The sequence below is a fragment of the Anser brachyrhynchus genome, assembly GCF_964034855.1.
Source record: "Anser brachyrhynchus genome assembly, chromosome: 4".
NCBI lineage: Eukaryota > Metazoa > Chordata > Aves > Anseriformes > Anatidae > Anser > Anser brachyrhynchus.
Genome location: NC_137698.1, coordinates 53,207,945 through 53,352,123, shown reverse-complemented (window position 1 = coordinate 53,352,123; position 144,179 = coordinate 53,207,945). Strand labels below are relative to the sequence as shown.

The 144,179-nt window shown below is 36.9% G+C and overlaps 2 protein-coding genes and 2 long non-coding RNA genes across 10 annotated transcripts; 2 read left to right on the top strand and 2 right to left on the bottom strand.

The window, feature by feature from the left end:
* The first annotated feature begins 8,915 nt into the window (after positions 1 to 8,915).
* GUF1 (GTP binding elongation factor GUF1) lies at positions 8,916 to 26,670 on the top strand. Of its 3 annotated transcripts, XM_080589066.1 has the most exons (18): positions 8,958 to 9,265; positions 10,237 to 10,348; positions 11,119 to 11,253; positions 11,866 to 12,014; positions 12,274 to 12,354; positions 12,838 to 12,915; positions 13,317 to 13,400; positions 13,704 to 13,768; positions 14,824 to 15,027; positions 16,555 to 16,694; positions 17,851 to 17,974; positions 18,576 to 18,708; positions 20,932 to 21,075; positions 22,090 to 22,223; positions 23,201 to 23,302; positions 24,076 to 24,195; positions 25,047 to 25,083; positions 26,030 to 26,670. In XM_080589066.1, exons 10-18 carry the CDS (start codon positions 16,589 to 16,591, stop codon positions 26,165 to 26,167), a joined length of 1,038 nt encoding a protein of 345 aa, XP_080445192.1. In that variant the 5' UTR covers positions 8,958 to 9,265; positions 10,237 to 10,348; positions 11,119 to 11,253; positions 11,866 to 12,014; positions 12,274 to 12,354; positions 12,838 to 12,915; positions 13,317 to 13,400; positions 13,704 to 13,768; positions 14,824 to 15,027; positions 16,555 to 16,588; the 3' UTR covers positions 26,168 to 26,670. The 3 variants fall into 3 exon arrangements, with proteins under 3 accessions (XP_080445191.1, XP_080445190.1, XP_080445192.1); XM_080589065.1 differs by lacking the exon at positions 11,119 to 11,253 and having other exon boundaries at positions 8,916 to 9,265; XM_080589064.1 differs by lacking the exons at positions 11,119 to 11,253; positions 26,030 to 26,670 and adding an exon at positions 25,489 to 26,023 and having other exon boundaries at positions 8,957 to 9,265.
* Positions 26,500 to 35,898, bottom strand: GNPDA2 (glucosamine-6-phosphate deaminase 2). The gene is made up of 7 exons (XM_080589067.1): positions 35,743 to 35,898; positions 34,594 to 34,761; positions 34,188 to 34,285; positions 33,501 to 33,683; positions 32,978 to 33,162; positions 32,710 to 32,884; positions 26,500 to 29,091 (listed from the first exon to the last, which is right to left on the bottom strand). The coding sequence occupies exons 2-7, from the start codon at positions 34,719 to 34,721 to the stop codon at positions 29,033 to 29,035; spliced, it is 828 nt and encodes a 275-aa protein (XP_080445193.1). The 5' UTR covers positions 34,722 to 34,761; positions 35,743 to 35,898; the 3' UTR covers positions 26,500 to 29,032.
* A 6,077-nt stretch (positions 35,899 to 41,975) lies between these two features.
* Positions 41,976 to 124,154, top strand: LOC308193923. Of its 3 annotated transcripts, none has more exons than XR_013950060.1 (5): positions 41,976 to 43,266; positions 118,807 to 118,967; positions 121,072 to 121,257; positions 122,012 to 122,070; positions 123,858 to 124,154. It is a non-coding gene; the product is annotated as an uncharacterized lncRNA (long non-coding RNA). The 3 variants fall into 3 exon arrangements; XR_013950061.1 differs by having other exon boundaries at positions 122,012 to 122,905; XR_013950059.1 differs by lacking the exon at positions 121,072 to 121,257.
* Positions 76,306 to 88,827, bottom strand: LOC308193924. 3 transcript variants are annotated; one of them, XR_013950062.1, is made up of 4 exons: positions 87,768 to 88,827; positions 85,170 to 85,302; positions 83,848 to 83,938; positions 76,306 to 79,706 (listed from the first exon to the last, which is right to left on the bottom strand). It is a non-coding gene; the product is annotated as an uncharacterized lncRNA (long non-coding RNA). The 3 variants fall into 3 exon arrangements; XR_013950063.1 differs by having other exon boundaries at positions 85,170 to 85,248; XR_013950064.1 differs by lacking the exon at positions 87,768 to 88,827 and having other exon boundaries at positions 85,170 to 86,575.
* Positions 124,155 to 144,179: the final 20,025 nt, after the last annotated feature.

The following is a 144,179-nucleotide window of genomic DNA, read 5'->3' as shown; positions in this document are numbered from 1 at the left end:
AAGCGAGGTTACAAGTTGGGTTGATAGAGGTGGTAGACAACACTCTCAATAGAAAAAGTGTAGATCTCTATAACGGAGAGGAAATGATCATTAAGTACTTGTGCTTCTAGTGGAAGTCTAGCAGAGTTTTTCCTTAGTCGTATACATTTGAACAATTCTGTCTATTATCTATAGAATACATTTCTAATAGACTTGAAGGTAACGATAAATAACTCAAAGGTCCTCTAATAATAAATAAATGACTTGAAGGTCACTCCAATAGGCTTGAAGATAACACAAAGATAGAGGATTGTTTAGATAATGAGAAGGACAAGTGTTACGGATGCAAAGCTGAGTGAATTGTACTGTTAGGCAAGTATAACCAACCTGGGTATTTATGAGGTGGTCAAACAGAAAGTTACTCATCCAGGAACAAAGAAAGCAGGCTTTGCTTTCATGGTGGCAGCATTAACTTCAGAAACTTCATGGCAAAAATTTATCCTTGATACATAAACAGGTTAATAATGAAGGCAAGGTTATGCTACCAGCCTTTTCTCGTTGAACAAACAAACAAAATAATTAGGGGAAAACTATCCAAATATGATAGGAAAAATAACTAATTAGGAAATCGAGAAAGAAAAACAGTAAGAGAAATGTAACTCCATGGATCAAAAACGCAAGGAACTTAGTCTGGTTTACAAAGTGGGGATTAAAGGAAGATTTCTAATCATGTAAGAATTTATATGGGAGAGAAACTTTTATGATGGTCTTGGCAACAGGCAGCTGAAAATACAGTCAGAACAGAAATTAATCCCTTTATAAAAAGATTTAAAACTATCTAGCTATTAGAGTAATTCCCCCATGTGGAAAAAGATTCTGTGTCACTGATAGCCTTCTAAATCAAGACGTCATCCTTTTATTAATAAACGTGTTCGAGGGAAAAGAAGAACTAAATCCAGAAAGTCTTAGAGACTTTCTTATGTTTCATTAGAAATAAAACTTCTCTCATCAGTAATCTTTACTGTTCATGTATTTTTTCTCAATATGCAGTTTGTTAAAACGATGCTACCTATAAAACATTATTTTGTGAACACAAATCAAATGGATAGAATCCCAGAATCATAGAATGGCTTGGGTTGGAAGGAACCTCAAAGATGATCTAACTCCAACCCCCCTGCTGTAGGCAGGGAGGCCACCCAGTAGATCAGGTTGGCCAAGGCACAATCCAGCCTGGCCTTGAACACCTCCAGAGATGAGGCATCCACAACTTCGCTTGGCAACCTGTTCCAGGGCCTCACTACCCTTACAGTGAAGTATTTCCTCCTAATGGATGAGAGTCCATCTAACATTCATTAAGGCTCCTCAATAAAACCTTAAAGCAGGCAATTTTCCATTAGATTAGTAAACTCATGCAAAGCTGCTGTTCATAGCCTATATTTTAATAACTTAATTTGAGGGAGAGGTAGGAGAAGAAATATTCATCATTACTACTTAGTAAAATGCATTGGAATTATGAACCCAGGGAAGTATACAGAACGTAATTCTAAAGCATTGTCTTTCTAGTAAGTAGAGTGTAGAAGATGAATGTCTTAAATGACAAAGGTATCGGGTATGAAGAAAACTAACAATTATTCTGTTAAATTATGTATTTCACTATACTCTTTTTCCTCTGTAGGCTATGGCCTAGAAGCATATAATTTGGCATGACTTATGGGAAAAAAATGAAGCTTTCATTTTTTTTCTTCTTTTTTTTTTTTTTCTTTTCATTAGACAGACTATAATAATCTCAGGTGTTTACTTTCAGAGACTAAATCACTGTTATTTCACTCAGAGTCTGCTATGGCTTTTGATGATTAGACAGGAAGATTCTAACTGCCTTTTATATTTTATTTTTAAGGCAATAAATACATGTGTTTTCTATTTCTGTCAGCTTGGCTACAACAGAAATGTTTGGCAACTGTCACCACAAAGTGCTGAGAAATAGAAGTTTAAGCTGCATTTTCAAGCACAACTTGAGAACAACTTGACATATTGCAGTAATGTGATAAGTTAATGTCAAGGAAAGGCTCCAAAACAGAAATTCACTGTCAACTTGAAGAGACGAAATAGTTACTCCAGCCACTGCCATCACTTTGCACCATTTTCCCTTCACCTTAACTTTGGCTGAGAAAGGTATATCGCAGATACAATGGCAAGTATAGTTTGGACATTGCACTTAATATTTCTGCTTGCCAGAGGAAAAATAAGGAAAAAAAAAAAACACACACAGATTTTCTAGTTTTCTGTCCTCACAAGAACAATACGGACTTGACAAACTCAAACAGATTACCTGAGGCAAATGGGGTGACTCTCCTGGTTAAGAAACTCACTGGCTGACCTGGTTACTTAATTCAGGTGTCTCTTCAGGCACCTCACTCTGCTGTGTAGACATACATTGAGAAGTTGAGTATTAGTGACCTGTCATATAAAGTGTTTAGAAGTTCCAACGCTGAAATTTATTAACTTTGGTTTTGTTTGTGTTTTGTTGTTGTTTTTTTCCCCAGGGTAAATTTTATTCTTTTAATTCAGTTCATTACTATGCAATTGAAAGCCTGTGAATTTGGCTTAGGAGAACACGTTCTAGAGAACGGGGAAATTTCTGCCAATGTTATCAGTAAGGAAATCACCCCTGCTCACAGCTGTGCCTCCCAGTGACAGAAAAGGTTTTTGGCATGGCTATTTAATGTGCAGCTAACTACATGTGGAGAATAGAAATCTTTGATTTGCTTTACCCACCTTCTGCCACAGAAATCCTTACAAAGGACATACAGAAATCCTTCCCCCCCCCCCTTTTTTTTTTTTAACAACCACCATGAAATCTTATTCTGTTTTCATTTCTACATTTCCACAGTCCCATAGTGTTATCAAAGATTGCTTCCAAATTAGATATGTTCCCGACTGAATAGAAAGTGTTATACTTTCCACTGTGCTTCATAGATACCATTCATTATCAATCTTGTGCATGTATATATATATATATATCTTATGCTAAGAAACCTAGGCTGCATTTTATCAGCTCATATTTTCCTATCGAGGGAATGCTTGTTTACCTTTCCTATTCTTCACTGCATTGTGATATGCTATTCCATTCTGTGTGACCGTCACACTTAAGGAAGTTTAGCAGATGACTAAAATCACTGAATGTGTAAATGCTTACTTCTGCAATTTTGTCAGTTTATAGGAAAACATACAGCCCCTATTAAAATTCAGGCTGTGGCACCACATCAATTAGGGAACATATTTGCTTCTATTGAACACAATTGCCAGAAAATAACACGGAATACTGACTGATCTGAAACTATGTCAGAATTATATTAGCTCTTCAACTGAAATAATTATTGATAAGACATGCAATGCTGCATCCATGTGTAGCTATAATAAAATTCTTGTCTTGGGAATTAGACAAGAAATTTATATTTCTCTTTTTTTTTCTTTCTTTTTTTTTTGCCCCCCATATTTTCAGTCATAAATTGGCAAATATTTGAATTCATCATTCTATGTAGTTGGCTTCAATGTTAGTCAATACAGCTAATGGTAGCTACATTTAATTTACCCTCATTATAACTAATGGCTTTTGGATTACAGGAAATGTTAATTGTGTACATCCATCCATCACATTTTGACACATAAATGGATCACTTGAAAATTCACATTTATACCACTAATATGCTGTCCTGTAAATACGTTAACATTTATTATTTTGCTGAACTGTACATCTTTCCATAAGTGTTCAATATACTTCATTGCATATGGAGCTCAAAGCAAATAGCTGAAAAATCTTTACATTTGCTTCACATATTTATGCAAGCTGAAAAATGAAGGTAAAGACAGATGACTTTGTCATTTTTACTGTGCTCTATTGTGGCTTAGTGAAAGATCAGTGATCTGAACTTGTTTAATATATTGTTGTGGCATGACTACAAGTCACACTTGAAAAGCAGGTCCATTCCTTGTTTTCATCTTTTATTTCAGAATACTAAAATAGGTGAAGTTGCCAATAGCTCACTATTAAGGACCAATCTCTCTCTGTGTGGACCAGCACTCACTCCATAGTTGTTCACACCATGCCACCAAGGCAGGTTCCAGCATGAAGATGCAGTGCACGAGCTCATTCAGCAACCTCTCCAGCACACTTCCTTGAATCACAGCTATATTCAGTAAGCCTTATGTGCAGGTTCTCTAAGGAGTAGGTGTGGAGTATAAGAAGTGCAACATTAGTCATGCTATTTGGTTTGTAATAACTTTTGCTTCTGCAGGTATTTTCATGACTCTGAATGTGCAATTTAGCTCTGAAGGTTTTTTCTTTTTTTGAATTCCTCAAACTTTGTATCTATCTACATTGCTCTGTAGTGGTGATATTTGAAGATATTCTATAAAGCATAGTTTAATTCCTACTACTAAAGAGATTTGGCTATATAATAAAGATTTAGATTTGTTGGCATTCTTGTCGGTTGGGATAGTGAAGATAATATCCATTTAGCAGTTATGGGATTGCTATGTATTTATGTTCTTTGTTACTACACTTAGGTAAGTCAGTGTCTGCAGTGCATCAAACATTCTATGTCAAGCCAGAACAGAGTTTTTCTCCAAAAATGGCTGCTATACTTCTTTGTATGCTATGGACCACGGCTTTGGATTCATGGATCTTGTCACACTCATTGTCCATTCAAGAACATGCTTCTCGTTCCCTATAAATTTTCATGAATTTGCTAAAGGTCTCTATCCCATTACTACATGAGTTCAATGTGATCTGACAGCATAGTGAACTATCCTAGCAAATTTACTACTGCATGCTCCCTGGCTTGTATACATACAAGTCTTACACCCTCTGCACTATTTATCAGATACTTTTATGCAGCTTTTTGAAATGAAATAATTTTAACTTAAAATGAATTTATGAATTTCATATTTATTCTGCTATTAAACCTCCTTTAAATGGTTTTAACCTCAAAATGCTGTCTATCTTGCTTTATTTGGCATGGCTTCAGATTGTGAATCTGACAAATACATTTGTAGTGTTCTTAGCTAAGTGACCTATTGGCATTTCTGAAATATTTTATGTAGCTACAGCTGAAATTCTGAGTAGATTGCACAAATGAGAAAGATAAAGCCAGTATATGTAAACTGAGGAGCAACCTTAGGCCTGCATATGTTTCCCCAAGTCTGTGAAACATTAATGGAAAATGTTCAAATAAGAAAAAAACAAAACAAAACAACAACAGCAAACAACATGTAGGTAGTACTACAAGCTAAACTATGGAAAATATAGACTAGAAGAATATCTGGAAAAGGCAATGTTAACCCATGAAGACTTTGATAAAGACTAACGCATGGAAAGCAGCTCTGAGAAGACAACACCATTCTTCTGTTCCTAAAATTTTACAAAGCACAACTGAGAAGGCCAGAAAGCTGTATGCTGACAATGTAGCAGGCATATAAGACAACAGATCTCTCTGCAAATAGGTATTTCAGGAAAAAATATCATAGAATCATAGAATTCACAGAATCATAGAATGGCTTGGGTTGGAAGGGACCTTAAAGATCATCTAGTTCCAATCCCCCTGCCATGTGCAGGGACACCTCCCACTAGTCCAGATTGCCCAGGGCCTCGTCTAACCTGGTCTTGAACACCTCCAGAGATGTGGCATCCACAACTTCTCTGGGCAACATGGTCCAGTGCCTCAACAAGGTCTGTGTGAAGAATTTCCTCCTAATCTCTAATTTAAATCTCCTCTCTTATAGTTGAAAGCCATTCCCCCTCGACCTGTCATTGTCTGTCCGAGCAAAAAGTTGTTCTCCATCTTTTTTATAAGCCCCCTTTAAATACTGAAAAGCTGCAATAAGGTCACTCCTGATCCTTCTCTTCTCCAGGCTGAACAACCCCAGCTCCCTCTGCATTTCTTCGTAGGAGGCGTGCTCCAGTCCTCTGATCATCTTCGTCTGGACCTGCTGTATCTACAGATCAACATCTTTCTTGTGCTGGGGGCCTCAGACCTGGTTGCAGCACTGCAAATGGGGCCTCACAAAGGACGAGCAGAGGGCGACAATCACCTCCCTTAACCTGGTGGCCATACCTCTGTTGATGCAGCCCAGGATGCAGTTGGCCTCAGCTGCAAATGTGCACTGCTGGTTCACCTCAAGCTCAAAATAGGACCCTCTAGTTTGATCCTTAACCTATCAGAGCTTTTCGTTGTTGCTTCTTGCGGAACTGCCTGCATAAAGCTTATCTGAAGAGCAATTCTAAAATCAGTATTTACAGCTAGAGGCCCCTCTGTTGTGAAAGCTAGAATTTGGACAAAAAGACAAACACATTTTCCTTGTGCTTGAAGAATAGCCAGTGATGACTACAGTAGTACAGTCTCTAAGGTATGAAAAAAGGAAGGTTAGCAAAAGCAAAAAAAATAATGGAGACAGTTCTATGGTATGCTTGTAATATTTGAGATTAATAAAACAAAATATCATTTTGATAACGAGCAAAATTTATGCTCTGTCTAAATACTTCATGGAGCTTAGAAAAAGAGCTACAGAAAAGAAATCCTAGGAATGTTCTTGCTAAGACATTGGGTACAGAACTCAAATGCATACAAACTTTGCAGACAACACTAAATCAGAAGAAGCTGTTGACTCCCTTGACAGTAGAGAGGCCTTGCAGAGAGATCTTGACAAATTAGAGGGCTGGACAATCACCAGCCTCATGAAGTTCAACAAGAACAGGTGCTGGATTCTGCACTTGGGATAGAGCAACCCTGGCTATATCACAAAATCATAGAAACACAAAGTTGGAAAGGACCTACGAGGTCATCTAGTCCAACTGTCCTCCTATCACCAATACTACCCACTAAACTACTAAATCATATCTTGCAGCATCTCGTCCAGGCGCTTCTTGAACACCATGAGGGATGGTGACTCCACCACCTCCCTGGGCAGGCCATTCCAGTGCCTGGCCACTATTTGAGAGAAAACTTTTTTCCTGACATCTAATCTAAATCTCCCCAGGCACAACTTGTGGCCATTTCCTCGAGTCCTATAATTAGTTATCTGAGAGAAGAGGCCGACCCCCTCCTCATCACAACCTCCCTTCAGGAAGTTGTAGAGTGCAATAAGGTCTCCCCTGAGCCTCCTCTTTTCCAGACTAAACAATCCCAGCTCCCTCAGAGACTTGTGCTCCACAAGACTTGTGCTCCAGACCCCTCACCAGTTTTGCTGCCCTTCTCTGGACACACTCCAGGGCCTTGATGTCTTTCTCGTAGTGAGGGGCCCAAAACTGAACACAGTATTTGAGGTGTGGCCTCACCAAAGCTGAGTACAGGGGGATGATCACCTCCCTGGTCCTGCTGGCTACACTATTCCTGATACAGGCCAGGATGACATTGGCCTTCTTGGCCACCTGAGCACACTGCCGGCTCATGTTCAGCCAAGCATCGATCAACACTTCTACGTCCCTTTCCTCTTGATAGTCTTCTAGCCACTCTGCCCCAAGCCCCCTATAGCACTGCATGGGGTTATTGTGGCCAAAGTGTAGGACCCAGCACTTGGTCTTGTTAAACGTCATACCATTGGCCTCTGCCCAGCAGTCCAGCCTATCCAGACCCCTCTGAAGGGCCACCCTACCCTCAAGCAATTCGACACTACCTCCCAACTTGGTGTCGTCATCAAATTTACAGAGGGTACACTAAATCCCTTCATCTAGGTCATCAATAAAGATATTAAACAAGATAGGACCCAGAACCAACCCCTGGGGGACACCACTTGTAACGGGACACCAGCTGGACTTAACTCTATTAACCACTACCCGCTGGGCATGGCCCTCCAGCCAGTTCTTTACCCAGAAAAGAGTATGCCTGTCCAGGCCACGGGCAGCCAGTTTGCCCAGGAGAATACTGTGGAGACGGTGTCGAAGGCTTTGCTGAAGTCTAAGTAGACTACATCAACAGCCCTTCCCTCATCTACCAGTCTGGTTGCACAATCATTCAAGGAGATGAGGTTGGACAAGCACAACCTGCCTTTTGGGAACCCATGCTGTCTGGGCATGATCCCCTGGATGCCATGCAAGAGCTGTGTGATCTCACCCAAGATAATTTGCTCCATAGCTTTCCCTGGAACCAAGGTCAGACTGACAGTCCTGAATGTACAGAATGGGGGTTGAGAGGCTGGAGAGGAGCCCTGCGGAAAAACATCTGGGGGTTCTGGATGATGTCAAGTTGAAAAAGAGCCAACGGCATGTCCTTGCAGCCAGAAGGGCCAACCATATCCTGGGTGCATCAAGCATGGCACTGCTAGCTGGTTGAGGGAAGGGATTGTCCCGCTCTGCTCTGCACTGGTGTGGCCTCACTTTGTGCAGTTTGGGGCATCACAGTATGAAATGGTTGTAACACTATTAGAGAGCATCCGATGGAGGGCAACAGATGTGGTGAAGGGTCCAGAGGGCAAGTCATACGAGGAGCAGCTGAGGTCCCTTGATTTGTCCAGCCCAGAGCAGAGCAGGCTGAGGGGAGGCCTCATGGCGGCCTGCAGCTCCGTCATGAGGGGAGTGGAGGGGCAGGCACTGAGCTCTGCTCTCTGGGGACAGCGACAGGACCCAAGGGAATGGCATGGAGCTGGGACAGGGGAAGGTCAGGCTTGTTGTTAGGGAAAGGTTCTTCACTGAGAGGGTGCTCAGGCACTGGGACAGGCTCCCCAGGGCAGTGGTCACAGCACTGAGCCTGCCAGAGTTCAAGAAGCATTTGGACAATGTTTTCAGACACATGGTCTGATTTTTGGGTGGTCCTGTGTGGAACCAGGAGTTGGATTCGATGAGCCTCGTGGGTCCCTTCCACCAACTCAGGATATTCTATGATTCTGTTGGTAACTGCAGCTGGACCAAACTCTTTTTTTTTTTTTTTTTTTTTTTTCGCGAGGGGCGGGCAGGAGGCGGGGGCGTTGCCCATATAGCTTCCGCCACCGGCCAGGGTTGCTTCCGGCGGCTCCTGTGGCGGCGGCCATCTCAGGGCGCCGGCGGGAGGGTCTTGAGGCGGCACCGGGGCGGGCAGCGCTGAGGGCGGCGACCGGAGGCGGGCTGCCATGGGGGCTGAGACCGCGCCGTGAGGGGCTGAGCCCAGCGGCGGGCGCCATGGCTCTCGGCAGCAGGGCGGCCTCGTGGTGGGCCCGGCTGTTCAGCCCCGGCCCCGCTGCCGCCCCGCGGGGCTCGCCGGCATGGCTGGCTGCGGGGCTTGTGGCTTGCCGGCGGCCCTACAGCTCCGGCGGCAAGGTGGGTCCCCTCCGCGTGGCCGCGAAGTAGCCTGCTCGGGGTTTGCTTCGAGCGGGTCCCGGATTTGACGGCCCTACGTGTAGAAGGCGGTTTTTCCAAATAGGTGGTGTCTTCTCGAGTCAGGCTTCCCGCTGCAGAAGCGTTTTCAGCCCTCTGGCAGTAGGAGGTCGTGCACTTGCAAGCTGAGGTATCCTGCAAGTGCTTACAACGTATAAAGATGCTTTATGCTGTACGTTGATGCTAGCATAGGTCTCCGGGCTTTGCTGAAGATCTCCAGACATCTTTTTCTGCCAGGCCCGGAGCTCCAAGCACAGCCTGGGTAAGAGAGATGAGCCAGTGTATCACAAAAATCAGGGAGCAGTTTTTTCAGCAGTTGTTACTAGGGGTCTGCTGGTACCTGATGAAAAAAGGCCTTGAAAAAAGCTTTTGTTGAAAGCTTTGAAAAGCAAAGCTGCCTGTCTTCAAAGCGTTGTATTACTTGGAATGAACAAGAGTAACGAAAAGAAAAGTTTTAGTGTTGGACTTGTTCTGTGTGTGAGTCAAGGTAGTCAGGCTTTTTCTACTTTTATTTATTTTTGCTTTAGCCAAAGTGCACGTTTCCTGTAGCTTCCTTTTCAACAAAGGTGTTCCTTATCATAAGGCTGGCATTGCTATCTGAATTGTCAGGTAATGTCACAGCATTTTTCTTAAGTGGTTTAACAAACTTAAACTGTTTAAAGTTTTTCAACTTAACTATATTCAAAGGAACGTAGTACCTTTCATAACACATTGTTGCATACTCCTTGATTAATAAATCAGAGAAATATATGTTTATGTATAACTAAAATGCTAGCATTTTAGACACTGATGACAATTTAAGGTTTTCCACCTATGTCTATTCTAGAGAAAAGTTACATTTCTTTTAAAGGCTTAGTCATATTGAACATAGAGATTGTATCTGTGGTTTGTGAAAAGAAATTTCTATTTTTCAGGAAAAAATAGATATGTCAACATATCCTGTGGAAAGAATAAGAAACTTCAGTATTATAGCTCATGTAGACCATGGCAAAAGTACATTAGCAGACAGACTACTGGAAATTACAGGTAAGTGTTCTAATTTCATCCACGCTACCTTCTCTTGACATGTAAATTTCTGTAGCTTTGATTATTACTGAACTTGCTATTATCTTTGTTCTTCTTACTGCTAGGTTGCTTGTACTTTTAGGCTGCTGCTTTCGTAGTGTTATATATGTGAATATGATGCACTTCTCTTTCTGGTTGAGATCTAGTTAAAGTAGGGGTAAGAAAGTGTGTAATCCTCTCAAGGAAGGAATGTATTCTGGAAAGAGATTGAAAAGGAGTATGGTTCCTAGCTTAAGATGCTACTCTTGTCATTCCTGACTGGTCATCCATTAGACCAGTACACAGCAAGTATAACGCTTACTGCCAGCTTTTGGGATGGACAAAAGGGGACGGGTCATGACGTAGGAATTCTGGTTAAAGTAGTTTTCAGAAGTGTGATTGAAAGCAGGAGAAACTAACTGTTTTTACTTAATATGAAAGTAACAATGTGCCTCCCTCTTGAGAGCAAACTGTAAACAACTGTTTCACGTGGTGGGGCAGCTCACTGGTACTGAAGCTGATATAATCCTGTATGAGTAAGTACAGCTCTGTTTTGATTTAGATTTAGTGTGTAGAATAACTGCTAGTAGTCAAGTGTAAATTTTATGGATTGTCAATTGATTCATAGACTTGCTTTTTCCTCCACCCTAAGTGTTAGTGCAGTTGTGTTGCTTTCTTCTTCAGAGGTATTTATTTTGGCCTCCTCTGAGATACTCTGTCTTCAGTGTTTTTATTTTTGTGTTGTTATTCAGGGAAGGAAAACTAAATCCCTTTAAAAAATGAAAGTGTGACAGAAGTGCTAAGGGATCTTTATAGATATAACTGACACAGAAACTAGGCTTACCTTGGAGGAGAGAGACCAAGGTTACCTCAGAGGGTGCCTTGAGGTAAGCTATAAAGCAGTTGCTATGTCTACCAAGAAGAGCCCAATTTAGGAGCAGAGCTTTACTTAGCTACTCAGAAATACCCTTTGGAAGAGTCTTGCTTTACCTCATCTAAGGAATAGGCAAAACGAAACCTGGGAGAGAAGCTTTAGATCAAAGTTATTCTTTATTACCTCATAAATGGCACTATGGGCAGTTTTACTTGTTATACAGTGCTATAGAATGGAGTTTTGAATTTGGGTCTTCCGGACTCTGTGATAATGCTCCTTTTGCCCTTGAGATGAGCACTGTTTGGAGCCAGAGTTGCTCTCCAGTGATAAGAGTTGAAGTTTATTTAAACATCAAAATTATTTAGCTGAATCTCCAATTTAGATTTAATGTACTGTTTTGTATTCTGTTTATTCAGGGAAGTTTTTTACATAACATCAAATGTAAGTCTATTTAGCAAATGTTGAGTTGAAGCATAGTTTTAGTTGAAAATTTAGCTTAATCAGATGGAAAAGGTCCATTTGAAGCTGCAAGCCCCGTGTTCTTCTGGTTAGTGGCATTTTCAGTAATGGTTTATTTGCAGAGCTGATCTTTTAAATGAGGCTAATGAAACTTTTTCCATCTTAGGAACAATTGCTAAAACTGACCGTAATAAACAAGTGCTGGATAAACTGCAAGTGGAACGCGAAAGGGGAATTACAGTTAAAGCACAATCTGCATCTCTCTTTTACAGTCACAAAGGAGTAATCTACCTCTTAAATCTTATTGACACGCCAGTAAGTTAAGTACAAACAGTGATTCAATCACACAAAGTTAAATGTCTTTATATTTAAAAATGACCTATCAGATTTCTGGCTTCTTATGTTTATTCAGTGCTTTCTTTCCCTTTTTTAGTTTCTTTCCCTTTTTTTTGTTATTGAAGGTAAGAATTGTGTTTTGGATGAACAGATACAGAAATGAAACTGTTATAATAGAGAAGCCTTTGCAAAGGACTCCAGAAATTTGTGAAGTAATAAACATTTATTTTCTCCACAGGGCCATGTAGATTTCAACTATGAAGTATCCCGGTCACTGTCTGCCTGTCAAGGTGTTATACTTGTAGTGGATGCAAATGAGGTGGATTTCTTATTTCCTGTTTCCTGCTTAGAATTTCAGCAGTTTGCTTAAGGAAACTAAAGTTTGTTTAAGGAAATGATTTGACATATGATTTTAAACATGGACATATGATTTTAAATATGGACATACTCTCACAGAGTGCTTAGATAATAATGCTCTCTATGGCATATTTATGATTTTACCATCATTTATGATGAAAGTCAAATGAATGCTATTTTTTCCTTAATACAGTGTTACCTATAAATAATTATCTATAAAAAAAAAAGTAGCTACACATACAGCATTATTAATTTGTCTACTGTCAGATAATGAGAAATGATACTTGGGAATTTTCTTTATCAGCAGTGTGTATAACGAATAACTGTTTTGCACTTCCCAAGTGAAGGAGTAAATAGAAAGCAAAGTAGTCTTACATTGTGCAATATGCTTAAAAAGAAACAGGGAAAAATTCTATGTTAAATGTCTTTAATGCGTGTCTTCTAGGGTATTCAGGCTCAGACAGTAGCAAACTTCTATCTTGCTTTTGAAGCACAACTTGCAATAATTCCTGTCATAAACAAGGTAATACAGTTTTAATTTCATATTAAGTAGTTCAGTTGTATAAATTTAAAGAAAGAAGATTGCTAAGAAATGTGTCCTTAAATAGGAGCATATAATGAAAAATTAACTAGTATGTAATAAGAACTTTTGTGTTTAATGTCTTTACTTTACAGTAAATATTGGAAACTCCAGTTTTTATTTCCTAAAATACACGCAGAAGCATTTTTTATAACCAACAATGAAAAATTGCACTTTTTTAAACATGGTAGTGAAAAATTCTTGATACAGATCTTTTCCTAAAAATGTTTAGTATTTATGAATAAACATATAAAGATTCCTTAATTTGTACACTTGGGAACTACATTGCTGGATTGTGTATAAGATGCCATTGCCTGTATATTTAGCAATTTGTTGTTTTTCAGATTGACTTGAAGAATGCAGACCCTGAAAGAGTTGAAAAACAAATTGAGAAACTGTTTGATATCCCTCTTAATGAATGTATAAGGGTAAGACCTCTAAAAGTTTTATAATATTGTTGATAGTATACCTGTATCTACTTTCTAGCCAAGGAAAGATGTGTACACACACATAATTCAACAGGCTGTCATCTGCATATATTTGTCTGATTCATTACAGGCATTTATAATCAAGTAAGCATTTCATAGTAATAGCATCCTGTGCTTCAGATTGCTTGTATGGGTAGTATTGCCCCTGACCAGCAAAACTATCTTAAGTAAAGGTGATGCTCTTAATGGGTACTGAATAAGTGAAAAACATATCTGATAAAATTATTGTTGGATTTGTTTTAGATTTCTGCTAAACAAGGGACAAACGTTGAAAAAGTTCTTGAAAAGGTCATTGAGAAGATTCCACCGTAAGTTACAATACCTTGTAATGTTATCTACGAAACCATGAGTTGTATTTATGGTATATTATGGTATATTACTGTATTTATGGTATATTGGTATATTAGTTTTGCACTTACTATTAATATCAGGTATATATTTTATAGAAGATATGGGGGAAATCTAATTTTTGAGCTGGAGATCTAATTTTTGAATTAATTTTCTAATTAGAAAAAATGACACTTCACATTTAAGATACCTTTTAAAAAATGAATGTATCTGTGGTGAAGTTAAGTATTAATGGATATCAGCAGACATTTTTTTCTTAAGCAGGGGAGGGAAATGAATTGTCCATAATGAAAATTGAGAGGTAAGCCACTGAAGATGTCTTCATTGAATATATAGCTTCCATTTAAAGACATTGATTTCTCCTCTGAAGCTTAGTGTTTGAGGGTATATTATTTCTTTTGAATGTTATGGTGTTACAGTGATAAAGGCAATTTAAGTCCGCTGAGTTTAGTGTTTCATATCCTGAACTTAATATTTAAAGTTAACTTTAAATAAAAGTTAAATTTATCTAGGAATTTGATGACAAAACTTCTAAATTACAGTTAAAATTCAAACCAGCGTTTTGCTTTTTTCTATTAGCTAATAATTGTAGTTTTCATATTAAGTAATTATAGTTAAAAAGAAATCACAATGAAAATTCAAGCTTAAGCTTCCATGAAAGATAAAGTATTGGTGGACTTTTTTTAACCTGATCGTTGGAATATAACACTTTTTTGTTGATTCTAAATAATACAATATTTTATGAATCAGTTTCACTTGTTGTGAAATGGGAATGATGGGTATGCATTTGGTTCTCTTCTATTCATACTACTACTGCACACAGGGAAAAATAAATATATAGACTTGCTGCATAATACATAGTGAAACAGTGAAATGAGGTCTGGTATGCATTTGTTTACTGAAAATTACTCCATAGTTTCAGCTATATTAACATGGATGCTTTTGGGGTGGGGGGTGCTAGTTCATTTCATATTGAATGATAAATAACTATATTGTTTTAAATCTTTTGTGGCAGACCCCATTTTAATACTACTGATCCATTGAAAGCTTTAGTATTTGACTCCACCTTTGACCATTACCGAGGTGTCATAGCTAACATTGCGCTCTTTGGCGGGGAGATTCAGAAAGGGCATAAAATTGTTTCTGCACACACAAAGAAAAGATATGAAGTTAATGAAGTAGGAATTCTGACTCCAAACGAACAGCCAACAGATAAACTGTAAGTAAAAATTTCTTTCAATGGAACAAATCATAAATTGATGTAAGATACAAAATCCTGCATTTCTGTTCCGTTTTTACTTTGAGTAGTGAGGCTGGGTTTTCTGCTTTTTTTCTTTGTTTTTTTCTTATTTGCAATTGAATGCTAAATGTCAGTCTTTTTTCATAGTGGGCGTGCTGAGACAAGCTTTAAGAGACTGCTTTACAGGCACTGCCAGTGGGAGAGAGCCATTTTATCAGTGCACCTGTAGTACATGTAAAATCTGGACAGCTAGTCCTTTTTAAGACTAGCATTTGATATTGTTATTTAGCTGTCCAATTTATTTCTAGGAACTACCTTGTTTGAGAGTGGAAGGGAACGGGGCTTCATCTTAGTAATTGCTGTGGCATAATTTGAGGGCGGAAAATTTTAAATCCATGAATGCAACAGCTTCCAGAATCTGGCTCCTCATGGCAGCAGTGGGAAGAAAATCAGGTACTCTAGAATTAGTGGAGAAGCTTTATCAGTTTCTCCAAGTACATGTTAATGACTTTCTTGGGAGATTAAGTGAGAGACTGTTACTTTTTGTGGTGGGTTGAACCCAGCCAGCAACTAAGCACTCAGTCAGCCACTTGCTTGCTTCCCCAACACCAGCAAGGCATGGGAGAAAATCAGAAGTGAAAATGAAGGAAAACTCATGGGTTGATGTAAAGACAATAAGTGAAAGGGAGGGAAGGGAAATAAAGTGATAAAAAGGCAATTGTTTACCACCACCCACAAGCAGCCTGATAGCCAGCCAGTCAATGAGTGGCCACCTTGGGAAGACTACACACTTTGTTTTTTTTATTACTGAGCATGACATTATGTGGCATGGAATATCCCTTTGGGCAGTTTGGCTGTCCTGGCTGTGACACCTGCCAGTCTCTCACCCTCCTGCTAGCCTGGGAGGGGCAAAGTGAGAATGGGAAAAAGACTTTGTTGTGTGGGCACTATTCATTTAAAACACTGTTGTATTATCAACACCATTTTTGTCATGAACCCAAAACACAGCACCATATGGGACTGCTATTCAGAAAATTAACTCCATCCTATCCAAAAACAATGCATAGTTTTTATCTGCCATGGGTTCCTCAACATTGTAATATATCGATGGAGAGCATTTGTCTTTGTTGTTTCTCCCATTTAGTGTATGAGAGTTGCTGTGGTGGCAGCTAACAACTGTTATGGCTTCTGTGTCGTAAATGCTTGACAACTTGCTACTAGCTCCAGCTTTCAAATTGGGAATAGCACAGAATTCAAAATCCAGAACTAAATGTGCTGTTTAATTGTAACAAAAATACATCTACTTAAATCGACAGATGGTTCTTCCCCTGCAATGGAAGTTCAGAACTCAGAGCAGAAAGAGCTTAAATGCAATTTTTGGACTGTGCATGGGCTCTTGGGGGTGTGTGTGTGTGATTTATTTTAACACCTGTCTGGACTGGGGAAAAATAGTGGAAATATTAATAATGCAAAGAAGCATGTCCATATAATACCAATTTTATTCAGATATGCAGGACAGGTGGGCTACCTGATTGCTGGAATGAAAGAAGTAACAGAAGCCCAAATAGGAGACACACTGTTTATGCATAAACAGCCAGTGGAGCCTTTGCCTGGCTTTAAGTCAGCGAAGCCAATGGTTTTTGCAGGTGAGGAGTAAACTGATTAAAGGGGGATCATTTTTTTTCCAGCAGCAAGAGCAGGAAAGTTGTTAGAGCTTCTAACAGCTTTTAGAGCTTCTAACACAGGTGTATATTAAAGAGTTTTATAAGGATTAGAATTTTAGCAGAATTAAGCTGCAGAGGCATGTGCTATTATATAGCTTTGTGTAATTTTGCTTCTGTGACTTAACAGGTAAAATTAATAATAGCTTTAGACTGGTTTTAGATGAATACAGGACTAACATATATTTTTAGCCATGGTTATTGCTTCTGATGCCAGTAAATTTTTGTAGCTGGAAAAGAAGGATTAATGCTTTCAAAAATTAAGTCAATTTTTTGGAATAGACTTTTTCATCTTGATAATTAACTTCTATATACTTACTATGGAATCTTTATTTCTTTTAAGAAATAAGCAGTTTTTTCCTTTTGTTAAATGTGGTGAAGTACAAAAGCTAATACTCGAGATGGTTCAAAAATATTTGACTTACTAAGGTCAGTCAGTTCTGTTGTTGTTGCTGCCATCTTCAGTAACTAGTACACATGCTATGTGTGTATATAGAAGGGAAAGTATAATCCTGTAAATGTGTTTTTTGTGCATGTGTTGCATCCTAGTGAAGAGGAATCTACATTTCACGTAATGTGTGTTCATGTAAAGGGGAACCTATTTCAAGCAGTAATTGTATAGACAACTGCTTTTATTCACTTACAAAATTACAGAAACATTAGCAATGGCCTTCTTATTTTTCTGTTCATTCTGACATGTTGAAGGGACATCCCTGTGACATTTGTCTGTTCATTTACTTATACGAAGCTGTATGTTTACACTGTAGGCCTGCAAAAAATTGAACTCAGAACTGCATCTTTCACAGCTGTGAGGGACTAGATGAGTACAGTATACCTACTGTTATGGTTTGAATGTTAATACCTGTTTTTCTGAGGTGATATAAAACTTTTTTCCAAAGACTTATTCAAATATATTTTTCAGATGAAAAGTTAAATTTCTAGTTGTAACAAAGTAAGCTATTTCTGATTTTATTAATATGTTCGTGGTAAGAGGCATATTTGAAAGGTAAGTGCACACTAAATGAAGTGTGACTAAGTAAAGATAGTTCTGCATCACAGCACTTCTAACATGTTTTGACAGGAATGTATCCTGTAGATCAAACAGAATATAATAACCTCAAAAGTGCTTTGGAAAGGCTGACATTGAATGATTCCAGTGTGACAGTTCATCGTGACAGTAGTCTTGCCTTAGGAGCTGGATGGAGGTGAGGCTTTTATACTGTTTTCATTTTTGGAACCGTTCACAAATTGAGAATGCAGGTTTAAGTCAATTGAAAATTGAATTAAAATGAATTCAGGATCGTAGCATCGGAGAACTAATGGTTTGGGTTGGAAGGGACCTTAAAGACCATCCAGTTCCAACCCCCCTGTTGTGGGCAGGGACACCTCCCACCAGGCCAAGTTGCCCAAAGCCCCATCCAGCCTGGCCTTGGACACCTCCATGGATGGAGCATCTACAGCTTCTCTGGGCAGCCTGTTCCAGTACCTCACCGCCCTCTGTGTGAAGAACTTCCATCTTCTAAAAGATTAGAAGCTTTAATTTAGCTTAATGATACGTAAAGATCAAAAACATTTGTTTTTCTAATGTTCTGTATTCACATGGAGTATGCAATTTGTTGTGATACTTTGTTTTCAGAGACTCATAATATTCATTTTTAGGACTTCCATTTAATCTCTTGGACATCCTATGCTGTGCCTGATGTTGCCAAACTAGCTGTGTAAACATATTGGAGGGAAGAAAAAAAGTACTCTGAAATTTCAGGTGATAAACAAATACTTTGACCAACAAGATTTTTTTTCCCCAAGGTTGGGTTTTCTTGGCCTTTTACATATGGAAGTTTTTAATCAACGTTTGGAGCAAGAATATAATATGTCTGTTATTTTGACTGCACCTACTGTTCCATATAAAGCTATTCTTTCTTCAGCAAAGTTGATAAAGGTAAGTAAACAGCAGCTTAAAAGCGTCCTCTAAATGTGTACACTTTCTTACGTAGACTAGTACTTTATTTTATGGTAAACATTAAGATCACTGATATTTAACTTCAAGCTTATTTTAATGGATTTTTTTTAAGAATCTTAGCTCTTTTCCCTTTTGACTTTAAGTGCTTTTTTGTCACCTGTACACCTATATTTTAAAATGGGAATAAAAGACACAATATACAATACAGTGTACATTATATAGGTTATTATATATCATGCAGCATTTCTTGTTTTCTTTTGAGTGCATATTGACTGGGCTGAACTTAAAGTGGGGAAAATAATTTTCCAGACTTCATCAGTCAGAAAATGTTAACATTTCTAGGAATAGCTTGTAACACTACTGTAGACTGGCAGGAATTGGTGAAGATGAGTCAGTGTTTTATCACAGTAATACAGCTATATGCAAAGCTCATTGAACTGATCGCAGTGAAAATTCCTGTGTTTGAGACAGACAGATAAAGCCGGACTTAAGAAAATCTGTTGACAGAGGAAGCTACAAATAGGCTGACTCATTCAACATATACCTCTAAACACTACAGAAAATCTGTGAATTACAAACTCGAATGAGAAAGGTTGCTGTACCTGCAAGGTATGAGACATAGGGCTTCTTTCTCTGCAGTTATTTTGATTTTTTTTTTCCTGAAGTGTAGCAGCTATGAATTAAACAGTTGACGCCTCTGTTGCATAGGTGGTTCTTGGTTGCTGGTATGGGACACTGGAATAAAGTTTTCAAACAATGCAGGATGTTGGGTCCTTGTTCAAAAACACTGTCTTACGGGGGAAAGTGATATAATCACTTGCTTTGTGCTGGTGGGTTGTACACATACAGTAAGAAATACAACCTTCCTTTTGTCCATATTTCAGAAGGATAGCTCCTGTCCCTAAAGGGATGTTGAACTAGAAAAGCTAGGTAATGAAAACACCTGCACAGGAATTGAAAACTTAAGTTCTAAGCCCACTAATCCCATTTTTGTGAATTAACACTGGGTTATAGTCTAGCTCTGAGCACTTCTGTTTTAAAAAAAACACTGGATAAAATGCTTAAAAACAGTTTCCCTAGTGAACAGTAATTTCTATCATCTTTCCCAAAAGCACTTTGAAGAACCAGATATAGAAAACGATATTCATTCAGGTCTTCCAACTTTGAGAGATATAGAGGCAAGAGAGTTAAATACTGTCAAGATTCAAACTTACTATAGTTGTTCTCAAAGTTCGGAAGTGAAAAAAGATGCTATTTAATAGTAAGTCCAACATTGAAATACTAAATTTATTAAATTCTAATCTTCTCCAAACAAGTTAATCTTCAGTTGTTTGAGTCTGTGAACTCTACATATACTTTTGTTTAAAACAGAATAATAGCTTCTAGGCTAATTGGGTCAAGAAATTTATTATAATATTAAACACTGTATTTTCTCTTAAGCTATTCCTGCAAAGTTATGACATGGATCAACTTCCTTATACTGCATGGGATTCCAAGCTTTTAGTGTCAAAAATTTTAATACTAGTGTGTGAAGAGATTGAGAATATTGATTTCATGTTTAGGGCAGTGTGGGAACTTAACAATGGACAATAAATAAGAGATCTCAGTGAAGGAGAACCAAAAATGCTGGACAACAGCTGTCTCATTAACTTCCCAGCTGTAACATTTTATATGTAGCTCCATATAAAATGCTGTACTTTCAATCTTTCAATCCATACAGACTCTGATTACCAGTGTACGTAATAAATTGTGCTATTTATATAACTAAAAATGGAAAGATGCCCTATTTTCTAAGAACTGAATTGAATTAATGTGTGAAACTTAACCTTTTGAAATTGATACTTGAAATTGATACAGAACTTAAAAAAAAAAAACCTGAGGAAATGAAGTAGCATGTTTTGTTCTTGTAGTCTGCATTTTCACTAACTGCAGAGAAAACAGTTTTTCCAGTTCATCACGCAACTGATGATCTAGGTGACATGTTTAAAGATATGCTGATCCAGGAACTGCTATATGTGATGTAGAAATCTCTTTTAAAATTGTGCTTGGTGTGAATTTGGGTTCCATAATTCACAGTTGTCCCTAAACAATTGAAATACTTTTTAGCCTTTTCCGGTGCTGTATTTGACTCTTTTTCCTAAATATGTAATTCACTCTGCTTGTAAAATAAAATCTGTTAGTTGATTTTTGTTTGTTTTTCAGGAGTATGGTAAAGCAGAGATTACCATTATCAGCCCTGCTCAGTTTCCTGATAAATCTTCAGTATCTGAATATTTGGAGCCAGCTGTCCTTGGTACTATTTTAACACCCCAAGAATACATTGGGAAAATAATTACTTTGTGTCAGGTTGGTATACAGTTTTAGTTTTGTCATATGTATTTTTAAGATCTTCATATCATACTTAAAAAAGAAGATTCTAGATAACAATATATTAGATATCAGCAAAGAGTATCTTTGACAATTAAATTTTTTTTGAAGGAAAATATTTTAAACTATATTTTACACTGTGTATAAAATTACTTCTGTAGAATCCCTATACTGAAAGTTAGTGTTCAAGCTTAATGACAATCAAGTGCTTGAGCACTGCATAATAGAGAAGTTCATAGCTAGCTTTCTTTTCCTGAAAGAATGAAATCTGCAGCAAGAGAGTAAGATCTTTTGTTCATTAGAAGTAAATTCATGAAATAAGATACTTGTCAACACTTACTGAGGCTTCATATTTGTTTTCCAGTGCTTCACTGGAGAGTACACTTACAATAGTGATAGTAAAATGCATTTCCCAAACAGCATTTGAAATAGTTTTAACTAAAAATATTTGAACTACCATGTGTATTGTCTTTATATAATCTGTTCACAGTATTTTTCTGAACTTCTAACATTTCAAGATACATGATATAAAACAGTATAATTGTATGTTAGCACAGAATTATATGATCTATAGAAAGGAATTCATAAAATATTTTTAAGAATTTCCTCCTGGCAGGAAAGAACATGAGCATGCCAGTCCTACTGTGTAATCCTCTAATGTATGTGGAAAAAGTTAATTGTAGTCAGATTTTGTGGACTAATGCCTATGCACTTAAAAAAACAGAAGTGAGCAGAAGTGGTTAAGGATTTCAGAAATACAGCTTTTTGAGGGGATAGAGCTAAACCATTTGTCCACCTAAGTTGCAACCACTTCATTTACTATAGTGCTGAAATTTATTTCTTCTGAGACTTCAGCAGATTATCAAGAAGAGTTACTTTGGCTTGAAGTACTGGAGTTCTTGTGTAACTAGATAGTTGTTTGTTTTAATCTGCCTTGTATTTATTTGTAGAAAATATATTTCAAGGGGACATGAAATATTTTTTATTGTCTAGGACCGTAGAGCAGTCCAGAAAGATATGCTGTACATTGATGAACACAGGGTTATGCTAAAGTACCTTTTTCCACTGAATGAAATCGTGGTGGATTTTTATGATGCTCTTAAGTCTCTGTCTTCTGGTTATGCAAGGTAACTATATCCTCTTTCCCTCTTCCTTTTCCCTCTGCCCTGGACCATGAGGAGGAAATGAAAAAAGATCTGAGAAGAAAACAGGGAAGGGCACAAAAAAGAATATTCCTTTGTTAGTGCTGCAAATCTAGCTTTACTTCAACCCTAATACATTAAATACATTAGATTCAATGTGAAGAAGAGTGGAAATAAATCTGAAAAACAGTAAATATGCATTACTACCTAATAATCATTTGCATTTGTGATACTTATTTATCCAGCATCTCTTACAGAGTGTCACTCACTTCTACATGGGTCTTTCTCATCTGTAATGAGAATGAGTGGGGCTTTAGCCCTTGATCATGTTTGTGGCCCTCTTCTGGACCTGCTCTGTTCTGCATCCTTCTGGTGCTGGAGGCCCCAGACCTGGATGCAGTATTCCAAGTGGGGCCTCACAAGGACAGAGTAGAGGGGGACAATCAGAGGATTCCCTTGTTTCAGAGAGAAATGTGGTTTTCAGAGATTATGACAATACGGATCATATAAACATATTATCAAATGAGAAGGGTAAGAAGAAAATCATCTAATGTTAGTGTCTGATTCCTTTGACATCTACAGTGCTCAGTGTCTAGAGGCTGTGTTGAAGGGCTTTGACTGGAGTTTTAAGGAATTTCCAACTGATGCTTAAAGTGTTTCAATAAACTCTTTAAGAGATTGCAATAACCATGTGGATGTTTGATTGATTTGCCTTGCTTAGTAGCTGGAAGATAAGATGTTGTCCTCTGCTGCCTTGGAGACAAGATTTGCAGCAAATTTCTAGTTGTTTTGAATAACAGTGACCTGCTGTGAGACTATTAAACATTATGCTCCAATTTTAATAGAAAGCTCAAGTGTTGTATTAAGAATTGTTTATGAAAGTTAAAATTTAATGAACAAAGAATGCAGAATATATTTTTTTACAAAACCATCGCTAACATTTAAGCTACTTTTTTGTTTAGTTTTGATTATGAAGATGCAGGATACCAAGCAGCAGACCTTATCAAGATGGATATTCTTCTAAATGGAAATCCAGTTGAAGAACTGGCAACTATCATACACAGGTAGGTTGACTGGATTCTCTGTTCTAAAGAACCAAGATTTCTTACTAATATACAATGAAAACGTGTATTACTAATGTATGATAATTGTTTGCTAAAATGATTCAGTTTACATAAGTGTCTCAGGAATTACTTATTTACTGGTGAAAATAATGCCTTTCTGTTTCCAGTCTCTTTGCTTTCTTCTCACAATGTCTTTGTTAGTTCTCCTTTCTATAACTTCACCATCTCTTTCCAGTAATCCTGAGATCAACCTTTTTGTGTTTTTGTCCTCCTTCAAATGTTATCTTGTAATTCTCTAGACCTTTTGTCATTTTTCTTTCCAAAATCTGCTGTATATGCATAAGCTAAATATGGTTGGATAACTTTGATTAGCAGGTTGCTACAGTATGTTAAAATACAATCCAACTTTCATTGTAATATAAGTTATTTCCAATCAGAAGATCTACTTATTACAGAAACAATCGATAAAATTTCCCCTTGAACTTCGAGTTCAAAATAACATTTAAAGCTGTGAAATTCTTCAGTACAGCTTCAGTGTGATAGATGATTGGGATATGTATTACAAATTTTTTTAAAATTTATATGGAGGCCTTCTGTAATGGGTGACATACAGAGACCACTCATTAGAAGTAGACTTGCTATCTGGTCAGTTTAACTCAGAAGATAAAATGAAAACCTCTATTATAACTCTTTCTCAAACACTGTTCTATGGATATATTTGAGGAGTTGCTTACTTTCTGACAACATTAACTTCTGAAAACTTTCTGCTTCAGTGATAAAGCTTATGCTACTGGTAAATTCCTGTGCGAACGTTTAAAGGATGCTATACCTAGACAGTTGTTTGAAATAGCCATTCAGGCTGCTATTGGCAAGAAAATAATTGCAAGAGAAACGTAAGTGAAACCATTGTTTTCCTTCTTAAGCTATTTAAAGTTTGAACTTTTAATGTCTTGTCTAATTTTATACATTACAATACTTGGTTTTACTGTAGAATATTTTCTTGTATGTGCTACTAGACCTCATGGAATAAAAACAAAACACTTCTGAGCTGTGACTATGAATAAGGACTTAAATATTTTCATTTAAATTTATACTACCTTATTTTAAATTGCCTGTGGTCAGCACTTAATGGCCAAAGTATAACTTGCCACATTTGTGTCCACTTCCTCTCTGGCAGTGGAAAAAGATTGAGTGTTGAGAAAGATTATCTGGCTGTGGAAGACTTTCTGCCAGAGTCAGCAAAATAAAGAACTGAATTGTGCTACTGCAAAGGAAATGTGTTGCAAGCTGAACACATACAGCTATTTCTAAGCAACACTCACTTCTAGAACAAATTGTTTACTTCATTGTTGTTTCATGTCACATTTTTGCTGTTGATGTCTAAATTAAATTTGTGGTTTAAAAAATAAAGGTGCATCTCCAAGTAGAGATGCTGTAAGAACTCATGTGTGCATATGTGCTATATGAGCACATAGGAAACCTGAATGTTGTGAATCATAGCAGAAGTCCTAAATAATAACTTTTACATACATGTTATGCACCTTAAGGAATATTTCTCAAATTGAGAAATGTGAATTAAAATATTGTTTAAAGCTTCATCTTCTGTATACAAACTATGAAAACAATTCCAGTGCTTTTTAAAAATCTAGCAGAAAAGCAATGCTCAGCATTTTGACAACTCACTATTCAGCTTTACAGGAGATGCTCTACTCTGTTAATACATGTATGGTATTCTATTTTACAGACTGAAAGCTTACAGAAAAAATGTTGTGGCAAAATGTGTAAGTTTCTTTATATTTGTTTTTTATTTCTAATATATGTAAACCCAAGAGTCTTGTTAACATGGCCTATATTCTCTTAAAAACCCAACAAAGACATGTTCTACTTGTGTTCCAAATGGAATATTGACAGACACTTTTAAAATGTTACTTTTAAATTTGTGTAACCTTTAGTTATTTCCAGTAAGAGTGGGGATCAGAAGGAGTAATTGGCCTTTTCAAAGTTACGCTCTTAACACTCTTCATGTGTGTTCACTCCTGTCTCCTCAACATCTTACTAAAAGTAGTGGACATGTAATAAATGTGTAACTTCACACATTACCTAACTAGTTTTTTCAGATTAACATAACTATAATAAAGTGCTTCCTTAGAGACTGGTTGCAATTAAACTTCTGATTTGGTTTTCAGTAAGAAATCAATGCCAATGGGACTGGACAAACCTATAGGAAAAACATGATGCCTCACTTATATTGTCCTCAGATCTCAAGCTAACATGTTAAAGTTAAGCGAGTGTCCCTTTCTCACAACTGTTAAGAGTCCTGACAACCTATGTTGGATGGTGTTCATTTAACCACTGTATAGGGTTCAGTTAATTTATCTAGATGTAAGTGGTAGTCAAGATGCCCAGAGTATTAGAGCTGGCATCCTACTGTTGTTCCAAAAGGATTTGGATACCTTACAGTGTACCATAGTTGTATCTAATGTCAGCCAGGCTTATGTGATAAAAATATATATGTAACTGAATTTACCTGTAATTGTCCAAATGAAAGTGCTCAGTTGCTCCTGTTCTTTGTAACTAGTGTTTTTTGTGATAACTGTTTACAGTATAAAATGATCTTATTTTGTAATATAACCAGGCTTTGAGTATTGTTTAAGCCCTTGAGTTTAGTGTTACTGAGGTGTACTGTAGTTGCATTTAAGCTTAATAAAATATTTTTCCTTTTCTTAGTATGGTGGAGACATTACAAGAAGAATGAAGCTTTTAAAAAGGCAGGCAGAAGGGAAGAAGTTAATGAGAAAAATTGGCAATGTGGAAGTACCAAAAGATGCCTTTATACGTGTTTTAAAGAGACAGCCTGACAAATAGATCACTGCCATGCAGCTGATTATTTTCCTACAGACAGTAGCATACTTGAATTAATGTATAGTTTATCACTGTGAGAGTGATTAATTTATAATTTTCTTAAAATGATGTAAATGTAAATTAAATATATGTGGGAATATAAGCTTTGTGCTTAACATATCCAGACTGTTGCAATTACCATGAAGTTAGTTATTTCATTTTACTTCACTGAATCTAAAAGTTATCATTGGAACTTAACCCAGGTTTGATACTCTTAACACTTGCAAGCCTTTGTATGACAGAACAGAGAAAATGTGGCAAAAAAATATTAAAAATAATGTAAAGGTAGGGATATATTAATGTTATTGCCATGAAAATGTTACTTCCTTTTTTACTTGCTAAAATTACTCTTTCCAGAAAATCACAGTAGGAAAAGCTCTAATCCTAGCTTTCTCCATGAACATGACTGAGTCAGGCCTTAAAGACTTCCTTCTGGACATGTCCTAATAAAAATATTCATGCTAGTCTACTTTTGTAAAATGTGCAATTTATGTTCTTCATATGCTAAAGTTTGTCAGTGAATTCTTACTTAGAAACTGTAGTTAAATACACTTACTAATATCTGTTGCTTTTGGTGGTGTACACAAAGCCATCACAAACACAAGTCAATGGCCATGCTATATGGAGTGTTTGCAACTACCTGCCCACCTCCCAGAAGATTCAAGGCTGCTTTTGTTCATAGATCTTCAGGACTGAGAGGGGGCTGTGGAATTCTGTATCTGGAATTCCATAGTTTACTTAATTTCTGTTACATTCTTCTTACATGTACACAGGATGCATTGGACAGCCTGGTCAGCAGGGGTTTCTGAAAGACAGGTCCTGCCTGACTAACCTGATCTTCTATGACAAAATAACCTATTTACTGGACAAGGAACAGGCTGTGGATGTTGTTTACTTGGACTTTAGCAAGGCATTGATACTGTTTCCTACAGTGTTCTCCAAGAGAAACTGGCTGCTCAGGGTGTGGGTGGGTGTACTTCTCAGTAGGTAAAAATGTGGCTGGTGGTTGTGTCCAAAGCGTCATTAAATCTGGTTGGTAGCTAGTCACAAGGGGTGGTTCTTGGGGCTTACTCTTCAAGCCAGTTTTGTTTAGTATCTTTATGAATGAGTTAGATGAAGGGACTGAGTGCACCCTCAGTAAGGTTGCAGATGACACCAGTGTAGGTAGGAGTGTTGAGCTGCTTGAGGGTAAGAAAGCTCTGCAGGGATAGACTGGATCAATGGACTGGGATAAAAGTGAATTTCCACTCACACTTGGAACTGTATTAAGGAACCAACAGTTTCAAAAAGGCTGTCCAGTGCAAACCATATTTGGGTTTTACATACATACAAAATATCATACCAAAAAAGAAATTCAAGTAGAAATCTGGTCAAACTAATAATTTCAAATTTACCTGGTATTAAGTGTATACCTACATGGCATAAGTATACATCTATCTCAAACAAATACTTCATTTAACTTTTTAACACTGGTAAACACTGGTAAAACCTGTTTTACAGTTTAATGCTGAAAATGTATTTGATAGCTTAGGGTCTGTTTAAAAGAGGTTTGTTAGTAATTAAGAAAGATTTTGCTCTTCAAAAAAATATGTTGTAAGGCATCACCTTTTCTTATTTTTTTTTTGTTAAGCACAAAACTGGCAGCAGGACACAGAACAAACAAAATTATTAACTTCAAGAATTTTCTTGTTCATCTAAATATATTACTCTTTCTACCACTTGGGATCCAAAAAAAGTAAATTAAGTTCTTAACCTTTCTTACATGGAAAGAGACAAAATACTTAACCTCTCCATTAAAGCCTGAAGTACTTGCACATTTCAGTATTTACATTAGAAACAAAACAATTTGGAAATGATAGATTTATATTTACATTTTACTTTTTCAAAGTAGGAAATAACATTCCTTGTAACAGATCAATATTTATAGTGATACACTGAGAGGTAATTATTACAGAGTGGTTAACAGTGACTTTAATACATGATAATTTAAACTAGTAGACATTATGTTCCTAGAAATTAACCTTTTTGCAGGTAACATCTGATACAGTTAAACATATCTCCAGAAAGGAACGCTTAGATTTTTCCTTACGGGTAAAGCTCAATTATAAAAAATTGAAAAATCCTAAACTAATTTGAAATACATGAGAGAAGAAAGTGCTATGACAGAAGTTTAATGTTTGCAACTGGAATAAGTTATGACACTTTCAAGAATTGGGTGCATTTATAGGCACTGTTTTTGTATTTTTATTTGCCTGAATTGTACAGCAGGACTTGAGATGCCCCAAAACTGTTTGTGTAAGATAAATTTAAGGCAACCAAGTGCAAAAGCTCAGTGTGCATTAGATACACGTAAACAGAACATTTCATAGTAGAAATTGTACAGCTATTACAAGTCCATAGTATTTAACAAAGACCAAAACCATTCTGCCTAGAAACACAAATGCGAAGTGTAGTTGCACTAATGGAGCCAAAATTACAAATTCTTAGAAATAAAATAGTCTCTCTAACAGATGCATTACATTGCTGTGCTAAAATAAGTGCTCTGCCCCACCCACCCCCCTCCACCCCTATGTAACATGCAGTCTCCCACAGGTTTGTTCTGTTCCATTTAGTTATTGTAACAGCCAACAGAGTTCCAAGTGTTAAAGCAAAACGCATGACACAGCAAATAGAGATGGAATGTAAATGTACAGATATTGGACCTTTAAAAAATACAGTACATGGATTCCCCATTTTAAACAGTTTTCAGCATATTGCATAGCAGTGAACTCATCTGCTACCTAAAACTGTTGCTGTTGACCCACATGGAGTTCTTCTTCAATTCTTCTTTCAGTTTTCTTTCATACTGTACAGTGGGTCCACAAGTTTATTGTGCACATGCATTAAACCTTGAGGGGAAAGCAACAATGCCAGCTTTACAATTGTTATACTTTTTCAACATTTCTCTCTATCCACATTTTTATTTGGGCTTTACTTAAAATTACACATTTTAAACAGTTCACTGAAGAGAAAGAGAATGGCTATTCAAGGTAGGTTAAATTCAGAAGTAAATAAGTTAAGACAGCATGCATATATATATATATATGTGTGTGTGTGTGTGTGTGTATATTCCTTTATCACTTAAATACTATTGACATCTTCAGTATAAACTGAACAGGGACAAGACAGCTGTAACAAACTAGTAAAAAGATCTGGAATACTTCCAAATCAATTGAACACATGATGAGAGATCCACCCATCTCTCCTTTCTATTAAAAACTGCGTAATAGCAACATAAAATTCTTCATATCACGATTTGCCATAAAAATCAGATTTATACATACTAATACTTTTACAGCTTGAGTTGCAACATTCTAGCATTGTGGTAGCTTTGTAATTAATCATATACTTCTGGTCCTAGACAGGCAGAAATCAAACAGACTGTTAATGCAGATTTAGAACTTGAGTAGTTCAACTGTGAACTTGATTTAGAACTTGACTAGTTCCTATTCTAGTATAGATTTTTTCTTGTCATATACAAATTACCCACAGTTGTGACTTGGAGTATTGCTTTTATTTCCTATTCAGAAAATATTGGACTGCTAGGAAAAAAAGAGATCAATTTAACAAGGAAAAAAATAGTGTTTCTGACATGATTTAGTTACAACTTAATAGAAGTGTTACCTATCAAGTGTTAACCAATCCATGCTATTCAGTCACTGGTATGTTTTTAACTTTATTTCACCTTACAAACTAGTAAAAATAAATGATCGACATTCACATTCTGCAAAGAGTCCAGTTTAGCACCAAACTGAAGATTAACTTCTAAAACTATAAATTTAAGTAATATGCAACATTAAAAGTAGAGATTTTCTTAAAAACCATGGAAGAAGTCTGACAGTAAGTGCACATTTGAGGGATCATCAGTGGCAAAGAATATACAAATACCTTTGCTATATCATGTATCCAGTGACAAACTTCCCATCACTGCAGCAAAGTCTGAATAACTGTACAGTCTGAGCTCATTACTGTAGGTGACCACAGCAAAAAACATTTTATGCAGCATCTATTTCTAATTTGTGTGGTTAATTAATATAAAATTCAAATCGACTATTCCTTTTTCTATTGAGTGACACACTCAATCATACTAAAAAGCCAACACACCTAGAACAGACTAAAAAACCCAGGTCATTTTTGTCTCTGGAAGTATGACTTACTTAGCTGCAGATCTTTGTGCTAAAACAAAACAAGACAAGATACCACAACCCTTGGAAATCAACTAAGGTGCAAAGGAAGAGTTTCTTAAATTTCATGAAGGATAACTATTTGTCTGACATACATAGGAAAGATCAAGTCAATAAAGTTTTCTAGGAGTTTGACAGTAAGTGGGAAAATACTAAGTACAAATTTGATACAAAACGAATTTGTACTGAAAGAGCAGTTAACAGCTTCACACATTACTCAAACTGGAACCATGTTTTGAACTTTAAAAGCACTGCACTTCCAACCAGTGCTTTTCTTTTCTAAAAAAAGGGAAAAGAGAGAATTACCCACTTCCTGAAGGCACGAAAAATGCCTACAAAGTACTGCCACTTCCATATGTAATGAAGTATATTTAAATCCTGTTAGTTGATGTGTTTCAGGAAGTACAGTTAGAAACAAAAGTTTTTTTTATTTTTTAAATACAGGTATGCACCAGAGTCCCTTACTTGATAGATACCAAAGCAATTATTTCAAATGAAGAAAGTATTTTCTGCTTCCTTCTGCAAGAAAGTAAATAAAGGGAAAGAGTCTTTCAAGAGTCTTGCTGCCTACTCAACCTGGATCAAGTTAAAATATTACACAGAAATTCAGGAGCATGTACAAGTACAGAAAAGCTATCCTGAATTACCTTTTCTTCAGACTGGTTAGTAAATTCAAAGCTTATTTACTTTCTTACAGAAGGAAGCAGAAAATAAAGGGAAAGGTAAATACGGATACCTTTCCCTCTTTCGATAATAACATTTAAGTATACTTGATAATTCTAGCCTCTAACAGTTTCAGCAAGTTAAAAAGTGAAGGGGAATAAAAGCTATTCTAGTTACCAGACAGGATGGTGATTTATTATCAGAAAGTATTTGAAGTTTCAAGTAGTACCTTGAGATTTTTTTAAATAGTAAAAAATTGCAGTAAGTAGCTACCATGATTAGCAGTCAGTCATCAAGAACTACCCAGCTTCCTAAGATGTGCACCCTGGAGATCAAGATTCAGAAATAATTCCAGGTTTGATTTCTCCTCTATCTTAAAACAAGAAAACCTGACTGATTTATGAACAGGAAATATTAAGCCAGTCAAAACAATCTTTAAGAATTTTGTCACTTTGTATGTGCTTACAGGGTAATTATATGGTGTGACACAACAGCACATTCATATACTGTAGCCCTTTTTTTTTAAGCAATATTCAATATCAGCATCATTCATCAATAATTGTACGTTAGTAGGTTTATATCTTTCTCAAGCAAAGCTTTTGTTTATATGAACACTGGATAATGTTTAAAATTCACCCAAGCAGTTAAAGAGGTTTATCTTTGAAAACAGTAAGTACTATCTAGCAGTGTGACACAGGTAAAGACTACCCCTCTCCCGAATACATAGCAAAGAACAATATACTGAGAAATCCAAAGTTAGAGTTAGCTACAAATGATATCTGGATCAAACCACAGTAATGCCAGATTTTATAATCTAATGCACCTAAGGACAGTTGTGATAAAATGCTCAAAAAAAGGTCATCAATGACAGCTGTGATGCCAGATGCCTCAGCTACTACAAAGAACCATGCCAGTAAGATGACTGCTGACATATACAATCACAATTTGCTGTGCTAATTTAGTTAGGAGAAAACTAAATTTCTCAACTTCTACGGACTCGGTTAAACTGAAGTAGTTAAACTCAGTTAAACTGAAGTTCATGGATGTTAATATCAAAAGTCCAAACTTTAAGCCTGCCTCAATATACCTACTACAGATACAAAAAGCACAGTAAGTGCAATGCATTAAAAGTCAATATAGATTGTTTTGCAAATTGCACTGTATGAAAAACATCCTCAGTTGACTCCGAAGTCCGTATCACACATTTGAAGTTTACTAGATAGCACTTAAAAGACACTTAAGTGGAAAGACACCATAGAAAAAGCAGTATGAAATTTATCAGGCTTAAAAGAAAACGCAAAACGCACTTTCTATTTAAAACCAGTATTCTGGAACACAAGATAGCTGCTGTCTTATATACAGCTGAAGTTTATATATTATCATGTCAAATAGGAAGCAAAGGAAATATTTTATTCAAAGGAGATTTGTCAAGAATGTATCAAGCAACACTGTCCTTTCAGCTGGAAGGAACATAAGTCACATCTCCTAGTCCTTTTCCACTCACAAGACATAAGTTAACATTTAGTATTTTGAATAAATAAAATTATACGTTGGGCCTTCTGACACATTATGGTAGCTAGACTTAATTTTAATATAGGTAACTTCTGATTCAGTGCTCACCTTTAAAGTACTTCACAGTTTTAACTCTTAGTTCTAAAGTAGCATCTTCATCACACACAAAGATAGTACGAGGGTGCTGCTGGAAAGCAGAAACTGTCCACATATGATTGACGCCTTCTTCAATCGCTTTGTACAATGCAAAAGCCTTATGTGCACCTGTTATAAGAATCATCACCTGCAAAACAAAGGTCTCTACTTTCAATCCTCATATCAACACAAATGAGTCTTGAAAACTGATACATGCAACTAGAACTAAATGAGTTCTTACTTCTCTAGCATCCATCACTGTACCCACACCAACTGTTAGCGCCATAGTTGGTACTTTAGATAAGTCTCCATCAAAGTACTTAGCATTTGCCAAAATGGTGTCCATTGCTAAAGTCTTTAATCTTGTTCTTGAAGACAAACTTGATCCGGGTTCATTGAATGCAATGTGGCCATCTGGACCAATGCCTTTTCAAAGTTAAAGAGAGCAAATCATTCCAGACCTGCGAGTCAACAAATATCCTCAAACATTGTGAAAGAATAAAAAGGTTTTAGGATTCATTCTTTTGTTTTGCTTTATCATTTTCAGTTAAAAAAAAAAGGCATTCAAAACTTACTTAAACTACATTATCATTAGAAACTTGGACACCAAGCATTCTATTTTGGTATCTATACCAATTCTTTGTCAGTCACAGAATTTTCTTACACTACAATATAAAGTAGTTTTAGCTATGTTCTGAAGATCATGTCTAAAGAGTCAATATATTTGTTTGAACCATAACTAACCACAGAGCATTTCCTCATACCTCCAACAAACAGATCGATCCCCCCTGCTTCTTCAATTTTCTTTTCAAACGCATCACATTCTGCCTGTAAGTCTGGAGCATTCCCATCAAGGATATGAGCATTATTTGGGTCTATGTCAATATGCTTAAAGAAGTTATTCCACATATACGAATGATAGCTCTCTGGATGATTTCTGGGAAGCCCTGAAATCATTTAAAATGAAATTAACATATTGCAAGACTTCAGCAATTAGCCTTAATCCTAGCCTACATGTAGCCAACATGGGGCGCACAAGACAAGCCTTTCTTGAGCAGTAAGAAATGAGACAAAGGAGTATTTGAAATTATACTAAAATAGACTTCCTGTTGATATACATGAGACAATTTGTTTACTTTCACTTGGTATACATCATATCAGTAAGAGTATTAAGTCTTCAAAACAAATGTAGTCATAATGCTATGGAACAACACTTTCTGTAGGAATGAAGTGATTTGTGATCACTTAATTTAGCCCAGGATCCACTTGGACTAGTTAATTGTTTGCATTTTGGTAGATAAACAGATCAAATGCTTCAAATGTCCCCAGGTTTAATGTAGAAGCATAAAAATAGAATGTTAATCTTGTGCTTTGTGGAAGCGTACAACAGTTAATAAAGGAAAAAAAATATCTGTATACTGTCTTCTCAAATAATTAGCGCTAGAGCTTACCTACATATTCATCCATGTTGAACGTCTTTACATATTTGAAAGAGAGATCTCCATTCTTGTGATATTCTATCAGCTTTTTGTAGCATCCCAAGGGTGTACTCCCTGTTAAACAAAGTTTTTCCACTGTTCTATATATCCATACACTTTGTGTATTTAAGTCTCTTTATAGTCACATTTTGCTATGATGCTTTTCAACATAATTAAAAGAACTGTTATTTCTCATCTACTATTTCTCAGTTTCTCAAACCTTTTCACCACTTTTGACACAGAATCAAATCCATATTAAAATAGAAATATGTTGAAGCATTACCAGAAGTACGTTTGTGTTCTTTTGAATACAGCATCTTTTAGCAATGATGTAAATACAGTTCTAAGTTCAGTCAATTACATAGGCTTCTAATAAGACTTGCCTGTTGGTAGACCAAGCGTGAAATACCTTCCTTGACTGGGCTTGAATTGGATAATACGATTGCAGATGTATTTTGCTGCCCATTCACTTGCCTGATCGTAATCTTCAAGAATGACTAGCCTCATTATGGCAGCGAGGAGCTTGTACGGTAAAATAAACTTAAACCTGGAGAAAATAAAGTTTTAAAAATAAGCACCACATCAATAGCTGTAAAACTCTTGGACAACAGACAGGTAAAAGTCCTGTTTTACAATGACAAGGTATAGTACAAAATAAATAGAAAGTTTTTTTTTTTTTTACCTGCATCAGTGTACTGTAGTCTTGCAGTTCTAGTTCAAACTGGACTGCCAGACAATCAAAAAACAAGCTACAAGTGACACATTCCAGTCAAAAGATGCATTGAAAGTTGCACACTAATTTAAAGGAACTCAAAGAAAAGTTCAAACAAAATGGGAGCAAGTCATTTTGAATTTCAGTCTTCTAATTTTTGTCAGAAAAAAAGGAATATAGTCTGCTTGAAATACAAAGCAAAGAAACACAAACACTGAGATTAAACCTTGTTTCCTGCTACCAGCTGAGTGTCAAAAATGTCAAAACCAACTCTTCTGTCTCTGCAGGCCATAGAGTGCTTGGTATCAGCACAAACCCGGTAGCACTGTCAGGAGCCTGAGGCCTCCTAGGTGCCAAGCCCCAACTAACACACGCTACTTGTAGCTAACCTGAGATGGGAGACCAGTTTCAGAAGACACATGAATTAAGGTACCGTAGCGCTTAGCAGGGCACAGTACCTGCTGCTCACACAAAAGAAGGCAGGGGGGCATACCACTGGTGTAAAACTGGTGTAAAGCTGGCTGGTGTAAAACCGTGACAAACCAAACTCACCTTTGTATGGGAAACGCTATCCCACTGGTACTGAAAAACCCAACACCTCTCCTCCAGGAGAACACCCAGCAGACAGAGACCCCGCAGCTCTAGGGCCGCAAGCTAAAGCTTTACCAGGACGCGGCGATGCTAAAGAGGAGAAGGGCGGCCCGAGAACGGCGCTTCAGGAGGGCCGCCTAGAGACAGACAGCCCTACAGACAGACCTACGGCCCCACCGACCGCCTCCACCCCACCAAACGCGCCCCTGCCCCGGCGCCGCTTACCCCCAGGAGAGGCCTCAGCGGTGCCGAGCGGCAGCGGGAGAAGGGCGATGGGAGCCGCCGCCGCCGCCGCCCCTCCGCAGGCCGGCCGCGACCCGGAGGCAGCCGGCGAGGAGCGGAAGCGGGCGGGCGGGCGGGAGGCTCCGCGCATGCGGGGGGGCAGCGGCCTCGGGCGGGGCCTTCAGGAGGGACGGGGCGGGACGGGGCGGGACATCAGAGGCTGGAAAAGAGCTCCAAAATCACCCGGTACGGCCGTTCCACCACCACCAATGTCACCCAGTAAACCATGTCCCGAAGCGCCACGTCCAACCTTTCCTTGAACACCCCCAGGGACGGTGACTCCACCGCTTCCCTGGGCAGCCCGTCCCAATGCCTGACTGCTCTTTCTGAGGAGAAATGTCTCCTCATTTCCAACCTCAAACCTCGCCTGGCACGACTTGAGGCCATTCCCTCTAGTCCTATCACTGGTTACCTGTGAGAAGAGGCCGACCCCCAGCTCTCCTCGTAGGGCCCTATGGTGAGACTTTTGTTCAGAGCCCCTGTGGGGAGCAAAAGGGCTGCTGGGGAAGCTCTGACGTCTTCAGGAGGGAAGCTGCGCTTTTTACTTCAACTCTTTTTACTTGAACTTACTCGAGGCAGCGGTAAAAGCTGCTGATAATTGTTATTGTGAAAATAATGGGTACAGCAACCACTGCTTTCTCATCTTTCTGGTTTAAAGGCAGATTTGCCCCATCCCTGGAGGTGTTCAAGGCCAGGCTGGCCAACCTGATCAAGTGGATGGCATCCCCGTCTACGGTGGGGAGTTGGAGTTGGATGATCCCTTCCAACCTAAACCATTCTATGATTTATCGACTTAACTGGGCTGTATTCTAAACAGTTATGGTATGGTGGGTGTTGCTGGTTGGGACAGGGCTCATAATCTTGAAGGGTGCTTGAAAACTGAGTGGGGAAACTGGTGAAAAGGTAAAAGCAAGCAGCATAATTGTGTCTATATGTACATGCTTTAGGGTTCATTGAGAACTCAACATCTTGGAAAACCAGGGTAAATCTTCTACTGGGCAGGAGTATAACTGCCTGAGAAAACTGCTGTGAGTAAAGTGAGGGAAGCTGTTAGAAGTGAGGGAAAACTTAAAATCAGGAGTCATGTTCACGTGAGAGCAATGACGTGTTTTCTGGTAATCTCACTACAGTGTGGTAGTGTGGAAGAATTAACAATTTGCCAAGGGCTTAAAAGGTGCATTTGCAACTTCAGGACAAAAATAAATCTTAATGGAGTCTTTGGGGCTTAGCAGAAACTAAAATATTTTATTTGAATTTAACTTTCAAATATCAGCAATTTGTCACCCCTTTGATTTTGCTCATGCCTGTTCTTCCTGTAGTCTTTATCTCGAAGTTTACTGGGCCACAAAGAATGCTTTTTCTTACACCATTTCTTGAGCCATGCTCTGAACCTCTCTTTCTCTCTGTGCTGCCAGGAATATTTTAGAGAATATTACTGTGGAGGTTGTGATTTTCAGATCCTATGTAAAAACCCAAATTTTGCCCATAGATTTCTGTTCTGTTCTTTCCTACCTACATGGACCATGTGTAACGTTTTCAAGGTAAACTGCTTCTGTGTATAGCAGACTATTTAATGCATTTATTCAGAACAAAACATCACTAAGTGTTATCTCTGTTTCCCTTGGCATTCCCAAGTCATTCAACTTTCTCTCAATATTCTCATCTCTTTGATCCCATTCCTAGCCCTACCTTGCAGTTATGACCCTACCACCTGTTCCTTACCCTACTATAGTCCATTGACTTTGTTTATCACTCTGCAGATGAAGTTGTAAGAATCTGAGATCTTTCAGACAAGTTCTGCTGGTTTCTGCACCTTGAGATTGCACTACATTCAGCACTAATGGAAAATAATATTAAAATTTGGATAATAGGCTCCCCATGTTGCATATTTTTGTGGAGGTCAGAGAATACACAATTCACCTGTTGGAACTTCTTGCACTTTTTCTTGCTGTTTCTAAATTCTGAACAACCTTCTATGTTAGTTTCCTTTTAGCAAACATGGCAAAATTATCAACTGCTTTTTCTAGACATGTTCTCCAACAAATTTCTCTTTTGTGACTATGTTCAATTCTACCTTTCCTTGTCGGTATCCTAATGGGTAGAGTAGTAGGGTGACTTTTTCCCCAAGTAATTCTTCAGATTTTCCTTTCTAATTGTTAGTAGATGTAAAATTCACTACATGCACTGAGTTGTTGCAGGCAATTAGGTGAAGTCTTAATTAGTCCTTATTAGGTTTCAGACCTTTGAGTAGCATGACTAGAGATTTCTTAAAATCTCACTGTCACATTATTTAAAATGTCAATGTTTCTTCTGTTGCTTCTGGAAACTGTGATACATTTTCTTTCCTTTTTTGTTTGGTTTTTGTTTTGTTTTTGTTTTCCTTAATGTCCCCTTCTGTTCAATATTAAATCATTTACTAGTCATGGTGATCTGATTTTTATATATCTGCTATGAGCAGGTAGTTTTTCGTATTACCTTTATTTAAATGTCCAAATGTTTAGGATCCTAACTATTGTGTTTGAGTGACTAGGAATTTAAACCGGTATAGTTCAATAGTAACCAGGTTGCATTGAAATTTAACTGAGGAGGGTCACCTGAACTTCGAAGGTTGAATCTAATTTTTAACAAAGTAGTTATTCCCTCAGATTCCCTCCTTTTTAGTTCAAAGAATAAAGGAACCTGCCCAACATTGGGGCCTATGAAGGGCAATTACTCAAATGGACTATTTATAATAACATAACATTTAGCCATGTAAGCACTTCAGAATAGTCTCCCATCTTTCTTACTGATCAAGCACCATGAGCAGCTGCCCATCTAGGAGGGACCAGCTGTGTCCCTCCTTATTTCCTTTCAATACCAGCCTTAACAGAGCTAAAACAAGTGGCCACCATTTTGCAGATACCCTGAGTGTTTCCACTTCGGTTTCGCTAAGCACAGAGTGCACCTTGCAATTGAAAAAATTGAATCTGCTCAGGCCATAGCAAACTGGAGGTTCAGTAAAAGCTGCTCAAATTTTGTTTATAGTCCCACAGGGTGTCACTCAGTGACCTGATGCCTTCTCTTCAAGCCCCTGATTAGCCAATGCCTGGAAGTCACAGGGAGATTTGCAAAGCCAGATTGCATAGTAAAATAAAAATTAGACAGGCTTATACAACAGGTAGCAGTTAAGTTCATTGTACTAAACTGACACACAGCAAAGACTCTGAGAAGAAGCCAAAAAGGTTAAAATGAAGATATTTGGCAAGTAAGGCATTAAATGCAGAGGTTGAGAAACAAGTGATTCTGAAAAGAGCAAAATACAAGACAGAATTAAACTCTGCTTTGTACCAGGTGTGCAAATCAAGATTAAGAATATAAAATAGCATAGGAACTGAAACCTTTTAAATGGCTATAACTGTATTGGGAGAAGGAGGAAAAATGCAATGGAAAGTTTTTTGTTATTGTTGTCACTGTTTTTTAATTTTTGGAGCTCTGAAAGAATCTGAAGAGAGTAAAAGTTGCCCCAGGTACTCTGTTTAATGCCACCGGGTCAATTAGCCTTCTTTATTTCTGTGGCTGAAGATTAGTGTATTTCTGATTACTTAGTCTTCCAGACATAAACAAGAAGGGGCTGAATCCACTTGGAAACATTGCTTACTGCTCGCAGAGCATCCCTGTGCTTGTCACAGCTTTCCTCCAAACCTGCTTTATAGGTCTCACCATGTTTCTGTGAGCCGGGGAGTACATGGCATGCGATGTCTTTTGGTTTTGTGCTTTATGCAGCAATCCAACTGGATCCACTTTCCAGTAAAATAGGAAACGTCAGATTCTGTGATACCCTGAATATACCAACAGGTGCTTATGCCAATTAGCACCTTGTGCTTTTGTTTTCAGTTTCTGTTCTCCCTTGCCATGTGCTGTTTCTAACATGGATTCTGGTACAATCTGTACTAAAACAGCCAGTTACCCAGCACCAGCTGGTTCTGGATGTAAGAGTCGATCTCTACAGAGTAAGCATTCCAGATGATGAGGAGGGTGGTGCATGGTGTAAGTATCATACCATCACCATTTTACCTTATTTTGCTGGAAAATTCTTCAGTTTTTCCATTCTTCAAAGCAGGGGTTCAGTGCTGGAGTTTCCTACTCAGTACAGCTTCATTAATCGACATAAAGAGAGCTGAAGATCGTTTTCTAATATGTCTGCAGTGCCAGGATGTTTCTCCCCGAGCATCTCTTTCAAGCATCTCTGCCTGAACCAGCAGGAACAGCTGCCTGCTGCATTCCCTGCAGACCAGATCTTGTCCCTGTTGCTGATGGGAGTGCTGGCTGCCTCGTAGGTATGAGAGCATAAATCTGTGGCTGGCTGTGCCCCTGTAGTGTGGGGCATTCTTGATGTACTCAAGGACGTTGCTGAGCGAAATTTCTGGCAGTGTTCTCAGCTGTTGTTCAAGATTATTCCTTTCAGAGTGCACAGATTAGATGTTCTCCATCTTTGTCCTTTCTCATCTCTCTCTTATCTCCTAATCCACTCCTTTCCTGGGCTGAATGTCTTAGCCTTTCCAGCCCTTCCAGGAATGTGCTTGGGCTGAAATGCATACTATAGGTGGTCCACCTGACTTTCCATGTGTCTTTTGTGGACTGAAGGTATTTCTACAGGTAGAAATAAGAGGTACCAAGTGCAGTGTCCTTTGCAGGTTTCAGATGAAAGTTGTGCCCCTACTTCAAGTGCTATCTGATGGAAAGCCACTATTAATTAATTAATTTATTTATTTCATCTACAGAGAATCTCTGTTTGGTCTCGTGCTTCATAGAAGTTTTATACATCATGAAGATTGATTGTTTCAGGGGCCTCTTTGCAAGGGGTATATTGACACTTGTTAAGAAGGAGCAAGAGTGAATGACAAGGGATTTGGATATGGACATTGGCTCAGTGTGCTGACTCCTGTCTGCCCAGTTAGGCAGCCCGATTAAAGCATGGGGGGGCTGATTCCCACCATCTGCTGGTCTGGGCTTCTAGAATGTGATCTGCTGAGTGACAGGGGGAAATAAGGCATCTGTTCTGGGTGGTTGAATTCTTATTAATCTTAAACGTCTTCCAAAAAATGTGAATAACCTGAATATGAATGTTTATGTGGAGTGAATACTTGAATACGTAGTCAGATGAATGGCAGCCCAGGTGGCAGTGTTCCAAAACTTAGCTAGCATCGGTCATTTCAGGTTCTTACATGAACAGACTTTCCACTTTAACTGCATGCATAATGGGGAAATCAATACTCTGATCATCTCCTCTCAGGAAATCACAACACAAGCACGTAGTGTATTTGTAGTCCGGTGTCACAATATACTGTCAGGCAAACAGACAGCTGCTCTCACTTCTCTGCCTCCCCTGCCAGCATGTTTTGAAAGGATAGGGAAGCCAGGGTGAAGTGCAGAGGAACAGGAGGGCCTGACCCCAATGCTGACTGCTCCATCTAAAACATTCTTCCACTGCAGGCAGTGCAAGACAGCAGGAAGAGGTGGTGTGTGCAACGTGGGATGTGGAGATGCCTGGCCTGTCCCCTGGGGCTCTCCCTTGCTGCTGTTTGCTGAGCGTGAGCATCCTGCACTACTTCGGCAGCCTCTGTGGACAGGGGGTTGCAGCACTAAGTATCCAGCAGAGGCTGCTGATCTGAGGAGATGTTTTGAAAAGCTCTCTCTTATGGGCTGTAGGCATATTACCATGTGCTGAGTGAGGCCAGGGAGAAAGCAGCAGAAGTAGGAGGTGTTGCTACAGAGATATGCAGAAGACTGGGCACAGAAATATGCAGGGTATGTTCAATCCTCCACCCCATCCCAGCTGTGCACACATGAAATAGGCACGCTGGTTTTGCAGCCCGTGAACTCTTTTACTAGCTTATACATAACCTGACACCTGCTGCGGGTCAGCTTGGGAATGTGTCTGTGTGTATGCCATATATAAGGACCGAGAAACTCCAAGAGTCCCCCTGGTGCTAATGAACGTGTTCTCCTTTCATTGTGCTTGCACAAAACCAAACACAGATTTAAAATTTCACGCTGAGCTTTTGGAGATGTGGAGAGAACCAGAAAAATCATGCTCGAGGTCTTTGATCAGTGCTTGTAGGAAAAAGAATGTTGCATTCCATTATATATATATATATTTCTCTTGTTAATTTTTCCTTTCTTTTTTCTCCATTTTTTTTTCTTTTTTGGTGCATTTTTTATTATTATTATTAATTATTATTATTTGTGTGTGTGTGTGTGTGTGCGTGTGTTTGTTTTGTTTTGTTTTTAGAAAAGTTTCGAAAGACCACAGTTGAAAAGCAGCTTCAAGAAACGTATTCGGGACTTACCCTCCCTTGTCTATTAGTAAACCTTCCAAATATTATCCTTGGCGGATTTTTTTAGCGTGTGTGCCGGCAGGGGGCAGCGCGGCCCCACGGACGGCGCCGTGCCCCGGAGCACGCCGAAGGGAGCGGAGCCGAGCTGCTGTGCCTGCGGGTCCTTTCTTCTCCAGTCGCTGCCTTCCCTGGGTCTTTGTTGCCTTAAAGTCCGCTTTCGGTGGAGCAAAGCATTAATTGTTTAACTACTCAACGGTAAACACCTCGTAGTCTCAACGGTTTTTACTTATTACCTCCTTTCTTTGCTTCTGCAGTTGGCATAATTATTAACTGTCTGCTCCTATCAAACAACAACAAAAACATATTTATAAAAAGTATAGAATCTCCTAAAATGGAATTGATATATAATATTTCCAGTTAATTTCTTCCATTATATAAAAACTTATTTTTGTATATTTCAGTACCCCTTGTCACGTTGGCCATTCAGCGAGGCTAGTCTTGAGCAGATGTCTGGATGTCTGTTTGCACTGAGTATGCAGAAGGTGTAGCAAACTACTGATGGATGTTCACCTGAATTGACTTCATGTTTTTTACGATACCATTTTAACCAGAGGCTTTCTGAATCCACTTGGCTGTAACAACGCATTGTCAAGTAGAGCTTAGAAAAGGGTTATCCCTTTTTCGGTTTCTGAAGCTTGGGTCCTACCTTGGTCGTTATTTCCTGAAAGGGAAGATAATGGTCATTGCCCCACCTGGGGTTGTTAAAAATAAATGAGAAAGCAGAGGAAGCTTAAGCAAATTCTTCTCCCTGGAGAATTCTTTTTTTAATCCCTACAGACACTAGTGACTGCCTGTCCCCAGAGGCTAAGTGGTTCTCTGCTGACTGTATTATTTGTGCTTGTGTACGTGCCTACTTCTTGCAGTTCAAGAGACAAAAGGGTGATCTAAAGGTGAGCCCTCATTATGAACTTTTTTTCACTCTAAATGCATCTTTCCTTTTTTTTTTTTTTGGAATTTTTTCTCATATGAGGAACAGGGGGTCTCCTATGGAAATCCAGTCACAATCCAGTCACATGCCAGTGTAGTTCCCACCCATCCTATCCCCAGCCTGAGGCCTGTCAAAACATCCATCAGACTGCGGCACTGAAAGGTACAATCATTTTCATCTATTTGTTAGCATCATTTGGAACTTTAAGAGGTATAAATTATTATATATAGTGTTAAATATTCCCTAAATAAATTATTTATTTATATATCATAAAGATACCTTAGTCTGCTTGTTTTGAGTGGTCATGTGATGAAACATGGGATAAAAGAGGATATTTGGACATGACAAACCCTCCAGGAAGTGTCTTTTATTATTAAAAACAGCTTTAGCCTATTATTTGGTTTGGCTCAACTGATTTCTGTTGCCACCTCTCAAGCTAAGGAGGTGTTGATCAGCAGGCAGAGGAGTGGAAAGACCTGAGGCCAGAATTGTCCCTGACTCTCTACTATCCTTGATTTCTTTAACAAAGTCCTTGTAGAGCCACACTTTTTACATGTTCTTTTTTGAAGATCTAAAAATACATAGAATGTAACCCATTTATATCAAAACCCATAAAATCTATTCATATTCTACAGGTAGGGTAGTACTGTCACAAAAGACAGAATATGAAAAAGTGTGCATGCCTTTATGCACCTCAAGGATAGTGCAGTTTGGGAAGGGAAATAAATTTGTGGTTGACATGATCTGTGGCTTTAAATGTTGTTCTTAGTGGGCAATCGGGGAGGCTTGAAACTATGCCAATAGTAGGCAGAGCATACAGAAAGGATCCATCACTCCAGCATCTCCCATATCTTCTAGGGGCACAGGGAGGCATATCACATAGTCACAAACGAGGAAAGGCAGGAAAGCTGGGCAAATGCTTAGGATGGCTACTATTTGCTGAGCGCTCAGCACCTGGGGTTGCACCCATAGACAATGACAAAAAGAGTACCTGTCTCCCTGTGGGCATGGAGGAAAGCAGGATTTGATCATGGCTGAACAACTCACCCGAGCAGGGAATTACAGAACGTCACTGGTCTTTGGTTAACACAGGTTACACACAAGACTTTATGGACTGTGTGTGTGTGCCTCTCCATCATCAGTGGGTCATCCTTGAAGATCACACTCATCTTCATTCCACCTTCCTCTCACGGCGTTCCTCTGCTGTGGCTTTACCGTGCTTGACATCCTCTGGCAGGAAGGACAGAACCTCTCCTAATGTTGCTTTGAACTATTTAGACAACCGCCAAAGATAGTTTTCAGCAAGTAATCTGTCAAACTCCATATCAAATCAGTCCCAGCCTTCTGGAGCTGTCATACTGCTTATTGGCATTTCAGCCTGCTTAAAATCAGGTTATTTTCATTAAGTTAGACTGTGTGTATGGCAGTGCCCCATTTCATTTAAGTTGCGCTTTATCAGTGATGTGAATGTTTTGCTTGTTAGTGGAAAACTTGTGTTTTGTGCTGAACTCTCTTAAGAAGTTTCAAGTTGTTTGACTGCATTTAGCAATTTAAGTGGTAATACATGGGGAACCATTTTCTTCAGGTTGCTCCAGCACTCCCCCAGGATGTTTAGATAATGAAGAAAACAGGTTGCATATTACCTCCTGTAGCTTTCTCTGAGGGGCAAAGAGTACATCAGGAGGGTAGAAGACTCAATCTGGGAATTGGGAAGACTTGCAGATTCGTAAAGTATTTGAAGATCCAAGGCCTGATATGTGCTGCATACAAAGCTATGCTAAAACACTCTGCCAAGTCAATGCTGTTCTTACTATAGGGTTTTTCACCTTGGAAGGACTGGCGATTGGGCTCGTGACAATAGGATTATGAATAGAAAACCGGGTGGGGCAGGCTCAGACCAGATCTAAACATAAGGTTGACCTACCCTTATGGATTACATTGATTAGTGTATTCAGCATTTTTCAAAATGTTTTCCTATTCTCAGAGAGATGAATTTAAAAAGGTGCATAGTTGTGAGTGATGACAACACAAACCTAGCAGAAATGCTTCTTGCCATGTTCTTTAAAATTCAATAGATAAAAAAAAATCTATGGCTATGATTGGTCTCAGTTTTATTAGTTCTGTTACTAAAATGATTGTCCTCCTGTAGTAAGAGTGGGCCTGTGTTTCTAATTGTTTATTGTCACATCTTCACCTCGCTGCTTTATGTACCTCTGGTAAGGTTCCCAGCACAGGAAATAAAAAGGCATTTTCATACTGAGAAATGTATGTGATTCTAGAAGGCAAATGAAAGCAGGGAGTGCTCTGAATGTGCATGATGGTTGCAAAGTGTGATTTTTAGCTGTTGGTCTGATTTGTGGCTGGAGCTGTTGGAACTTCCACATGGCACGTAGGACTGCTTGCATTCGGAAATTCAGTCTCATGCCTGTGTTGCTACAACCGACATCTGTTTCGGTAACTTGCAGCCAATGTTCCCCATGAGTTTCCGTAATTGCTGTTGGCAACTGACACAGCCAGATTATGTCTAGGAGTAGATGTTCCTGCTGATTTCAATTTAGGCAAGGCATGAATCCACAAACAAGTGACTTCAGACGGCGGAAACGGATGGAAGGAGTCAGCTCTTAACTGATTCACTGATGTATAGTAAGAGTGCACTGAGAACAAATCACACAGACTCTTTTTGCGTACAGATGACTGCTTTTGCTTAATGAAGGCCTTCTCTGGTAGTTCTGGGGAAACGTCTACTGCTCTTTGACTAAGAATAACGGATAGTTACCTCCATCCTTTCAGCTGCTTTCAATTCAAAACCAAATGGCACCCATAATGCTAAATTCCTTTTTCCCTCATAAAACCTTCTTCCCAGTAGCCCACATAAATGGGTGTACCTCATGGACTATTGTGGCAGTCAAAACCCCCTGTGCTATTCCTAGACAGAGGAGCCAGGTCTTTCACAAAGACTTTTTCTCTCCCATTCCACTTATTCTTCCTGACCTGCTCTTTGAAAATTTTGGCTGTTCATGCCCTTGTCTCTTCTCCACTCATTCCACAACCCTATGGCCAAATCACCATTTTTAGCAGTGTTATTATGTTCTCTAAAATTTGTGTTAAATTTATTATGTGTACAGATATAAGAGAAGAAGGGGAGGTGTGGCAAACTTCATGTTCCAGCACAGGGGCTCTTAACAACGGGAAGACCAATTTAAATGGGGGACATTTATCATAAGAGACCTATTTAGTGAGATGACAAAGACTTGCAAAGCTGTGCTGTGCTTTATCTTATAGTCTATAATTCTTACAAGACTTCCAAAAGCAACGGGACCATCTGATACAGGGAAGATCCAGATGAGGCTTTTTAATGCAAATACAAAATGTTACTGTGGTACTGGGGGAGCAGTAAAACATTTTCCTGACATTTTTCCACTTTTCCATATATTTCTGCTGCTAGCTGCTCTCCTCGCTGAATTCTCCAAGACAACATGCTGGGCTAGATGGACACAGTACAGTTGTTCTTTATTCTTATGAAAAATAAATTAAAATTTGCTGGCTTTTTAAACTTATCTACAGCTGGGAAGCATTGTTGGCACAGCAGAAGCCAGCTGAGAACATGGTGGTCAATGCTGTGAGAAAGCAGTGCAAACTGGAAATATAAAGAAAAGATGAAGATATAAAGAAAAGGCGGCCCTTCCTTGAAAAGGCCATTTTGTCTCTTGTAGTTTCTTACACTGGCAAGCTGCTGTTTCCTGACAGTTGCATGGGAGGATTTTTTTTTTGTCAATTTCTCCTCAAAATCTGACACTTTGTCTTATACCCTTTGATTTTCTTTCTGTCTAGCTCTTAAGAAAGGAAGATGCTATATTATGTAATATATATCATACCAGAGATGTTTTATTAAACATCTGGGAGAGCACAGTATTTTTTACAGTAGCTGATAACCTCCATTGTATCTTTAGGAATCTGAAAGCTTCATAGGGCATGTGGCTGTGTTTACGTGAGGCAAATGTTCTCTGGCATCAGATGTGGAACTTACTATGCTGTAAAAAACAAGGATTAAAGGGTTTGGCCTGTCATCCGTCAAGCTGTCATTTTCAATAAATGCTATGTCACCAACATGTTACTATGGCACAGACAGTAGCTGAAAGTGGGATGCTCATATTATTCTTGGAGTATATTTCTGAAGTAAAAAAAAAAGTGTTATATAAAAAAAGTTTTTTGTTTGGGTTTTGATTTTGTTTTCACAATCATTGGAGAGAAAAATACCCAGGACCTGAGAACCTCTGTGTAAATCACATACAGTTTTCCATGTGGAAAACTCGTGTGAACATAAATAGTCTGCACGAGGCAGTTCAGGGTTTTCACCAGGATTTGACCTGCTGTACCTGAATCCTTTCATCTCCCAGTAATGCACATATTTTGGTATGATCTATCAGTGATATCCTACGCTGCTTTCTACATCTGGGTAAAATAATACCACCTTTATCACAGGTAATCACTTTATGGTGAGTCTCAAAAGTGGTCAGCTGGACTTTTTCTGTATATATGAATGCCAATTAAGAGTCCATCAACAATGCTAGAGCACAAACAGACGTGTGCCCAGCAAACAGGGCACTTAGGAGACTTTGCTTCTGAATGCTGAATTTCTGTTTTGCAACGAATTTCATCCAGAAAATGGAAACAAAGACATTAGAAACTGTGCTCTGCAGTTCTCAAGAGCTGAGGCAGAAATTTTCTGGGCTGTTCTTGTGAATTTAGGTGTCTGTGTTCTCTCTAAATGCTTTTCTGCATATTTTTTGTGATCTTTTTCTGTAAACTCAATGTATGAAAGGTATACATCTCTTTGAAAGTGTTTTTTAGTCCACTGTTTTCTGCTGCCAGTGCTGGCTTACATAACATGCACTATGATAAGGATCCCTTCAGACAACAGCAACCCAACCATGAAATCAAGATCTTTTGATCATGTTTCAAGGAAGTGCTTGGTTTTCTTCTTTTGTCTTATAATTGTCCTTTCTCTTCTGATGTCATTGAAGCTATGCAGTCATAAGAACAAATGCATAATATATATGATCAATTATTCATATAGTCTTAATAAAACAGCTACATTGTTGATCATTCTGCTGCCGTCTCTGTCACTTACCTCACATTCCATACCATGGACAGATTTGGACCACTTGGAAACAAAAGATATTCTGGAAAATGTAGTGATAGGTCTTCATGCCAAAAAAAATGCAGGTAAGTGACAGGGGGAAAGATACTTGTAATTCTACAATTTTTACCTCCAGGTACAAAACATATATCCAGGTTTCCCACTTGTGCTTTTGATCAGGAGGAAAAAATGCAGTATGTGTTGTTTATTTTTGTTTTAATAGAATACAGATTAAATAATTCTAGGTTTTTAGTTTTACTTCTAGGGGGCATGAATAGGCCATAAGTCTACATAGAATCAAAGTCATTAAAAAATATTGGTTTGGAAGAGACCTTAAGAGACCATTTGGTTTATCACTCAGCTTCAGATGTAGCTCTACCACTCTAGACTTATTCTTGTCTAGCCTGTCCTTTAAAACCTTCTCTGATGGATATTTTATAGTCTCCTCCAGTGCTCAATTATCCTTGCTATTGTCAAGTCTGGTCTGATGTTTAACCTAAATTTCCACTTTGTGTAATTTGATACAATTGCTTTTGCTCATTACACAAAGGTCATAGTATGAAGGATTCCTTTTGTCTTTGCAGTAGCATTTCTTGTGTTTGAAGACCACTGTGATGTTTCCTTTTGGTTCTCCCTTCCCTAGACAAAACAGCACTGAGTCTTTCAGTCTTGATGATAAAAGTTTTTTCTCCTTGCTTCTGCATAAGAGAAGAAAAACAGCCTGCTTTAACTGTTTCTCTGGCTAACTGCATGTTGAGAATATTAAGCACACGTTACACCTTTTCTGTTCATTAACCATTTGGAATAACTTTCTGAGTGGGTCCATGAACCACCTAACAAAGGATAAGAGGCAGAAACTGCTCCAAAATCATAGGAAAAGAAAGTAGGACATACAAGCTTTGAATGTAGAGCCAGTTCAGTGCCTAAAAAGTAGTTGCATGTGAAGTGAAAATAAAAATGTGAAAGGGATATCCCACAGGGAGGTGACTTCTGCCTCAGTGCTTAAATGGTTCTCCCATTCCTGTCCTTTTTTTTTTTTTTTAATAGAACCATTCTCCTTCTTGCCACATTTCTGTGAGAAAGGAATGGTTAAAGAACAGAAAGTTACAGCCACAAAAAAATATTTCCAAATCTGTTATAAAGGATAAGAGAAAAATATTGGTTGTGACCTTATGGTAGAAAAACAAAACAAAACAAATAAAAACAACACCGTAATGTTTTTTCTTCCTTTAAAATTGTTGAAGAGTTAATAAAGATATGTCAGAAAGCCAACAAAACCAGGTAAGGAGAAAAGGAAAGAAAAGAAATCCTAGTGCCCCTTCCAGCCATAAAATTTTTTCAAGAGTGCAAAATAAATGGCACAGTTGTTTTTCTAACCTTTGCAACTCTAACCATCAGTACAAGTGTCTCCAAGTTTGATCCATCAAAGCATTTCAGTTTCTTTAATTTCAGTGAAAGCACAGAATAGAAAGAAGTGATTCAGTATAGCCACAAAGCTAGGGAAAGTAATTGGTGATGCTCAGATAAAAACATATCAGTCATCTGCACGGTCAGGAAGGAAGCAGAACCCATTTCCAGGTCTTTCCACTTCACCAGCAGTGAAGATGAAGATTATCATGATTGAGTACTGAAAAGATAGGATGAATATTTTATTTCTACAAGGATGTATGAAAGAGTGCCTTTTCATCAACTGTGCTGCTCTGAAGTGGAGACAACTGAGGTTTCTGGTCAAAGCCTTTGCTATTTAAATTCTTTGCTAACAGAAACTGCATTGAAATGGACTTGAGATCCATTTAGAAATAAGCAAATTATGTTTATTTCTAATATATCAATAGAACTAAATCATCATCAAAAACTGAACATGTAGAGTGCCTATAGATAATAGAGAATTGGTTGGACGATCAATCTAAAATGTAAAAATTAGCAGACCACTGGCAATTACAAAAAAAAAAAGTAATATTTACTATCTTATCATACAAGAAATCTTCCAATCCTGCTATCTTATCATACAAGAAATCTTCCAATCCTTTACACTCAGCTTGCCTATCTAAATTAAGAAGTTGAAGAATAAACTTCTGTGCCCTAGAGACGACAGATACATGCATGCTGTACTGTATAAAACTTCTGTTTCTTCTGCTATATGTACTTCAGTTCTTACATCTACTGTTTCTGTTTAAAAATAATCAATAAATCGAACATTAAAAGTAAAAGTAGCGTAGTGACTGAACAGTTGACAGTAAAGGCACAGAGGTTGCCTGTACATTAAGGAGTGGATTGACCAGTGTTAAACTTGATGAGAACTGTTTTGCTCCTAGGGCTTTACATTGACCTTCATGTTTTCCAGCAGTGAAGTGCATGCCAGTAGCTGGTCCTGGGTACACACCATGTATTTCTCCCTAAGAGGCAATGCAAGGCAGTCATCTGTGTGCTGTCCTGAGATGCAACTGACCTTTGACTCATGTATCTCTAGCCAAGGTTTTTTCCTTTGGTCTGTTCAGTCTCTTCAGAATTAGGAACACTAAGCTAAGTTTTCTTCCCCTCCTTGATCTTAATATGCAGACCTTGAATAGCTTGGGACAGTGCTGTTGTTACAGAGATCAATGACTCCAGACTCAGTAATATGAGTTGGGAAGAATGGTAAGAAATTATCTTTACTGTTACAAGTAGCTTATACAGGCGAAGAGGTGAGAACACAGTTTAGTGTTGTTCCCATTTTTAAAATGAGCAGAAGAGCACAAGGATCTATGCAGTAGAAGCTCCAAGCCTCACTTAGATCAGTCCACCCTTAAAAGAAGCAAAATGAAGCAAATCCAAAGCTCCGAGGTCAGGGGAAGATTCGGCACTGGTGTGTCATCACCTCTTGCACTGTTATATTGAACAGGGATTTCTTCAGGAATGACTGTAGGATCGATCTCCTCTGCTGGTAGTGATTCAGTGCCAATCTTGGAATCCAATTTGACACCAGTCAGCTGCTGGTGTCAACAAATTTGTGTCTGAAAAGATCCTCACTGCGTGGTACATCATTAATGCGCATACCAGTGTAGCCCAGGGTAAACCAGGACAGTTGAGGAGCGTGACCACTCTGGAGTCCTGCTAGGTACCTAGTAATTTACTCTTCTCAGCATTTTAAATGCTAATATATATATTTTTTTCCAAAAGATTAAATAAGAACCAAACAATGACAGTGTATGCCAGCAGCTTTATTCTTAGTCTCTAATGAAATCCAATTGTGACCTTACAATAGGAACTGAGAGCACTGCACTAAATCAAATTCTAGTTCAATATGCATCTATCCTACCATTATGCTAAAGAGGTTCCTGGAATGGTGCAAGAATGAAAAATATGTTACAAAGTGCTACATATACCAAAGTATTAATTATTTAGAAACATACAGGATGAAGACATCTCATCAGGGAGTGAGCAAAACTGAAGAATGGAATAATACATAATGTGGAAGGTCGTTTGAGAAAAGCAGGAAAGAGAACAAAGAAACAAATGGGACTAGGGATGTAGAAAACAGCTTTGAAAGTCTGGCCCCAGTGCAGAATCTACATTTTAGAAGGATTTAAAGGGTAGCAAGATAAGACCTAGGAAAATTTCAAAGGGAGGGAAAGAAATCATCAAGTAAACAGATAAATCTGATTTTTTATTTATTTATTTATTTTTTTAAACTTATGGGTACTACATGCAAGTGAGATGCTGTTAAGCCTTCCTGTCCTGCTCTTCAGCTATGCCTATTGCTGAATCTTAGTTCAAGTAGCATTTAGAAGCACTGTTCACACTAACCCACTCTTGCCACTGTCATTCAGTTTAAATCTTGACTTTAGGCCTTAATAACTGGAGAGACATACTGTAGATCCCATTGCATACGTTGGAGGCTTTGGTACAAAATGATTCATATGACTACTCTGCTTCTTCCTCTGTGTGTTTCATAGACTTTCTGGCACTTGTACGATGTATGCATCTAAGCCAGACACCTGAGTTCAACACATCTCGTTAGGCATTTCTACTTTGTCTCTTCACATTCTGATGAAGGGTACTGTGTACAAATATGTTGAACAATGAAAGACCTTTTGAGAGCAGCCTGCTATGTAATGAGGTCTGTTAGGGTTAGCGCTGTGTGAAGCTCATGGTTTTGCAACGCAGGCTGAGTGTTGCTGTGCTACATCCAGAAGTTTGCTTCTGAGTTCTTTTGGTAGACTAATGGTGGTCTGAGCTCACCTAGAAATAATGGCCTGAGAACAGCAATGTCAGAGATGAAGGTGGCTGGGAATTGTTAATCACAGGTTAGACACAGCATATATTTTTTGTGGGTGAAGGAGAAAATTGTTATATATGATGTGAATGAATCAATGCTGCTTGGTACAGATGCTAACAGGGTAGAGTAATGTGAGGGAATGAATGTTCAAACCAGCTCTAGCTGCCTAAGTTAAGGCAGATAGACCGTGGGATATGCAATTCTGCCCCAATGTATATTGATAATATTGACCTTTAGTCAGTGTTAGACTTTTTTGTTAGTATTTAGACTTTAGAAAACAAATCACCCTACATTGAGCTGTAGAAATGTACACATTTAAACCTCAACATAGCAACTATTCAATTTAGGATTAGTTTCACATCTTAGTTGCTTGTTCAATTTGCTTTTTTACATTTTGTACAGCCCTCAGCCACAGCCATCTACCCCATCTTTGTATGTGAGGTGGGCAATGCTACAGTTAAAAAATAATCATTTTTTTTGCTTGCTTCACCTAGAGCCATCTGTAAGCTATGCTACCAACTCCCCTCGGAGATCCTATCTGCATGCCCAACTGCTCTTTGAAATGTAATTTACAAGGATCAGTGAGTGACTGACACTCATCCACAGAGACATAATAAAAACCTATGAATATAAATCACATTCAGTTCTGTCCATGACTTTTGTCTGAGGTGTAGTTTCTTTCTATTTAACAAAGGTGCAAAAGAAACCATAGTTCCATGTTATGACTCTTTTGGTGGCCAATCTAGTTTAAGAAACTCCAAACCCTCCTCCCCTCCTCCCTCATCACTTCTAAGATATTACCAGTCCCCTCGATTGGGTTTATTCAACAGTTTCTGTACCCAGATTGTTAACTGATCAATTTGAAAGCTAAAAAAAAAAACAAAAACAAAAACAAACAAGCCAAACACCAACAAGCAAGCAAAAACAAAACAAAAAACAAGAACACAGAACAACTTCTTCCTGGCTCTCCCAACCTATTTTGTCTTTTTCTCTCAGATTCATTAACAGTACTGCCACAGAATCACTCCCATAAAAATGCTAAATCTGCTCCTAGAGGCACGAATGAGTGGGAAAGAAAGCTCTTACCCTAGATCTACTACTAAGAAAACAGTAAAATAGAATTAGCATTTTGTGGTGGAAATTGTGGGGAAAAGGCAAACATTTAGACATGTTTGTTAGGTCTTTGCTTCAGAAGAATTCTGATATGTCTTACGTAAGGAAAAGATCAGAGATGGGTTTACTCAATTCAGCTGTTCAGAGGTGAGAGGAAAATGGCTTTGTGTGCAGCTAAGGAGGGTTCTTTTTCAGGAAAAACTTCATTTACAATTTAGATAAAGTTAGTAGGTAGATACCATTGCACTAACAACAAAATGTCATTCCACTGTGGTTTTAACTTCTTAAATATATTAAGAATTTAGATAAATCAGATGTAGAGTGAAATGTTTGGCACAGAAAGCTCCTCCCCCTGTTCCTATTATCTCTGGATCAAAGAAAATTGCCTTTTCTTATCAGCACGCTAATCCAGCTATAGAAATGGTAGAAACATCCACTTCCCAAAGTAACTGCACATCCAGCAAATTCACCTTTGATCTCCTTACTGTCACAAGCCTCAAGTTTGTTGCAGTCCTCCACAGGAGGAAGACAGATGGAATTTCTGTCACCTGCTGTCCCCACTTCTCTGTCCTGTGCTCCCTGCCCTAATTGCATCCCCCTACTTCCCATGTGTATTCAGGAGAAAATCTAAACTCAGCTTCCCCACTTCCCAGCATTTTCTCTCTCATGGGTATCTGGAAGCCCCACTAATGCAATAAGGTGTGGAAAGTGGTGCACAGCAGGGCCCCTTCCTCTACCATCCTTCCCTCACCTGTTACTGGAACCTGGCCATAGGGAGCTCTCAGGGGTCCATATCCCCTGCTCTGTCTGGAAGCAAGGTCCTCTACCAGTCAGTCATGCTATCACTGGGTCATTTTATACTCTCTGTGCCCAGAGAGCGTAAAACAGACACAGGCTGTTGTTGTTTCCAAGTCAATTTGTAGAAAGATCACCTGTGTGTCATTAAGCTGACTGAAATGATATTTACAAAAGTATCTTTGAAAAACAGTAAGGAAGGACTTTGGCATAAGAGTAGGGGAAGTCATTTCTTTCTATCAGTGTGAATTATTAGAAGAAAGAGAAAATGAAGGTGTTAAAGAAAGTAGTACCCACTAGAGATTTGCTGGTCAGCCTTTTCTCCTCCTTTTTCAAGGATCCTGAATTACTAAGCTCTGATTTGACAAGCAGTTACAGTTTTCAAATTAAACAGTCGTCCTGGCTCTCAGTATTTATTGTTTAAAGAAAAGCCTGTATGTCAAGTCTTAAAGCACATAACCAAGATACTTGAAATTAGTCTAATCTGTAGCAACCTTGTCGTTGCTCTTACAGCGTTGCTCTTACATTTAGCAACTGCAAAATGATTCGTGTTGGTGAAGCTATCTTTCATAGCAAGCCAAGTTAATTCAAAGGATCTGTCCCTTGAAATTTCCTAAGCTGGGGGAGAAGCTGTGTGTGGGGATGGATGCCCATGTGTATGGACATCCCGTTCCTTATACAAATGAGAAACTGACTGCAGGAAGAAGAAAGATACACAACATGTGCTAGAAGTAGGAAAAACAGCTATATCTGTTTTACATCTTTTGAAATAACACTGTTCTCGTAGGCGTTCATTTCTGAGTGCAGTCAAAGGATATGAGACAGCAAATGCTCAAGATTACACTGCCTGAAATAAATGTCCTAATTTTGTATTCGTTATGAATATTGAATATTGAATTTTCATTTTCTCTGCCTAGACTAGGTTTTAAAGTAATTCTTAAAGTTAATAACAGTAAAGCCACAAGACTACAGTTGTAAAAGTGCAGTAGTTTAGTGCATGTACTATAGTAGAATATCAAAACCTGCACCATTAAAAAGTGATCTCTTCACATATGCAGCAAAAGTGATTCAAAAGAATCCCTTACTTACCATAGTTAAAGTAGCTAAATAAAAAGTTTTAAAAATATTTATAATGTACCTTGAGTCTATAGAAGAGGGAGGTAAAAAGGCTAAAAGTAATGCCCAAATAGATTATTATACCACCACAGTTACCTTCAAGTGGAGGTGTTGAAGAGAGAAACTGTCTTGAAGAAATAGTAATTGAAAGTTTTATATCTCTGCAAATTAACTAGGTTGATGGGAACGAGCCCCAAGGAAACATAGGCTTGAAGTAGCTGGATTTGTTTGTGGTATTCTGTGCTGTTTTGGATCTAAGTTACCTAAGTATAGGTAACTGGATCTAGATTAAAACAATGGGATTAAAAGAGTTTGAAATTGATTTAGAGAAGTAGTGTATCCCAACAAGTGTGTCAAAGAGATACACAAGCACCCACAGCCAGAGACTTCTCTCTGATCTGCCAAGTGCCATATAGCTTGCAGGACACCTCTCACAGGAGACAGGACTGTCTTCCCATGGTGGCTCAAGGCTACTAGTCAGATGTGTTGTCTGTTGAAAAGGGCAGGAGGACATCCTACTTAATTTATCCAAACTGGTGGGATTTGCCACGCCCATGGAATTGCAATGCACATAAGTGATGCTCTTCGTATGTCAGCACCTCACAGCAGAGCAAGGCACTGAGGTCACAAACCCCAGAATTCTAGAAAAAGATGAAGTTCACAATGACTACACTGAGAACAAGGTAAAAACAGGTTGTGCCAACCCTGTGACAAAGATATGTGTTCAAGAGGAGCTTGGCCACTGTACCTCACCTCAGGTGAGATTAGAATGAAAGCTCAGGTTCTTGATTAGACATACATGGTGTTTGGTTGTTTTTTTGCTTTGGTTTGTTTTTTGCTTTTATTTTTCTCCCCCCCTGTGAAAAATGGAATTTTAATCAGCTGTTTGTAGCAAAAGTTTTGGAATAGATGGTTAAATAATAGCAAGCTGTGATGTGTTGTTTCATTTTGTTTTCTAGAGATGCCTGTGGATATACTCCATGGATTCCTTCTTACTGCAGTTAAAATTTCCAGTTTATGTAGATGTTCACTTTTCACTAATTGGGCTGTTTCTTCCAAGTATAAAGAACTGCAGGACTTAACTCTTAGCAGAGACCCAGTCTACTTCTTCTGTGAGAAACATCTCAAATAAGTTTCTTCAGACAGGATCTTCTGTGAAGCTATTTTATTTGCGATTGCAATGGCGGGTGTCCTGTCAATCAGGAGCGCAATTTAGTAAACAAATCATAACCTTTTATTCCCTATTACCTGACACCTGATCACCTCCCCTGTTTCCTCATTGGCTGAGCTCTACAGGTTCACAAGCTACTCGACGCTCCTCTATACCATATATGTACAATTTTTCTTTCTTTCAACCCTTTAATTTCTCCTTTCTTATGTTTTGAGAACTTGTGATCTTTGTTTTACCGTTCTCACACTGCTCATCCTGTTTTTCTCAAGCTTCTACCTTATTTTGGAACAGTGAGGCCTTCTACTGTCCACTTATCTACTTAGCATTTCTCCTTATTATGACTAAACAACTACCTTGGAATACAGAAAATTAGTTCTCTACTGCAAAAACACAACTTTGTTTCTCACACTTCCCCCATTACAATAATCTTGGATAACCCCTTATGTAAAGCAAGATAAAAGCACAGAAGCAAAGAAGAAAATGTCACAAAGTCCCAGCCAGGTGGCAGCTCCAGACAACATTATTCCCTCCTGGTACGAGCCCACAACAGGAGGATTTTTTTTTTTTCTGTTTGTTTACATGCTAAATCATTCAAAAGAGACAGGTCAAACTTTCCTCATTCCGTATTCTGAAAGTTCATGCAGACAGAAGCTACAATTACATATTGATGGCTGCTGAAGTACAAATTAAATTTTCTGAGTCTGTTGCTGGTAGAAATCAGAGCTATAAAGTGATTTCATCAGTAATACTACAGTAACAAGCAGGACCATAAAAAGAAATTAAAAATTTTCTTGGTATGCTTCGGTATGTGATTTGTAGCAGCAAACACTACAGAGTAACTTTGCTCTGAATCACTTCTAAAAAGCACAAAGAGAGAGGACTACGCAGAAAACAGTCTCCTTGTAAACTGTGTGGAACAAAGAGATGGGTTCACCTTCAGAAATGACATTTCTATTTCTGTATGATTTTCCGAATGAAACCTAGAAAATACCTTTTATATTTCAGTATTTGAGAAATATTTGGAAGTTTTAATACAGCTTTGTTTTGTTTTGTTTTGTTTTTTTTTGTTTTGAATCAGAATTTGATTTGGAGTTGTTCAAACACCAGGAAGAGATTTTTTGATCTATTTTTTGACATCAACAGCCAAGAAAATGCTAGAAAATCCAGTTGTGTCTACTTAAAGTGAAAGCCACTTACACTGCTGAAGTGCTGATAGAAAGCAAATTTGGCTGTGTGACTGAGCACAAAAGGTGGGAACTTCTGGGTTCTAGATCTATGCCTGTCACTGACTGAAGTTGGTAATTCTGTATAAAACGTAATAAATCATTGCCTTTCTTATTTAACTTAACAAACATGAATGGTATTAAGTGAAATGGACACCCAGCATCCTAAAACACTGTTCTGAGACAGTCTGACTTGTATTTATGGATGCTCTGACTTCACACAGCATACAACCCCCAACCATGCAGCAGTAAAAATAACCATATTACTGCTGCTGCTGCTAATGGGTGGGTGGCACAGTAGGTGTTGTGGCACCCCAGTGGCATGGCATGATATGAGGACACAGACATGAGACCAGGCCTGATGGGGAGCTGGGAGCACTTGTGATGCTGACACTGTCCTTTCCGCTCCCTGTGCTGAGAAGCACAGGGCTTATGTGGAGCCTCCCTGCCTTGTCTCTCAGGGATGGGCTTGGTTTGGGCAGCAGCTGTTTGCCCGTCTTCCTTCCAGCTCCAGCCTGTCTGTGACAGGAGCAGCAAAGGGGGATCTGGCAGCAGTTGCAGCTAAGAGGTAGCAGCTGCTTGCGTGGAGGAAGGCTACACAACCTAAATCTCCCAAAGGGAAATTCAGAATTCAAGTCTACTCTCCTCAGCTGCCAGTTTCAGGTTATCTCGAAGTGGGTAGCCATGCGCACCCCAATCCGATGAAGAGAAGCTGCTATTGCAGACCTTATAGAAACAGAAGAGGCTGTGAAGAACACAATAAGGACATAAATGAGATGGATAAAACAGAGAAAACTGCAAATGTACAGAGAAAAGTGTTCTTAAAAAATTCACAGTCAGGGAGAAATCAGTTTTCAGAGTATCGGCCTGGAAGTCCTGTTAGAGGTAACTGATCAGGGTGTAATGGCTATATAAAAGAAGTGGCAAAGACATTAAATTTGAAGCACTTGCCTTTTAAGTAGGAATTATTCAAGCAGAATGTGTGTAAAAAAACACGGCCTTCCCTTTCCAAACCTTACTTCTACTGCTTTTCCAAAGGCTCTCTTTTACTGATTTTCTCACTGTTCTGATATTTTCTCTCCATACCAATTCTTATGGCAATTTTCTGTTCCTTGTTATCTTCTCAGTCGTTCCACTGTAAGCAGGAGACCCAATCATCCTTTGAAGGCAATGTTTCCATTTGCTTTTCTGAGTCACACTGTTCAATACATTTACAAAGAAAACATTCTGCCTTAGAAAAGACCAGCAAAATAATTACTGCCTGGTACTTTGCACCAGTGACACAGCTTATTTTATAAACTCAAAGGTGCAAAAGCATTTTGCTACCTAAGATGGATTTTATTCTAAGTTTAAAATTGCTGTCAATGAAACCACCACAACAACAAGCTAATCCTAAATTTGCTAGGCATAAAATTTTAGGTCTAACAAGGCTGTTCTGAGTAGCTAAGCTCCTAGCTCCTGCTGAAACCCTCACGGGATTCACACGCTGGGCTATGTGGTACGAATACCTACAAACAATTTAGGAATTACAATCAGAAAGTGACTGATAAATCTGACGCACACTGCTTTAATTTTAACAACAGCCAGAGTTAGTGGTTGTAGAGCTGGTGTTATTCCTTTCTGCTCCAGTGTCTTCTCCAATATCCAGCCATTTGTTTTGGGAGCAGCAAACCTCAATTCACTACCTTCCTAATAAATGGAGTCCAAATCACACTCCTAAAGTTAATTCTTGGGGTCCCCCTCCAGCTCCCAGAGGTTTCTGAATATGTTCAGTATAAATGTAAAGTCAACATATCCCATATACCAATCAAATGAAATCCTAAAAACAGTATGGTACCATCACACGTGTATGGCCCTGTTTTCTTTGCCTGCAACAACTATTATCTGTCACTTTCTTGTTCACAGTATTGAAGCATTAGTTTGTTTGTTTATTTATTTATTTATTACTGCTCCAGTCTTCTGGAAATAGTGATGCAGCTCAAGAATTACCTCATTAGGTGAGGCAAGAGGAGGCTGATCTCTCATCTTTCCATACAAGCTTAAATTTGTTGAAACAATTTTCTTCTGATTACATGAGCATTAGAAATGTGAGGTACAGCAAGAAAAATATATGGTCATCTGAAATGCTCTGTCAGAAAATAGAAAGCTGCTGAGTCCTGACCAATACATGGTAGGAAAACATTGTTTTTATGCCATCTGAAGCCGGAGATTCCAAATAATTTGTGCTGTACCCATTACGTGCTTGAGTGAATCTTGTAACAGCACTCTGCTATTAAGGCAGGCACCTACAAGACAGACCCAGACACATGCAGTTGAGCTCCAGCTGGGAAAATGAGACTTCACATCACTCTAGTTCTCTGCAATTCAAGATCTAAAAAACAATATATGCAAATACAAAGAGAGAGTGCAGCATATAATTTATTAGGCAATGTAGTCATGAATATTGAAAAATTATCAGCATAAACATTCAAGGCCTGACAATTTATGTGCTAGGAAAGAGGTATTTTTAGGATGTTTATATATATGTGTATGTGTGCAAAACAATGATTTGTTCCTAATCATGAGCACTCTATCACCTTTATATTTTTTGATAGTGATAATGGTTTTAACCTTGCCTTTTTTTCCTCTTTTTAATGGTATACATCTTTTAAAATAGAGCAGGCATGTTGTTAAGGGGGTCTGGATCCACCAAGGTTGACAGAAAAATAAATCGTATCACTTACAGATAAGATCTCTACAGTTAAAAAATCAGGCCAAATCTATGAAGACAGAAGCATCTAACTAGTCATAAAACATTGATTAGCACCTCATAAAATAAGCATGAAAAGGCATTTTTGAGATCCTGAAGCTGATTTGAACAATGGAAATCCAACCTGTGCCACCAAGGCAGTTATGCTACAGAAGGAAGCAGTAGCCTGCTGGTTTGTACTGTGTTACTTTCAGATTTCCTGGGAGTTGAGCATTGCTTTATACTGTTGATTTTAAGCACTAGTTAATACTCTGAGATCAGTTTTGGTATGTACTTGACTAAGCAATGTGTAGGTGTATCTATAGATAGTCCTTAATGGCAGTGGATAGCCCTGGCCATCTCATTACTGTTCTCTGTACTCTGAGGACTTGTGCAGTCTTTCTGTAACCTTAGTATGAGTGTGAATGCTCAACTTATTATTGAACACCACAAAGAAATACTTTAGTAAATGGATACCCTTTAAAGACTTCTTTTTTTTTTTTAATGCAAAGCTGGCTTCTCATTTTCTTAAATTCATACATTTTCTTAAGACTGTACATCTTCAGCCATGTGCAGAAGAGTTGTATATGAACAATCCAGAATATGAGTTCAAATGTTTAGAGGTAAAGTTCAGACTTTGTCTAGGAGAAGGCAGTATGTCTTTCCTTGGTCTTTCGGTGCCAATATTTTTATTGTCATTCAATGTCCAGCAAAGCAATGCTGTTCTTTTAATTTAGCTGATAAATCTGCTAAAGCCTGTGAAATAAGAAATGACTGGGCCCATTAAAGGCTTTGAAAAATGAAGCATTTCATTTGGGGGCCATTAGGTTTCAATGCCAGTGATTCACTTACTGGATTTTCAACTTAACAGATCTGATTTATTAGGACAGAACTATGAAATATCGCTTTTTATGTTGATGGCCTGAATAAATGATGTGGCATGGCATGATTCACCTAGTAATGGCAATAGCTAAGCATTTGATGCCGTCTCATATGCGGTGCTCAGAATGGATTCACATGGTGCCTCTATCTGACTGTGGCTAGACAATAGGAGACAGTAGTCAGTTGGCAGCATTTAGAAATTGTGTGACCGATAATGGATTGTAAGGACTTGGTATCTGTAGAGCAAGAGGGCTTAGAGGTTATCCCTGCTATCAAATTACTGCAGATTTTTAAAAAAAGCTTTCTACAGCAAATCATTTAGTCTTTCCATACAACAAAAAAGAGGTAGGTGAAGGAGCAGAAGGAAATTTATTTGCACTAAATCTAATTCTATTAAGATATATTTGGATTGCTAAATTCTCAAAATCTCTGTAAAGGACAAACTGTTGCAAAAGTTCTTACACACTGTCTGTGTTTGGAAGCATAACATTTTCAATGGAGTAGACTCTACTGCTTTTTCCTAAATCACAGATGAAAATAATGGACAACTTGGTGTCCATTTTGCTATATTCCACTTGGGTGCATAAATTGTGACTTGTTTGAACTACCTAGTTAATTTGATTGTTAAAAACAAAAACAAACAAACAAAAAAAAACCTCATATTTTAGCATGTTCAGGTTAAATCAAAAGCTACAGCTTTCTGTGATGATTCTTTGGGACTGTAAAGGGGAAGTCTGGCCAAGACCATCAGTGTTAGAAGGCTCATGTAGGAAAATACCATGGGATTATTGCAAATATACTAGTATTCATCTTTTTTTTTGGCAGTTCCTGGGCTTGCATGTGAGCCTGGCAGTCCTGGGTTCCTTATCTACACCCTGCTCAACCATCAATGTAGAAAAAGGAGGGATGAGCAGGGTGTAGTACTGGGATCATGGGAAGGCAGATTGTAGCCCCTGCTGGGACTCCACTCCTGACAAGCACCCTGAAGCCAAAGCAGGAACATTTCTCTTCCCAGTCTCATTAGAATATTTTATGCACTGAGCAGCCAACAAAAATATCCTTTGTCATTAAGGTTGTTTTTGTGGCACAAAAATATTTTTAAGCTAGTATTGCAGCTGAGCTAGTGAGTCTGAATGCCTCAGCCTTGCAGGGTGGCTGATGGATAATTAGGAACATGTCAGCTCATGTTTATTGCACATGGGCTTACCTTAATTGTGCTGTTAGGGGCACAGCATTCACAAGTCTTTCTCACAGCCACAGCCAACAGGGAAATCTTCTAAGCCCTGGCCTAGCCTATGTGGCTGAATGGAGGTAACGTGGATGGTTAGTAGCTCTGCCGTTGGAAAGACTGCTCTCATAAGACAACTTGGACAGAATCTTGCTATTGACTAGCTGAGGCCAGCTTTCTCTATCTTAATTGTCTTCTAGCAAACAGGAAATAAATAAATAAATAAATAAATAATTTAAAAAAAGGAACAACTGTAGTAGTGATGGCACTGCAAATTCACGTCTACAGAAGAGGTTAGAAAAAAACTAAGCAATCTCTGGTTTACCAGCTCTGAGTGTACCCTAGAATCTGTAGGCAATAATACAGTTCACACTGTGAAAGAGGTCGTGTCTGGAAGACAGGATAGCCTTGTTGGTTAAGAATTTATAACTTACCTCATCTCCCTGAGAACCTTTCCACAGCCTGGATCAGCTCACAACACTGACATCTTTTTTTTAGGACTGAGGAATTAATTGCACAATCATACTTGTTCTCAGCGATGGAAAATGTTCTGAAGGAGCCAATGGACACTTGATAAGAATGACATTTTTGGGGAAAGGAATGCCAGCTTCAGTCTGAAGAGCACCTTTGGTATTAGTGTTGCTAACACTAACCAAAAGAAACAAAAATTATGAAAATGCTGATTTCCTCAGCTCTGCTGAACAGTCTAATACTCCCTGTATGGCAAGATGTTGCAGAATATGGAAACACATCATATGACAACAAACTCAAATACCAATCTGCTTCTTTCCTCCTTCAGAAGACATCAGTTCCAAATAATTAAAAAAATGTTTCAGCAAACCTTGAACTGTGAAACTACCTGGATGGACCCTCTCTTTAAAACCCTGGCATATGATAAGTCTGATTACAATGAGAAAAAAAAAAAAAAAGATTTATGGAGTTTCCATATAGCTCGGATGACGCATAGAGCTCATTGCTGGAGTGATCGCTGCCTTTTGAATATAGGCTATCCATCATCTTCTCTCCATATGCACTCAGACAGCCATCTGTCAGGGAGGCTGATGTCAGCAAATTCAAGAAAGATGGTGTAATCACCACCTGCCAAACGTAGCTGCAGTTTTAAATTATATAACTCGGCTTTAAGGATGGCATTACTAAGGAACCATGCAAAACAGCTTGCTCCATCTGATCCTGCAGTTGTGCCCTGAACACTGAAACTGGTTTAATACCAATGAAGAAGAAATCAAATATATCTTTTTAAAACACACCTTAATATTGTAGTTAATATTATCTTTTGCACTGCTCTATTAAAAACTCATAAGGAGAAATATTACAAGACCTTGTTGTCGCTTGACTTCATAAGGCTGCATGGGGAGGATGTGATTAAAGAAAGTGAAATGCTGCTAGGAAAGGAATCACATTTTCTTATGTTTCTAACATCATGACGTTAAAAACACCTTTGCAATGCTTGTAGGGGCACTTTTCTTGTTATACTCTATGCAGAAGTACTCAAGCACTCCTCATTCATCTAGGAGATGCTATCATTAATGCAACTGAGTAGGAATCTGTCCTCAGCCTTGATGATCCCTATGCAGCTAAGGAAATTGAAAGAGGAAGTCCAGCTGGAGAAGTGATGTTTCCAGTGTTGTTTTTTTTTTTTTTTTCATGGTTTACCCAGACCCTTTGTAAAGGAGAAGTCTCTCAAAGAGATTCAGGATGCTTTTATTACACCCTTGTATAAAATGAATGTCACACTTCACAGGACAACAACCATTATGGCATCCTGTTTATCTGCAGATACAAACTGGAAAGCTCAAACCAGGCAATTTCATACAGTCTAAAATTTTATTTTGCAGACAGAGAAGTTTTGGAAGCTATAATGGCTCCTTGATATCTGCTCTAAAATCATGTCAGCTTCCTGTCATTAACTGGAAGATTTCAGAGACAGATATTTGCAAATCTATAGGAGCCCACTGTACGCTTTAAGGCAAATCACCTTGAGAAGGGGGAGGCAAGCAGGGAGAAAAGGTAAGTCAGAAAAACTCAGTAAATATCCTGCAACCATTAGAAACTTATGAACTCATATAACTTTTCTTCAACCAGAGCTGAAGACTTCCCAGATGTAAAAATGACACTGAGATCATGACCCTGAAATCACTCGCAATCCTTTGTGTGTCAGTGCCTTGTCCTCCACCACAGGCATTCACACACCAAGTAGAGCCCTTGTTCTCCCATAGAGACTGAAGAACTACCCCTGGGCCCTGCCAGGTCCTAGGCACTCAGCAGAGCTGGGGAGCTACAAAACCACCACCACCTCCTACCACTGCTGCAACTGGTCATGCACCAAAGCCATCGGGTGTTGCAGTATTCAGTGCAGTGGCAGCATATTTCCATCCTCATTGTGTGCTGACCTCATGTCCTAACTCTGGAGTAAACTAAAAACAATGGGGATGGGAAGAAGGAGCAGATATGGAGGGTGGTTTTGCTGGTCTGTGCAGTCTCTTGACCAAGTTGGCAGCCTAGATACAAGAAGCAAGCCCTGTTTGTTTTCTGAGGCCAATCTTTCTCACATGATGCACAACCAGCAGAAGTCATTAGCTACTTTCCTCTGAAGAGATGGCTTGCCAAGGAGCTGACAATCATACTTAAATAGTGTCTGGTTTCTTCCCTCCATGCCATAACAGTGTACAATCAGACTGAGAGAGAAATGAATAAGAAGGAAGGTGTTGAGGTCAAATATGATATAGCCAGATGGTAGGTCAAATATGATATAGCCAGATGGTACCTGTTTCAAAAGTGGGATGTTCTAAAATTGCCTTTATACTAAATTTTTAAATGTCAGGAACATTTCTGGAAAGAAAAAATAAATATATTTTTAAGCAGAGAATACCATTCCCTATATAAAGTTAATTTAATTAGAGGCATGTAGTGAGAAGTTGGTGGTAGATATATGTTAAGGAAGGCTGTATAGAGCCATCTTGTGTAGCAGCAGGATCTGTTCAATACTCTTGAATTTGGAGGGTTTGCTCATAGTTAACTTTGGAGCTAATGAGTTCTCACAGTGACACATCAGCCTGTTCTGCAAGGTGAGACCACTTTTAGCTCAAAAAGCATCTGTGCAGTTGAAATTGCTCTCTTCTTTGCACATCTCCATGAACTTCTCCACACTACTGTAATCTTCTGGTATATTATCAAATTGCCCATCTTTGTTAGGTCTTTCTGAAGTTTATTGCTTCTCTCTGCAGACTGACTAAACTAAATACTTTTATCACCTCTCTGCTTGGTCTCTCTTTCCATGGTGTGAACAAAAAAGTCATTCAGGTTTATGAGGTGCAATCTGTTCTTCACAGGCCCATGCTGTTGATGTTTATTTAGCAGTTGTCTGCCTTGTGTTTCCAGATTAATTCCCTTATCATTTGGTCCGTTATTTTTACCAGTATTGATGTCAAACTAAGTGATAATGTTCTAGACTTTGTCCATCTTTGTTACATGTACCACATGGTACCACATTTGCACTCTCAGCTGCTTCTAATTAATTTTAAATAAATATGTGCTAATGGTATCTCCCTTCCTCCTCCTTGGCAGTTATAAAAAAAGTAGCAGAGGTGTGATCTTACTGCCTTGGGCCTTGTGAGAAGTCATTGCATGAGCCTGAGGGTAAACATTCCATTTCAGGCTCCTCAGCACAGAGCAGTTTTGGATGCCGTCTGTGGTCCATTTATTTTACAAGCATAGACACAAACTCTCCTCACCTCAGAGCACAGTGGCCACATCAAAACTGAAATCTGGCTGCTGGCAAGGTGCCTGTCCAAGTCCTTTGTACCTACTCACGTAATTCAGCATATACCGTACTTCTGACTTGCCACATATTTTCTGTATTTTCTTTTTCTTAAAATTGACTCTCCCAAATAGACTAATTATCTGTATGTTATTTATATACGATGCACATTCTGCAACCTGTAGGGTGCCTAGGGGCTTAGGTTAAATTTGTGTTTATGCATAGCTCCAACTTGCCAACTTTGGCAACTATACTGCCAAATCAGTAACTTTTATTCCTCATGGCAAAGACGTGGAAGAAACTAGAAAATACTTTACAGTGTGTAAATTCACTTCCAGACAGCAAAATGATAGAAGGCAATTCTGTCTTAAAGTGCATCGTCTTATATTAGCAATCTTCTGAAAGTGTATCCTCAAACATATCAGACCCAATGTAAGATGAAAATCAGTTATCTTGAACGACAAGTAAAGCATAGGATTACTCTTGAAATCCTTAAACTCCTCATGTGATTTATCTGAAAGATACCTCAGAAACTACTTAGTATCTGTATTTCCCTCCTTAATAATTAGTGCAATGAATCTATATTGGGTTTTACAACGCTGATTGTCAATCTGATAATTGAGCTGCCAGATTCAACCTCCTCTTAATTCCAGACTGACAGCATTTTCCTTGCTTCTAATTGCCATCATGAAAAATTAAGACTTGTCATTTGATTCACCTTAATTTTATATTTATAGCCTCATCACCTTCCTCCTTTTGCAATTTTCTTTCTCATTCATATTTTGCATTTATTTATGCCTCAGCATTCTTTCCTTCCTGTGTCACAATGCTTCTCCATTCCAGCTACAAAACACAGCAATGTCTTCCCATATAAAAATGCATTAGGCTAAAGAGTTTGTGCTGCTTTATGATAACTTAGATAAATATCTGAATGAGTTAATGATTGCACCCAAGCCAGAGCACTCTGTCTTCTTCAGGCACAGTTAAATTGTGTCAGATAAAGATTAGTGCCCATAGATTAGTATTAGGGCTGTATTTTGTAAGTCTCCATTGGATCTGATATTTTGATACCTGGAAAAAATGTACAATCAGTACAGTTTTCTTTATGGGATATTCATATATTTGTGAAATAGATGCATTTCCTCACAGATATGACTGATGGTAACAGCAAGAAACAAGTTTACTTTATCTGAGTCTTTATGACCTCAGGAACAAATGAATGACTACTGTTACCCTAGAGTCTTTGTGGTCTGGAGGAAAAAGGCAAGTATGCATCTGAACTGATACCATTCTTTCAGAACCAGAAGACATTATACAGAGGAGGGCACAGTTCCACTAATATAGTTTGAAAAATAAAACCCTCAGTTTCTTCATGGCACTGGACTTAACAATGCACTGGAATATTAATTAGGTATTGAAAACCTGTTGTAAGCTTCCTTATATTTTTTCTTTTGTTTTTAATTTTTCAGTCAGAGCCTATTTTTTTATTTTTTTAAATAGCCTTTTTAAGTTGTAAAGTACTAGCATTAGATTTGTACAACCCATTCACACGTGTGTACAGGCCTTTTTACCCAGATAATGGATAAGGTACAGTGAAATTCAGTGGTATCAGAAACGTGTCTTTGTCGATGTATAGTGCACCAGCTGTCTTTGAAATAAGCATCTATTAGATAAGGGTCATTTTTTGTTCTGGTGTGCATGTCTCTTAAAGAGGATATGAAAAGAAGAAGAAATAAGAAAGAGATACAGTGAGTTGGAATTTTGAGTTGTCTTTTGAGTTGCTTTAAATTTTAAATACTTCTGATGATTATCCATTGTTTTACTATACACAAGAGCCTACCTAAAAGACTATTGTGAAGATGGTCTATGCAGCAAAACTAGACTTTTTTTTTTTTTTTTTCCATCTTTACAAGCACACTGTACTCCAGAACTTGCCTCTTCTGAATGGACTCAAGTTCATTGAACTTGGCACGAGGTGAGTGGGCTGGAGGCTGCATTCTGGAAGACAAGGTCAAATAAAAAATGCATTTCCCAGGCTCTTCTCTCAAACAAACACACATCTGGTTTGATCTGTTTACAACATTCCAGGTCTTGAAATTAAGGCTAAGTAAGGCAGTCAGCTAGACATTATCAAATGATTGCTGTATGCACTGTATTTCAACTGCATTATATCAAAATTCCGACTTTTACTTTGGGCTGTTGTCCAACCCTTTCCAATATGCCTTCCATTTCCTTTGCAATACACCAGTCAGAGAGGCCATCTGTCTTCCCAATGAAAGTTAAGGAGCTGGTATATGAAAAGCAACAGCTCCTCTTAAAAGAATTTTCCCTATTGTTTTGTATTCTTGTAATTTAATAGTGATCAGACTCTGATTCTTGTTACTCCTTAGAATGGACAATTTTTCTTAACTACTGAGACTGTCATCATTAAGTAAATGGTGTTTGGGATTTTTTCTTCAAGTGAATCTCTGTGAGAAGGTTTGAACAATCTGTTGTTCTTTCATGAAGATTTTTCCCTCTGGTTTGAAAGTGACATACGTGTAGGATGAAAATTACACATTTCTTAAAGAGGATGTGCTATTTTTTGCTATTTGAGATCTGTACATTTTGTTCATGTTCCATAAAAGATTAATGTAGAAGGCTTTTTTTCTTGTTTAAAGTTCTTGGAAAATGTCTGTGCTATTCCCTCTGATATCACAAAAAGAAATTATGTCCCAGAAATGTTTTCAAAAGTGACATGGAACAGATTCTGTTGTGCAAGAGAAATAATAGATATATCCCAGCTGGCTTCCTGGACTCTGTTAATTTTCATTTACTTTCATCTGATCAATCCTTTGCAGTGCTGTCTGGTAGCTGATATAGTACATCAGGGAAATTAAAGCTGATTTCTAAAACCTATTTCAAGAAAAATGTTGAATGAAACTAAAGACTCAGCACAGAAGTGACAGAAAGATAGCTTTCCTGCTCCCTCATCTTTAAGGGCTTTATTGCAAATCACTGTAACTGATTCTTTCCTTAATTACTGAAAAGTGTCAGCCTTGGACTGTCAACAGTTTCCAAGGTAAAGATGATCATCAGAATACCAAAGTAAATGTAAGACAAATTAAAAGTTGTGGATGCTGGTTAAAAATGGTATTTAAAGGCTGGGGGTTAGTAAAGATTTCTTCTCAAGCTTTTGATGTAACTTAAGTAACCTTGAAAATTCCCAAAGAGATGAAAAATAGATAAAATACTTTTTAATATGTTTTTATATTGTATCTTGTGCCCAGAATTACAATTTATTCTTTTAAAGATGCTGATGGTAACATAATTTTCTTTTCAAATACATATAGGAAGGGGTTAGCTAATCTATATACAAATGTGTGGCGCTAATCACCATGCCAACTATACTGTGAATATTTAAAAGAAATCCATCTGAAAAGATGTATCTTCATTCCCTAGTTGATTTCTGAAGTGTAGGTTAACATCTTCTTGCACCACTGCCCCAGATTTTATGTGCCTGGAAGACAAGAATGAGTGAGTCACTTCTAGCAAAGCAGATGACATAGTTTATGACAGAGATGCAAAATACAGATAATCAAGGTGTAAGATATCTCCCAAAACTTTCCTGAATTTCATACTTTCCCAATAAAATAAACTGAGGATTGGGAATAAGGTTTCTCCAGTGAATGTTAATTGATTTCAAAAGTACAATTATACAGAATTTTAAATGTTGTTTTTTCTTATAGCAGTGGACATTAATACAATATTCTAAATAACATGATTTGGCATATTATAGGATACACAGAATACATGAATGGTTAACCCCTGACTTAATGACAAAACAAAACGAAACAAAACAAAACAAAACAAACATTTAATAACACTATCCTTTGCATAGAGAGGTTTTGAAATTCCTGGTTTCCAGCTCAGACTGGTATTCCTGTAATGGGGCAAAAAGTTATCTACCATCAAATGAAATGGACCAAAGTGGTAGTCAGTCAGTCATCTTTGAATATATTCTCATGTATTTTAACTAATTGCAAACCTTTGGAATATTTTCTCTTTTATTTTGAACAGACAACTGTGATTAGTTTCTAAAGTGTGGATTTTGGCAGCTGAGTCCTATAAGGAGAACATAAAGTGTGTAATATTTGCAGTAGAAGACAAACTACTTAGTTCAGAGAGACAAAATCGATTAAAGAAACTTCTTTTCTCTCTCTCTTTCCCACCAATGCAGAATATCCTACAGTGAGAATGGGATTAACTGTAATGAGTTATCATATTTTTTCTCCACAGAAAAATACAAAAGTGATTTTATGAGGAAAAAAAGGAGAAGTTAGAATTTTCCAAGTATATTTTTGCTTAGATTCTGACTGGTCACTATCTGCAAATTTCCTGTACTTTTGAAAAAAATATTTCAGTCGATTAATTTTTTAATACATACAGTGCATCCACAATTCAAGAACACCCCTCTAACTGTATTATTAATATTATTCAAATTTAAATATTTAAACAAGAGTTTGAGAATAGATACTTATGTATACTTAGATATTCTGGAACAAACTTTAGAAAATGTATGTATTAAAAATAAATGAAACACTACTTCAAAGTAAAAACATGGTGGGGCAGAATGGCTTTGATCAGAAAATTACCCTTTTTTAAAAAAAACTATTTTCATCTTACCTCTCTGCTCTCTGTTAAGGAAGAACTAGAGGAAGAAAGAAGGTCAAAGATCAAATAGTTCCCTGCTGATGTTAGGAAGATATTAAATAAATCACCAATCACTGACAGATGCTCTATCTTAATGGGCTGTACACATGGAAGCTGTTTTAGATTCCAGCTCATTTATCCAGTCAAAAGCATCACCTGTCTGCTTTGCTTCAGGCCTTTGGGTGGGTGGTAATAGTTGGCAGAAGAATACCACTGGGAGCTGAAGCAAAATCCCAACTTCAAGCAAGTATGCAAACGATTGCATTGGAATGAGCTCTATTGCGTCTATTGATTTATAGGCAAAGCTAGTACAAATTACAGAAAAGCTGATAGAAGGTTTGCTGCTTATCTACTTTATATTCCTTTAAGTATACTTAAAGTACACTTATACTTAATACTTAAATATCGGTGAGGATAATCCTAAAAGCAGAGTTTCTCCTGGTCTGTGAAGGACATTGTGGATCTCCTTATATCTGTTGGAACCAGCTAACCTAAACTAAGGTATATGTCTTGTAGATGCCTTCTGCACAATACATATCTAGATTTTTTCAGGCTGAATGGGGCTTTTGGAGTGCAGAAAATACCTTGGCAGTACAGACATGACTGAAGAACCCCAAATTTTTTGAAGGATTACTTTTCACCCGCCTAAATAATCCAGTAACTGATTAACAAGGCACTAAGGGATGCTGATTTGGTCCTTCCACAGGAAGACATCCTCTGTCAGAGTGACAGGCAGAAGCAGTATCTGATTCAGACATCCAGTTTTAATCTGATGCCATAACTGAGGCAAGCCAAGCCATTTCATAGCGGACTCAATGCACTAAAGTAAAAGTTTAACTACATTTACAGCAATCCTTACTTTTTCCAGAGGTTGTGAGCCAAACTCATTTTCTTCTATATCTCTTCTCTGACTCTACAGCTACAGCTGAAGTCCTTGAAATTTCCAAGAGCTAAAAGCTTTACTGTAGCTAGGATCAAGTTATGCTTTCCTAATGATGTGAGCAATTTATACAATGTAAGAAAATAGCTGCTTTTTTTTTTTTAATGAATTACAGTATTCAAATAAAACACTTTTAGATTATATTAAGACATGTGAAATCCATATCCTGCGCGTCTGTGAAATGTGTATCTTAATACAAAGGATACATGCTGAGGACAGAAAGTATGAAGTATGATTTTGCAGTCGGTATTTAGGTTCTCTTCAGGAGATGAAATGACATTTTTGGTTATTTTTTTAATCACTCATGTCTAATGGGTGTAGTGAACAAAAAAAAATTTGCTTTCCATGGAAAGCTACAGGGCCTTCCTCAACTCTCAGGGAACAGCAGGCTGTAGTGCTGCTTCTCAACACCATCTGTTCTTTGGGTTTTAAATGATTCATGGGAATTGAAGTGTTCGGGTTTTCCTGTTGACAGTTCAACTTCAGCAGTATGTTCTCAGGCAACAATGGAAGTCTAAGCAAATATATACTATCACTAAATTTTACTTTCCTGAAAAAGTTATGCCATACAGTGAACATAGAAACCTATATCAATAAAATATTATTAACCTCAGTATGTAAATATACTGAAAAATAGTTACCAGTCCTCTTTGATTCCACTCCACCAGTCAATTTGAATATCAGATATCAGAAGTATTAATTTAGGATTTTAAAAACTCTGAAAATTTGTATCACTTTCAGTAGGAAGTGAAGCCAAAAATGAGTACTTGTTAATCTCTCTGCTCCCCCCATCCTTTTTGAAATTCCTTTCTAGAAAAGAATTACTTACCATACATCAGCCAAATTTCTGGTGCTGGTCTCTGCCATGTTATTTAAACCTGGTCTTTATCCTATGTGAGGTTTCTTTAGCATTCAGAACAACTACTATCTTCACACTTGACTATTATTTTCTTAGCTCAGGTTTGAAGTATGCAATTTCATTTTCATTTATTCTGTTCTACTGGCATAAAGACAGATCTCTCCTGAGACATAGGTAGCAATGAGCTTCTATGGGAAAGAGAGAGAGAGAGTTGGGGACCATGTTTTGCAGCCTCCTGTCCTCAAACTCTACCTGGCCAGAGGACAGCAATTCCATTTTGTGTCCAATTCTGAATTTTCAAAGTTCCCACTTCATTTGGGAACAAAACAAGACTTTCATTGTTGCCTTTGGAAACAAAACTGGAGCTTTGTGTCTTATGAGCCTCAAATCAGCTTCCAGAAGAGTCTGCTATCTTCAGCCTGGTGGCCCTAGTGTGAAAATATTGCATTTGATTCCTTGCTCTATCGTGATCAGAACAGTTTTCCAGCTCAGTTCTCTCTGATGGAGGCAGTGCCCAAATCTGAGTGTGAGCTTCCTGCACTGCAAGCAGATTCCCAGACACTTGGCTAAAGCATTCAGAAGTCATTTTTTTCAGAGAACTCCGAGTTTCTGAAGATTTCAAGCCCTACATCTGCTTGAAAAGAAAATGGTCACATACCCAACTTGATTAACAAAATGCATTAATAAAAGTTTGGTTTTGTACTGACTTAAGATAAGTCTTGCTCAAATCAATAAAAATGTTCCTAAGACAGCAAAAGTCAAAGTCTATAGCAAAAATCACGATTTGTTATACCATAGGAACTATAGAAGACAGTTTGTTGATGAAAATGGGAAGGGAAAAGGCTGCATTTGTCTTTCAGGTACTTCAGTGAGCCAGAAGGATACAAATAACCACAACGAGAGAGGAGAAAGCATGTAGTAGTCCTTAGGAAGAGGCAGATCATTGTGCAGCATATCAGTTTTTATATCCTAGCTGCTTTCTTTTTTTTTCTTTTTTCTTTTTTTTTCTTTTCTTTTCTTTTTCTTTTTTCTTTTTTTCTTTTTTTCTTTTCTTTTTTACATTTAAGGTCTTATTTCTAACAAATCCAAAGCAGCCTAGAGGCACATATGATCTGCAGGCACTGATCTCCTCACTCAATAACTTTCACAATAGAACTGTGCTCAACTTAGCACTTTATTTATTTATCCTAGAGTTTTGTTGTCTTTCTCATCAGCTCCATGAGGTGGATCATTGCCAGTTTCAGTCACCACCTTTGCAGAGATTTATATTAAGCTTCAGTGCCTCGCTTCCTTAACACACCGTTCATTGTTTCCACTTCTGAATCTTCAGCAGCATGTCTCTCCTTCTTGCATTCATTTTTGGTTTTTACTTAGGAATTCTGATAAAATACCCCCAAATAACCAGAAAGCAACAGCAACAAAAAGCTGTGAGAAAATTGAACAAAATAAATAATATGCAATTTATTAAATTATATTCCAATATATAAATAATCAATATTACATAATGAAATATAATCATAATATATACATAAGTCATGTAGCCATTCACAAAATAATCCAAATCATTCATTAATAAAAGTATGTCTGCTTCTGTAAGAAATCACATTTAAAACCCGTCTGTATGGAGTAAAAACTCAGTGCATGGAAACACTGGAGAAACAAATTCCTGGTAAACACATGTGCAAAATATTTAGAACATATAAAACACATTTGTAAGATTAGCTAGTTTTCAAAGGATAATAATCTGCTGGGATAGGTTGATTTTATTTATTTTTTATTTTCCTGTATTGATAGAAATCTATCTTCAGTGAAAAACAGATTCAAATGCTGTTTATCTTCTGTGGTAATGATTATTTGATATATGCTCTTATTTTACTTCTCTATGATTTCCTACAAATGAAAGATAATTTTTAATTATGCTAGGTCTGTTTTCTTCACTTCAAATGCTGAATGTTTATTCAGCACATACTGTCTGATGAGAAAATTTCTTCTCATACCTTTTTTAAATGCAGTGACAGATGATGTTCATATTCCCAAAGCACAATCAAATGTAACAGCTTGATTCCACATATCATCTGGCTTTTTTTGTTTGATTGTTTCATTTTGTGTGGAGTTGTAAATGCACATTGAAAAAATTCTAAAAATCTGATCTAATGTCCAAGTGAAAAGCAAACATTTAATGAAGAAACACAGAACATTGTATATGACAGTTAATTATTTGCAACGTCACTGTTGTTGTTCATTGGCTTCCCCATTAACTATTGTTCTATTGTTTCCATTTCCTGTTTTGGGAGATTAAAACTAGAGCAGTAGGAGTTCCTTTCTCCCTCCCCAGTGCTCAGAAAAAGAAATCTTCCATAACCTTCTACTGATATTTTTTAGATGACTGCATGAAATGTATTTCTTCCTTTCCTGGGGAAGAGTGCAATAACAAGAACTTGTGTGGGATGGGATGAAGTAAATAGAGAAAAAATGGAATACATTTTTCAGTGTGTGGAGATTCTAGTGTAAGCATTGAAATATAATCTCTAACATCTTCAGATGTTCCATGCCAACTTTACACAAACTAAGAATGCAGAAGGAAATCTAGGTAACCAACCAACATACAGTAATGCTTCAAAAATAAAAACTAATCATGAATGTACATTTTGGGGTCTAATTCTGTTTTCAAGCTGGATTTAAAGCTGGATTCATCTTCTTAAAATTCTCAGCACATTTCATCAACCTTCAGGAAACACCTGTAGCACCTACATTTCACCATGTTGCAGTTTAACCCAAATACAAATCACGTAATAACCTTATTACTCACAACACCTGCTACCTTAAGAGCATACCCCTTAGAGACATTGTTGCACTAAGCTTTCCTACTTCTTCAACAAGCTGTATGAATAAAGCCATGGCTCCTTCAAGACCTTTAATATTCTCTGAGATAAAAATGAAAAATGAACAAAGAGCACTTTGTGAAAATAGTATGACAATTTTCCCAATTTATCATCCAAATCAGCTCTGTTTGGGTGGGGAACTCAGTCATACATCCTGTGAACATCCTGTACAACCGAGTACACAAAGTACAAATACATTTTCTGCTGCTTTTACTAGGTGCGAGTTACAAAAACAGAACTTCTGGTCTTAAAACTAATGACCCCTAATTTTGTTGTCTTTCTTTTAAGAGTTCTAACATCCAAAACCATCCCAAATTCAGCAAAACATTTACGTCACTAACTCCTGCCTAGCTGTACCACATGGACAAAGAAGACAGTGACTGGTGATGATAGATATTTCTGTAGTAACCTCTCTCTCTCTCTCTCTCTCTTTTTTTTTTTTTTTTTCATTTTCTCAGAAATAATGGGATAACTTTGTATAGGAGCTCCACCAGGGTGTCTGTCTTATTAGTTTTCCACTTCACCGGACACAGTTGATTGTCTCTGACTCTAGGAAATGATTTTGCAAGACAGAAATCTCTTAGCACCTGGAATCAAAGAACAGCACAGAGCTGGGCAAGTGGCAGAAGAATTGGGATTCAATGCCAGTGGTAGGAAGAAGTCAGAGTTTAGACGCGGAGGCAGTGTGACTTTTGTGCTCTCTCCCCAGAGGCTGTGGCTGGAACATCAGTTTCTGAAAGCAAACTACCTGAATATGAACCAGATGTGTGCTAAACTGTCCAAAGTCATGCCTACACTTTCCAGGACACTGCTGTGCAGCCAGAAGTCCTTTTAACTGGTCTGCATTTCAGCCTTCATATGCACAATCATGGCTGCACAACCCTTCTTTCTAAATGCAAGAATGAAAGCATTCAATTTGACATTTTTAAAAATGACATTAAATGCAAACCGTTTCTTTTCTTTAGAAAAAAAAAAAAAGAAAAAAGAAAAAGAACAATCAAACCAATAACAACTCACATACAAAACAAATGTTCAGTATTATTGACTAGAATATTTAATACACAAGGGTAAAAATACTCCATAAGATGACAGAGTAGAACTCATTTTGCATCCTACTCTTTCTTTGTGTATAGTCAAATACTTCAGTAAATACAAAACTTGCAAAATAGCATGTCTTTCTGAAGACTGAAACATTTATTGCAAGTAAATAGTGAACATAGAATGTGTATAAGCAGTTAAGTTTAATTTTTGAAATTCAGCTATGAGAACTGGAGGAGAATTCACTTCCTGAGTGGCTTGACATCTATTCTTTCAATAATCTAATTCACTTTTTAAGTAACTATAATGCTTCTGTTGGTTACTTTGGGCTTCAGTTTGCCATTAATAAATAGCTTAGACACAGTAAAACACGCAAACTTTACTGATCCTTTCAGCTGTTTTGTGCATCTAGAAAATATTTTGGTACTTTCAAATAATGTAGCATAAAATGTAGTTAGTAGTTTTTGAGAAAAGTACTTGTCTCCTTCAAGGTTCAATTCATTCTGACTCACATAACCTCTCTTAAAATACTCCACAGATAAATATGTAAGAAAAGAAAGTGTTTTGGTGGTGGTGGTGGTGGTTGTTTGTTTTGTAGGAGTCAATTGTTCTGAGCTAAGGCTGACCAACTCAATTGCCTTTTATCCATGTGTCCACTAAACATTATACTACTAAAAAGAATGTTGATATATACCTGTATTGCCTTCTACAAAAACAATTAATAATATCTGATCCCCACTATCTCGTTTCCGCTCTCTGAAGGGGAAAGTAAGTTCTTAATTTTTTTTAGATATCATTGTTTGGTGTTCAGATATTAGCAGAAGATATTTTCTCTGGTGCTTTGAGATAAACATATAATAGTTGGAAAAATATTGTAATTGAGAAAAACTCCAACATGAAGAAACACCATAGCAGAACAAAATTCAGAGTTCTGATGTGCGGTTAAATCTTAGTGTAACTATGAGTGCTGGCAGTATCTGGAGGGCAAAGAGGGTCAGCAAGAGTGATCATTTAATGACTTTTTTTTTTTTGTCAAAATGAAAATATGGTTAGGGGTCAGGACAAGAGATTGAATGGGAGATCTGTGACAGCAGAGTTCTCCTGGCATAAGCCCAAGCAGCAAAGCTGCAGCCTCACTCCCTGCTCTCACCTCCAAAGACCTGTGTGTGTGTTTGCTTGTGTGTCTAGGTGTGATGGCTTTGTCTCTATATAAAAGTCATTCTCTTTCAAATGCATGAGGAAACATTGACTGCAGAAAAGATTTATCACAGACATTTATTCTTGCCTGATGAATCAACTTGAAAGTGGTTTGTGGACAAGTGAGAAGGCATTTTGGGGCACTAATAATGTATTTTCCTTCCCTGCAGTAATTAAAGAAATGATAATGTCAGCTCTTCCCTGTTGTATATGAGTAGCAACATTGCACTGAATAGAAAGCAAACTATATGCTTTATGGAAGGATATTTTTACCACATATCTAAGACGAAGGAAACATCTGAACAAAACAGTATCCTTTTACCGGATGGGACTTACCTCTCTCAAACACTTATTTCTCTCTCAACCTGGTGCTTAAACATTGTTTTGTATGGAAGTTTCCCTCCTGACCAATGTTCAGCTAATGATTGCCTATGACTTTTCTCTCATGCAGAGAAAGGACTCTGAAGAGTTCCTTAGAGACTTTAACTATTCAAGATTTATCCTGGAAGCTCATTTGAATAAATAATGATAGATGAAGCATGTCATTGTATTCAGCATGACAAAATAAATAAAGAAACAAGATATAGCTGCATGGATGTCTCATGAAATGGTCATGCACAGTTGAAAGATTTGTTAAATCGATAAGTATATGACATAAAACATATCCTGAATAATAACATCGATGGTATATAGGCCTACAGTCAAAACATCTGATGACACTTCCCTAGAAACAAATGTTTATACTATAGCTGAAAGTAAACTCAGTTCTGCCATGCTCTTGTTTTGGGTTCCAGCAAGATATATAAGATTTCTTTTAAGATTTCTGGCTGAACTCTGTGCAGTTGCATACATTACATATTATTCTAATCACAGAGGAGTATTCATGTGATATAAAGCCATATATCATTGTTCTATACTCACAGACTAATCATTTGAAAAACAACTGCTACCTTTTAATGTAAATCTGCATAGCAAAGCAGGCTCCCATGTCTTCTGGCTCCTCAGTTGACCTCTGGGCTCCCACACTGACTCCTGATATCACGCTCCTCCAGCAGGTACTTGCTCACTGTTCAGTTTTCTCCCATCCTTTCATGGGAGCTCCCATCCTTTCATCCTCTCCCAAACATGGAAGCTGTTTGCTGAATGACGTGTTTTGGAAAAATAGCCCACGGTTAAACCTTTCTATATATTTCTGGAGGTTTCTGTCATTTTTTCATTATATTTTTGTAAGACTGAGGCTCCCAGTTGCTAATCTGCTGCACCCAAGTGTTTGCCTTGGCAAAGTGACATTAGCTATAATGAATGTGAAAAAGAAAAAATAATGCTGCATCAGTTAACAGGAGAAAGACAAAAAATAAGCATAACCACCATCTTCTGTTAGGAGAAAAACACAGAAGCAATACAGAGCAGATTTGAGGCACTGAACAAAGTCAATAACTTCACTAAGAAGGACAAGTAAGGTAGTAAAAATCAGTATTTCACCATCTCCCTTGGCTTCCCCAACTTGTAAGAGCTTCATAAGACACAGCTGCTTGCCTGGTGTCATTGCTCTCTACAGCTACCTGAAAGGAAGTTGTGGGGAGATGGGGGTCAGCCTCTTCTTGCAGATAACTAGTGATAGGACTAGAGAGAATGGTCTCAAGTTGCGCCAGGGAAGGTTTAGGTTGGAAATTAGGAGACTTTTCTTCTCAGATAGAGTAGTCAGGCACTGGAAGGGGTTGTCCAGAGAGCTGGTGGCGTCACCGTCCCTGGGGATGTTTAAGGAAAGGCTGGACGTGGTGCTTAGGGACATGGTTTAGTGGATGAGATTGATACTAGGGTGCTGGTTGGATCAGATGATCTTGAAGGTCTTTTCCAACCCTAATGATTCTATGATTCTATAATTCTATTATTCTATAACAGAAATAAGCAAAAAAAAGCAGTGATTAGAAACCTGGAGTTCCAATTCTTAGAATATATTTAATTCTTTTCTTAATACATTATGGAAACTTACCTTACTCTGCCTGCAAGACTTGAGGGCCTGAAGAATCAGTAACTCCAGAGAAAAGGTGTGAGAGAAGAGCTTCAAAGTGGAGTGAATTAAGCTGTATTTTTTTTTTTGTTCCCCCCCCCCCCCATTGGCTTTGATATTTCATTTTCCTTCAAGTGACAGCTGCTCCTGACAATCATATGCAATATACTACCAAGTATAACACAGAGTCTTTCTATCCTCTTTGTAAAACTGGATGCATCTGGAACCTTAAAAAGTGGAACAAAAAAAGTTTGATTTTTAATACAATAAGTTTGTTCCTTCTATGACTTTTTAAAATGTGACATGATTTTGTAATTCCTTTTGCTTTGAAACACTGTACTCTGCCCTATTTATTTTGCCTATAAGACCTGCTAACCTATGTCAAGCTATTAATCTAAGAAGATTTTCTTTGTTAAAGGATGACACATGTTTAAAGTTATTTCTTAAAGTTATTCCACAAGTTATTCCTTATAATAACTTTTACTGCAGTAAATAAAATAGAATAATGAGAGGCAACAATATTGAACATTAGCAGCAGCTTCTAAAGTTATTCAATGAAGTGGATAACTTTGCATTATAATGAATTTATATGATAACAGAAATAATGTTAAAATATTATTGCCTTACTTCTTATTTAATAGATTTTTTACTGCTTCGAAAGTCATGTATCATATGCTTGTAATCAGGAATCCAAGTGTATTTGTTATTTATTCAGTTACAGTCCTATTGTGGTGGTGGTTCAGTGAATGCTGCCTCTTACTCATTTAAAAGCCTAACCGCTTTCATAAAATATTAATATTCATTTTTATTTTACATAGCCAAATTAATTTTGTCCCCCTAAAAATATCATCAGTGTTATTCCTAGAGGAGATTATTCATGGCTTTAGAAAATTTGAAATTTTAGAGCTTTTCATCCACTCTTCACAATCTGATGTTACTAGCAATTTACATATTACAAACATGATTTATAAAGCAAATATATGCTATTCTTATCTGCAGGAAGAACATGTTACAATTCATTTTTACTTTTTTTTTTTTTTTTTTTTGCCTTGACAACCTAAGCCTTGATTGCTCAGTATAAATTCTAATTATTAGAGAAATAAATGACAGATTCAGGATGGAGAATAGAAGGAAGAGGCCAAAAGCAAAAGGCTATTCCCGGGATAAAGAAACCATCAAAATGCTAATAAGCCCTATTCCGAAAGGATGTTATTGCTTCTTTGTTCAGCTTTATTTATAAACACACACATCTGCAGTGGCAGTTGCACAGACTTAAAAGATGTGTCCAAAATGCACGCTGCTCCAGAACCTATAGAGAATTAAAGTCCTGCTCAGTTACACAACTTTCAGAAAAAGCGCTGGAATGAAAAATGACAAAAGTCTCCAGAAATCTGAAGTCTGAGTTGAAAGGTCTTGTCTAGCTGTCTCAGAATACCTTCTATATGAAGAATTAATTGCTTTTATATTCAGCTAGTATTTCCTTTCACAGACGTTAAAGAAAACATGGGTGAGCATGATACCTGTGCCATAATGGGTCAACTACATTACAGTACTGAATGGGAGACTACATGAAAAGTCCTAAAGATATATGATGGGAGGAACTGTGGACTGGGGTTATGAAGAAGTTAGAGGATTCTACTTAACTTCCTGCTGAGTACGGAAAAAAAAAAAAAAAAAAAAAAGACAAGGAAGGAAGGAAGAGGAAGGAAGAAGGAAAGAGAGAGAGAGAGAGAGAGAGGAAAAGAGGGAAAGAGGGAAAGAGAGAAAGAGAGAAAGAGAGGAAGGGAGAAAGAGAGGAAGGGAGAAAAATGAAATTTCTTTGCTACACTACAAACTTTCACAGCCATCCATTGGGGATAACATTTAAATAGGTGATTTGCAATTTCTTCTCTCTCCTAACTGTGACATAATATAGTACACTTCACGCTCCTCTTTGTATGTCCATAGTATGTAAATTACCATTTACATTTCTCTGCCTGCTTGTACGATACTTCAGTTGAGGACAGCTCTGGAGCGTTCATACTATTTTTGAGCCCAAACTTTTCTCTGGTGTTATAAAACCATTTGGTCTTTTCCTGAATAATGGCTGAGTTGTTGCTTACATGTTACAACCAGATGTGAAATTTTCTACTCTGATATATTTGTCAGCACTTGTTATCTGCAATGCTTAGTAAGAAAGTAAGGGAATAGCTTTTTCAGCTTGATTACTGTTCTTACATTGAAAGTAATTATCATACAGTCTTATTTCTTGAAATCTAGTTTATGGTTTCTTGGTTTGAGTTCTTCCTTTATTCTATGTTAGATTACATTGCACAACAACTTTGTCCCTGACTGATCAGTTTTCTTGATAACTTTGATATTTCATTATTTCTTTTCAAATCTCTTTATTTTTGCTGGAAAACTCATTGATTTCATGAGATGTTCTATATTCATGGAGTATTTCTAGTTTGGTTGGGGTTCAACTTCAGTTTTTGTTGGTTTAGATACTTTTATTGTTTGTCATTGTTTTGCCTGTGATAAACGTCACAAAGTCTAATCTTAGGTGTTTAATTTCTTTGCCAAAGTAGTAACTTCTTGAGGTACTAATATGTTTCTCACTTCTTAAAAGTAATCTATCCATTGTTTTATTCTATTACCTTGGTACTTTATTCATCTTCAAGAGAGCCTTTGTCTAGTAAGAACTTGCCAACTATGATTGACTTGTCTTACTAAACACTGCTCTTAACAGGACCTTCAGCTTTGGAGTTCGTTTCCTCTCACTATCTTCTTTGTTTTTGCTGTTGTTGTTGCTGTTGTTCTATATAGATATGTATTTGTATTTAGCTATTTATTTTGCTATTTTTGTTCCCGCAACCTATGCCATTGCTGTTGATATGTAGTGAATGCAAATTATTCCAAAATGAGCAGGAAATTGAAGCAGAAGGGCTTTGACAACAAGGAATTTGTTTTGTTTTTGCATATCTCTTTCTTTTTACTTTCAAAATGTCAAGCCAGTAACATTTTGCACTTGTTCAGTTAAAAGATAGGTTGCCACAGTAGGAGCAAGGTAATAGCATTAGTTAAAATACCTGAACATGAAAAAAAAAAATCACTTTTTTTTTTTTTTTCTGAAAAGCAAAACACACAGACAGTTAGCATTCACTTAAAGTAGTTCATCTACAGAAGATAACCTTACTTATCGGGGAAGAAGTGTTTTAGATTATTTGGGGTAAACATCTAGTTTCCCATATATGAAACTTCTAACTGTCATACCACATTTTTTCAGAACATTTTGTCTTGTACAATATCATAGAATTATATAATGGTTTGAGTTGGAAGGGAACTTGAAGATCATCTGATTTGAACCCCACTGCCACAGGCAGGGACACCTTCCAATAGATCAGGTTGCCTAAAGACCCATCCAGCCTGGCCTTGACTACTTTCTCATTTTTTAAAAGGATTTGGTTATATCATAATAAGACACACAATAAATCAGTGATATAACCCTTAACTTACAGCTTGGTACAGGCTTCATCAGAAGGAGACCGTACTTCAGTTACAGCTCCCATCTTTCTGCTACTAATGTTTATCAGGATGATGCAGTATGCTTGATATAACAAGTACTTTTCTGATCAAAAGTTTTACATAGAGTTTCTGAGTAGACTGAGAAAAATAATACTGTATTTGTCAAGATACAAGATAAGTATTCTTACCCTATTTCGCTCCTTGGCTACAGGGCAGTAATGTCCTTTTTATGCAGTACTCTATAGTGCCAAAGAGAGGGAAATAATCATTACCCTCGACCTATAAACAGAAGCACATATTTTCATCAGACAGAAATTCCATTTACCTACTTGCATATGAAAGACTCTTAGAGGAAGAATAGAAGTTACAGGACATGTCAGGTATTGTTTTTAAAAGAAAATAATACTCTGATGTCTGAACATTTAGCCACATTGACCACAAGGAGACAGATACTCAAGAGAACTCTACTGAAGCACTAAGGACTGTGATGAACGTGTCCCGTCCCCCATCCCATCCCGTTCCTCCTCACCCCCTCCCCCCCTCCGCATCTGATCTGTTTTTGTGGCTCTTGAAATACTTCTATTTCTGCAAGTATTGATTTTATATCTTGAGCAGTTGTGACTTCAAAATGTTCTATGAAGATCCTGCATTTCTCATTTTGAAATAAATATGAAGCTCTCAGAAACAGACTCAGAAAGGTTTGGATTTACCACTGTACCAGCTGAACCACAGGCCTGAGTTGTCAAAAGAGGCATGCGAAGCTGCATACATTGGATAGGGGGATTTGCTAACAGACCAAAACCAAAGACAACATTTAGGTGGTCCCAGAGCCAGTTGCTTTGGAAACATATGAAAACCACAATTTGTATTTAACACATCTAATATGTGACTAGAATAAAGAATAAAGTGCATGTTATCTAGTCAAAATGCAAAAACAAACAAAAAAAGCTGGGGAGAAACCTCTGTAAATTTTTAAGGTCTCAAGAGACTTGTCAGGATTTCTTCTGAAGGAATTACTTAACACTTGAGTGATTTCTTTTCACATGAAAACAACCGTGTTCTCTGTTCACGTTAGAAACTCCCAAGGCAAAGGATGTTCCAGCCAGTCCATCCATAGGACGTGGTGTTACGAATAGGCTGCACCGCTGTCAGATCACATTCTGATAATGTGTATTTCACTTGAAATGAAATGGTTATTTTCTGCTTTGTTTTACTCATCCCTGTTCAACCAAGCGTTATTGGAAGAGCTAACAAACAAACTAAAAGTCTTCAAAAACTTTTTTAAAGTCAAAACTGTTGCACACAATCTACTTAAATTTTACCTGAGGATTTTAGAAGAAGAAAAATTGGAGTTTTAAAAAAGTATTTCAAGAAGCAATTAACCTCCTATTTAGGCCACAGAATTGTAATGGGGCCATCACTATGGCTCCTACACCATGCTTCAATTGTTCATTGCCTCTTACAGCATTTTTTCAGTGCATCTCTATATTTTTCCCATGTATATACTTACACATTCAAGTCCTTAATATCCCATTCTGATCCTGTTTTGGAGGGAAAATGTCTTTTCAGTCATCCCTTCTGTCCTGCGACTGAATTTAATGCAGTTAGAGCAACATGGTCTTCACGTAGCTAATTTCCAGTCACTACACACATAAGTAAATTACATGTTACAAAGGAGCCTGTAAACAGAATCACAGTTAACTGTCTTCCATCTGAATGTACCACAGTCAGTTTGCTTAAACAGAAGTATTGCTGCAATAGCTCCAAACCACAAAGAACGAAAAATTGTACTCTTAGGCCCTTAGCTGGATATTGAGGCAATGCAGATCAATATGAGGCAGTTACCTGCTGCAGTCACTCCAGCTGAGCAAACATTTTTCCTTGAGAGTCTCCAGAGAACAGAGAAATTGCAGAGATTGCTCACCGACTGATGTTGATGTAGAAGTGAATTATTTACTAGTGCATATATGAAACTGATATTTTTAGTCTCATCATTAATTGTGGAGAGATGGAGAGTGCTTTCCCTTTCTTAAAAAAAATGGAAATAAAAAGGAAATAAAAAGGATATCTCTGCAACAACACTTGACTTACAACATGGGTTATATCTAGGATGATATAGGAATAGACACACTAGTCAGGCCTGTTCCTTCCTTCCCTGTACCCTCTGGGTATGGGTGTTAATAATGCAACTTTTTTTTTTTTTTTTTTTTTTTCTTTCAGGGGCTTCTATAGCTTTTGTGAAACATGATAGACCGGAAAAATATTTTCAAGGTTTATCTTGATCAGAAATGTCTGTATTAAGAGTAGGTTCAAATCATCTGATGCAGCAATGTTTGAGATCTAGTCTTCAAACACAGGCTTACACCCAGCAGTACTGAGAAGTGTTACAAAGAGTTGTCCCTTGAAGTAGAATCCGACGTACCACACTACTATTCAGAAAGCCACCTGTATGTGGCTGTTCCCAAGCAATGGAAATAACTTTCTCCAACATTGTTCTCTAAAGTCTGAGACATGGTTAAAGAAGAAAGACATAGAAAAAGGTGCCATGTGTATGTCCTTCCCTGGCAGCTGTGCTTCAGGAAGACATCTGCAGGGCAAGTTGGTGCTGAGATTGCCAGTGAGACGGAGCCCTTCTGCTGATAACAAGGTGAGGGATATCTTGTTCTGGTGTAGGTGTGAGGCAGTCATGAAACTGCTCAGCATTATGAAGACTGTAGTGGAACTGGAAAAAATCTGGAGAATGAGAAGATAAATGGACTGAAATGCCTGCAGCACAGAAAGACTCTTAGGAGCTAGACAGCAACTGAGCATGGAAGGTTGCAAAGTCCATGCAAATCTAATTTTAAGTCCCCAGCTGAAGTTCAATTTTGGGTCTGGCCCATAGAGCCTAATCTGTTTTCTTGACTTTTAAAGGATGTTGATAATTCACTAGAAGTTAAAACAACAACAACAACAACAACAAAAGCTGTTTCATACTGTATGCTGTTAGCTATTACCTTTTTCCAGAATTTGGAATTATTAACAATATTTTTGTAAAATACTATGATGTCTGTACTAAGATGCCTGTGCTTTTATTCTTCTAGACTTTTATATATTAGCTCAAAAATGTTTAAGAATTCTCCTTTGGCCTACTTAGTCTCTTTTTAGTAACTGATCAGTGCCCTGAAGCTTTAATAGCACATTTCCACCTAAACTTAATACATGTAAACAAAAATATTATATTAGCATACTGAATTATCAGTCATTTGAACCTTAGCCCAATCTTCTAATGTTTAATCACTAACTTGCCAGGAATGACTTTTGTGTGTATGTATTTTTGAATGACTGCTCTGTTATTTAATTTGTATTCTTCATCCTAAGTGGTCTTGGTGATTGCTATGCCCTTTGGGATTTATTGTTAGCAGAAAAATAAGCACATTCAACAGGGTGGGTAGTGACAAAAAAAAGAGACTGATCATTTTGGACAGCTACTGTTTGCTTCAATTGCTGCCTGAAAATTCTCAACAATAATATTTCCCGACTTTGCAGTTGTACATCCAAATATTTTAATGATTATAAGGCACTCAGATGCTATGGTGACTATCACTAAAGAAAGCTATACAAAAAAATTGTGAGACATCACAAAAACAATATATTAATGCAAAGAATGATTGTATAGACTTATTGCCTTCAAGTTAAACAATGCATTTTTAATGCACATGTATTTTTATAGCAATAGTATAAAAATCTATCATGAGCTCATTTTGTGTCTGAGCAGTCCTTGCTTTGTATAAAAGTGGCTAACTTCTACAAAAAGATAATCTGTTACATAAATTGTGCTAACCTGCTGAGACATTTTATTCTCAGAAGATGCAGGAAGATTCTGGTATGGAGAATGATATAAAAGAGTGCTAAAAGTAGAATCGATTTCTAATACCTTAAATATTTTAAATTATAGATATCCCACAAAGAAGTAAATAACATTTCTTCCTCTAGCTTTTGTGTTTCTGTTCTAACAAGATATAAAAAGTATTTTGTATTGAATGTGATTCCTAAGAACTGGCATATTTTTAAATTCAACAGAAATTAACTTTACCCAGCAGTGTGCAAACAACAATAAGTTTCATACCTTTTAGTTTAATAAATAGTTTTCTGCAACAGCCTTTGCAATTGCTCCAAGTACAGCAAAGTTTTTCATATGATGTTTTGGACAATGGCAGTTCAGCCTAATCCAAAAAGGAATCAGTCATGCAGAGTATTCTTTATTAGGACTCACAGCAAAGAGCTGTAACTGAGAGAAAGTGTAAGGGACAGCAGGTCATCGAGACAGAATGCTTTTTTTTGACTAAGAAAATCCTTGACCATTCTGGAGGAATTCCAGTATAAATGTTGGTTCCCCCAAATAGTAGTTGTTAGGATAGTTGCTCATGCACAGCGTGAGAGAGGAAGGGAAATTCCTTGACAGCCAGAATGTGCCATCACAGATAGAATATAAAAAATAACTAGCAAGGGAAGAATAGGCAAAAGTAAGAACCAGAAAACAGTTTAGCACTTAGCACAGGAGAGAAGAAAAATGAGGTCCTACCAGAGGTAGCAGCAAAAATAAAAAGCAAAGAAAATTAAGCAAATTTCTACCTGAGAAACATTTTTTATTGCCTTTCAGAGCTGGATTCTTACTCTGAAAATATTTGCTAAGACTTTTCTCCATTCAAATGTAATTTTATTTATTTATTTATTTATTTATTTATTATAATAATGAATCTTTAAGCCAAATAAACAGTCCTATGGACCTCCACGGGATAGTTCATCTGGTTACATGGCTTCACAACTGTTAGGCTCATAAAATATAAATGCCTCTCTTAAGGCTTAATTACACAAAGTAATTAGCACCTTTTCTTTTCAGCACTTGCAGGCAAGTGCTTCTGATGCTGCTGTCTGGGAAAGAGTTCTTTATCCTTGTCTTGTACGTCCACTAGGATGCCAGTAAATCATGAAAGCAATTTTCCTGTTGTGTAGAGTTATTAATCTGAATCCAGATTAATCGTAGTCAACTAGGAGAGCCTTGCTGTGAATTTTAGGATCTCATCCAAGCTTGTAGTGACTTGTGAATTTTCTTGTCAGTGCTCCAGATGAGTTTCACTTTCTGTACCTCACTGAGCGTCTTATCAGTGAATCCCAAAGAAAATAACACAGATGTCTTTTGGATGTGGTTGGCGATATGGATAGTGCAGAACACTCATTATTGTGTATGTTTTTTTTATTCAGTTGTGTTTTTCATCTTTTGCTGCCACCATTTTGAATGCCTAATGTTGTCTAATCTTATCAAGCTCTTACCCTGACCCAAAGGTGTCAGAGATCTCTGCTTCTGTTTCCTGCTCTTTTGGAGTTATCCCTCTAGAAGAAGAGAAGGATGATCTTCTATCTTCTCTTCCATTCATTTTTCTCCTTCTTCTACGAGGAGCGGCTGAGGGAGCTGGGGTTGTTTAGCCTGGAGAAGAGGAGGCTCAGGGGCAACCTTATCGCTCTCTACAGGTACCTTAAAGGAGGCTGTAGCGAGGTGGGGATTGGTCTATTCTCCCATGTGCCCAGTGATAGGATGAGGGGGAATGGCTAAAGTTGGGCCAGGGGACGTTTAGGTTGGATATTAGGAAGAACTTTACCAAAAGGGTTGTTAGGCATTGGAATAGGCTGCCCAGAAAAGTGGTTGAGTCACCATCCCTGGAGGTCTTTAAAAGACGTTTAGATGTTGAGCTTAGTGATATGGTTTAGTGGAGGACTTGTTAGTGTTAGGTCAGAGGTTGGACTAGATGATCTTGGAGGTCTCTTCCAACCTAGATGATTCTGTGATTCTGTGATTCTAGTCATAAAATGCCAATCTGTCTCTCTAGCATTTGCTCTTCTTTTCCCTCTTGTTAATTTATGTTCTTCTTGGATCTGTGATCTTGTTGGATCTTGTGATAGAAGCTCCCCATGAATGAGCCCTCTGCTCATTATTTACAGTAGCACTAGCTCATCCTCTCTATGAAAATCATTCTGCTCAGACTAAGGCTCTCTACTCCTTGCACAGAAAACTTTTTCCATCTCTTGTGCACAATACTTGTAGATGTTCCTCCGTTGGCCATTATCTTCCATGAAATATGTATTGACAGAATTATGAAAAGAAAGAAAACAAACATCCTTTTTATGTGGCTGAGGATAAAATCTGGTTAACAGCTGGCCTATGTACTTCGACTATTAATTTAACTGGTTGTCATCTTCATTTGGCAGAGAGAAGCCAATCATTCTTAAAGTCCCAGCCACTTTTGATAGTCAAAAGTGTCAAAGCAAATAAGACTAAAACATAAATATGGGCAACTGTGGCAATTGGCCGCTCTTCTTTCTCTTGCAGCAGTGATCATGGATCCCTTTCTACAAGTGCAGGCTGTAGAAAAGCAGCTTTCTTTAGTTATCTGAGTTCTGAGCCCAGGTGTCTTATGGAGATGCTCTTCCTAATGCCTTGATTTAACTGAACACGTACTGTCTGGGAAACTACATCTCTTAAACATTGCCTAACATTTGTAGCTCAGGGCTTCCAGCAAAGATGATGTGCATCAGCTCAATGTTCCAGACAGGCCATGAGTCATCAGCAATGATAGTGGCTTAGGACTGGGAAGAGTTAAACACGTATATTTGTACATCTAGCAAACAAGGAAAGTATTATGCCTATGGAAAAAAAATAATAAAAAACAAACAATAGAGCTGTTCTCAGTTCTCAGAGTCAAGGCCACAGCTGATGGTCACACAATAATTTTGGCAAGTTGATCAAGCTCCTGGTTAAAAATCACCGAAGGGTTCTTCCCTATTTCTTGCTCTGCTAGATACTAGTTTCAAGTATTTTTTCCAGACCTAAAACTGAGATAGAAGCTTTTCTATTTCTCTGAAGTTGGATATCTGCTAAAAAATGTCATGCTTTTAGCAGCTTAAAAATCGTATTAATAATTTTGCATTACTGAGCAGTACCCTCTTCCTTGATGTTTGCAAAATACTAAATGAGTGCCAGGCCATGCTTATACAGATGCACTATAAGGGTCTGCGGTTCTATTCAGAGTGGGATTGCACTCTCCAAGTGACATTAACTATCTGAGTGTCAAGTCCTTAGATGATTGCTCTGTAGGCAAACAAGAGAGTGAGGCACAGCCAAATGTTAATTAATACTACTTACTTTAGACATCCCTTTTTTGAGATGGAAGGATTTGCCATTGGAGCTACCTCTCCCTGTCCTTTGCCTTTCTGATATCTCACAAGGGGAAATCCCACAACTGCTTTAACCTAAACACCTAATTTTTGGACAGAAAGAAGGATTCTTTCCCTTATTTATCTGTAATTGCTCAGTCTTCTGTGGTTTATTAAAAGATATGTACTTAAATTTTTTTCCTAGTGTTAATTTACTGTCAGTACTTCTTGCCTGAAAACACTCTGCTTCACCCCAAGAGTGGATGTTTTGTCTACATTTTGCTAAAGGTGCAGACTTTTCAGGTTATACCACTCACGTACCTAAACGTTTATTAACAGTATTTTTAACTAAATAGCCACAGGATGGCAGCAGAGGATAAGGTTAAATAATAGGGTGGTCCAGTGTATTTCTGAAGTGATCTGAGAGAACTATTTTGATATTACAGAGGTTTTTTTTCTTTTTTTCTTTCTTTCTTTTTCTTCTTTTCTTTCCTTTTAAGAATGGTTTCATATTCTTGTTTTATGCTTACAAACTATTTTAAGTTGATGCTATCAAATTGATTTCTAATGTGGGCAGAAATAATTTTTCTCTGTTGATATGTCTATCCTGAAGCCTTGATATAAATTTATATCCTTAATTTAAATCACCTAATATGTGATTTTGTTTTTTATTTATTGTGATTTGTACTGTACCATGAGAGACACAAAGCACACTTCAAGAGATGTGCAAATAGATCCTGGAAATGAGGCAAAGTTGAAACCTTATCAACTTCTTTTTCTTAAATAATTGCAGACCGTGTTTATCTTATCTCAATTTGTCTTCCCTGGTGGGACCAAAACTTCACATTTTTTTTTAGTCAAGGTGTCAATGTAGGATATTCACCTTGTCCCATGCTTTGAAGGACTGGTGTTTCAACCCAGCTTTTCCTGGGACAGCTCCCACAGAGGGCAGCAGGAACAGGAGCTTTCCAGGCTGAGTTTCTGAGCATGGAGCCCTCTGTCAGGAAGCAGCCCTCCTTGAACAGTCCCCAAAAACATGTGAATACGTGAATACTCACACCAAGCCTATGATTATTATCCTCAAGTCTCTCTTTCTAGGAACCATCCATTAGTGGTATTTTACATAGCTTTACAGCACAGAGGTCTCAGAAAATCCACTGGTGAGTTCAGAGCTGTCCCAGGGTGCTCCTTCCATGCAGGTGCTGGTATGTTCTGCAGCTTCTTCCAGCAAACTATGGCTGCTTTGCCTACATTTCGCCCCCCAAAGGGATGATGTTCTTATTGCTAAGTGAAAATGCATTAAATACGCTACTAGTATTTTTCCATGTTGGCAGTTACAGTAGTTGCCATGGGAATGTCACATCATGTGAATGGGTGAAGAAGCAGCTCACAAAACAGTATGGATTAGAGATGTGGCCCACAGTTTTAAAACTGAAAGGCTTTTTTTTTTTTTGCTGAAAGGCTTTAGGGAAATAAATTGATACTTCTCTAGGTCTGTTTTATAAATGAGCATCTTAAATAAATAAAGCATTTAACTGTGATGAGTAATCCCAGTTCTTTAATAAAGGATGGAGTTATGCTAATTGAACAGCAAAGTTGTTTGTCAGTGCTGACAGATATCTGCATACTTCATTTATTCCATTAATTCATTTTCTACAGCATATAATTGTGATCCCTTGCACAAGTGACAGAAGCACAGACAGAATTTCAGTGCAGGGCAATATATCTATTTTGCTATGATCAGTGGAGTATAGCAGTTATATCATTTTTATCAGGAACATGCTGAGAACAACTGAAGGAGAGTTCTAATGATGATGGACTTGTAAATCCTGCATTTACTCATTAAACAGCTTGTGGACAGTCATGAATGTTTTAAATGGATGTGTATTTTTTTATTTTTCTTTTGTTGGTTCTCAGGAATTAAAAGTTACAGAAAAAAACACCTTTTTAAGGAATATAATTATTAATGAAGGAATAAATATAAATTAAACTGTCTGCACTGTCTAGCCTTTTTAGTTTTTTTTTTTCTTTCTTTCTTTCTCTAAAAAAATTGATTATTTCATACAGAAATTGTACCCTTTTGTATGAATCACTGAAATTAGAGCAGCTGGGTAAGACGTCCTACCTCTCTGGTGAAATGCCCTAATCACTGAATGTTCTCTTTTTCATATTCTGTAAATAAGCTCTGTCTTTCAATATTTTTCAAAGTTTAATGTAAAACGGGACACTGTTCCCAATAAGACTGAACTTGTTCTTTACCATAATATCTGAACATGATATCTAGACTTCTTTCTAGTAAGTCATGATGCAAGACCATTATGAAAGAGGAAGGAATTAAACAAAGAACCTTTCCTTTTTGTCCATTAGCTGATTGGTAAAAAGAGTCTCATCACCTCCCTTACCCATGCATTTTGTTTTCAGTTAAGCCATCCTATGAATTTGCAAATAATGTTGTAATGATCAGGACCATGTACATAAGTTAAATGAAAAATTAACCACCCTTACCCTTCTAATATTTAGAATCAGTTATTATTTCCTGATGAACATAAAAATTAAACTTTTACCAGATAACACTTTCCTGGAAATTCTCAGCAGAACAATTCAGTTCAGACCAAAGAAATCCACTGACTTCTGAACGTAATCATGATTGGCATCATTTTTTATAAAAAGTCTAAAACCTCCTTTAGATTTTAGTCAAATTGAAGTTGTATGTTCAGGTTAAAACATACTTTTTGAAGAAAAAAATGCATTTTCCTATGATCCAAATCACACATTGTGTCAGGACCAATCAGCTATTTCTTGGATATGAACCACTTTTAAATGCCAGAGACAAAGGTGTACCATATTTCTACATATCCAATTTTTATAATGTGTCTTCTTCTATGTATTTGATCAAGAATGGTATGGCTAGTGCAGCCAGATGAGAATCTTTAGTGTGCATAGAAGATACTTACTGTTTGGAGGCTTAGATGAATTTGATTTTAGAATCATTGTAAAAACTTCCAATCCAAGTTACAAAAGGACATTATATTCTTGGTAACCTTTCATAAAGAATGTCAAACTGCTTTTCAGCCCATATGTGGTATAAGCTGGCCTCTTCAGACTATTAGATAGGAAAAATGTTCTTGCTGGCTTCTCTCCTCAGAGTACCAGCAAAGTAACTTTTAGGTACTGTTGAAATGTTGAATTGAGGAAGTTTTTTTTGTTTGTTTGTTTGTTTTTTAATACAAACCAGCCAAATGTACTGTATTGCTGAACCACTCCTGTTCCTTTTCATGTTTTGAAGATATTTTTGTAGCAATTTTTTTTATTTGTTGGTCTTTAAATGCTGCCAACACCTCCGTCTTGAGTTTGACAGGCTTGAAGGTAAAAAACAAATAACTCCAACCAACCAAGCCCAAACAATATCCCCAAAGTAGTATCCAGGTGATTTATCAGAAGATATTTGAGCTACCAGAATTTGAAGGTTTCCTTTCTGAGTCATAACAGGAAAAAAATAATCTGTATCAAATGCAGGGATCCTGATTATCTCTTTTAACTGAAGCAAAAATAGAGCTGTGTACTAAATTCATCATCACCTAATCAATGAAATGTGCATCAATCCTGTCAAATTCACATATGTGTAATGTCTGAGATTACCTTTGACTAAATGAAGTTTCTTATGAAACTGCATGAACTAAAGAACAGAACTTTGAAGGTTACCATCACTCAATCACTCGTGATTATCTTTATTTATTTATTAATTAACCATGAGTAAATCACTTTCTTTGTGGTTTATTTTATGCAACAATAAAATGAATACACAACACTCAGTTGTAATGTATTATGAATATCATATAGCACATTATGAAATAGTGTGAAGATTTACAATGATTCCAGAACTTTTACAGCACTTAATGATCCTTGGAACACGTTAATGAGATGAGGCAGGTCTTTTCTCATTTTGTAATGGAATAAGTAAAGAAACCTTAGTGTTTATCATGAAACATATTATAATTAAGTACTAGGCAATAAAGAATCATATGCTATTGCAATTTGTGCCATCAGCCTTCTGCAAGGTCATTTTACCTGTTTAATCTAAGTAATTTGCAAAATGTTGTTGTGGGTAGTGTTCAACTTAAATAGTCTAAGGGTTTGCTGCCCTGCATGGTACACTGGAGTGAAATAAATTCTCAGACTTATTTGGGGTTGCGCCTTAACATGGGCAAGAACATCTGAGGAAACCTTCACAGACGAATAACTTCATAGAGCCTCCTACTTTCTTTGAAACAATGCAATTACAATTAGAAATTCCTCCTTGATAGGATCAGATGAAAAAAAAAAAAAGAGAGAGAGAGAAAGACTTGGAGATTGCCTTTGCACACTTAATTTTATGTATTATTTTCTGTATTATAATTAAGGTTGATTAGGTATAGCAATGAAATGCCTCATGTTTACACTATTTCAAGTGCTATAAATAGTACATGAAAAACCTTGCCAAGCACATTATATTTAGGGAGACATTACATACAGACTAGAAATGCAATAAATGGCATCAATAAACATTTTGCACTATGCATAGATTTGCATGTCACTGTAAAAGTTGTATTACTAATTACATTTACACTTGGGTACCAATTCAGTGAACTTTGTTTTAGAATAAGAGTTCTCAGTTATACAGGCAAAATAACATTCATGCTTCAGTGAAACTGAAAGGCTGGGGAGAAAAATAATATATACACAGGATCAACAACAAAAATTATTTTATATAGTCAAATTAAATTCATTTTAATGCAATATATTAAACAGTTTTCTAGTGGTTTATATCAAAGGGAATAGATAACCACAATGACAAGCAATGAGACCTTAGATACTGCTTTTTTTTCCTATTAGCATGTAGCACAGATGCCTTAAGGAGAGACAGTTGTTCATAAACACTATTTTTTTTTTTTTTTAATTACTGAAGAAGGAGGAAGCTTCTGAAATTTGTAGATAATGAGCGATCTACATACTTTTTAGTGACCCTCTCTGGATACATTTTGAGTAAGACTAAAAAGTAAAGTGATTTTGAAATTTTAAGCATGTGTGCAGCTTCTTCTGTTATGATATGATAATTCATAAAATTGAACGTGCTTAAATTCTCTAGTGACTTGGGCTTACATGTTGCGATCTTCTCTGGTGAACAGCTTAAGGCTACAGAAAATCATCAAAGAAATTACAAAATGAGCAGAATTTCTATTACTTTGATCAGGGAATAATAGGAGGAACCAGAAAGAGAGTTGTAACGTTTATTTGAAGTAGTGGGAAGACAACAGTCGATAATGTGAGTTACATATTTGTCACTAATGTTTTTGTTCTCAGATATATCTATTTGCATCTTCATTTTACATGAGTTTGTGTTATTCACAGGAATTGCAGGAAAAAAGATTTGTGTAACACATTATCCACTCTGATTTAGAAGTCATGTATTCTTTAAAATATTCCAGTTTCAAACTTTTTTTTTTTTAATTCTTTGAATGTAACTCCATACTACAGAAACCACTTTTGCTATGTATTTGAAACTTTAAAATAGACAAAGTCCTTGCTCTTATTTACCACATTTGGTGAACTGTTAGTTTTAAATATTGTTTAAATATTTAATCTGAACATTTAAATATTGATTCAGAAAAATGAGAGCAGGTAGTCAGGAGGAAAGGGGAGTGTATGGGACCTTTCAATAGTGGCCTCCACTTGCAACCAGTCACTAAACTGCTTCCTCCCTTCCCACACGCACAGGCTGATCCAGCAGAAGGCTTGTTGGTTCTTCTGTAGGGTTGGTGCCAACTGGACCAAGTGGCACATCTCTGCCCCCAGTGACACAACCCCAGCACAAAGATAGAAGCAGGAATAAACAGGGGCACAGCTAAAACTGGTTTGGAAGGCTCCTGCTCAGCCACTCACATCTCTCTCCCCCTCAGTGGGACAGGAAAAGGAAGAAAGAAAATAAAAACAGGAGTGAACCCCCTTCTCCTCTTCCTCCTCTTCCTCTTCTTACCTTAGTGTTCCCTCTGCTGTTTCTCACTTTTTTTTTTTTTTTTTCCCCTCTTCCCCTCCTTGTCCAGCATTTTCTGCCTTTCCTTAAATACATTCTTCTAGAGTTACCACCAGCTTTCCTGAAGAATTCAGCCATGTCCTGTGGTGGGCCTATTGGAACTGGCTGTAAATGTCTGTATCTTCTCACAGAGGCCATCACTGCAGCTCCCTGCCAACTGCCAATACCTTGCCAGAGACACCCACTACAGCACAGCCTCTGTATTCTGCTTCTCTTTTCTCAATAAACCTCAGAATTTACAGGTGCAAACTGTTCAGGATCCAGTGGCTTTTAATCAAAAAAAAAAAAAAAAAAAAGTTAAAGTACTTCACAGAATTAAATTCTTGATTCATTTGCTGACTCAAAGTGTGTAGGATTAATCATGATATCCACTTCTCAAAACAGATTTGATGTTTGGTATGTTGTAGGTTATATATTGCATGTGGATCAAATTCTCATGGTTTCTTGACAGTGACTCATACCAAAAGGATGCTTTTTCCCTTGTCTATGAGGTTTCATCTCACAACGTATTTGACTTCTGTGATTTCTCTGCCAGTGCCTCCTATCTTTTCTCTCACTTTGTCGGTCATGAAGCAATAAGGAATATGGGAAGCATAGCTACAGATATTGTAGAAAAGTCTGATTTATACCCACCACTGATGTGGTTCTTTCAGAGAGCTCAGATATATTCAGGGACGTTACCCGAACATGAATTTTTGTCATTCAAAGCATCAAGAATTACTGAAGGAATTAGATTTATTAATAACTGGGCATGCTACCAGCTGTGCCATCATTTACTACTCTGGTATATAATTGTGGTATAATATGTAGTCTGGGAATGTAATCTGATAAAAATGATTAATAAGTGACCTGAGGGAGGTGGTGCAGATGCTTGTGGTGGAAATGAACACTGTGCAATTTTTGTCACTTATAAAAGGGAATCCTACAAGTGTTAACATACACCTATGAAAAGAATCATGCTGAAAATCGGAGGTTCATTTGATTGCAAAAATGAGTTGCTCACTGTAAGTTGTTAATGAGTTATTCACTAAGCATTGAGGCACAGTTTTTTAATCCATACAGTACCTACTCTGTCTGCAGAGATTATGAGCTGTATGAACATTAACCTTGTAATTGTCCTGCTGATCCCCTTGGAGTTGCAAAGGAGCACAAAAGTCTCCTTTGATAAAGTAGTTTGGAAGATCTGACTTTGGGAATTGAGGAACAGCTGTTTAGTACTACTATAGAGAAAAGCTGTCTTGCCTTTATAAACATCAGAGTGCAAGTAATAAACCAACATATAGATTAGTAGATGTCACAGGCATGAGATGAGCAGCTAATTATATTCCTCATGTATTATCATAATTAGTTAAGATTTATTACAAGAGTCAAGCCCTACTCTCCTCCACTGTGCAGTAAAATATCTTTCAATGTCTAAAAGAGTGTTTGCCTAAGCTGTCTATGTTAAATACCCGTAGTAGCAGGAGATGCTCCATTTTTTGCCTGTACAGCTTGATTGGTTTGTAGCCTTAGACTCTGGCCTCAGTGTTTAAAGTAAAACTCAGTAGAAAGACCTGAAAGTCATACTGGCTTTTAAGAACATAAGAAAACTATAACTGTCTGGGTTTCATCTTGAAATTGTTTAGACTAAGGAAATAGAAACTACTAGTAAAAAGAGATAAAACAACAACAACAACAACAACAACAAAGGAAAAGCAAAAACAAACAAACAAGCAAAAAAAAAGCAAGCAGAAACAAAAGTGTGAAGCACCAGAAGGGGAAGATTATCTGGGACTTCCAAGGGGAACAGGTGGGAAAGTAAGTTTGAATGCAAGTAACAAAATAAGTCTATTGATTTGTCTTTTTAGAATTACACTTTCATGTCACCCAGTAAGTTACCAAGTGAACAATTCTGCTCTGAGAGGGGATTCTTTTATTTTTCTAAACTGGTGTGTATTTGGAGGTTCCCGTTTGCAGCTCCTCTGAAATCTTTTCCAACTCTTTGTCTCTGGAACAGGTAACTAAGGTTGGATTTCTTCCCTAGCGGACTGTCCGTCTGTTAGGGACTTCTGAGGTAGAAATATCTTGCAAGTTTTTTGTCTTCAGGTTGAAACAAAATACGTATTTGTTTCATATATAAATAAGGTATGCCTTATTTGTAATACACTATTCTTTATTACTTCATTGTGTCATACTTTTATAATTTTATATGAGATGCTTTTTGATCTGCTACTGTAAAGTCTATTCTCTCTGAAGCTCTCCATGCAATCTCTTGGTTCTGAGCTCATGTCTGTGTAACAGCAGCAAACAGCTAATTTTTGGCAGTCTTGGATGATGCCTTGTCTGAACCACTCAACCACCACCTACATAGATGGCCTAGTAGTCACACTGACTAAATAGAGCATAAAGCTGTGGGTGTTGTCAGCATGGCTCAGAATAACTGTTGATATCTGAGTTTAGTTCTGGGAGCTTATTGTGTTTTAATCTTAAATTATTCATACACTTGATTTGTAGCAAGACTCAGAAACGTCTGCAGCTCATAATGCAGAAACAATAATCTCATCACCACCCCACTCCCCACACAAAACTCGTGACTTTTTTCTCTCCTAGGTTTTTGGGGATCTGTTTGTATGAAATCAGAACTAGCCCAACATAAGTTTTTTTTTTTTTTTGAAGCATGTGGCATTTTTTTCCTTCCTTCCTTCCTTCCTCCCTCCCTCCCTCCCTTCCTCCCTTCCTTCCTCCCTTCCTCCCTTCCTCCCTTCCTTCCTCCCTTCCTGCCTCCCTTCCTGCCTCCCTTCCTCCCTTCCTGCCTCCCTTCCTCCCTTCCTCCTTTTCTCTCTCTCTCTCTCTTTAAGGAAAAAGTGATGAAGTGTTCTCAAAACCTTGTCACAGGCTAAATATCATTTTGAGAAATGCTACTGAAAATTCAGAAGAGGATAAATACGTTATCAGCTGTTTACTATTTACATGTTCATACAAAGGGATGTCTTGCTTGATGGACTGAAAGCAACATGGCTAAGAGTGAAGGAAATACACAGATGATGGACGTGTAGTAGTATTTTTCAGTAAAAAGGGATTACCTGCTTTGTTGTTCAAAAAGCTCAGAAGCATTTATGTTAGGAAGATTGTTGCTACTGCAGGGGATCCCAGTCTTCATACCACAACTGGCCTCTTGGATTGCCTCTAATCCATGTGCTGGTGTTCTCCATGTTTTTGATCAAATCCTCAGACAGGCACGTAGCATGTAGGGTGGACATTGCTAGAGCACTGTCTCGCAAATCTATTCAAGACAACACAGAGGTAGCCACTGCCTACCTTCCTGAACTCAACCATATGCATGTGGAGTACTGCCAGTCTGTAAATATGCAGTTAATCCAGTGCCAAGTGTCTAACAGATATCATGACTACTTCTCTTCAAAGACTGTGTAAGAAGCCAGAATCTGGCAGACTGGATAGCATCTGGTTCAAATCATGCAAGCTGCCTTCGACATCATTGCTGTATTGGTTGTAATGCCCAACTTACCTATAATAGACCTCCCATTCAGAGAGTGTTGTCTGCCTCTGTAAGCACTGGGAATGTTTTAGTCATAACAGAGTTCAATATAAATGCATTAATTCACTCAGCAGCAGCTTGCATCCCAAAGTTGTTGAATGTGTTTAAGTTCTTGTAGCTGCTCACCCTCCGCCTTTCAGCATTTGTAGTTAGCTCTTGATTTAGCTCTGAGTTATTTTGTATCTGCCTTACTTGCACCAGACACTGAAATAACTAGGAGAATAATTCAATGTGTCGTATTCAGTGAAGAGTCTTTTTCCAGTTTTCCTATTTGCCACTTTTTCTAAACTGGTGTTTTTTCCAATCTTTGTGAAATTATTTGCCTATAACTCCTAAAAATAATGCCTTGTTATGTCTTTCTTAAGTTATTTATGTATTTTTATGTTTCAAATTCATGATGTTTTACTTGGTGGCATATTGTATGCTAAGCCTGATGAACATAACAAGTGAAGCTTCACATGCATATATTCTTCATTTCAGCTGATACAGAAGCATCCTTAACAACAGCTCATTTCCTAGAACAAAGAGAAAAAACACAATGGGAAAAAGTAGTTAAAAAGTTTTTTTTTTTTCTTTAAGCATTAAATATTAGGATAAAATGTTTCTCAGAAGAAAACTTCCAGCCCAAAGTTCATCTGACTATTCCTTTCCATCCTCTCTCCTAAGCTTTATTCCTCTCTCAACCCTAACACTGAAATTAACCATATGCATCAAGCAAGCTCTAACCATGGACCACCACCAAAGATGAGATGATCCTCAGAGGACAAATATTTTGTAGAAAACCCTTCCCTTTAAGAGTGCTTTTCAAACTACATGGATGCTTAAACTCTCAGCTTTCCTTTTCTCAGCCTTAACCCTCACCCAAATCCTAGGCCTTCATCTGAGCTTTATCTCAAGATATTGTGCTTACTCAGCTGAAAAGGGAAGAAAACTTTTTGTAGACCTCTCCTTCCTTTGGCAGCCCCTATACAACCCCAGTCATACAACAGATCTGGGCTTTCTCTCTCTTCTGTCTTTATCCCTAATCCTCACCCTAACACTTAGGCCTTTGGTTGAGCCTTAGTCAAGAGCCCCACCTTTGGTCTAGGTGACAAAGCTGTCAGAGGAGAAAATGTTATACAGCCCACTACTTCGTTTAACAGACTCTGCCCAACTTCAGCTCTAGGTCTTGTGTCTCTCTGAACCCTAATCCTAAAGCAAGACCCTCTGCTGAATCCTAAGCTAAGGTCCTAAATGTTTGCCCAGACGACAAAATTGTCAGGGGAGAAATGTTTTTACAACTCACCTATCCTTTTGGCATCCTCTTCCCAGCCCTGCATCAGCTGCAGCTCTGATATTTCTGTCTCCTAACCATATGACTCATCCTAACCTTATCCCTAACTTTAAACTTCAGTTGACTTTTTACCAAACACCCTCAACCATGGCCCAGCTGAAAAATTTCTCAGGAGAGATTTTATTTTATTATTGTATTGTATTGTATTGTATTGTATTGTATTGTATTGTATTGTATTTTATTTTATTTTATTTTATTTTATTTTTTAGTATGTTGGTAAGTCCAGCCACCCTTGCTCTGACAATCACCTCTGAGACACTGGCCATTTACTAGAGAAGTTGTAGAATGACTTCAGGTAGTGACATACAGCCCATTTGAAGCACTGAGAATACAAACAATTTTTAATTAATGTAATAAAAAATTCATAATTGGGGAAGGCTGAGAAAGGCCAAGAGGGGCTGGAAGAGTTGTAAAAGGATGTTGTAGAAGATAAAATTTTACAGTCTAAACTGAAACAAGCAACAGCTGAAGAGATAATATTATCTTTGACTATAATCTCTGTAAACCCTTCTTGTACTAATTGGACTTGGACTACAGGGACATATCAAATACACCCACATTTTATAAAGCTCTAGATTAGATTTTCTGTTATTTTATTCAAGTTTTGTTTCCATCCCAAGGATAACTGAAGCAGAAAGGAGAATTTTTTTTTTTTTTAAACTAATGCAGTTCCTGAATGATCAGGGAAAGATTTCAGTTGCTGCCCTTTTCAGGCAGATAAAGGATGTCTATTCTAACTAACAAAATGATTATAACCCAGAAAACTTTTCTTTTTTTCTTTTTTAGCCCAGAAATAAGCTATGAACAATAACTTCAGAAATTAACAATAGCTATTAATACTCAAGGACAAGATGATGCTGGTGTCCATTTTCTATTTTTCTAATATCTCTTACAAAAATATGGAATCCTGCAGGGACTGTCGAAAGCTCTTAGACATATCTAGTCACATGCAAGACAGAGATAAAATGATTCTGTTTCCTAAACGTGGGTAAAACATCTTTAGAAATGGTTCAGGTATATATTAACCATGGATTAATTGGGATCCATAATGGGTGGCGGTATTCCATGTTATTGCACAGCTTGTGTAATTTCATGCTGAAAGTTGAGAGTGTGCATGGAGATTTTTAACTCTCCTTTATGAAATGAATCAGCTGGTTCTTGCTAATGACATATATTTCTAATCACCAGGCCTGATCCTCAGATTTGTATATTTCCTTCTGTTACCAGAGTAGCTATGTACATAATTACTTAAAAATATTTCTAAAATTTAGTTAAGGGGGTCAAGTAGCTATTTTTAATAAATATATATTAAAATGGAATTAGCAGAACATATGGAAAAAGAAAAAGAAAACAGATGATCCTAATTCACAATTTCCATTAATTGCAATAACTGCCTACAAAACAAGTATTGTGTCAAATATAAAGTGCATTGACACTATTTTTAGGGAAACCTTTTATGTTTTTGTTTTTTTTTAAATTTCTTTCCCAGAAAACTTTTTGATGAGTATACCCTCACTGACTTATGCAATCATTTTGCTAGTTATGATGAGAAATACTTAACTGTCTCAGAGATTTTTCTTAACCTATTTTTGTCTTAAGCAATGAAAAATCAAATTAATATTTTCCGTCATAACTGAATTAGCTTCTGTCATTTTTATATTTATTTCCTGAAATTAATATAAGCATTGAGGAAGCATCTTTAAGCAAGCATCTGATGGAAACCTGTTTGAAAAAATGTTGACTCATCATTGAAAGAAAAGGTGTAGCATAAATCTTCACATGCATGATTTTTGTCATTAAAATACTTGCTTCAGTTAGACAATTAAACTACCTAAATTTTCTTTTTTTTTTGTACTACATTTTTTATTGAATCTTTTACTCCTCTTTTTTTTTTTTATTTAAGATTTTAACAGAAACCTCATATATCAACAAGTATGACTAATACCAATGGATTAGATATGTGATTCAGCTTGATGTGATTAGGCTTGAGGTTTTACAACCACGAAGATCATGCCTCCAGTCCCATGATGCTTTAGGTAAGGCATCTAAATGCCTCTATTATGCTCATCTACAGTAATGGAACTGCCAAAGATTTAGAAACACTACCAAATTTCTTGAAATGTTCTAAGGGCTGTAAGGAAGCCAGTGTTGCTGTTATATAGCAACATATATATATATGCATATATATACTGAATACTGGTGCCACTCAGTTTTGCTAGCCTTGCAATTCCATCACTGTAAGGACTGATATCCTGAAGGTCCCCAGATATCTAACAGCCTCCGAGATTAACATTTGCTGGTATCCATCCCAAACTGGTGCTGTTCATTTGCTATTTAGTGTTGTTCTTAGCATGGTTCTTCACATTCTGCAGTCTAACTTTCACTGCCTCAATCTATTTCTCATAGGGAGTTGGGGTATGTGTTTAAGAGATGAGTTATGTAAACAGCAGATAAGTGTATATTTTTGATAGACATAATATGGCTGAATATACTGTATTAGTAATATTCTGCTTTAATGTTATTACAGTAGATCAGCCATGGTAAAATAATCCTTTCTCTACAAAGTAATGAAATCTCTAAGGAAAAAAAAAAATCAACAGGGAAAAAAAGTAGAAAGAGAATTGTGACTTCTAACATAAAGAATTTATGCACCATAACTGGTATCTTATTTGGTTTCCTTCATTACAATATACCTTAATAAAAAGGATTTTATTTTGGTTAAAAATGGAACAGTTATTAACACATTCTGGTTGCTGCCTAGAGAGGCATTATATTCTGCTTTAGTATGACCAGAGGACCTCAGCATTTGTAAAATTAGTCCCAGGTGTAGAGGTCTTCTTGGACAATGGTTACAAATTGGTAGCCTGATAACAGATCAAGTATATGAACTTTTCCTATTCTTAAGGAAAAGGTTGGCACTGAAGAAATACTAAGGAGAATCTGTGAATGTGAGGATTCACATATACTCAAATCACAATTACTTTTGACACAAAAAAGTGCCAACAATTAGGTTTCTGCCAGTTTCTGAGTGTGGGGAGTTTGTGTGTGTTCCAGTGCCTTTGGGATGCAAGAAACAGAGAACCACACATAATAAATAGGTCTTAAGTATAGGTAGATGTCTGTGTGGTAATATTTCCAAATGCCTTCCTTTACAACTAAAAAACAAGTGTTACCAGCAACTGATATATGATTTCTTTTACCTCATCAGTAGTTTAGTTAAGGATGTTGCAGAGTACCTATTAAATACAACCTCATTACCATGGCATTTTTTAAAAGAGGGTGACTTGACCCGTTTTGCCTCAAATCTCAGAGATACTAAGATGCCAGGACATAGATATATTGCTCATCAGCAAATGACAGGGGAAGGGATGGTCACAAAGGATGCTGACTGTTAAAGACATCTTCCAGTATCTTCTATTAGTGAGAACTGAGTATGCTTGGGAGCATACCTCAACCATAATGATTCCATGTGTTTTTGAAGAGAGATTGTTTTTAACATGATATTCCCTATTTTGTTTAGTTTAGTCAGTGAACTGAAAATCAGGTGTATTACAGTCAGAACAGACTTTGTTTTAATCAAGCGCAAAGATAAGAAGTCTGATTTGACCCATAGAAATGCTGTTTCAATAAGTACTTTAAAGATCTTTTAGATGTATTTGAAATTAGATTAAAATCATCCTCATTGTAAATGAAAACAACCTCCATCCTGCATTATATTTTTTCTTTAATTCAGTTTATAAATTCTCAAAAAGCACCCTCTTGAAAACTGGTATTGCTCCCTTCTGGGAATTCACAGCTATTTAAATTTTCTTTCTTTCTAGCTTCCCACTAGTATGCTAATAGTAAATCTAAACCATCTGTCATGTAAACAGAGAAGTGGGTAATATGAGAAACTCTGACAGCATAGTCTCTCATTTAACCAATTTACATAAGTTATTATTCATATAAATAAAAGTGTCCTTGAGTTATCTATAAATTTTGTGGTCATTATATTTTTCCCTCCCTAATCATCTACAAAAAGCTTTATACTAATTACGGTAAAGAGACAAAACTGCAGTAGAACAGAGTGTGTTATGAATAGCAGAATGATATTTACAATTTCAATAAAATGAGTAAATAGGTTAGTTGCATGAATGTTGGGGAAACTAATTTCTAATGATATGGAATTTACATACGTCTAACCCATAAATTCTGTTTATATATCTGTCTTCTGCATGGACCACTGGCCAATTGATGTGCATCCATCAAGTCATGGACCTTCTGGGGCATACAAAATATGTCCACCTTTAAGAGGACAACCTCACTGTTCACAAAATCACAGAATGACTGAAGTTGGCAGGGTCCTCTGGAGGCCATCTGGTACAACACTCCTGCTCAAGCAGGAACACCCAGAGTAGGTTGCCCAGGACCATGTCCAGACAGCTTTTGAAGATCTCCAAGGAGAATCCACAATGTCTCTGGGCAACCTGTGCCAGTGGTCAGTCACCTGCACAGTAAAGAAGTGCTGCCTGATGTTTAGATGGACTCTGTTGTATTACACTTTGTGCCCACTGCCTCTTGTCCTCTTGTCCTGGCACTGGGCACTGGGCACTGGGCACTGGCCTCTTGTCCTGGCACTGGCCACCACTGAAAAGGGTCTGGCTCCATCTTCTTTGTACCTTCCCAAGCTTCCTCTTGTCCAGGCTGAACGGTCCTGGGTCTCTCAGCCTTTCTTAGCAGTAGAGGTTCTCCAGTCCCTTCAGCATCTTGCTGACCTTTCATTAGTCTCTCACCAGTATGTACAGGTGTCTCTTGTACTGGGAGGCCCAGAACTGGACACAATACTCCTGATGCAATCTCACCAGTGTTGAGCAGAGCGGAAGGATCACCTCTGTTGACCTACTGGTGATACTTTGCCTAATGTAGCCAAGAATACCACTAGCCTTCTTAGCAGCAAGGGCTCTGCTACTTATAGAGGAGTAAACTAAATATTTGTAAACTACAGTAAGACTAAATTAAAGGAAAACAAGATTTTCAGCCTTGAAATTTGTTTAAATAAAAACAAAAACATACTTTCTGAACAGATTTGGGTAATTTGGGTCTGTGTCATATTTCCTCTGTAGATATAAGAAGAAACCTTTGCAACATCATAACCTATGATCTGTAATAGTGACATTAAGATCGGTCAAATTTCTCTATAATGAAGATTGATTTAAAAAGAAAAGAGATTTCCCAGTGCAAATATAAAAGATGCAATACAGTGTATTTATTTGTATTTATTTTTTATTTTTATTAACCAGTAGTGTCTGGCTTTCTACAGAGATCTTCTGTTGTCAGGTTTTAAACTGATAGCTAAAATCACATCACATTTGTAAAATATGGACTATGCATTATATGGTGTTAGTCTTAGTCTCTTTTCAGTTGCCAGAGAGAAATAGAGTGGGCTAGAATACTTTGAATGGAAATAAGAATTAGATAGTCCTTGGGAGAGAGAGGAAAAAAAAAAAAAAAGCTGAACATATTTACAGTAATACTGGAGATGAGAAAAAGAAAACGTCATTTTGTATGAGACTAATGGCTTCGTTAAGTCTACTGTACTTGAAGTTAACTTATTTACATAATGCATAATGCTATGTCTTAAAATGAGAAAGAAGATAAGTATTAGGGAGTCCAGTGAATAGCTTTTCTAGCCAAAGTGTTTCTATTCACTTCACATTTTACTTCCACCCCTTCCATCGTCAGTTATACACACTTCTGTCTCTCAGACTCTTCTTCTCATAATCCGTAATAGACTGGTAGTTATTATTCCTAGCCTTCTCAGCCCTGTAGTAGATTGGTAGTTAATATTCTTAGCCTTCTTTTGCTACTCAATAGTCCTGCAAATGGATTTTCTACAGGCTTATGTAAATTTAAAAAATGCTGCAAATCTCAGGTCTCCAAGAAAGTTTCTAATTTGATTATAACTCATCGTTAATTGCTCTTAACAGAAAAAAGCATCTCAATTGTATTGCCTGACAAAGGAAATTCTGTAGGACAGAGTTCGCACATGTGCCAGGTAGTGACATGGATACGTGTTGTGAAGGTTCTCGGTGGAGAACCTCTTAATGAGGATGCTGTGTAGCAGTGACCCAGTGCAGTCCTGTGATCACAGGGTGGGATATGGAGCAGCTGCAAGGGCAGCTACTCTCAAGGCAAAAAAAAATCAGTAAAATACAACATTTCTATTATAGTCAAGGGCTTGCTTATCAATCAAATAATCACTACCAATATACTGTATAATTTTCATTTTAAAAAAAACTTGGAAATGCCCACTTCTATGGAGCTTTTTTTTTTTCCCTTTCTTTCTGTTTTAACCATGATGGAGGAATGTGATTTGCAATCAAAATTGTTATACTGTTTAGAACAAACATTATGAAGCAGTTTAATTTCTTTAACTTGTTTTCTGAATGGTTTTTCGACTTCTTTCTTTCTGACAAACACACAGCGATCAGAATACAAGATATTTTCAAATATCTGTAGGAGTGGATGAAGATGTTAGAAATTTGATTCCCCTCCTGCACCAATTCTATATTATTCACCTCTTTTTACAGTGGTCAGTAAATATTTCTCCACTCTCTTTCTCAGCATTTAGATAATCAACATTTCAGACCTGCTAAAATCGCTTTGCATATATATGTATATATCAGTTAAACAGTAAAAAGTAATTGTTGACAATCACAGATGAAAGGATTTGGAATCTGTGAAAAAACTTTGTGAAAATGTTAAGTGACTATGGAGTTTGCTTGTGCTGTAATTTTCTGCTTCCTAATTTCCATTCTTAATTGTTTTCTAAATTTTTCATTAAACTTCCCAAATAACTTACAGTTTGTCCTCCTGCTGGTGAGAACAGAAATAATGCACTGCTCCACAGCTAAGTGCATTTACTTGCATATAAATCTATTTCTATTTAATCCATTCATAAAAAATCACACAGGCTTTCTGGCCCTCCTTGGCCAATTCATAAATGCTGAGATCTATAAACATGTTTCTCAGAGCAAAATGCAAAGTGCTAATCTCAGTGTTAGACCTGAAACTCTAATAGGCACGTTCAGTAGTCTGCTGAATTGTGCTGCTATGTTTGATTTTTTTTTCTTTTTTCTATGCAGTACAAGAATGAGACATCTCCCAGGGTGTGTAACTGAGATTTAAATAAGATTCCAACACAGTCAGAATGCCTTGTCTAATATTGAATAGTTCTAGCTGAAATCAGTAGCTGCATAATTGTCTACCACCCATTAGTCTTTCTGATGAAGACAGAGAGAGACAGTACCCTGTCCCACTCCCACAGCATGTATTCCCATTATTCCATTCATAAAATGGCCAAAGAACAAAAGAATTCATTGGAAAAAAAAAAAAGAAAAAGAAAAGGAGAAAATCATAGGAATATGCACAGCTGTGCCATGCTAGGAGGCTGAATTTCTAAGTATCTGCATAAAATGTTCAAAGAAGAAAATAATTCTGAAAAATGCGAGTAGCACAGAGCCTTTCTGTTATTTCTGGCAGTCATGGAGCAGCTGCTAGAGATTACCCCTAGATTACATTGTCACTGAAATTGTTACCAAATCATACACATTTTTCCTTGTTAAACCTGTAAACTCATGTACTATGTAGGTTAATGATTTCCATTCATTTCATATGTTATTGTTATACTTTAAAATGCCATAGTGCACCTTTGATTGGTCTCTAGAGATCCGTCTCTATGTTCAGTATCTTGTCAACCAGAACAGAATTTTCTACCCTTATGTCTGCACATTCATATCCACTGCCCAATAAATGTAGACATTTATAACACTCCAATGATATATTTTTAAGAATTTTGTCAGTCATACATTCTGCCCTGTTCTGTGGTCAGATCAGTTATTAAAGGCAATTCAGGAGAAGTGATTTCAGTCCAATTCTGCCCTGATAAATTTCAATACCCTGGGATGACTAGCACACAGAGGTGCAGAGAGTGAGATGCTCCTCAAAAGCAACGTGTTTCAATTTTGCATCAAAATGACATAAAACTCAGGGAGGTTGTTCTCAGTCAACAGGATTAGAAAACTGTAGCATTTTAAAATAAATCAAAATTTTGGAAGCCAAAACCCAATTTGAAGTCCTTACCGGACTATACTTTTTTTTGTTGTTTTGTTTTTTTTTGTTATACAGGCACAATCATAACCTGGGCCATGAGTTTTATTGGCTCTGGTACATTTCTTAGTCTCTTCTTTATGAGTCTTCCATGTACATATCATATACAAGCTGCAATGAATATTCTGGGCCTGTTCTGTTGTACATCCCAAAGTTCGACAGGATAATGCTTAGGGGTTGTCCATTCTGCACAGAGGTAAGTAAGGCTCCCCTCTGTAACAGAAAGGGAGTGTTTGTCTTCCTTTGCCTTGTGGCCATTTAAGAATCTTTCAGCAGCACAGTCAGGGCAGTTACCCATTAAAAAGTTGTCAGATACAATAATTGAAACTGTTCTTTTAAACCCACTGAGGAGAGGTTTAGCTCTAATACAAGTATAGACTAAGACTCACCTCATCTGTCTCTGTCTATACAACATATGACACCAGAAAAAAGAAGCTAATTGTAATCTTCCTACCCATTCGTTCAAAATAGTTTCTGGCTTGCTTAATTCTTTAGGGGTTAGCTTGATGGCAGGTTGTATGAACCTTAAACTGTGGTTTCTTTTGTGTCATGCTGCTTCCGCACTGATCGAAACACTTACCTCACGTCTGTCTGCTGGCACCATCAAATGCCTGTTGCAAATGAAACAATTGCCCAGGAGCGGTGAATTTTCAGACCTGTGAAGGAGCAGTAGGAGTTTGATGTGACATCCAATGGGAATGCAATAGGAAAGGAAAATTAGTCCTTCAGAGAGAGCTTAGCAGTTCCTAGAATAGAATAAGAGCACCATTAGCTGCTACCCTGTCAGACATCGCAGCTTCGCAGAGAGCAGACTGTCTAGGAGAGTTTTTCTGTAGGCTCAGTAGGGAACCCCTGAACCAAATAAAAACTTTATGGAGACATCAAGAGGTGCTTATGCACACCAAGAATTGGTGCATTCTTTCTGCTTGCTAAATTTTAAGGACTGCATCAACAAGTGTGAAGTAGTGTCCCTGATGCTTCTGAAATAGCTGTGCAGTCTCAGACACCACAAAATTTAAAAGTTAAAAACAGTGACTATGCTCTAACAGTATGACAAATATGGATGTGTTCTATATTGCTACCCTTTCTGGAGGCAAAACAAAGTCCTAAAACATTTGATTTCTTCTCCATCTTCTCCCAAGCAGGAGTCACTGTAATTTAATCTTGCTTGGGGCATTGACTAAGCTGTGTCCTTCCATAGATGTTAGCTATCAATAAAAATACTTTGTCCAGAGCTACTACACTACTTTTCTGCCATGGCAATGTTTTTCTGTGTCTTCTGAAGCTCTGTTGATTTCTAGTGATGTCTTTCTTTGGCAGGGTTTTATGGCAGGATTCTGAGGAATGGTACTGGGGTTTCTGACAGATCTAAGCTTCATACCTAAGGAGTCTGGAGACTGTGCTGAGGGCATCAGAGCTGTGCACAAACAGGTGAGCCGCTTGCCTTTTGCCCTCACATGCTGGTGAAGAAACTGAAACTACAAAAAGCCTCAGTAATAACAAAACAACAGAAAGACAGACAACGGGACTGAGAAAGGCATTCACCGCACATCTCATGCTCACTATTTCTCAGTGGCTAGGAAAAAGAACAGGACTGTTGAAAAAGCTCCAGGCTGTATACCAGCTATTCAATTCTATCTCTATATGCCAAAGGTTATTAAATCCCTTTCTTTGAATAATGGTAATGAGTTGCTGACAGGCACAGGAATGAGTGTAGTTACTATTACAGATATCTGCAGACATGGTAAAACTAGGTCTAGCAATCAGAAGGAAAACCTGTAGTGGAGAAATATTTTTTTTCTTGAATTTAGGTTAGAGAAAGCAAGACCGTGTTACTAAAGCAGCTTGATACACATTATTTTCAGAATAGAGCATAGATAAAAAGGAATACAGGAGTTAATGCAGTTGCAGAGCAGGAACCAGAGATTCAGCAGGAGAAGTAAGGAGACACCTCATAAAGCAGACACTGCGTGGTGCTTGTTTTTTCATGTGTAGAGGCTACTGAAGAGGATTTTAAAGTCCCTCTCCAATGCACCCCCTTACCTGGCCATCTTATCATGATGAGACCTTACTGTCAGTGTCTCATGAAGGTCTGTTGGTGCATTTGAAGAGGACACAAGCAATTCTCCCTGTCTTTTTCTGTCAACAGGACCTGAAGATTTAATTCCCTGAGAGACACATGAACCAAAACCTCTGTACCACCCCACCCCAAATCTTTTTCTCTACATTAATACAGGCAAATACTACAGGTTGCTGTGGCTATCCAAGGCCCAGAAGATCACTGATTCGGCCCAATGAGTAAATATAGGACTTATTAATGCTGACCTAAAATAGTGAGATAGTAGCTTGTTGAGGGAAACAGAAACAAGGTTTAGTTTGAAACAAGCACTAAATTTGCACTGCTACTCCTGCTTCTAGACTGGCAGGTCAGGGCTTTTTATTTCAATGTGTAGGGGTGTGTTGACATGTGACATGTTACACGCATTAAAAACACAAGTAAAATGCTTCCAATTAAATAGCAACTATGTAGGAAGTGGCTATGTAAATAATACAGTATAATTATGCTATAAACATAAAAAATGAATTAAAAAAGTCCAGTTGCAGTCCTGTCTATGTTATTTTATCCAGATACAAACCGAGCCATAATATTCAGGTACACTGCCAATGTTTACAAATATACACACACACACACACAAAAAGAATTTTTGTTTGTTTGTTTTCATATTGATGATGCTGAATGTAAATGCATCTTCAAATATCAGTTCTGCAGTTCATGCGAAAAATCAAGAGATCTGAAGTTTGGACAAAGTCATGTATTGTTGTACAATAACATACAAAGAATAAGCCAGAACAGCAAAATGTAATGAACTAGTGAAATAATATTAATAAAATAAAAAGGCTGAGGATCAACCATCAGGAAGTTTGCAGATGATACAGAGCTAGGTGGGACTGTCGATCTGCTTGAGGGTACAAGGGCTTTGCAGAGGGACCCAACTGCATGACATTCAACAAGGCTAAATGTTGTGTGTTGCAACTGGATCACACAAACCCCATGAAGCAGTATATGCTTGGGCAAGAGTGGCTGGAACATTGCCTGGCAGAAAAAGACCTGCAGGTGTGGGTTGGCAGACAGCTGAGCATGAGCCAGCAGTGTGCCCAGGTGGACAAGAAGGCCAAGAGCATCCTCGCTTATACCAGAAATAACGTGGCCAGCAGGACTAGGGAAGAGATTGCCCCCTTGGACACGGCACTGGTAAGACTGCATCTTGAATATGGTGTTCAGTTTTGGGACGTACAAGAAGGATATTGAGTTGCTGGAGCATGTTTAGGGAAGAGCAATGAAGCTGCTGAATGGACTGGAAAATAAGTGTTATGGCTGAGGGAACTGGGGTTGTTTAGTCTCGAGAAGAAGAGGCTGAGGGGAGACCTCATTGTTCTCTATAATGACCTGAAAGGAGATGGCAGCAAGGTGGGTGTCAGTCTCTTTTCTCAGGTGACAAGTGACAGATGTGAGGCAATGGTCTCAAGTTGTGCCAGGGGAGGTTTAGCCTGGATATCAGGAAGAATTTCTTAATGGAAAGGGTGGTCAAGCATTGGAACAGGCTGCCCAGGGCAGTACTGGAATCACTCTCCCTGGAGGTATTTAAGAGGCATGGATTTGGTACTTAAAGAACATGGCTTAGTGATGCTTCTCAGTAGGTTAGGTTGATAGCTGGGACTTGGTGATCTCATATGTATTTTCCAACATAGGTGATTCTGTGATTCTAGAAACATCATTAAAAAATAATGCAGAAGAATATAGGAATGGTGGAGTAATATGTCTTGGTTTATTATGCTGTCAGAGAGAAATCAATCTGACAGAGTGCAGCTAAAATATTCCCCAAAGCATCAAAACAATATATGGTCAAAAGGGCATAAGGGAAAGTACGGGGGTGAGGATGGGGACACATAAATAGGCCTTAACAATGACAGAACTGCTCTCTACTGTGTCATTGTTTGTAGTGGATGGATCAGAAACTCTCCTTCCCTGAAGGAGAATGAATCTGTCACAGCATGTGAAACTCCTTTTCTAGCAGGAACAAAACAGATAGCTTTCTTCATGCCTAAGCCCTGTCTTAGAAGTAGATAAAAAGAAACAATTTCCTTTTGCTAAGAATAGTTTTGTCAAAACAATTTCATCCTAATTCTGAACACTAAAAATAATATCTGTATATCTTCTCTAATTTAATGTATGCTATATTTTCAAAGAAGAATATTTTTTTTGTCTTGGACATTATAGGATTCATACAGATCTCCAACACTAATGTAAGGATTTATTCTGTTTTGTAGAATCTGAATTTATACTTTTGTATGTATTTTGTTGAAGCTATGGTTTTCTAAAATAGAACTTACTTATGAATGACACTTCTATTAGGGAAGTAACTCAGTGATGCATTGGAGTGCAAGCTGTCCACGAGATATGCTTTATTAATAATTACTGTAAGTGACAGAAAATTTTAAATGATGTGCAAATTTCAACATTCTTCACTCAGAGGATATTTCAGATTTTCAAGAATAAAACTTGACATGTATCTAGAGGACACTTTATAAGGTCCCTGGGTGAAAGTCTTGTTCGTATGTCTAAAGATACAAGTCATGTTTGCAGCCAGCAATTTGTTTATGATTTTTTGTTTCTGGCTATTTGGTGGAAAGAAACCATCTTTTCCTGTGGGTCTTGCAATAGATGTCAAATTAAACTTAGAAATGTACACTAAGTAAAAGAAAAAAAAAGTGTTAGCAAAGCATAGAAATATACAGTAAGAACAGCTTAAACACATTACCACATGAAATGCTTCTTCATGTTGCATAATGACAAATATATATATATATACATTTTCTTTTTTTTGGGGGGGGGAGAGAATATTCATTAAATGTTCTAACTTACCTTCCTATAAAATGCTTGAGGGTGCAGTATCTCTCTTAATGTATGGATATGTTTATGTAAGGTTTATATAGCTATATTATTCCATGAAATCAGATACTTTGCCTTCAGATATTTTGATTTAATTACATAACTCATCTTTCAGCAGAACTCAGAAAAAACAAACAAGCAAACAAACACAGACTTAACACTGAAGTCAAGGAGATAGGGAACATTTGTGAGTATCATAAAATTTAGTCAAGCCCAAACTCCAAATGATCATGAATTCAGTAATCTCTGTGATTATAATTAAACATCATTGTTAAATAAAACATGTACTGGGTTCTTCTTTTAAATTTGGTTTTGATGGCTTTTTAGAGCATTCTAAATGCTCTAAAAGATATGGTTAGCTTTAAATGTATTTTTGAGGAAAAAAGAGATAATCAGCATAGAAGAAGGCTTACGCTTCAACTGTTGAGACTAATGAAACGAATGTTTAGTTACTATATAAGATGGCGCAACATAATATGAAAAATTGGGTTGAAAATTAGAAGTACATCTGAAGGATAATCAGAAGTGTTTTGATTGCTCAATAGTTCTTTCTATTTCTTTCTAAGAAACGGCAATAGAAACAATTAATTTTATATGTTTGGCCCTTGGATGGCCTTTGTGCTCTTTTCAGCTCTTTTCAGAATTATGGTATATGATGTTCACATTTACTTTTAGTTTTCCATAAGCAATTTCTAGTGTTTTGTGCACTGGCAAAACATCATGAGTCTGACCAGTTTGGCTGCACTCTGTAATCTCAGCTCAGACCAGATGGTGAGCCTCAGCTGCTGTGTGAAACAGGTAAAAAACAAAATAAAACATAACAAAACACAACCTGTGAGCACATAAAACATTGTTGGCAGTTTTATCAAAGATAAATTCCAGAAAACAGTTTTTTTTTTTTTTTTTAATTATTTAAATATTTATGAAACTGCATATCCTTTGGGGGTAGATGCATTTGCTTTCTGAATGATCAATGATTTTATCCTTTCACTCTTCTATGGATTTGTATTCTCTTTCTAATATAATCTGTGCAACATTAAACTGACAGGTGTACTTTACTATACATATCTTCCTGTAAGTCGGAGGGTTAAAAGAGAAGTTGCAGGGAGGACTAGGTTTTAATTTTGTAAATAAATTAACAGATAAAATGTCCATGTGTATTATACTTTGTTACTCTGTGGTGCATACAGGCACACAGGACTGGGAGCAATAAAAGGCATAAAAAAGATAAAGAGCTGCCCAGGGCAACAGATACAGATTTAAGAGGTTTCTAGGTGGAAGAGTGGTGTTGAGTGAATTACATTTTTTTCCTTTGGTGTTTGTCTGTGTTATTTAAAGGAAAGCAGATTTATTTTTTTTCCAGTGGGTGTTATTGACAGTTAGTTGCTATATTTTTTATGAAGTGGAAGCAAATTTTTTCCTTGGTGAAGTGCAAAGGAAATTTAATCCTTAATTACTCTGACACTTGTTGACTGGAGGAAGGAGATATGACTAATTATAAAGGAATATGATACATGCAGTGGGTGCATGGAGCTGAAATTGGATGTTTTCACCCCTCCTAGGTCCAGCTGTGGACATTGCCTCTACACCTATTTTATTTGCCCTCCCGTGCATACTTGCTTTTGTTCCCTTTACCCTTCCTTCATCTCCTTCCACAAACCTAGAAGGCAAATAAAAACTCCCAAAATGGAGTATAACATACAACTTTTGTAATCTCTAAACGCACCTTGACTTACAAAAGCTTTTAGCTAGTTCATTTACCGATAGCCTCTAGTGAAACTTTGCATCCTGTTTGGGAGCTCAGGATGAGAAAAGGGTGAATATGCACTTGCAGTTCCAAGGCAGAAGCTTTGTCCAGAAGCTGAAGTGAAAACAAGCGAATAAAAAACAAGCAGAAAGCTCAGGGTTAACACTGCTGCTAACAGGAGATGGAAACTGTTAGCTTCAATGTTCTCTTTAACAGAGAGGGTGAAATCTCTTTAGCAAAACTGTTACAAAATAAATCACTGAAGTTGGGAAATAACATGATTCTGTTTTTCTGTCCAGCCTCTGTCAGTTTCTTTGCTGGCAGTCTTCAAAGGTAACTGGAAGAACTAAGAATGCTGTTGGTGGAAACAATTTTTCATTAAATTTGTAACATTAGTAGAGTAAATGCATCTGCTTTTTGGGGGGACTGAAATGACACTGTGCAGTTTGAAAGCCAAAAATGTTGAGTCAGTTCAAAATATATAAAAAAAATCTTAGTCTTCCTTCATGAAGAGGCGGCTAAATGGTAACAGCTGAATCAATCAGTCATTCCTTTGTGGGTAGGGACAAATTAGTGGGTGGTGTTATATTCCTTGCTGAATGTAAATTCTAAATAATACTGTGTTCCTAAGAGGTATATCAAATAATTCTTACTAAAAACGTGAGAATGTCAGTAGATATTTGGATAGGTCCTTCATTAGCTTCCTAATGGTTTTAATTTCAACAACTGTAATGGTAATTTAGCAAAATGATACTTAAAACAACCTGAATAATCAAACAACATCCCAAATTAAATTACCATTCTACAACTGGCAGGGTGTGTGATTCTGTCTCATCAGATGGTGTCAAACTGTCTAAAGCTCATAAAAGGGGTTGTGCTTTGACCAATGTGTGTATGCAAAAGCTAGAGGTGTATCAGTCTGGCTAGGCAACTGCATGCCATAAGAATCATCAACCTTACAAATCACAACTCTTGCACAGAACTATCCACTGTTCGCATAGCTGTAACTGTTCAGCAACTTCTACATACCATACTGAACATTCAGCCATGACTATACATGCTGGTTGTTATTGAAACCATTCTCAATGGTTGTTTGTAAGTGGGGTAACATCACCTTGCTCTGCTGTAATCATTGCTGCAGTTGTTGTGTAGAGCTTTTTTGACAGTGCTGGGGAAAAAAAAAATTAGCTACTCCCATTTAATGTGAGTATAATGAAACAGAGAGAACAGACCACATCTAGAATGAACTAACATACTCCCAGTAAATCTACTTCTGGTACAGAGAGATCTGAAAGCCAATGTAGCCTTTAGGAACTAAATAAAATATTTATAGTATCTTGTTCTTTATTTATCAATGCCATCAGCAACAAAACACTACTTCATTTTACAGAGGCTCCATTTATATAGCACTGCATAAGAGAAGAGAGTGAAAGTAAATGGACAGAGAAATAACCTTACTTTTTAAAATGGCATTCAAATTAAAAAGCAGACAAATACAGACTTGAAAATAATAAAACAAAACAAAACAAATCAAAACAAAGAAGCCTGACCCCAAACCAAATACAAACACAGTTCTTAAACTCTAAATATGTTTAAATTCTATATGTATAAAAATGCATATGCCAAGTCTGTCATGCTCTCAGCTGTTAGACTTAATTCTGTGTGTGGTGCTCTTCATTTGATCCCTCCTGACTGCTTGTGTCTAATGGCTGACTTCAGTTTTGATAAAATTATTTTTGTACAAATGCTTTATTTAAAACAAGAAAATACTTGAGTTCCTATCAGATCACGGTGGCATCCTGCTGCTCTATCTGCAATTGCACATATTTAATCCCTGTGGCTGGTAATAATTAACTCATCTAAAAGCATGAGGAGAAGGAAAAATTTTGTCTTTTTTCTTTTTTTCCCATTGTGACAGACTCCGGCAATACTCTGTGTTCAGAGGTTTGTGCATGGGAGCAATTTTATGCCAAACATTTCCATTTCAGTTGATTCATTTGAACCAACTATATAGAAAATTATGGAAAATGAGAAGTTTTTTGTTTGTTTGTTTGTTTGTTTTTGTGTACTACTTATTTCTTTGGCATTTTGGCTTGTCAAAATTCTTGTCCCAGCACAAGTGGTCCCAGCACTTTGCTCTGTCTTAGTGATTTTCTGTTCATTTGCCTGCAGGTTTGTGCTGGCTAACTGTAAGCCAAATTGTGAGATTCACAAGTTGAAAAAGTGAAGTCCTGTGATCAGTCTCTTCATCACTCTTATAACGCTTGCTTTAACTATAGAAGAAGGCACCAAGAAGAAATAATGTTCTGAATGTGACATCATAAAGCTGAAATGTAAGTATGACATCAGACTCTCACATCAGCACTGGGTGGTCTAAGCGGAGCAGTGGAGGAACCTGAAGCTCATGGCATGTATTTGCATGGTGTGATTCTCCCAGGATTCACTCATAAGTGGGGTGTTAGAGGGTGATGAAAAACATACTGTAGTAAAGAGCTTTCTCTTTCACTAGAGGGCACACTAGATCAGCTATCAAACATTCACCCTATGATGGGTGGGTCACCAAGGGGTCCTATAAATATATTCCATACTTGAATACTGTAATATAGCATCCCTGAAGTTAAGGAGAGAAATATATATATGGATATATTTAAAACCCACCTGGATGTCATCCTGTGCAACGTGCTGTAGGTGATCCTGCTTGGCAGGGGCATCGGACTGGATGATCTTCAGCGGTCGCTTCCAACCTTGGCCATTCTGTGATTTATTCTGTGATTCTCTTATTTCAAAGCCATTAGCGATATTTTAAACTTTTTTTTTTTTTTTTTTTTTTTTCCAGCTCAGCGCCATTCATCTCAGTGGACTATTATTGAACAGTTAGAAGTACAAGTACATTAGTGGATAAGAACACTTTCTGGGGACTTCTCCCATAACGAAGAATTAAAGGAAAGGGGGAAAAAAAAGCCATTTTGTAAAATGGCTTATTTGAAAGAGACCTAAAATCCTGACATAGGTAAAACTTTACTCTGTTCCCTGAGCTGCCTTTGCACAGTCAGTGTCTTTTAAATACTGTTATATAAGTGAGCTCTCATACTATTTTAGTAGTTAAGGCTTTTGAAGCAAGCTTTTTTGACAGTGCAAGAAACATTAAAAAACACAGCTCTCAGGGAGTTTCTGCCAGCAGAATATGTGTGTTCAGTGGTCCTTTTTAAATTTATGACCCAATGTCTTTCACCAATGTTATTAGTCCCAGAGAGGAAACCTAAGTTATTCATACTCTACAGTGAATAACAAGGATTTTATTCTTTTGTAAATTATATGCTCATCCAGCCTTTTCTGAGGTAGGAGAAAAGCTGCTGAAGAGAACTGGAAGGGACATTTTCTACATTTGTGAAGGAGAGAAAGAAAAAAATCTCAAAACAAAATGAAAGGAAGGCAAAGGCTTGCATTATCCTTTTTGTTTGTTTGTTTGTTTTGTTTTAACGGCTGGAAATAGCTTGTTCTTCTCCTTCTAGCATAAGGAGAGATGCGAGGAAGGGGTCCGCCTTTTGAGAACAACAGCGATACAGTTTAAACTTAGCAACTCTCTAGGTAACACTTCCAATTCTGCTTTGACAATTATTGATGAAGGAAAGCGTCCCAAAGCAAGATATATTAATATTTTAGTAGGTGGCATCATTTCATCTAATTCAGTATTGCTAGAGGGCATTTCGATAATGGTGTTTCAAAATGTAAAGATAGCATCCTGGTGCCTTGTAGCTCTTGAGCTACAATCTAGTGGTATTTTTACAAAGATGTGTAATAATGGGTGAATATACTTGTTTTCTTCATTCTTCCTTAATGTAAAATGAACTGAATATGTGTTCCAAAAGTCCTTTAAACTCTTTCAAACAGATTTGAACATAATCTGTGAACAGACATTGCATAACTACACTTTATTAATGTTAATATTGGGCTTATATCATTATGCTAATGGACAGCAATTCATATGAATCAGGAATTTTATTAAGATTTAAGTACACAAAGGTCTAGACTGCAAAGAAAATGCTTTGGGGAGAAAAAGAGTCTGCACAAATGGATATTATATATCTCTTACAAGTCTTCTTTCTCAAAACCTTTCAGCAGATCTCTCCTTCTGTAACTCCTGCACTCTGAACTTCTTTATCTGATGAGCAGTTCTGCTGTTGAGCACTTTGTCAGTCTGGGCTGGGATAATAAGCATTACCTTTACATTTATCCTCCCTTGCGAAAATTGATTTGTATTTTCTCTGTGTATGTCAGGGGGAAAAGTCACAGCTTGGATTTGCCATTGCAAAAGCAACCTGACTTTTTTTTTTTTTTAATCCCATATTTTCCTGTGTACAAACCAGCAACTGACTATACTGTAACCATGGAGACCTGCAGTAGATTAAGGAGGTGATTTTAACTCTCTTGCTTCAGACCAGAAGGTGCTAGATGCCCTGCATCATGGAGGTGACAGTCAACCTCAGGGGAAGGTCACTGAAGATGCAGCACACTGGAGACCTCCAGAATCACTAGGGTCTTAGGGCTTCCCAGAGAGGACTTACAGTGGACCAACCTCACTGTATTTCAGCAAAAACAAAGAACTCCTACAGAGTTTGAAAGGTCAAAAATCTTATGTTGTTACTTGATTTTCAAAAATACTTAGAATCATGCCTATGATCTGGAAATCTATATTTTAGCTTCCCTTGCAAAATACCTACTCTCCATAACCTTTCTAGTGAATAGAAAACTTTTATAGTAAGACTACAGAATTATATCTCAAAGTTATGCTGCCATGACAAAAATCCTTATTAATAGCGTGTGTCATGGTCAGCATTCCTTGTGGTGTAAACTACTGAATTCAGTGTCGTTACATTACGGGTGCCTTCGATCCTATGCAAAATTTTTTTTTTTTACATTATTGCTTTATATGTTTTCCTTATTCCACAGTGTTCTCCTACCTTGGATATATACATATATATATTTGATATACATATATATATTATTAGAGAAACTTTACTCAGATCAGATCATAAACAAACAGCAACTCTAAGTATTAATGGCTCCATTAAGATCTCTAAACTGTGCTATGTTGTGATGGAAATAGCTTCGGGATATTCCTTGTTGGGTATGATCAGAGATAGGGATCAAAGAGCTTTAAACATTAATTTAGCAAGAGAAGCTATGCAAAAACAAGGCTGTTTAAATAGCAAGAAAAGAGGGGAGCTAGTTAAGAACTGAAAAAAGGATAATGACTAACTGGGGAGAATAAAATAAAAGCAGTTTGGTAAAGAAAATAGAGGGAACAGAACATGATAGTATCTTTCCTTTGCCAGAACTGACACACAGTATTTATCAATCATATTTTTCTATTCAGACAGCAGAGCTTTCAACATTTGGCTTGGCTTACTCAGTATCATGAGCTCTGATACTCTGGTAAGTGATATATGGCTGTGTGCCTCAAAATAAAGAAGATATATTGATACTTGTGGTTAATATTTCTTCTGGATGTAAGATGGTTGTATTATTGAACGGGGCAAATGACTCTTAAGACCGTCATTTCCTAATTGAGTACAGAACAACTGATGTCAGGAAGAAAAGAGTAGTTGGAACCAGACCTAGTGTTTCAGTCTCTGAACTCTAAAAGGCCCACCCAGAGGGTGTCTGGTGTCTTTTTTATGCTTTCCCTTTCATTTTAGATCATTTTCAAGCACCATCCAATTAAACATTTACTTGATGCTTACTACTGTCTATGCACAGGAAATTTGGTCTTCTGCTTTGTGTGGATGGCCAAAAGCTTTTTTAGGGGGAATTCTGCACCCACTATTCTTCCCTGACTCTGCTGTTTGTAATACATTGTGCATGGAAGAGAAGGAGTGTTCCTGTCCTTGTTTTAACCATAGGGAGTGATTTTGTACATTAAAGACTTTCTTTTATGATGGGCTGTGAAGTTTTGTCAGAGCAACCAGTTAGTAGGAGGCTGAAGGGAGACTGTTATAGCCCTCACTGAAATAGTAATTTCTCTTTTCTAACTTCCAGCCCACATCTTGCCTGCATGTCTGGGATGTTGGTACATTTGTCCACTCCCATGATGAGGCTCTCTTGGAAGTTGTTCCTGCCCTATGATATATAAAGGCTAGAGATTTTTTCCTGTCTGTATATCCTATACATACCATTTTGAGCAGAAGAGAAGAAGGAAAAATATGGGAGGTCACCAAGACCAAAGGATGAGTGTTTTGTTATATGGACATTGAGAAGATAGGGAGAAAAGGTAATAAGAAATAGGGAGACCTAGATAAGGAGCAATAATATAGTATGAAGCAGAAGACAGGATGAAAGAGGAATAAAAGTACTGTACTATATTAAAAATCATGACTCAAGTGTTCAAAGCACTTGGAAAACAAACAAACAAAAAACAATTGCAAACAAACAAAACCCCACACCACCACCACCAAAAACTGCAACCAATTAATCTCTCCTCTAATCTTTTAGTTATCTTCTGCACTACTGCATTTTGGGCTTCTTGAATATGAATTTCATTTTTCTTTTCTTTTCTTTTCTTTTCTTTTCTTTTCTTTTCTTTTCTTTTCTTTTCTTTTCTTTTCTTTTCTTTTCTTTTCTTTTCTTTTCTTTTCTTTTCTTTTCTTTTCTTTTCTTTTCTTTTCTTTTCTTTTCTTTTCTTTTCTTTTCTTTTCTTTTCTTTTCTTTTCTTTTCTTTTCTTTTCTTTTCTTTTCTTTTCTTTTCTTTTCTTTTCTTTTCTTTTCTTTTCTTTTTTCTTTTCTTCTTTTCTTTTTTCTCTTCTCTTCTCTTCTCTTCTCTTCTCTTCTCTTCTCTTCTCTTCTCTTCTCTTCTCTTCTCTTCTCTTCTCTTCTCTTCTCTTCTCTTCTCTTCTCTTCTCTTCTCTTCTCTTCTCTTCTCTTCTCTTCTCTTCTCTTCTCTTCTCTTCTCTTCTCCTCTTCTTTTAAGTTTGAGCTTTATATATATACATATACATATGTATATAAACAAATCTCTCTGGTGAATTTCACACACATAATCAGAATTCTAGTGTCCCACCTTGTGTTGTTTCTTGTCTTATCAACATAAGTCTTCAAAAGGGGTTGTTTTATTGTTATTTTTTCTACAATCTCCCATTAGATAACTGTAGGCAACGATAGGTTGTCCCCTTAGCACTCTCTTAAGGCTGAACAGTTCTCTTTACTTCTTCTCATGTATGCTCCAGGTTTCTGATGGTCCTGATGGCTCTCCACTGGATTTTCTACAATGGTTAAAGGTCTTTCATGCACTGGGGAGCTCAAGCCCAGACACTGTTGCATATGTGCTCAGAAGTGCCAAATACACGGGAAGAATCACACCCCTTGACCTGCTGGCTGCAATTCTGCTATTAAAACTCAGTAAGCAGTTGGCCTTTGTTGCAAGGGTACAGTGCTGTCTGTGCTTCTTTAGCTTTTTGTGTCCTAGATCTTTTTCTGAAAAGTCATTTTCTTTCTACTAATCCCCCAGCACAGCTTTTTTTTCCTCGGGCTTATTACATCCCAGATGTGGAACTCTGAATTTTTCTGTGTTGAAATTCATTACAATTCTTCACAGAGTCAAGATTCAGAGGGGTATGAGACAAAAATATGCAAAAATCAGAGTTGGAAGATGAAGAAAAAAAGATATAAAAGAACATATTTTGGAAGACAGAAGCAAAGAAGGAGAACAATATAAATAGGGAAGAAAAGAAAATGAAAAAGCAAACATGCATTTTTATGGCTGTTGCATTTTTATGTTGTATTTTCATTGAAGGAATGTTTCAGATCTATACAACAAAGAAAAAAGTCAATTTCCATGTTATATTTCAAATACCACAATTCTTTTTAGAAGAGTTAAACAACGACAAAAAATGTATAAGAGATTGTATAGTGGTATTTGAAGCTACTGCATGTTCACTGATGGAATATGCCAAATGTAAAAGTACATTCATTAAGTTCATGTACTATTTTGCTTTCAGCTCTGTGCAGCTGTGGCATTTTTCCATCTGTATTTCTTGTTAAAGATCTGGATGACTCATCCTTGAATTAGCCTTTGAGGTAGACAGTTTTCCTATGGCAATGAAATCTGGCTGGTACACAAAAAAATGTGTGTTTCACTGTCAAGGAGGGATCATTCTTAGAACTGCTTTGCAGTTTTTGTTGTTGTTCTGTTGGTTGGCTGTTTTTCTTTCTTTTTGTATAATTAGTGTAAGTAACAGACCAACTAACAGACTTGAAAAAGAAAAAACAAACAAAAAAATCTGTACTACTAGTTAAACTTTTCCTAGGGATTTTCAAATAAGATTTAGAAGGAAGAATCTAAATCTTACTGAAACTCAGTTTTCTTTTCTGAAAATGTCAGACTTGTAATCATGACTGGTTCTACTCATACACTCAGAACTCTTTTCCACTTACAAATCAAACAAATTTGAAAGTTTCTGAATACTTTAACATTATTATTTAACAATTAAAAGGAAAAGCAATTATGAACCAGTTTAGTTGACTAATTGCACTTCATAGACTCCCACATACTCTTTTCTATTCAGAAATGCTTTCATTTTGGCTAAGTTTTTTAAAGTTGGTGCATATTCATAAATGTCTGTAGGTTTTTAACCTTTAATATCTATCAGATTTCTCAAGCTCATTGATTTTATTTGTAAATGAAGGAAAGGCATATACTTGAAACATTCAGCTGTAGCAAAATAGAGGACTTCAGTAGTGTTAAAATACAGATATTACTCACAGTATATCAAAACAGGAAAAATGTTTGTTATTTCTATTGAATCTTTAGTGCTAGAGCCTCAAAGCACTTGAAATACAATTATAAATTTACTTATGAAATAACATCATACTAAGGAAATATTTATCCATTATAAGTAAGCAAGTAAAGAATTTTCAAGTGTTCTCTGATTTTGAATATATATTTTGTGTGTGTGTGTGTGTGTTAAGAAGTGAGTCACTTCTGGGAGACTTTTTGAAAATATTTGAAATCAAGAACGAAACTTAGTTCATTCAGTTTTGGAATCTTCTTTGCTTGATTCACATATGCTAAAGAAATTGACTCACCTGTAAAATCCCAACTTCAGGGTTCACACCTCAATAATTAATAAAGCCACACAATTTTATATTCATTGAGTGATAAAATAAATATCCCCAAATAATGTTTTTTTTTTTTTTTTAATAGTACTTGATAGATTTTTATACTTTTTAAATATGTTACTATTGTTCAGAATTCCCCATGTGGACAGGAAAATGACCTGAAGGACTGTGTGAATTTTAAAGCTTTGCAATAATAAGACCTCATCATTGGTCATTATTCAGGAAATGGGATTTGAAAAGGACATGTGAGGGACATGAACTTAAGGAAAGGATGAACTGTAAAAATTGAGAGATTGACCTGAAAGAAATGCTCTTCTTATTTTTGAAGGAGCCAATGCCTTTTCCCAGCATACTTAGTAAAAGAGTCAGCAATCTGTTGTCTTAGTAAGAGATAATTCAACACACCCTCCCCTGTTGTCACCTGTTCATGATGTTCAGTATGATGTTCAATTTTGAAAAGTATCCTTTGAAATAGAAATTGAAAATATTTTCTAAAAAGCTAAACAATATGTTTTGATCTTTCTAGTTGTCCCTCTTTTTTTTTTCTTTTAATGTCATGAGCACTACTTGTTAAATTTTTGTTTTCCATTTTTTTTTTCAGTCTAAACCCGTTTATTTATTTACTTATTTATTTTTTCTGCATCTATTTGTGAGCATTAAAAAGGATTGCCAAGTATCTCAGACTTGGAAATCGCTCTATTCAAAAATGGCTACTACATATGTGAAAACATCATGTATGTATTTGCAAAGAGAGACAAAAGAAAGTTAGGAAAAAAAACAACCACACACACACACACACAAAAGCAAACAAATGAACAGACACACAAACAAAAACAACTGATTTTCTTAGGCCTTCAAATTAAATCAGCCTACTAAGGCATTTGGGCTGACATAAAAGAGTGAACCAGTAACAATTCATTTAGGAGAATTTGGAGAGCTGGGGGAATGCTATATGACTTTTAAGGAAAAGAAATGTCTATGCTATTTGTGCTATCAGTGAGACCAGTGCCTTGCCATTTGTTCATAAGCTTCATAGCACATCACAAAATTCAGTTCTTGCCAGAGATCAGAGTTTCAAATGATTTAACCATATAAAATCTGCAAGGGAGTTGGGTGGAGACAGGGAAGCTGAAAAGAGTTGAACTTTGAAATACTCAGTAAGAAAAAGTCAGTAAAATCTCGGCTAAAAAAAATAATTGTAGTCTACCTAGAAAAGCTAATAACATCTGAGCATTGAAGAATTAAAATAAGGCAACAGTATTGCTATTTGGAGGACAGATAACAATAATAATGCTGCAATATACTTTAACATTATCTAAAAAACAAAATATTTCAACAACAATTTATTGAAAATCATATAGATTATCCAAATGATCAGTGCAGAAAATAAATACTAACCAAAGCTGATGGAAGTTCAAAAAACAAAGTATAGCTAAGGACATTATTTATAGTTTCCATAAATTAGTTCCTTCTGAACCATTATTCAGTTGAGGTTTATCATTTTCAAAAAATGCTTGTTCCAGTTTGCTTAAGTTTCTAATCTATTTTGTTTTATCTATTACAAGCTCTTACAATTTACAAGCCATTATTACAGTATAGCCAAGTGCTCAGTATCACTCTAGTGACTTAAATTGCTCTTAAAAAAGAGACAGATGGTGAACTGAAACATTGACACCAGATAGCAGTGTATAGAAGGTTTAAATCAGTATCTAGGAAATAATTCCAGTTCCTGTAGTGATATTAGTAAAGATTCCACTCATCTGCATATTTCTTCTCTGATTTGTAAATTGAGTCTCAAAGAAGAAAAAGGAATTGCAGATGGCTAATTTTTAAGCTACAGAAAATAGTATGCTATACAGAGGAGGTGCACACCGTCATTCTTATTTTTCTCTGTGGATTTCTGTTTTTCTTGACTGAGTTGCTTTTGGACCTACTAATTCTCACAAATGTAAGAACTCTTGACTTCTGCACCCATTCATGATGCCAATGAAGTTTTAAAGATCCATAGTGAGAGAAAAAAAAATCTTGACTTTTTCGTTCACCAACAGTTACATTAAGTTAAGGAAAAAATAATAATAACAGAGCTTAAGCCACTCCAGTCTGAAGAACTCCAATAGGAGTTCTAAACTCCTGGTACCGGGTTTAGAGACTCATGGGCTGGAGCTACAGCTGCCTTTCCAAGAACACCAGGGATAAATCCATGTTACAAAGTAGTGCAGATGAAAAGTAATGGGTCATTTTGGTCCTGAGGACCAGGTACCAAACTGTGCACGTTTTTTTTTTTTTTTTTTTGTCTTCAGATTGGGATGAGCCATTAGGCATCCTGCAGTCTGAGCCTTGGTTAGAAGTTGGAGTATATTAGGTGTACTGATAGAGCACATCATCTGCCTTAGTGTCACCTGAAAGAATTCCCATTTGTGTGCCGTGAGACAGCCTCATGACATGAGCTAAAAGGCAGTGTACACAGTGAACTAGTCTCTTCTTTCCCATGGGATCCCTTATCCCTGAGACTGAACTTGATGTGTTGTGTCTGTTCTTCTTCTTGAAATGGATAAATATAAAGAGGGCTGTGTCAGAGTGGCATTTATAGCAAATTTCTGTGGGTATGTTTTATGTGAATGTCTGAGATCATTTGGGACAGTCCCAGAGGATGGTGAAAGAAAGAGGGAAACAGTCTCTTCTAAAGGAATGATGTGTAGAGAACAGTTTCAATATTGCTTCTGGGTTTCAGCTCAGAGAAACATAGTTGTTTCACTCCAAAAGGGGCCACAGAAGCAAACTGATGAAAACATTGTTTAAACAGTAAGGTGAAGAGCATTGGAGAGTTAAACATGGAATTTGGTTTTGATAGAGTAGGATGTCTACAGGGAATTTAAGTTCTCTCCAGAAATACAATAATCACAAAACTAGATTTCTTTAATACTTTGTTACCTGTGTGGTATGAAAAATAATGCATTAAAATATTGCCTCTGAATTGATATGAAGTCCATAGTTTTTACCACTGTTTTTCATCTCTATACTGGCACTGGTTTTAATGTTAACACAATGATGTTTAAGTTAGTATGAGTGTTATGATGCTAAGTGTTTTTCAAAGTTTATAGGCAGTTCTGAAAAGTTCCCATTCTGTTAACTCAACTGGTTTGACCAAAACAGAGACTTTTACATTAATGAATTGCATAATTTTGGAAGATTCAACTACTTGTTAAAACATAGGTTCTTAAAATTTACAGATTACAACAACAGTGACTACATAAAAATAATCCATCAATTCACTACTATCAATGTAGTGAACTCCTCATTACGGCTTTGCTTTATTTTAATTTTTTCTTATGGAGGCCTCCAAGGATCTGTAATTGAATCTTTCATGTACTTACGTGCTTTTGTGAGACAAGTGTTTCTTATTCATAGGTCCTGGGCAACCTGATCTAGTGGGTGGCATCCTTGCCTGGGGGGGGTGGGGGGTGGAGCTTGAACTAGGTGTTCTTTAAGGTCCCTTCCAACCCAAGCCATTCTATAATTCTATGATTCTATTGCTGTTTTCTGGGGAGGAGTTTCAAGGATAAAAGCATCATCATTCAGGGTGACCCTGGGATTATAACCTACTGAAAAATCAGTATGGCAACATTTAGAATGTGCCATAAATGTGGTCAAGCATATCTTATTTTCTGACAGGTATTTGATAAATGAATAGTTTTTTTAAAAAGTTGCATTTGCCCACAAATTTTACAATATTGGCATTAAAATGTGAATATATACCACTAGTCATCCTACAATGTTTGTGAAATACTAAACACATTTCTGAATATAACTGCAGAGGAACTGTGTGCTTCTTCATACAGTACTATTGAGAAACATTTTCAACAGCAATGTGACCCTATGTATATATAGCTTTTATTCAGATCAGAAGCAGAGTATTTAAAATCACTAACTAAATTAATTCACAGGGGAACTGACAGAATATGCATTTGGCACTGACAAGTGAATGCTGGAAGACTTAATCACAATGGGAACTATAATATATATTACACTGTGTTTAATGAGTTTGAGAAATTCTTTTAATTTCACAGTTGGAAAATTGTTTACCTATATTAGAACATCACAGAGTGCATCACTCAAAATATTGGTGCTGAAATAGAAACAAGGAAAGGCATAAACCTTGGCCTGGTCATTAATGTTTTACAAAGATATAAATAATATAGAAATTATTTAAATCTCTCCTAATAAAGAACCACAAGATGATGTGCACCAAACTTCTCTACTCAATATCATTCCTTTTCCAAATCTGTCATGGGGATATTCAGAGAAAATGAAAGCAGAATCACTGTTGAGAAAAGGTAAGGGCAAAATGTCTTTACTCAGAACAAGATAATACTACATTTATCACAAACACAGCATTTTTAATGAAAAGATATATACTGTACCACCTACAATAGTTACAATGAAAAGAAAACAGCCTCAGGATGATCAAATTAAATTCGTGTGAAAACACATTGACTAGTGTGAGACTCAAGACACGTGACTAGAACACATATGTATATATTTAATCACTGAAACTCTACAAAACAATATTTTATATTTTAGCATAATATAAAAATCAGGGCTTCAGGGAACAAACTATCAACTTTATTTTCTGGGATATTTCTGTCAATTAATACACATATGCAGTTGAAATGAGTTTAAAGAAAAAAATAAAAGCAAAATTAATATTAGAATTAACACTTGGCACTATCTCTAATAACAAAAAGCAGAGTTATTCCACATGACAGTCCTGGCACTTGAATGAGATCATGTAATCTGTAAAATAATATTTTTTTTAGCTGGTGTCACGTAGGAGTTGGCCCTGATTCTTCTGAGCTGTGACAATTTCTAAGGAAATACTAAAGCTAATTGTACAAACAATAATTACACAGAGGTGACTAAATCCATACTGTAATCACCTGTTCAGAGATCTCATCCAGGGCACTTAAAGGAAGCAAAAATAGCTACCAGAATAACCTAGGTAGCTTTGCATGCTGTTTCCACATAAAAAGATTTCCATACATAGATAAGAGTTATAGAGCAGTTATCCCTAAGACATTCTGTTGTGTGTTTCAGATAAATTGAGTAAAATACATGGTTTGCTATGTTAGATAGAAATAAAAATGGGTGTCAGCTAAAGATATTATGATTTACACAATATGTATACGAGTGTAGGTGTTTATTATAGCAATTTTTAGTGTGCACCTGCAGCAGATAATATATGCTGTTGTTATTTTATTACGTAAGTGTGAAGCCCTGACTATAAGCACTGACTGTAAAATTTAAAAAGAGGTATAGTCTTACCATGCTTCCCACAGTACAATCTTATGGCAAGAAAGATGATTCAGCTTAACCCTTTTCTCTCTCTTATTTAAATAATGTCATCACTAGCCAGAAAACATGATACACTTTCCTGAACATCTGTTATTGACAGTCACTGCTATGCCTGTTTTTTTTTTAATTTTTTTAACAAATACAGCAGATTTTGTACAAACTTTAAGCAAGAAAAATAAGAACAGCCTAATTTTCATTTAGACATAATTTTTCTTTCATTTGTCTGTTTACCTTGAAGCTTGATATATATGTTGAAGACATGAATAATGAATGAAAATACACTTTACGTATTTAGTAAGCCTTACATTGTACCTGTACTCAGGAAAGGGACTCTGAAGGATGTTGCAGCTCTGTTGCAAGGATACTGTCTTCACTCTCAACAGCTTTCACCAAAAATTGCAAAGAAAAATGTGCTAGTTGAATATCTTCTGATGAACTGTGGCAGGTTTCTACTAGATGCAGAGCTACTCTCATGAAAGCACCTGCTGTGTGTTGATTTTCTAGTTAGCTCCTATGCCAGCTTCTTCTGAATTCAAGGAGATGTTGTGGCCTACATGTCATTTCGCTGATGAGACAGGGACAACAGATTAACACATCACGGCCCTCTTACTCTGTGGGCTCTTCACTAATAGAGAAATATAAAAAAACTATTTTTCTTTTTCTTTCGTATACGCTTGGAATGAATGGGCCAGCTGAAGAATCTGTAATCAAGAGTTGGTCCTGCAGGGCATAACAGAGCAGCTAAAGCCTAGGAAGAGGTGTGGACAAAGCAGTTTTATTCCATCTTAAGGCACCTGAATTCCTGGTAATAACAGGACAAAAGCAATCCAGGAAACTAGAGTAAGGTTGTTTTATGATATGATAATACAAGCGTCATTCTCAAAGATGATGTAAAGCAGCATATTTGTAGTCAGTCCAAGATATAATTTACATTCTCTCAAACTTTATTATTTGGCAAGTGACTCTTGTTTGAAAACACTGCAGTATAATGAGTCTGAAAATATTCTTCTAGGTATAGCTAGATTCTCTCTCTCCTTTTCTGTTCTGACTTTCACTTTTCACTAATTTACTTTTTGCAGTGAAGTCAGCTGAATTTGCGCTCCAGGGTATCAGATAAGTTCTGGGATAAGGTAGCTTACTTTTCACCTGCTTTATGTAAGGAGTGAATAACAGTAGTAATTAAGATTAATGAGGATGTGTTTGATGATTTTTTTGTTGTTGGGAGGTTGTAATCCATTTCCACCACATTTAGGAAAATGAATAACCTATATGTTTTTTTAGAGCATTGGTCTGAAGGTTCATTTTGATCATGATTAAAAACCAATTCTAGGAAACCCTTTAAACTATATAGCTCCTCTGATTTTTCCATTTTTATGAAAAGGGAGGTAAAAGGAACTAGGAAAATACTATACAAGTACTTGTATTTGACAAATACTCTTAAAGCTGTAATAATAACATGTTAAGTGCCATGTATTATATAGCTGCACAAAATATTAAGTAATGCAAAAATTGTTTAATTTATCCTCACAACACTAATATAAGAGAACAAAAATTACCCTTTTTACAGTAAACTACTGGCTAAATAAGGTTGTAGAAAAATTCTTGATATTTAATACTTATCTTTAACAGAAAACAATGATCATTAATTAATTACCTGATCTCTTCTCACATTTTACCAAGACTATGTGCCTTATACTTATTTTAAACTCATTAGAGAATATTTAGAGGACATGAGACTTAAAATGAGATTGAATTGCAAACCTGAGATTCTAATTTTAATTTATATGTAATAGAGATTTAGTTTTATGCTAGTAAGAACTGGAGTTAAGTGGAATGGGCTAGACTCTTCAAACCTTTTAACCTAAAATGTATTTCATTTCTTATGTGTTAAATTCTTAGAGAGTTTTGTGTTCAGAGTGATTTTCCATGGTGATGTAAAGAAAGCTACATTTCTGTAATGCTTTTATTAGAAGATTCATGTAAAAAGTTGAAGGAAAATTTGTTTCCTGGAATCTATATTGTTTAGATACAGTTAAACTGCTTGTTTCATTCTGATGATTATTTCCTCAGTGTTTTTTGGTTTTTTTTATGCTTTGCATATTGTGTGAGAAGAAAAAAACTGAAAGAGAGAATGTTTTTAGACTTTGTTAGTACTGTGGGATGAAACACTCTAGTCTGCTCAAGAAAATTTGACTTTTCTCAAAATTTTCAGAAGTAAACTTAATGTCTTCAATAAGTAGAAAATTATACTAGTCTGGGGGCTTTCCTTCCTTGCTTTCTTCTCCTCCTCCTCCTCCTCTTTTTTTTTTTTTTTTTTCTTTTATCAGTACGGATTTCTAATAACATTCACCTTGATGCCAAAGACAATGATTACAACCAACTCCATGGGAAATAGTTTGAATTCTCATATACACTGAAAAGAGGAATTAAATATTATTCTCTGTGCCCCCTCCTTAATTTCAGAGAAGGAAGAGCTCTAATTAAGGTGTTCTGGGTCACCTCCAATTCCCTTTATTGACAGTCTAAGAGGACTAGCCTTCTGGTGACTGAAGTTTGTGTGACTGCTAGCCTTGAGATACTTGCACCACCAAGCAGACTATCATGGACTGGAGGTGGCTTTCCTTTCAAAATATGATTTATTTTTGTTCAACTTTTAATTGGTTATATGTGCATTATTGTGTTTATAAATATCCTTCATTTTCCTTGATTATAAATCCAATAAGTCATAACATTCATTTAAAATAGATAATGGGTATTAAATACATTTTAATATAATGTTATTGAAATGCTTGCCACTGTCTCTCAAGAGAGGAGTGTAAGTATTCTTTGACATGGTGAAAATAAGGGATGCAATAAACTAAAAACACAGACATATGGGAAAACAAAAATAACAATAACAAAACATAGGATGTAAAACTTGAAAAATATCTTTTAAAAATGAGAATTTAGTTAAAAGGTCCTAATTCTGAGGTAAGTGAAAACTGTTTTTGCATGCCTCCAATGATCTTGTGCAGTAGTCCCTCCACAGTGCCATAAAATCTGAAGTTCTGTAACAACATATGCATCATATCAACCACCACCACCACCAAAAAAAAAACCACAATCCAGACATCATTACACTCAGGAAAAGTAGTTGACTTTGGCTTAGTATATGTGTACACAGTTTATTATTTACAAGAGGCCAATGTTTGCTGACTCTGACTCATAACCTCTTATGACCATTGCTAAAATTCTCAGGGGGAATACAAAATAGAGCAACTTTTTTTTTTTTAATTAAAAAAAATCAGGTTTTGATTTGCAAACCAGAATTATCACTGCATAGACTATTTAGAACATCTTTCAGAAGTGTAAAGGAATAAAATCCAGAATGAAATATGAAAGGTGAAGAAAAAAAGTACATAGAGCATGAAGCATGACAAAAGAAGTGGCCTTTAACATAAAATTCTTGATTTGGCTGGTGGGATATTCACAGCTTTAGTTATTAATTCATAACTAGTTTTTAACCCATCTTGTGATCCTCTTCTAAAGACAGCAATACTGTGATCTGTATGACCGCAACTGCTTAACTAATAACTGAGAAGTAGGATTTCTCTTATGTTATAAACATTATATTTCTGTAGTTTCATGGAGCAGAATGAGACATATACATCTTTAAAAATGGGAATTGAGGTCCTGGGACCTGTGATCAGGTCAAGAACAGACATGGTATTTATTTGTGATGAAAATCAGTAGTTACAAATATGAATGAGGCAAACAAAAAATGCATTATAGACACAGCAGCTTCTCACACTGTGTGGTCATCTACTGAGAGAGAACAGGCAATATTTTCTTAGTTTTATAGGGGGATAAAAATAAAAGATTTTTATTTATTTATTTATTTATTTTTCTGACCATTTTCTCATTGAGGAACCATAAAAATATGATGGAATTCTTATTTCAGCAGTGTTGTGTTTCAGTGGAGGCAGCACATGGAGCACTGATATTTCACGGCAGATCTGCAAGCTCTGTTTGAAGCACCTCAGAGATGAGAATAATTGATTGTATCTTGTTTCTTGTAGTTGTGTGTAGTATTAACATTGCCTGTGTCAGTGGAAGATACAGTAATAAGAAGTGTATTTTTTGGTGACTGAGCTTAACACAGAGAAAGTCTGAGTTGCAGCTGAACATTTTTTCACTCTGTTATGCAGTTAGAACTTGTTACTGAATAAGGAGTTCTCTTTCAAGCATGTTGTCCCCAAAGTGTTTTCTGAATTCTGCAATGGTGGACTAAAGCAGCCTTCAGGGAGGACAGGGTGCTTACTGAGATTACAGAGCAAATGGTAAACTGTAATTTCTCTGCAAGTTCCTTCCTTGATATCCTGCTACTGCCACAATGTAAAGAATTCATGTGGCAAGATCTGTTAACAGACTGAGTGATGGTTATGGCTGCTATGAGCCAGGTGTCTGCCTGAGGGAGTCCCAAAGCTGTTGATGGCTTGAGGAAGCAGCAGAGCTCTTGACAGTGGAAAAATCTTTTGTACCAGAAAGGTGATTCAGATGAAAATGTATTAAATCTGTCAGTTGTCAGAATACCAAACTGATTAGGATCTTTCAGTAACTTAGGTAGGTGAAAAGTACCTGAGACTTTTCCTCAATAATATAAATCTTTAATGCATTCTCTCTCTGTATTTGTTTCATAGATAAACACATTGTATGGCATACAACATCAGAAGTCATGTTTCATTTTTAAATTAATTACATCTAACTTTCCTCTTTACCTTTGAACACTGTCAGATCAGTCCAGACTCTGCTTCTTTTTGAACTTTTACCTCTGAAGAGTTCTGCTTTTGAAATTGCAAGTTCTGTTAAGAACATCTCAGGGAGTGCGATCTTCCCATCCTCGTGGCATCTGCATATGCGTCTTAAATGTTTCTCTTAGAAACTGCATATGAATACAAATAATTCTTTTGACAACAGCAATGTAAAATAAATGGTAATACTTGTTATTTTGGAAGAAAAGATGATAGAATTATTCACAACTGGAGTCAGGGATGCCTGGAGACCCACTTGAATGCATTTTTCTTTGTGCTGAATCTCCTCTGTTCTGTATCTGTCTGCCAATAAACTCCTTTGTTATTACATAAAACTTTTCAAGATGGGTCTTTTATAAAGAAGATTAGAAGGTTTTTTTTTGCTTGTTTGTTTGTTTTTTTTTTTTTTTTTTTTTACTTAATTTTACTTAAGGAAACTGAACCATGAATTACAAAATAACTTGGCACCCAATGGTGCAGTTATCAAGTTTTTAATGGCATCCTGGCTTTTCAAAATCTTATCCTGGGCCTTATCCATCATGACACAGTGAATTTGAATGTATAGAAATACAGATATTTGCTATTTTGTTGTTGTACATGATGCTGGCACTCACCTAATGTATGGAAATCTGTAACTATAAATATCATGTTAGAAGGAGTATATCAATCCCATTAGGAGATGATATTATGAATGTTTATCTTGAAGGTCTTTTCCAACCTAGATGATTCTGTGATTCTATATAAAACTTGCATTATCATTAACAGGCCTCTCTGATAGAGCTTTCTTTCAGATTCTAGCTTCTGAGCCATGTAAATATATTAGTTTTTGTCTACTGAATATTGCGTATTTTTTATTTTTAATTGGAAGGGGTGGATGCTCTAATTAATGTTTTTAAAGACAATAAAATATAATGTTACCAATTATTCTTTTTAACACAAAACAAGACAAAACACGATAAAGCTAGAAAGTGTAGTTTATTTATTTATTTTTCCCTTGACTTTTTCCTGATGTGACTGGCATTTCTTCTGAGGTGTTCATGTAGTTGATTAAACTCTTGTTGGGGTATTGTTGTGTCATTGACACTGTTTTCCTTTTCAAAAATTTCACAGCTAGATAGCTGTCCTTTTCCCTGCAGGAAGGTGTTAGATTTTAATGTTAGCCTTGCCAGCCAGGGCTTCATAAGAAAAATTGAAATTCTAAAATATTTTTTAAATTTTCAAAATTATGTTGGTCATTCACTTAGGATATAATTACTATGATATAAGATCATCAATTCAGTTATAGTCAATTAGCAAAGAAATGCTCTTTGCAAACAGAGGAATCAAGGTACTCGTTTTTAAGGTTTGCTATAGAATTAGCTGGGATGTGAAGTGTACTGCAATAATCTGGACAGCCCTGTGTGCATTTGTCTGCTTCTATTTGTATATAAGACCTTTAAAAACAACGGGAAAATTGTCAAAAGACCCATGCCCACCTCTTTGCAAACTAATAGAACAAGATCATCCCAATAGTATTGTACAAATACCCTGATAGTATAAGATGCCAGAGTCTGCCTCTTTTGTCACACTCTTGAACTGAGACACCAGAGGGGACAGTTTGGTTTGAACACAGTTATTGGTCTTTAGGCAGTGTTCAAACAAGCCAGATCGCTTTAGGGGAATTTGGCAGCCTTTGATTAGCTGCCTTCCCATGAAATGAATGGGCAGAGTTACTCACGTAAGGAAGGGGTTATCAAAAAGCTTGAATAAGATCCCTGTGTTAGTCATTCTGAAAATAGGCATTGCTGCTGGTGGTCTTTCCAAAAAAAAAAAAAAAAAAAAAAGACAAAAAAAAAGACAAAAAGAATAAAAACGACTAAAGTGTCCAAGGACAGTGGCCAGTGGCACACTGATAGAGACAAGAATCTGTTATACTGGAATCCTTATGTAAAGAAACCTTTCATAGAGTTAGATGCTTAATTTCTGTATGTGAATAAAACAAGCTTAAAAAAAACAAATAAACAAACAAAAAACTTCTCCTAGAATAGTACTTATCTTTATTATTATCTGAATTCAAATCCCCTTCCTGCATAATTCAGTTCAGGAATTGCAATCTATATTGTCCAAGAACATACCATCATTAAACTATTGAGTGTTTAACCTGAGAACCTGATTTCTCTCTCGTTGGAACTCTTCCACTTTGAATAAATAAATAATCAAGCATTGAAAGAGTGATGTAGAACTGCAGCTCTGATATCCCAGATGAAGCTCTAACCACTGGCCTGTTACAGTCAACACGTCTATTTATGTTAGGTATTCTCTATAAGAAGAAATATGTTTATGAAACCTATTTTCACCTGTCTGAAAACAGGACAGTAGAGGTCTGTTTTAAGAATCCTATCACCCATGGTATCTAGTTCTTCAAATGAGACTCAAAACCATTTGTAAGATATGTGACAAACTAAGGTCTTCACAGTCAGCAAGCTATTGAAACCGAGTTACTTAAGGAACTTTAATACCAGCAGTGATAGAGAGCAACAAATCATCATTGACTGAAGAATTTAGTGTCCATCTTAATCTAAGGAAGAAAGCTTATCTTCACTAGATAAATTTGGCTGGACAGGTAACGTTAATAATATAATTAAGACGATTTTATAAAAGAAGTAACTGTCTAGTTAGAAGGTAGGGTTTTTTTTTGGCAAGGGAAGCTTCAGGGTAGAAACCAGGTTAATATTCTTGATTTAGTTTACAGCAATGATAGATAGAAAGGCAACCCCAGAAGTTAAAATATTGTTGATGATTTTAAACAGCTATGTTGCTACCTAGAGTTATTACAGAAGATAAAGACATTCAGGTTTCTAGAGTTGGTTTAAAGGGCTAGTTTATATGACCTAGACTGTAAATTAAAATTTGTAGTGATTTTTTTTTTTCATTTGTGTTAAACATCCTGAGAAAATTCTCTGCTACAAAGTTGTGCCTTTCCTCTTTTGATATACTCTGTATCTTACTGCATTGTCAGATGTCAGTCTGAAAACAGAGTAAATCAAAACACAAAGATTTTAGTTGCTTGTTTTAGCTGCCATTGATTTGTTGGTACTGTCTTCAACATGTAGTTTCTATAAATTTATTTCCCTTCCACTTTTGTGTCACTTCCAAGCCATTATTATTATTATTATTATTATTATTATTATTATTATTATTATTTGGCAGTGCATGTAAGTCACGTTATTTTGAAGGACTACGTTTCAAAGAAATTCTGGTAAAGAAAGGAATCAATATCATTTTAAATATCTCATCAGTTGAAGCAACTTGACGATAAATAATTGCGTATGCACACAGATGCAAAAATTATTTTCTTGGCCCACAAACTCTAATAGGTTAAACACATTTCATTTTGATAACTATCCTGTTTTTACTTTTTTTTTTTTTAAATCTATTTCAAACAGAAATATAAAGGATCTAAAATAAATGGTGATATTCAGCTGTGGTCCTTTCCATCAAACTTTGTTTTAGATACTTAGTGTTTAATGTATATGTCCACCAGAGCACTCCATAATAAAATAGTAAGTGCAGATGAAATTTACATTTTCTTTTTGATCCTTAGGATTAAACCCTGACCAAGATGTTTTTGGAGATACAGCCAATATCAATGCACTGGGTCTCTTTCAAAGTTTCATCTCTGCAACCAAAAAGGAGAGAAATTTTACAGAGAAAAATCAGCAACGTGTTGATTTTCTATGTTAAGGGAAAGCTTCCATTGCTGTATTCTTTTAAGAGGGAACATGGGCTGTGGGAAAGAGTGTAAATAAGTTAAAGAGAGTGAAGAGAATTAGACATGAAGGCTTTAGATAATATCCATTCAATGGTTGCAATTTCCATGGGATATTTGGAAAATTACTTTTTGCAGAGCTGTGTTCTGATGAAGCTATCATCAATAACAAACAAAACATCCCTAAAACATTTAGGATGACATCAGACTATTGTATTTACTGTTTAAACTACCTCTTGAGCTCTCACATGAACTCTATTCACTTCCTGGTTATGCTTTACATTTCTCTTAATATGACTTTTCTCAAGAAAGGATGAAGCACTAGTGACTATTGAAGATTGCTGAAATGAGTCCATTTTTGTCTGCCTGGGCTAGATTACCTATGTCCTCCTCACTTTTTTGTCTGATTTGATCTACTTCTTTGTGTATATTATGGAAGTCTGTCGGAACTGACAGATTTTAATAGTTGGAAATGTCAAAATATCTTCCTTTTATATAGCTAAATCTTAAATTACCATTACAGTAATATTTAAAGCCTAGTGTCTTTAAAAGCTGAAATATCTAGGACATGAGGAAACCAGGGAAGAAGGTATCTTCAGTGGGAAAGAGTCAAGCAATAATGAGAAAATTGTTGTTAACTGACTATAAAAGTTATGCATGAAAATTATTGAAAATACCAATAGAGAGCAGCTCTAAACAGAAATCAGATAGATATCAGCATTACCATGCCAAGAAATATTTAGTGTTCAGAGATCTTTTCCACCTCTTTATACTACCCTTTTTAAAGGACATCAGCAGAGTTAAAGTGTCACAGAAGCTGAGGTTCACCACAGAATTTCACTTAGCAGTTGCTCCTAAGTGTAATTCCTGAACAGCTGCCTAAGAAGAAGAAAAATCCGTCTTTCAGATTGTAATAATATAACAAAGAACATTGTATTAACTCTTCCTGCAAGGACCAGTTGTGGCTCATTCTCATCTCATACCAGTAGAAGTCAAAATTTTCTCAGCTGGATTCTGAGTGATTCTGAGTGCCTGCACTTTTGGGAGGGGAAATCACGCCTCTTTTGTTTACTAATGTGCTTATGCAATGTATTAAAATAAGGTGGGATTTTTTTCCCCTCTTTACCCCTAAACATGATAATTTTTCTTCATTTGCATTAGCTATAGTGAAATATATTCAGCCTGAAACATGCAGGCCTCTCATACAAGTCAGCATATATTCATTATTCTAAATACCTCACCAAGCACATAATCTGTGTTTGCTTGAAGTACACAACATTTTTTCTACTGCTTTGTTTTGTTGGGATGTCATTGAGCTCTTTTATTTTAATTTTCTAAGAATTCCTTGCTTTATTTAGAGCTAATATTTAACTGTTTTCTTCTTCAACAAGATTTAAAGAAAGAACAAATTTAAATATATATAATTATAGAACTTGGAACTGTTAAGCGAGTAAAGTAAATGTACTGTTGATTCATATTCACTCTCTGTGGGGATATTGACTTTATCATTTAATGGTTCGGTCCTGCAGTTATTAAAACATTAACTGTTTTCCCAATAGTCATTATAACAACTGCTTTTGCATTTGAATGCTAAATAAATCTGATGTGGTTCAGCCTGCTGTGACAGCCTTATAGTGAAACATTTTTCTAGCTCTCTCCTTTCCTGACTGCCACTTTGCTATTTCAGCTATTGCTCCCTTATCTTATTGTTCTTTCCTCTGCTACTTCTCAGAAACAGCCCACAGATATCATAGGAAATGAGAGCTGGAAGAGACATTGAGAGGCCATGTTATATATATTCCTCGAGTTCTTCTCATCATATGGATTCTACAGAAAAGACACAGAGAGCTTGAATTGCATGCTTGGTTCACTTGGAAAGCCCGCAATGAGGAAAGCTCCATTTTCCTCCTTTTACTCTAGGAGTTTCATTGTGAGTACATGCTCTAATACAAAACTCCTCTGTTTCTTCCAAGGGAGAAAAACAAACAGACCAAAAATAAAGACCCCTACACAATTTTAATCCTGAGGCAGACAAAAAAATAATAAAAAAAAAAAGTTAGGTTGAACTAATTTCTAATAATAAGTTTACACCTGTTGTGATATGTTATATATTTTTAGGCTGATTTGCCAGAGTAGTTTTCATTGTTTAAATTAGCTGTAGAAATGAAAAGACATCATTCTCCCCCTTTGGAATATACAAGCACCTGATTTTCTCAGCCTTGTCCAACCATCTGGATTTTTCAGCACTCATTTCTCTCTGTTGAGGTTCATGCCATTTTCTGTATTTTTTATGCTTTTGTGTAATGCGATCGAGAATAGACAGATTTATCCATTAAAAGGTTGAAAGTGTGAAATTTGTTAAATTCTAAATTTCAAGCTCCTAAATTTCATGTTTGTTTCTTGCCATATAAAAGGGGGTGACTAGACTTTTTTTTTTGATTCTGGGGGAAAGTGTCAGAAAAAGGAGGTTCAAGGAAAGAGTACTGAGGCTGTAAAAAACCAAGAATAATGTTCCGGGCATGGGAGATGGCAGTAAGGGTGTGTTATGTTAGAGCAGCTGAGTGAGTTAAAAGGGAATAGAGACAGTCTTTCGCTTCACTGAAAAAAAACCCTACTTACTAATATGATTATTGTTACCTATCAAAGATTTGCATTATTTACAATATTGGATTCAAAATGATGATAGATATATGCAAAAATAAAGATTAAGCTCTCATAAACATCAAATAAGTTGGTGTTTGCAAATAATGGTAAATTGTTATTTTGCTACCAAATATTGAGATACTGTCACATTCAAGCAAAGGGTCAGGTGATGCTGTGAGGTTGTGAATAGGCATGTGACTGTTCAGGTCTATCCTGACTCCCGTCTTCCTAATCCCTTTACACTGATCTGATATCTATGAGCACTTAAACAAAACTCCCAGAGAGAGATAAAGCAAGACAAACTCATCACATAGAGGACTTGGATTGAAGAGAAGTATCAAAGACCGTGCATAAAAGACAGTGCATTGAGACACAAAATAAGCATTGTGAACACTGTGATGCAATGGTAGCATAAGTATCTATAATTTTGGTGCCATGTAATTTATTCAAAACTGTGGTGCTGTTGTGGTATGGATATATTCTACCATTGTTTCAAATCAGCATGAAATGAGCAAATAAACTAGAAAATACTTTAAAACTAGGCTGTCCTTTCTACTGTAGGATTAAAGTTCAGGTTTGACAACAATACAGCAGGTTTGAGGAAAGGAGACTGGTATTTTGCAAGTACTGCAGACCTGGTCTATGTTGTAAAGCCCAAATATGTTTCTGTTAGTATAGGCATAGGTAAGAGTTACAAGGTAGTTTATTGTTTGGTGATTTTTTTTTTTCCCACAGTATTTAATTTGCTAAAATGCTTCACAGTAACCATATTCTAAACACTAATCTTTTCATGGGCTAAGATCTGATATCCTATTTCTTACAGTCATCCAAGTGATACCATTGGGACTACTCATGAAATTATGCATCTGGAGTCAATATAACTCCAAACAATATGAAAGCCAAGGAAAACAAAATGGAAAAAAAAAAAAGTATGATTAATGCAAAAGGGTGGAAAATTATATCAGACTTTTAATGAGCCTTGGCCTATCCACAATAATCAAGTAGTAGAGGTGGTTATGACATCCATCAGTTATAGCCCTCTCCCTCTGAAAGAGTATTTTCAAATCAGCCAAATACAATTACATTTTATGAGTGTATAAGTGCAGTAAAATGTCATAATTCAAAACCAATATCTTTCTCATTAATGCTGTAATTCTGACTAATATCAGATGTGACTGCTGTGATTTGACCATTTCTGCTCAATAATTTTAACAATTTTTCCAGATTTACATATGAATGTAACCACAGTACTTCATCTGTGCTCTTGCTGTGATTAATTTGCCAAAACTTTTTAAATATGAAATAACCTTAATTTCCCAGAGTAGGTTTGCATTTCTTAAATTAATTTGAAGTTTTAAACATACTACTATCTCTTTAAATAAAATATTAGACTGTTAATTTATACTTAAGGAAACATGGTTTAGGGTTCATCTGACATTAATGTAATATCTCTGAGTTAAACCTGAGAAATGTTTCTTTCCAGGATATGTAGCATAGGCTTTTTTATGCTATAGAACCATATAACATACCATGAGTCTCATCTCCTCAGACTGGCATCTTAAAAATTCTTACTAAATTCAGCTAAAAAGCTATAATGGTAACACCCGTGTTGTTTGGATGAGTTTAGAATATTCATAGTATGAATAAATAAGTAGAGTATGTAATTTGTAACTGACTGTAGTGGGTTTACGTGACAAGGTTTTGGTAGCAGGGGGCCATAGGTGTGGCTTCTGTGAGAAGGATCTAGAATCTGCCTTGTGTTTGGTAAGGGCCCCACTGCTGACCAGAGCTGAGCCAATAAGTGATGTTGTTTTGCACCTCTGTGAGAGCATATTTAAGACAGGGAAAAAAAACAACAACACTGCGCCACACACAGCAGCTGGGAGAGTGAGAGGAGT

What these genes read in the sequence shown, in the direction of transcription:
- GUF1 (XM_080589065.1), top strand. Translation starts at nt 9,128, where the DNA reads ATGGCTCTCGGCAGCAGGGCGGCCTCGTGGTGGGCCCGGCTGTTCAGC. An exon ending in CTTCAGCAAAGTTGATAAAG is followed by an intron (nt 18,709 to 20,931) that starts GTAAGTAAACAG and finishes TTTGTTTTTCAG; the next exon opens with GAGTATGGTAAAGCAGAGAT. An exon ending in AAATAATTACTTTGTGTCAG is followed by an intron (nt 21,076 to 22,089) that starts GTTGGTATACAG and finishes TTTATTGTCTAG; the next exon opens with GACCGTAGAGCAGTCCAGAA.
- GNPDA2 (XM_080589067.1), bottom strand. Translation starts at nt 34,721, where the DNA reads ATGAGGCTAGTCATTCTTGAAGATTACGATCAGGCAAGTGAATGGGCA. An exon ending in CAGTGATGGATGCTAGAGAA is followed by an intron (nt 32,885 to 32,977) that starts GTAAGAACTCAT and finishes TTTGTTTTGCAG; the next exon opens with GTGATGATTCTTATAACAGG. An exon ending in AACTGTGAAGTACTTTAAAG is followed by an intron (nt 29,092 to 32,709) that starts GTGAGCACTGAA and finishes TTTCCCCTCAAG; the next exon opens with GTTTAATGCATGTGCACAAT.